The sequence below is a fragment of the Musca autumnalis genome, unplaced genomic scaffold (genome assembly GCF_047663935.1).
Source record: "Musca autumnalis isolate F117 unplaced genomic scaffold, ASM4766393v1 scaffold_1, whole genome shotgun sequence".
In the NCBI taxonomy this organism is placed as follows: domain Eukaryota; kingdom Metazoa; phylum Arthropoda; class Insecta; order Diptera; family Muscidae; genus Musca; species Musca autumnalis.
In genome coordinates this window covers 297,549,339-297,693,193 of record NW_027411644.1, presented here as the reverse complement: position 1 = coordinate 297,693,193, position 143,855 = coordinate 297,549,339, and the positions used below count along the sequence as shown (strand labels likewise).

General features: G+C 37.2%; 3 protein-coding genes across 6 annotated transcripts; 2 read left to right on the top strand and 1 right to left on the bottom strand.

Annotated features, from left to right (window-relative positions):
• The first annotated feature begins 16,528 nt into the window (after positions 1-16,528).
• On the top strand, positions 16,529-17,612 carry LOC141392227 (uncharacterized). The gene is made up of 6 exons (XM_073965181.1): positions 16,529-16,646; positions 16,822-16,989; positions 17,062-17,183; positions 17,241-17,305; positions 17,350-17,381; positions 17,440-17,612. The coding sequence occupies exons 1-6, from the start codon at positions 16,529-16,531 to the stop codon at positions 17,487-17,489; spliced, it is 555 nt and encodes a 184-aa protein (XP_073821282.1). The 3' UTR covers positions 17,490-17,612.
• Positions 17,613-26,198: 8,586 nt separating this feature from the next.
• On the bottom strand, positions 26,199-137,778 carry LOC141389780 (uridine phosphorylase 1-like). 4 transcript variants are annotated; one of them, XM_073961836.1, is made up of 7 exons: positions 137,403-137,766; positions 109,175-109,251; positions 49,955-50,078; positions 39,872-40,219; positions 39,655-39,793; positions 39,397-39,590; positions 26,199-33,938 (listed from the first exon to the last, which is right to left on the bottom strand). In XM_073961836.1, exons 2-7 carry the CDS (start codon positions 109,225-109,227, stop codon positions 33,756-33,758), a joined length of 1,041 nt encoding a protein of 346 aa, XP_073817937.1. In that variant the 5' UTR covers positions 109,228-109,251; positions 137,403-137,766; the 3' UTR covers positions 26,199-33,755. The 4 variants fall into 4 exon arrangements, 2 of the variants coding, with proteins under 2 accessions (XP_073817937.1, XP_073817936.1); XR_012409174.1 differs by lacking the exon at positions 26,199-33,938 and adding an exon at positions 37,575-38,915 and having other exon boundaries at positions 39,037-39,590; positions 137,403-137,778; XM_073961835.1 differs by lacking the exons at positions 109,175-109,251; positions 137,403-137,766 and adding an exon at positions 68,668-69,261.
• Positions 87,142-96,219, top strand: LOC141389779 (uncharacterized). The gene is made up of 2 exons (XM_073961834.1): positions 87,142-87,808; positions 94,564-96,219. Exon 2 carries the CDS (start codon positions 94,566-94,568, stop codon positions 95,607-95,609), a length of 1,044 nt encoding a protein of 347 aa, XP_073817935.1. The 5' UTR covers positions 87,142-87,808; positions 94,564-94,565; the 3' UTR covers positions 95,610-96,219.
• Positions 137,779-143,855: the final 6,077 nt, after the last annotated feature.

Sequence of the window (143,855 nt, the reverse complement as noted above, 5' to 3'; positions counted from 1 at the left end):
CTGAAGAATAATAAGGCGGCAGGAGCAGATGGCCTACCAGCCGAGCTGTTCAAAACCGGAGGCGACACGCTGATAAGGTGTATGCATCAGCTAGTTAGCACCATCTGGCAGGAATAACGCGTACCCGACGATTGGAACGTGAGCATCCTATGTCCAGTCCACAAGAAGGGTGATAAGTCTGTGTGCTCCAATTATAGGGGCATAAGTCTGCTCCCTATTGCATATAAGATAGTATCTGGATTGTGTGAGAGACTAAAGCCTATGGTCAATGAAATTATTGGACCCTATCAGTGCGGCTTTAGACCTGGCATCCACCATTGACCAGATATTTACCTTGAGACAAATCCTGGAAAAGACCCAAGAAATGCAGATCGACACCTTCCATCTTTTCGTCGATTATAAAGCAGCATTCGACAGCCCTATACGTTCAAAGGTGTTCCAAGCCATGTCTGATTTTGGTATTCCTGCAAAGCTCATTCGACTTTGTAGAATGACATTAACTGAGACGAGATCCTCAGTTAAAATTGGAAAGAACCTCTCCGAAGAGTTTACTACCAAAAGAGGTTTCAGACAAGGAGACGGCCTGTCGTGTGATCTATTCAACATCCTGCTGGAAAAGGTCATACGAGACGCGAAGGTCAAATGAAATGGAACGATATACACGAACAGCCACATGTTACTGGCTTATGTCGACGACATTGACATCATGGGTCGATCGGTAAAGGAAGTAACTGACACCTTTGCAAACGTCGAAAGAGAATCTGCTAAAGTTGGTCTGGCAGTAAACGGCGTAAAAACCAAGTTGATGGTATCGACGCGTAATATGTCCATAAACACCGCACCATCTGTGAATGTTGGTACCTATAATTTTGAGGTAGTAAAGGACTTCGTCTACCTCGGCACCGCCATAAACACAACAAATAACATCAGTTGTGAAATACGAAGAAGAATAGTGTTGGCTAACAGATGCTACTTTGGGCTGAGTAAGCAGTTTAGGAATAAAGCCACCTCTCGTCAAACAAAAATAACACTGTACAAAACACTGATACTACCCGTGCTAATGTATGGTTCCGAAGCATGGGTACTTGCTCAAGCAGATAAGGCAGTGCTTTGTGTGTTTGAGAGAAAAATTCTTCGAAAGATCTACGGGCCAATCTGTGTTGACGGCGAATATCGGCGTCGTATGAACATCGAGCTGTATCAACTATACAATGACATCAATATAGTTGAACGAATCGAGATACAACGATTGCGATGGCTAGGCCATGTTATAAGAATGAGTGATGATGAACCCGCTAAAAAGGCGTATAAATACGGGCCGCATGGAGGTTCTCGCAGATCTGGAAGGCCAAAGCTTCGTTGGAGCGAACAAGTGAAACGGGATATCACAAAGCTACATATCCCAGATTGGGAAAATACAGCAGCAAACAGAGAGGATTGGAGATTTTTTCTTAGTTCGGCTTATGGAACAAATGTTCTGTAAAAGGCCAGCTAAGTAAGTAAGTAAGTAAATCAATTATATTTGGTCTATAGTCGTTCTTCCTTTCTATAAAAATTGCTGCATCAGCACGCTTATACCAAAGGCAATTCAGTGGAAACGGCCATCATGAGTTGGTTGGGCACGTTGAGAAGAATTTGGAAACTTCAAACTTTCTCCACAAAGGGCGTTCAATAATGTGAAGCTTGAATACATCAGCAACACAGGAATATCCTCTTTCCTTGTGGAATGGATTGATAAGTTGATGGAAATAGTATCATCAACTCGTGGAGAGAATTCCTTGAGGAAAACTGACAACAAAGGCACACCACAGGATGGGGGGTATCTCACCTCCGTTATGACTTTTGGTAATAAATGGAATTCTTGTATGTTTCGACCGGCTGAAGACTAAGTGACTGATAAGTGGCAAACTCTTACCAACCCTGTCTGACCTCTTAAAAAATGATTTGATACAACTTGACAATGGTCTTGGAGTTAAGCCGGAGAAGGCGGAACTTGTAGCCTCCACTCTTGGACGGTGTCGCAATGGAACTTTCTACGGAAGCAAAGTACCTCGGAACTATTCTGGACCATCGCTTGACATGTAAAACAAGTAAAAAAGTATCAGTCGACATTGCCGACAGAGATATACCCTCAAACTGGGTGGATTGAAATACTTTTTTTTCCAAAAAAAACTTACGTATTTAGGGGGGTTTTCAAAACAATATGGATAGGATTAAAGCGCAAATATTTGCGGGGATATCGATAGATAGGGCTTTTTTAAACTGAGTTTCGACAATATTTAGAGTGCCATTTTAGCGAATATTTTCGAACTTTTGTGGGGAAGGTATCGAAAGGTCCACTCCTTCCACCTTCGAATTTCATCTAATATTCGAGGAAATATTACTATATTACTATATCCAAAGTCTGAACGAACGCAGTATTCGGTTCGAGCTCTCCAGTCACTACATATGGTGCCATATGGGGGTTTTTAACAACTTTCGGGCTATTTTCTCAACAAGTATGGACTTGCCCTTGAAAAACTTGTACTGACGTAATTGAGGCAGCGAATGCAAGTTGATTCAACAAAAATCAAAGTGATCCGAGAGAAGGCCTTAAGGTGAATTTATCGAAAAATGTATGTAGGAGGTACCCGACGGAGTGGACAAATATAGTCCATATTCGACCCTGACCTATACCTGGTAGATATATTAGGATGTGTAAAGTATGGACCAAATCTGTCACTTTCATCATGAGTTATCGTACGCACAATTTTTCCGAACATTTTTGCAATTTTGTGTGGGAGGTACCTGAAGGAGGTACCTGTCATATCTTCGAACTTAAACTAAGTTTGCACAAAATATTACGAAGACACCATTTTGGACCGAAACGACAGATCCGTTCGAGAGTTGTCTTACGCTACAACCACTACATACTCGTACGGTGTCATAGGGTTTTTTGCATCTTTCAGGCTATATTCTCAGGAAGTATGGACTAGCCCCTGATGAAACTTGTACCGTTGTATAAGTTGCTACAACAAAAAATAAAAGCGATTCGGGAGCAGGCCCTAAACTGAACTTTTCCGAAATTTTGTGTGGGAGTTACCTGAAGTAGTGGACCGATAGAGACCATATTGGAACCTCATTTATGCCTGGTAGATATTTCACGATGTGTAAAGTATGAAAAAATCGATAACTACCTTTAAGAGTTATCGTTCGCACAGTTTTTCCGAACATTTTCGAACTTTTGTGGGGGAGGTACCTGAAGGAATAGACCGATAAGGCCCATTTTCGAACTTAAACTAAGTTTGGACAAAATATTACGATAGCCAAATTTTGGACCAAATCGGCTCATCCGTTTGAGAGTTATCGTGCGCACCAGCCAACCAGACGGACAGACGGATGGACATTGCTAAATCGACTCCAAATTGTCTGAAACGAATTTCGTCCAAACATACTTGGTTAGACCTCCATTATTTCGATGAGGCACGTTTTACCCTTATGAAAGTGTATATAACCTCGTTAGCAAAAATTCTGAGGGTATAAAAACATTAAGTTCGCGAACTTTTTATACCCTCCACCAAAAAAAATTATGAACTTAAATGTGACTTCTGAACAAAATACCGAAAATTCCGATTTACCGTTCTATAGGGGCTATAAACAATTGATCTATCTGAACGATTTTTGGTGGAGAAGTTTCGGACCACTGAGAACCTCAAATATAAAATTTCAGCTAGTTTGGTGAAAAATTGTAGCTAAAGTTCACAAAATACATAAAATCGGGAGTACCGTAATATGGGGCTATACCAAAACATGGACTATGTTAACGATTTTTGGTGGATAAGTTTAGTGACCACTGGAAACGTCAAGCGTCTAATTACAGCTACTTTACTTACTTAGCTGGCCTTTTACAGAACATTTGTTCCATAAGCCGAACTAAGAAAAAATCTCCAATCCTCTCTGTTTGCTGCTGTATTTTCCCAATCTGGGATATGTAACTTTGTGATATCTCGTTTCACTTGTTCGCTCCAACGAAGCTTTGGCCTTCCAGATCTGCGAGAACCTCCATGCGGCCCGTATTTATACGCCTTTTTAGCGGGTTCATCATCACTCATTCTTATAACATGGCCTAACCATCGCAATCGTTGTATCTCGATTCGTTCAACTATATTGATGTCATTGTATAGTTGATACAGCTCGATGTTCATACGACGCCGATATTCGCCGTCAACACAGATTGGCCCGTAGATCTTTCGAAGAATTTTTCTCTCAAACACACAAAGCACTGCCTTATCTGCTTGAGCAAGTACCCATGCTTCGGAACCATACATTAGCACGGGTAGTATCAGTGTTTTGTACAGTGTTATTTTTGTTTGACGAGAGGTGACTTTATTCCTAAACTGCTTACTCAGCCCAAAGTAGCATCTGTTAGCCAACACTATTCTTCTTCGTATTTCACAACTGATGTTATTTGTTGTGTTTATGGCGGTGCCGAGGTAGACGAAGTCCTTTACTACCTCAAAATTATATGTACCAACATTCACAGATGGTTCTGTGTTTATGGACATATTTCGCGTCGATACCATCAACTTGGTTTTTACGCCGTTTACTGCCAGACCAACTTTAGCAGATTCTCTTTCGACTTTTGCAAAGGTGTCAGTTACTTCCTTTACCGATCGACCCATGATGTCAATGTCGTCGGCATAAGCCAGTAACATGTGGCTGTTCGTGTATATTGTTCCATTTCTTTTGACCTTCGCGTCCCGTATGACCTTTTCCAGCAGGATGTTGAATAGATCACACGACAGGCCGTCTCCTTGTCTGAAACCTCTTTTGGTAGTAAACTCTTCGGAGAGGTTCTTTCCAATTTTAACTGAGGATCTCGTCTCAGTTAATGTCATTCTACAAAGTCGAATGAGCTTTGCAGGAATACCAAAATCAGACATGGCTTGGAACACCTTTGAACGTATAGGGCTGTCGAATGCTGCTTTATAATCGACGAAAAGATGGAAGGTGTCGATCTGCATTTCTTGGGTCTTTTCCAGGATTTGTCTCAAGGTAAATATCTGGTCAATGGTGGATTTGCCAGGTCTAAAGCCGCACTGATAGGGTTCAATAATTTCATTGACCATAGGCTTTAGTCTCTCACACAATATGCCAGATACTATCTTATATGCAATAGGGATCAGACTTATGCCCCTATAATTGGAGCACACAGTCTTATCACCCTTCTTGTGGACTGGACATAGGATGCTCACGTTCCAATCGTCGGGTACGCGTTCTTCCTGCCAGATGGTGCTAACTAGCTGATGCATACACCTTATCAGCGTGTCGCCTCCGGTTTTGAACAGCTCGGCTGGTAGGCCATCTGCTCCTGCCGCCTTATTATTCTTCAGCCGGTTTATTGCTGTCCTTACCTCATCTTGGCTGGGCGGTATACATTCAATACCATCATCTGGGATTGGATCTGTGGTATCTTCGCCGTCTTCACTGCTATCGGATACCAACAGTTTGGAAAAATGTTCTTTCCATATCCTGAGCACACTATCTGTATCAGTTACCAAATTACCTTGTTGATCTCTACAGGAGGATATTCCTGTACCAAAGCCATCAGTTTGATGCTTGACTCTTTGGTAGAATTTTCGGACTTCGTTCTGTCTCCTGCACATCTCCATTTGTTCACACTCCCTCTTTTCCATTTCTCTCTTTTTCCTGCGGAAAAGACGTTTCTCCTCTCTCCTTTTCTCCCGATACCTCTCTCGTGCGCTACGCGTTGCTACTGATTGTAAAGTAGCCCTATAGCCTGTATGGCAGTAATATCGGCTTTGTACTTTCCAAGTACATCTGCCAATGCGAAGACTGCACCTTCTCTATAAAGAGTGCGAACATTCCAGGTGCAGATTCGCAGATCATGGTCCTTAAAACGTTTGCGGGGTTCGTCAACTTTAGAGGGGTTTGTTTTTCTTTTCTACAGCTAGTTCAGTCAAAAAAAAAAAAAAAAAAAAAAAAAAAAAATTAGCTAAAATCCCTTAAATACCTTAAATCGGGAGATACCGGGCTATACCAAAACGTGGACCTATCTTGGCAACTTTTTTGTGGAGAAATTTTTTGTTCATTGAGAACCTCAAGTCTCAAATTTCAGCTAATTCGGTCACAAAATGTAGCTAAAGGCCTCAAAATACTTTAAATCTTGAGGTACCATTATATTGGGCCTATACTAAAACGTGGACCTATCTCCACTATTTTTGATGCTGAAGTTGTTTTGACCTCTTGAAACTCCAAGTGCCAAATTGAAGCCAACTTGGGCTGAAAATGTAGCTAAAAACCTTAAAATACTTTAAATCGGGAGGTACCGTTATATCGGCCTATCTTGGCAACTTTTAGTGGAGAAGTTTTTTGGTCACTGAGAACCTCAAGTGTCAAAATTCAGCTTATTCGATCACAAATGTAGCTAAAAGTATCAAAATACCTTTAATCGGGATTTACCGTTATATGGGGGCTATGCCAAAACGTGGACCTATCTTGAAAATGTTTAGTGGAGACATTTCTTTGACATTGGGGACCTTAAACGTCTAATTTCAGATAGTCCGGTCAAAAAAAAAGAACAAATTGAATACGAGTACTCTACCAGCTGGTGGAAAAAATATCTGATTTTTTTAAATTGTAAGTTTTTTTTTTCTAAATAGCCGGCCTTCGGTCGGGGATTTAGGACTTTCTCCTATGGACAGGAGTCAATTTAGGGCACGGGAACAGCATTTTTTTTAATTTAAACTTTTTTTCTTACATTAACAAGGGAATTTTCGGATCTTCAGAGGCCCATATCTCGGGAAGTATGAACTTCCCCCCATATTTTTGTAATCAGGAAGTAAATATCTACCTGTGGTAGACATTTCAGAATTTTCCGCCAGCTGGTAGAGTATTCAATTGATGCCAAAAAAAATAGCTAAAATCCTCAAAATACCTTAAATCGGGTGGTACCGTTATATGGGGCTGTACCAAAACGTGGACCTATATAGTCCATCTTCGAACTTGACCTGCTTATGGGAAAAAAGCACTCGTTCTATCTCAATTATTGCGGACGCTAAAGCGCTTACAACAGACGGACGGACAGGCCGTCTTTGAATTTAATCCTGATCAAGAATATTATATAAATTCTTTATATTTATATGGAAAACATACTTAATATACCCTCCTTACTATTATGGAGGGTCTAAAAATTTTCAAAAATTCAAAAATAGTAGATTCTTGTTTCAGTGCATTCGCAATTTTCAATCCTTTCATTAAGGTACCTTTCATTTAAGGTACCTGCTATAGGAATAAGTAGACCTTTATATTGAAATCTCTCTTCTTTTATTGTAATGGACATATTGAAACAAAACTATGTACTAATTTTTAACACCTACTGTGCTGCAGCAAATTTTGCATCATCTCTGTCATTTGCACAGAGTGAAACATTGGTGTGCCACCATAAAAGAGGGCCAACTAAGAATGAGAACAAGTTCAGGTTTAAATATTCTGCTGGCGGAGCTGAAACAGAATTAGAAATTGGCACTGCTCTACGCTAAGTTGGTATGTGTTTGCTTTAATCATTTCTCTGTGTGTCTTTTGCAGCTGATTCGCTGATTTACTTCTGTGGGCATGTACTATGATGTTAGGCTAAATTGTCAAATGTCATAAGTGCAGTTTTTTGTTTATATTAAAAAAACAAACAAACAAAATAATAAAACAAAATTCTAGTGTTATTGTTTGCATCCCATATTTGCAATAGGCTAATTATAGGCAAGGCATTTGTTTACAGAATACATTTTTTTATTTAAATTCGCCCCATCGAATGTTGAGGTAAGACCACTAACACTTATCGTGATCGTAATGGCAATTGTAATCACTCGCTATCACCAATATGCATTATTCAATGAATGTAATTTCGTAGCTTGGCCTAATAGAGAAGGAAGGCACAGCGGCTCGTTGTTGAGTGCAGTTACATGTTGTCGACTGCATTTAAATGAGTCAACTACAAACAATGATAAAAATAATTTGGGGAATACCCCTAAATTTGAAATGGTGAAATAGGAATTACTCTTATTTTATAACGTACGGTCGTGGCAAGGTACTTTGAAGAGTTTTTTAGGCATATACAGTCTGACCTTGAATTCTTAACAGTCTGCCACAGACGAAATCACACATGCACCTAATAGTACGGTTACACTAGAGTTTTTTGCCGGGTTAACCCACTTCGAGAGGATTTACTTGACGTGTGCGCTATGGAATTGACATTTGAAATTCAAACCCACTGGGTTAATCCGGTTAAGTGTAACTGGGGTATAAGCCAGCCATGCACAAGCCTTTAATTATACCCTACACCACTATGTGGGGAGGGTATTATAAGTTGGTTTTGGAGATAAAGTTTGTAACGCATCGAAATAATGGTCGCAGACCCATACTTATATATACCAAAATGAATGTCTCGACGAGCTGAGTCGATCTGGCTATGTGTGTCCGTCCGTCCGTCTGTCCATCTAAACCTTGTAACCACGCTACAGGTCGCAATTTTGATCGGATCGTCACGAAATTTTGGACGTTGATGGATGTCCCGGAGGGGAAGAAGCCTATTGATTTTGGTGATGATCGGATAATATTTAGGGGTCGGTAAGGGCAAACAACTTAGGTGGATAAAAAGACAAAGTTTTTTTTCCAAAGCGAATATCTCAGCTTCTATATGCGGTATACCAAAAGCAAAACCTGACAATGAAAGTAGAAAATATCACCTTTCTAATGATGTAAAGTAGGTGCTCGTAGGTGATCAAACAACGACGATATCACAAATAGCAGTAGCAAATAAAACCCCAATTTTCATTTTTGCGATTATAATTTTTTTGACGAATATCACAGCTTTGGTTGAAAACTTTCCAAAAGCAAAGCCTGACTATGAAAGTAGAAGATCCCGTCTTTACAATGATGCAAACCAGGTCGGCGTAGGTAACCAAATAACGGAGATATCGCAATAGTCGGTAATACATCCCATGTTTCTATTTTTTTGGAAATCACGCAACAGGTCACAATTTTGATCGGATCGTCATGAAAATTTGAGGGTTATTGGGGGTCTCACAGGTGAAAAAGCCTATTGATTTTGGTGATGGTTGGATAATATTTAGGGGTCAAAATGGGCAAACACTTATTTGGAGAAAAGTCAACATTTTATTATACCCTCAGCCTTTAGGCTAAAGAGGGTATTTACACTTTGATACGACCAAAAATGTGCCTCATCGATGTAATGGTTTTAGACCCCAAGTATGTTTGTACGATATCTGTTTCAGACAATTTTGAGTAGATCTAGCAATGTCCGTCCGTCTGTCTGTCGGTCTGTATGGCTGGCTGGTGCGCACGATAACTCTCGAACGGATCAATCGATTCGGTTCTAATTTTGGGTATCAAAATGTTTTGTCGAGATTCGATTTAAGTTCGAAGATGGGCCATACAGGTCCACTCCTTCAGGTACCTCCCTCACAAATGTTCAAAAATTGTCGCAAAACTTGTGCGCACGATAACTCTTGAAGGGAGTAACCGATTTGGTCCATACTTTGCACATCGTGAAATTTCTACCAGACTTAGATGAGGTTAACCCTCTAACCGGCAAGCCCGCCTTTAGACGGGCCGCACTAAATTTGTTGCTATGCAGCTCTGTTCGTTAAAAATTCCGTTCTAACGGTAAATATCAGTAGAGAAACAAATGATGATCATACTGAAAAAAATTGCATTGAGCACCTGTTAGTTGATTTCAAACTATTGAGTGTCAAAGTCAAATTTTAGGAGAAATGCGTAAAATAATTACTTTTGGAAAAACGCGTGTTTTGTAAAAAGTGTAAAAGCGTATTCATTCTCAGTGAAGTGAAGTGAACAAATTATTTTCGTATAGGTAAGTATATATTCTTTTGTGTGCAAAGTGTTTTGAATCAATATATTGACGAAATTAGCGTTTAATCGGCGAAAATTGGAAACCTCCTAAAGGCGGACCTGCCGGTTAAAGGCAAATTTTTCGTACACACTGATATAATCCATAGAGTCCTTTATTTCATTTTTCTGTAAACATTTTTTGTTTTCAGACTCATTTGTTGGTCTTAAGCAATAATTTAGAGGCTTAAAAATGTACTCAATTAAAAAAATTAAATTTTCGGTATTAACTGACGAGGAAATTGAAGCGTTAATGACTGATTCGGTGGATGGCGCAAACTCAGAAGACTTGCACTTTGATGATGAGGATTTGGAGGACACAGACGTTCAATTACCAAAATTAAACTCTACTGAATTAGAAGAGCGGGATAATGCAGGCAACAACGTTTTGCTTTCTGAGGTAATGATTGTTTCTCAAAACTCAGAAAACAACCTGCAAGAAAACAACAACAACGTTGTGTGTTCGGAAGAGTCTCCACTGTCAACAAATAGAAACTCAGAAAACAATCTGGCAGAAGAGAACAAAAACGTTGTTGGTTATAAATCTCATATGTCAACAAATAGGAAAACAAAGAGAGCAAGATCTCATCTACCAGAAGTTTAAGCTGGTGAAAGTTCAATAGTGTCTAATGCAGGTGGGTTTTATGGAGATGTGAAAGATATTTCTCCTCAAAATCCGGAGTTCAAAAAGATTGTGTGGAAAAAAACATTTCTTGAACTTGAAAAAAAGGATATAGCTTTTCAAGGAAAAAAAAAAACTCCCACAAGAATTCAAAGAACTCACTACACCATTCCGTTGTTTTACATATTTTTTCAATGATGAATTACTTAGTGAAATTGTATATCAGAGCAACCTATATGCAAAACAGCAAGATATTTCCACAAACTTTCAACTGCGACCTAAAAAAATATATTGGAATTTTGATATATATGTCTGTGTACCGATACCCCAATGTTAAGAGTTACTGGTCCAAACATCCATTCGAGCCAATTCAAAACGCAATGACATCCAAGCAATTTTTTTCCATCAGAAAATATCTTCACTTTAATGACACCACAAAAATGAAGAAACCTCATGAAGAAGGATATGACGATCTGTTCAAAATTCGACCAATAATTGAGAAACTCAACAAAAAATTTGATTTCGTACCAGAATCGCCTCGGTTGTGCATTGATGAACAAATGTGTTCAACAAAAATGTTGACAAAATTTCGGCAATATATGCCCTCAAAACCACACAAATATGGGCTGAAACTGTTCGTCCTTTGTGATTCTGATGGCTTTTCGTACAGATTCGAAGTATACAAAGGAGCTGGCGACAACGAAGTACTTCCTGGCACCCTTGATCTAGGTGCAACATCCAATGTAGTCGTAAGACTGTCAAACGCAATACCAGATTTCAAAAATCATATTTTGTATTTCGACAATTTTTATACCTCTCTGCCACTTCTTGTTTATTTACGTAGCAGGGGAATTTTTGGCTTAGGAACTGTTCGTCCTAATAGGATACCTAACTGCAAATTTACAAAGGAAGTGGAATTAAAACATAAGGAACGTGGATACTCCGAAGAGTTTGTTGGGCGTGCTTTTGGAGTGGACATATCCTCTGTCCAGTGGAAGGATACAAAATATGTTGGATTAGTATCCACGTATGTTGGAATTAAACCTTTTAAAGAACGGAATAGCAATTCACAACCATTTAAAATATGCCGCTATGATCGGAAATATAAATCGTACGTCGATGTAGAGTGTCCGTATATAATAAAAGAATATAATCGACATGTGGGTGGTGTTGATTTGATGGACAGCTTACTTGGTCGTTATCACATCAGAATGAAAACAAAGAAATGGACTCTGCGTTTATTTTATCACTTGATTGACATGTCATTAGTTAACTCATACCTTCTTTACCATCGTGTTCATCGAATTAACTGTAGCGATCCTATGCATAAAAAATAGCAGATTTTCGTACTGAAGTGGCTGATGTACTTTGTCGTTATGAAAATCCAAGCACCAAAAGAACTTCTTGGAGGCCCCAGGGCATAAGTCCACAAATTTCAAAACCCAAGAAATCGTATGGTCCACCAGATGATGTCCGTTTTGATGGGATTGGACATGTACCTGATATTTTAGATCGCAGTGGTAAAAAAGTATGCAAACTACAAGGATGTAAGTCAGAAACACAAATGTATTGCACCAAATGTAAATTAAATCTATATTTATCAAACAATAAAAAATGTTTCCAAATTTATCATAAAAAAGAATAAAAAATAAAAATAAGAATTATAAGTTACAACATTCTTTTACTACGATTTTTATTACATTACCAGGCAGGTCCGCCTTTTGGCGGTCGACACATTTTCTCGCATAGACGATCATTTTTAGAAATTTTTCAGCTTTTACTATTAACATAAGTTTTATTTACCCAAAATCTACCAAAAAATAATTTTTTTAAGTAAAAAAAAAAATTGGCCTGTTAGAGGGTTAAAATATGGACTCAATCGGCCCACTCCTTCAGGTACCTCGCACACAAAATTTCGGATAAGTTCACTTTAGGACCTGCTATCGAATCGCTCTGATTTTTACTGCAACAACTTGAATTCACTTCCCCCCATGCGGCGGTACAAGTTTCATCAGGGGCAAGTCCATACTTCCTGAGAAAATGGCCGAAAAAATGCAAAAAGCCCCTGTGACACCTTGTGTAGTGGTTGGAGCGCAAGATAACTCTCGAACGGATCTGTTGATTCGGTTCGAAATTTGACCTTTGTAATATTTTATCAAAACATAGTTTTAATTCGAAGATTGGCTATATTGGTCCACTCCTTCAGGTACCTCCCCCACAAATGTTCAAAAATTGTCGCAAAATTTGTGCGCACGATAACTCTTGCAGGGAATAACCGATTTGGTCCATACTTTGCACATCGTGTAATTTCTAACAAACTTAGATGAGGTTCCAATATGGACTCAATCGGTCCACTCCTTCGGGTACCTCCCACACAAAATTTCGGAAAACTTCAGTTTAGGACCTGGTCTCGAATCGCTTTGAATTTTGTTTACACAAGTTGTATTCGCTGTCCTCTATACGACGCTGTAAGTTTCATTAGGGGCAAGTCCATACTTCCTGAGAAAATGGGCCTGAAATTTACAAAAAACCCTATGACACCGTGTTAGTGGTTGGAGCGCAAGATAACTCTCGAACGGATCTGCCGATTCGGTCCAAAATTTGGCTTTCGTAATATTTTGTCCAAACTTAGTTCAAGTTCAAAGATGGATTATATCGGTCCACTCCTTCCGGTACCTCCCCCACAAAAGTTCGAAAATGTTCGGAAAATTTGTGGGTACGATAACTCTTGAAGGGAGCGACCGATGTAATCCATAAATTGCACATCCTAAAATATCTACCAGATTTAGATCAGGTTCGAATATGTACTATATTTGTCTAATCCTTCTGGTACCTCTCACACAAAATTTCGGATAAGTTCACTTTAAGACCTGCTCTCGAATCACTTTGATTTTTGTTGAAGCGATTTGCATTCGCTACCTTCATTACGACGGTAAAAGTTTTTTCAGGGGCAAGTCCATATTTCTTGGGGAAACAGCCCGAAAGGTGTAAAAAAAACCCCTATGTCACCATATGTGGCTGTCGGAGAGCACGATAACTCTCGAACCGTTTTAGCCGATTTGGCCCAACATTTGGACTTCGTCATATTATATCCAAACTTAGTTTCCTAAGCAATACCGGCACACAATGCTACTAAAATGCTAGGATGATATCACTTGAATGGGGGAACCAATTTGGTCCAAACTTTGCATCTCCTAATATTTTATCAAAAATTAGTTTTACTTCTAAAATGGCCCATATCGGTCCTCTCTAAGGGTACCTGCCCTACAAAAGTTCAACATTTGTGTCTTAGTGCAGTTAATTCCTAATCCACATTTTTGTCGGCAAGTCCGGAGGTGAAAGTTTCGCTTCACATTGGCTGAGGGTATATATCTGTCGGCAAAGCCGACTGACACTTTTTTACTTGTTTCAAAGCCAATATCTCTGTTTCTTTAAGAGGTATATCAAAAGCAAAACCTGGCAAGGAAAGAAGAAAATATCACCTTCATAACGATGTAAAGTAGGTTGTCGTAGGTGGTCAAATAGCAGAGATATGGCAATAGTCGATAATGCATCCCATTTTCCGATTTTTTTTTTTGTAATCACGCTACAGGTCGCAATTTTTATTGGATCGTCACGAAATTTTGGGAGTTATTGGGGGTCCCACAGAGCAAGAAGCCTATTGATTTTGATGATGGTCGGATAATATTCGGGGGTCGGAATGGGCAAAAACTTATTTCGGAAAAGGTCAACGTTTTATTTCAAAATCAATAGCTATGTTTCTTTAAGAGGTATATCGAAAGCAAAACCTGGCAAGGAAAGTAGAAAATATCACCTTTACAACGATGTAAAGTTGGCTGTCGTAGGTGGCCAAACAACAGAGATATCGCAATAGTCGGTAATGCATCCCATTTTCCGATTTTTTTGTAATCACGCTACAGGTCGCAATTTTGATTGGATCGTCACGAAATTTTGGGAGTTATTGGGGGTCCCACAGAGCAAGAAGCCTATTGATTTTGATGATGGTCGGATAATATTCGGGGGTCGGAATGGGCAAAAACTTATTTCGGAAAAGGTCAACGTTTAATTTCAAAGTCAATACCTATGTTTCTTTAAGAGGTATATCAAAAGCAAAACCTGGCAAGGAAAGTAGAAAATATCACCATTACAACGATGTAAAGTTGACTGTCGTAGGTGGTCAAACAACAGAGATATCGCAATAGTCCATAATGCATCCCATTTTCCGATTTTTTTTGTAATTAGGCTACAGGTCGCAATTTTGATCGGATCGGAAAATATCTCCTTTATATTGTTGAAAAACATGTTGGTGTAAGTGGGCAAACAATCCGTAATATATCCAATTTTTCCATTTTTGTAATCACGCTACAGGTTGGAACTTTGATTGGATAGTCACGAAATTTTGGGGGTTGATGGGGGCCCACAGAGAAAGAAGCCTATTGATTTTTTTGAGAAATTCAAAGTTTTATTCTTTGTGAATATATCGGTTTCTAGTAGTCGTATTTCAACGGCAAAGCCTGTCAATGGAAGAAGAAAATATTACCTGTACATTGGTGTAAAGTAGGTTGGCGAAGGTGGCCACACAAGGGAGATACCACAATATTTGGTAATGCATCCAATTTTTCCATTTTTTGCAATCACGCTACAGGTCGCAATTTTGATCGGATGGTCACGAAATTTTGGTTGTTTATGGAGGTCCGAGAGAGAAAGAGGCATACATGTCGCAATTTTGATTGGATTGTCACGAAATTTTGGTTGTTTATGGAGGTCCCAGAGAGAAAGAGGCATATTATGATTGGTGGCAGTCGGATTGTATTCCCTAAAATAAATGTTTACCAGTGAACAGCTTATGCACAGGGGTAGTGGTGTAGGGTATCACATGGTCGGCCCCGTCCCGACTATAGCCTTTGCTCACTTGTTTTGTTTTTAAAATATTATTATTGAAAATTTACAAAATGTCTAAAAAGTGACGAAGCCTCCCCACCCATGGGGTAGCTTCGCCATAGACATAGCACATACATCAGCGGACTCTAAAACAGGCATTTACCATACTTCCTCCTAAAATATCAACATTATGCATAACATTAACATGTTTTCCATTTAATAATCAAAAATGATTCTAAAATTTACAAAAAGAAACATATTTTAGCCGTAAATTGAAGTAGGTACCTTGAATTTAGGTGCAAAAATGAAAAATTTGCTAAATTAGATAGGTTTAGCACAATACTTGATTTCAACTTCACATTATAGTGTGGCATATCAATAGCATAAAGAATTTAAGTTAAACCGGACATATTTCTCACATTAACCCACTACACCCCTATCATGGCCCCAACATAGTTTATAATATGAATATACTAGCAAAGTGCCCGCTACTTCGTATGCGGAAAAGGGTATAAAAACAAATAACAATATATAATATGAAAATGGCGAATTTTACACAATATTTATTTTAGTACTGTTCGTCCCTTTTTAGTTCGATTTTCAAAAAGATCAGCCTTATCTCACCTTTACACATTAACAGCGAGACAAACGTTGCAATACTCACTCTAACTCCAAAACATACAGATTCCCTACACCCATCAAATTGAGTACACTTATAGCACGTTTTTCGACGACATGTCTCAATCCTACACTAACTTGAATACAAAATAAAAACAGTAATCGTAATTCTAAATCTCAAGATTCCAGGTGTATCCATTCATCCAACTCCAAACTGTGTCATTTCGTACTCTTCGTACACTGAGGGAAAAACCCCGTTGCGAAATAAAGCACGTATGTTGTCATTTTCGCAACGACCCGTTGTTATTTTTTTCAACAACGGCTGTTGGTGAATTGTACACGAACGTGCTCAAATTGACACCGAGACGTGGTCAACTTTCAGTACCAACAACGACCGTGCTTAATTTGTCCACCGATGTGCTCAAAATGACAACGTTGCGTTTTTAATATTGGTAATTGCAGCCGATTACACACGAGTAAAAAATGACAACGGTGGTGCATGATTCATACACGGTCGTTGTCAATTTGACACCGGACGTGTATGAATTATGCACCACCACCTACCACCACCTGCATACATCATGCACCACCGTCATACACGGTCGTTGTCATTTTAGCAACGACCGTGTATGAAACATGCACCACCGTTGTCATTTTTTTACTCGTGTGCAATCGGCTGCATATTTACCATTTTTTTCGTGTTATTGAAAGAGAAAGGACGCATTGTGCAAAAAATTTATTGAAAATGAATAATATTCAAGAAATTAATTCGTAAGATCCTCCAAATATCATTGGTGAGTTGCTAGAAATCGATGGCAATATTGTTGTGGTTCGCGATACAAGCCATTGCAGCAGTCAAGATGCGGAATACAATGAGGACGATTATATGTTAATGGAGTTCTTAAAAGGAATAAATATGGAGTCGCTTTTTGAACACTTAAAAGGTAAGTAAATAAAAATGAAGTTTTCAGTTAATCAGTGTAATTAACAAAGAATTTTCTTTTTTGTTCTTTTAGCATCACATGTAACATTTCGCAGTTTGCAGTACTTAAAAAAAGAAGATTTAAAGGAAGCAGTGCCACCATTGGGACTGCGTGTTGAATTCAGAGAAAAGCTCTTTGCTTGGAAAAAACGAGAGGTACGTATTATTTGTATTACAGTGTTGAACTCAGTATTAATATTGTCATAACAATAGCTCGGGATTGATGACGAAACTATGTCAGTTCCATCTAAAATAGGTGAATGGTGGAAACGCAACGAGACACCTGCAAGTACTCCTGGTAATCCCGACACTACAGGTTCGAACTGCTCAAAAGCCAAAGGAATTCTGTCAGAGGTAAAGTAAGAGTAATATTTGTGTAAACATAGTTAATGTAGTTTTTTTTTTAATATAGGATCTAAAGGAATTGTTAACACATACCTCGAAGGGGAAACTAGCGCTTGAATGTAGTAGTGCTAATAAGAAATTTAGTGACGAGCAAAGAGATGATATAACTTTGATTATCATTTACAATCGTATGAAGTTGGTTCTCTGAATGAGGATACAACTTTTTTAATACCAATTTTAGATTTTATTACTTACCCATTTCACTTATATCCTATGAATAATGGAAAAGTTTATTTTAGAGTTAAGTTAATTTAATTTGTTTCTATACATTGAATATATGTAATTCTAATTTTTTTGTCAAATCAAATATGTATTTATATTGCATGTATTTATATTGAATTTATGAAATTGGTTTCGTTTAATAAAATACTTTTCAAACAATTGCATTTCTTCTACTAAGGGTATAAAATGGGAAAGGAACGGATATCAAAAAAAAAAAGACCACCATTGGTTTCAATCTGACAACGGGGCGTTGACAATCTGACAACGGAGCGTTGACAACCTGACAACGAAGCGTTGACGATCTGACAACGAAGCGCTGACAATCTGACAACGGGGCGTGCTCGAAATGACCACGTATGTGCTCATTTCATGCACGTCTGTTGTTGAAACCGTTGCCAAAATCTCGGTGTCAAAATTACAACGGCGTGCTCATTTTGACACCAAACGTGGTTGATACACTATCATACACGGATGTGGTCATTTCATGCACGGATGTTGTCATTTTTTCTCTGGGTGTACCCATAAGTAAGGTTTTCGAAAATCACCTCAATTCTTCACTAAACAGAAACAGTAATTTCAGCTCTATCCGTTCATACAAATCCAAATTATACCAAATTTAGTACCATTTAGTACTTTTCGTACCCATAAGTACAAATTTTCAAAACTATCTCAGTGCTATGTTCAAACAATAACCTTAATTCCAAATTTCAGGATTCCAGATATATCCGATCACTCAAATCCAAATTTGGTACCATTCGTATCCAAAGTACGAATTTCTAAACCTACCTCGATCAACACTCCAACATCAATTTTAATTCCCAATTTCACGATTCCAAATGTATCCTATCAATGAAATCCAAACTGTACTATATTTAGAACCATTTAGTACTTATCCTACCCATAACTAAAAATTTCCACACCTTTATCAATGCTACACCCCAACAGTACTCCTTATTTCAAATCTCGGGATTTCAGCTATATCCGTTCACCCAAATACAAATAGTACCAAATTTTGTACCTTAGAATTATTCGTACCCATGAGTACGAATTTCCACAATTACCTCAATCCTACACGCCAACAGTAATCTTAATTCCAAATTTCAGGATTACAGCTGCATCCGATCACCGCAATCCAAATTGTACCAAATTTGGTACCATTTAGTAATTTTCATATCCGTTCACCCAAATCCAAATTGTACCAAATTTTGTACCTTAGTATTATTCGGGGGAATGGGGATCTTCTCAGATGTGTACTTCGGTACGGAAAGTCTCTGATCGCCACTCACTTGGGAATGGCCAGAGATGATTCATTTGCTGAATTTTCCAAGCAGCTCACTTCTTCCGATTTTAAATCAAGTATTCCCTGGTAATATCGTACAGACAACCGTTTGTCGATAGCTAGAGGGTTTCGTTGGCAATCCCAACGCTAGGATCGGATGTTGTGGTCTAATCAGCCTCACATCTTAAAGGAACCCGATTGCAACGTAGTGTCTGTTTCCACATTGGGCGACTACAAACAGCGTCTGTACTCCAGAGGAGCGGCTGAATTCTAGAAGGAAAACTATATACCCATCAGAAGGCAACGGGAAACCACTGATGTACCATCCCTTGAAAATCATGCAATTATGAATACAACACAAAACATACGGCCCTCAATCTCCGGTAACTCGAGGGTGCTAAGAATCCCCGGAGGTAAAACAAAACAAAAACTAAAAATTGGAACATGGAATGTCCGCAGTTTATTTGAGCCTGGCAAACTAGCCAACACACTTAATGAAATGGAAAGACATAATATTGATATACTCGGCGTATGTGAAACATGGTGGCCAGAAGCAGGTGAATTTCTATCCCAAAATTTTAAAATTTATTACTCGGGAAACCTTAACAGAAACCATAGAAACGGAGTTGCAATAATTGTCAAAGCCCATATTGCCAAATGTATCACAAGTGTTATTTTAAAATCTGACAGGACTATGATGATAAAAATAATGGCCAAGCCACTTAATATAAATATTTTGCAAGTATATGCTCCTACAGCTGACAAAACCAACGAAGAAGTAGAACTCTTTTATAATGAAATTGGTGAACTCCTTAATCTGACAAAACCACATGAAATAACGATTGTTCAGGGAGACTTCAACGCGAAATTAGGAAGCATCGCTGTCCCAGGAACAAGTGGACAGTATGGATTGGGAAATAGAAATGAAAGAGGTGACAGACTAGTAGAATTCTGCCAAGAACGCCGAATGAAAGTAGCAAACACATATTTCTGCCTACCCCCCAGACGACTGTACACGTGGAAATCGCCACAAGATAGAACAGGAAACACAATTAGAAACCAAATTGATTTCATTCTCATAGATAAGCGCCACTTTACGTCTATAACGAAGGCCTCGACATACCCAGGAGCAGATGTTCGTTCTGATCATAATCTTCTTATGGCAAATATGTGCACAAAGATTACATCTAAATCCAAAAAAATATATCGTAAAAAACTTGATATTGGAAAACTTGCAAATCCCCTCATTAAAAGTAATATAACGCATAACTTAAATTTGCAACTGAACACAATTAATTCTGATGAGGTTGAAAATATATGGGAAAGAGTTAAAACTACCATAAACACCATATCTCAACATGATCTGGGAAACTACACAAAACCAAAGAATAAGAATTGGATGACGGGTGAAATTCTACACCTTATGGATGAACGCCGAAAATACAAAAATTCAAATTACGAACTGTATTGGGAGCTCAACAGAGAGATTCAGAGAAATCAAATAGTGACTGAAATTAGCGAGAAAAAAATAATTTGGAAAGACTATATACAAAAGCTCTTTACAGATGATAAAAGATCATGCTACGAAAGGAAGGAAAAGGCACACGAGAAGCTTTGTTTTGTATCCAAGTTCTTATACAAAAATGTCGGGAAGTTCAGAAAGACGTATTCATATGCTTCATCGACTACGAAAAAGCCTTTGACGCGGTACAACATGATAAGCTGATCGAAATAATCAAGTCTATTGGAATAGAAGACAAAGAAATAAGATGCATAAAAAGTTTATACTGGCATCAAACTGCCCAAATTGATGTCAACGGAGATACAACAGAAGAAATAATGATATCCAAAGGAGTTCGACAAGGATGTGTCTTATCTCCACTACTATTTAATATATACTCTGAAAAAATATTTCAAGAAGCATTTTTAAATATTCAGGAAGGTATAAAAATCAGAAACAAATATTTGAACAACATCCGATACGCCGACGACACCACTATTCTGGCTGATACTATGTCGGGACTACAAAGTCTTATGAACAGACTCATAGCGAAAAATATGGACTAAAAATTAATATCCAAAAGACTAAGTTCATGGTGATTAGTAGAAAGAATTCGCACACGGACACATCTTTAAAAATACATAACTCTACTATTGAAAGAGTAAAATGTTTTAAATGCTTAGGCGTTCTAATTAATGAGGAATGGGACAACAGCAAAGAAATTAAATGCAGAATAGAGATGGCAAAGGACGCGTTTTCCAAATATAAAAAAGTGTTAACAAGCCATAACATAAACATTGAAACGAAGACAAGATTCGTTAAAAATTATATTTGGTCAGTATTGCTATATGCAGTTGAAATTTGGACCATTAAAGCTATAGACATTAAAAGACTCGAGGCATTTGAGATATGGGTTTTCAGAAGAATACTAAAAATACCTTGGACAGCTCACATATCGAACGAAGAGGTTCTCAGAAGAATGAACCGCACCCGAGAACTTACAACGCATATTAAAAAACAAAAGAGTGCATACCTAGGACACATTATGAGGAATCCCAAATATAAACAACTCCAATTAATTCTCCTAGCAAATATAGAAGGTAGAAATTCCAGAGGTAGAAAAGAAACAACCTGGCTCAAAAACATACAGCAATGGACCGGATATCATAACGCAGACCACCTTATCAACACATCACGAAATAGAGAACTCTTTAGTCAAATCATAAATAACATTTAATGAAAATAGAAACTATGTTATTGTATGATCGCTAATATTCGAAAATCGAATAAGCAAATAAAGAAGAAGAAGTATTATTCGTACCCATGAGTACGAATGTCCACAATTACCTCAATCCTACAGGCCAACAGTAATCGTAATTCCGAATTTCAGGATTCCAAATGTATCCGATCACACAAATTAAAATTGTACCAAATTTGGTACCATTTAGAACTTTTCGTACCCATTACAAAATATTTCAAAAACTTCATCAATTCTACACACCAACAGTAATCCTTATTCCGAATCTCGGGATTCCAGCTATATCCGTTCACCCAAATCCAAATTGTACCAGATTTGGTACCATTTAGTACTTTTCGTACCCATAAGTACAAATTTTCAAAACTATCTCAGTGCTATGTTCAAACAATAAGCTTAATTCCGAATTTCAGGATTCCAGATACATCCGATACCTCAAATCCAAATTTGGTACCATTTAGTACTATTCGTATCCAAAGTACGAATTTCCAAACCTACCTCTATCAACACTCCAACTTCAATTTAAATTTCGAATCTCACGATTCCAAATGTATCCTATCACTGAAATCCAAATTGTACCAAATTTAGTACCATTTAGTACTTTTCCCACTGATAACTAAAAATTTCCAAAACATTATCAATCCTACACTTCAACAGTACTCCTTATTCCAAATCTCGGGATTCCAGCTATATCCGTTCACTCAAATCCAAATTGTACCTAATTTTGTACTATTCGTACCCATGAGTACGAATTTCCACAACTACCTCAATCCTACATGCCAACAGTGATCTTAATTCCAAATTTCAGGATTACAGCTGCATCCGATCACCGTAATCCAAATTGTACCAAATTTAGTACCGTTTAGTACTTTTTGTTTCCATAGGTCCGAATTTTCAAACCTACATCTATCCAACACTCCAACCGTAATCTTTATTTCCAATTTCAGGATTCCAAATGTATCCGATCACACAAATCCAAACTGTACCAAATTTGGTACCATATAGTACTTTTCGTAGCCAAAAGTACAAATTTTCACAAGTATCCAAATCCCACACTCCAATAGTAATCCTAATTTCAAATTTCACTATTCCTGCTCTATCCGATCACTTTTATTCATATTGTACCAAGTTTGGTACCATTTAGTACTTTTCGTACCCAAAAGTACGAATTTCCAAAATACCTCTATCCTACACTCCGACAGTAATCCTAATTCGAAATTTCAGGATTCCAGGTCCATCCGTTCCCCCAAATCCAAATTGTACCTTATTTGGTACTATTTAGTACCTTCCGTACCCATATGTACGAATTTTGAAAACTACCTCCATATCTCAAACCTACACTCCAACAGTAATAGTAATTCCAAATTTCAGAATTCCAACTTTATCGGTACGCCCAAATTCTCATTTTACCAAATTTAGTACTATGTAGTACTATTCGTACACATGAGTACACATTTTCAAAACCACCTCCTAATATCAACTTACCTTCTAAACCTTGATTTTCATTACAAATTTCAAGATTTTAGCTCTGTCCGTTCACGTTATACCAAATGGTACTAAATTTAGTAACTTTTAGTACTTTTCGTACACTTATAGTTCGAATTTCCAAAAAACCGAGCCTTATCTGACCTATTCGGACCATGAGTGACCCTCACCCAAAATTTCAAGATTCTAGTTCCAGCCGTTAAGCCTGGGCGTTGATTATCAGTCAGTCAGTGAGTCATCATTTGTAATGGGGAAAGTCGCCGTCCTCTCGTTTTCCCCTACACATATAATTATCACCCTATTCGAAGTAGTTTTTTGTTTTTCTTTTTCTATTATGACGCCACGAAAGGTATTTTTGTTGATATGTCCAGCATTGCGGTACACTTGTTTTGTTGTTTTTTTTAATTATATGTTTACATACACTAAGCTTCAGATCTTTGAATTCGCCTCATTTTGGGCTTAGGCGGGGGAGTACTGTACAATTGGGTACAAGAAAGGGGTAAGTACCGTAGGTAAAGTGACAAACAAGGTACCGTTGAACCGACGCCGGTAGCCAATAGGCAGCGATCATTCAACCTGGAAGAGAGAGAGAGAGAGAGAGCGCATTGAAGTCGTGAATTCGCCGCACCAGAACACCGAGGTTACAACAGATGTGATGAGTGGAAATGGAGTGAGTTGAGAAAGAGCGGACGAAAAAAAGTGTCAAATAAGCGATCAGTCAAGTGTATAATGCGAAGTGTGCAAGGATACCGTATCGGGCTCCACAATTTATCGACGGGAGTGTGCACGTGATCGAAAATAAGCCGTGTTAAATAAATATAACCAGCAAGGAATTCCGGTAAGTTTTTTTTTGTTGCTCACCCCTTCCCATATCTTATATTCCCGCACCCACGGGCCCCTATCCTAAATTATTAATTGCGTTAAACTCCGTGGAGGGCCGCACGGTCTCCGGTAAAATTAATACTTGTGTTAAACTTCAGGGAGGGCTGAACGGTCTCCGCTATTGCTACTCGTGTTAAACTTCGAGGAGGGCCGAACGGTCTCCAATACTATAACTTGTGTAGAACTTTACGGAGGGCCGAACGGTCTCCAATATTAATACTTGTGTTAAATTTCAGGGAGGGCCGAACGGTCTCCGCTATTACTACTCGTGTTGAACTTCAGGGAGGGCCGAACGGTCTCCGCTATTGCTACTCGTGTTAAACCTCATGGAGGGCCGAACGGTCTCGAATACTATAACTTGTGTAGAACTTTACGGAGGGCCGATCGGTCTCCAATATTAATACTTGTGTTAAATTTCAGGGAGGGCCGAACGGTCTCCGCTATCACAACTCGTGTTGAACTTCAGGGAGGGCCGAACGGTCTCCGCTATTGCTACTCGTGTTAAACCTCATGGAGGGCCGAACGGTCTCGAATACTATAACTTGTGTAGAACTTTGCGGAGGGCCGATCGGTCTCCAATATTAATACTTGTGTTAAATTTCAGGGAGGGCCGAACGGTCTCCGCCGTCACTACTCGTGTTGAACTTCAGGGAGGGCCGAACGGTCTCCAATATTATTCCTCTTGTTAGACTTCAGGGAGGGCCGAACGGTCTCCAATATTATTCCTCTTGTTAAACTTCAGGGAGGGCCGAACGGTCTCCAATATTATTAATCGTGTTGAACTTCAGGGAGGGCCGAACGGTCTCCAATATTATTCCTCTTGTTAAACTTCAGGGAGGGCCGAACGGTCTCCAATATTATTCCTCTTGTTAAACTTCAGGAAGGGCCGAACGGTCTCCAATATTATTAATCGTGTTAAACTTCAGGGAGGGCCGAACGGTCTCCAATATTATTCCTCTTGTTAAACTTCAGGAAGGGCCGAACGGTCTCCAATATTATTAATCGTGTTAAACTTCAGGGAGGGCCGAACGGTCTCCAATATTATTAATCGTGTTGAACTTCAGGGAGGGCCGAACGGTCTCCAATATTATTACACGTGTTAAACTCCAGGGAGGGCCGAACGGTCTCCTATATTATCAATAGCGTGAACTTCGAGGAGGGCCGGACGGTCTCCAATCTTATTACTGGTGTTAAATTACCGGAGGGCCGAACGGTCTCCTTTATTACCACCCGCTTTGAATTCCAGGGAGGGCCGAACAGTCTCCTAAATCATTAAAAGTGTTGAACTTCAAGGAGGGCCGAACGGTATCCAATACTATTGTCTGTATTAACCCTTAACCAGTATATTCGAGGGCCGACTGGTCCCACGCACTACAGTTGATTTCACCTGTCAGAGAGCTGGCAGGTCTTGTGCGTTAACCAGCGTATTCAAGAGCGGACTAATCCAGCAGCGTTCTGAGGGATCAGAAGGTGGTATCCGAGCGGATTGCGGTGATAGGACCTGACCACCCCGGCAGAGAGTGACTGAGGCTACCGGAGGTGCTCCCGCTTGAAGTCGACGGTGGTATTACTAGATTTAAGGTGTGAAATTATTGAAACTTACTATACTGGAAATAAAGAACTGAGCTTGTGAACTTTAAAATACAACTAAACGTCTTTTCCCTCTCGGTCACTGTAAATATAAATTTCTGTGACGAACCCTGCCCCTTGAGTATATCCTAGTAACACGCGGGAAACGTGTCGTTACACATTACTGAACTCTTTTATAAGTATGGATAATATAAAATATGAATAGTTTTTATTTTATATTTTATTTTCCCTGTCCTAGAGATCCAAAGCTCTTAATCGTACGGTGACCAACTAAAGTGGCTGATAACTATCCAGAGATGTGGGCACAGAATGACTCAGGGAAACTTCGAAAGTGCAGTTAAGTTCAGGTGTTTGACTGCATTCTCATTAGTTACCTCATCATACTGTGTAATAATTACTCATTCATGGCAAACCTTGCTGTACATACCCTGTAAGGTGTTATTTATGGATTTTTTATCTGCTAATATTTAATTCAATTACCCATTACTAACAACCCTTATTACTTTTTTCCCCAACATCACATTTTACTCACCACAAAAGAAAAGACAAGAATTCTCATAGATTTTTACACGATTTTCTTCGTATAAATTAACATTTATATATGTATTTTTTTTCATTTTTTAGCTTGTTGGTTGCATTTGTAAACATTATTCTTCAATGGTAAAAATAACTATAACAGAAAACAATTCGCTAATTATAACAAAGACACAAAAATAAATACATTGCTTCATATTTGTAGTAATAATAATAATTTCATATTTTTTGCACTATTACTTTTCTTTATATATAATCGGTTATTTCCTATGTTTTTTGTTATTTTGGTAACTAGGTTTTGTTGGGATGTGTTTGAGTGTATTTTTTCAAAAAATTGTTCGTTGCTTGGTTTTCTTTTTTTTTCAATGCAAATCGTTTTTAGGGGGCGTTGATTCTTTTTTTAGTTCTCCATTTCAAGAGAATTCAGCTTTTGTGTTCCGAATAAATCATTAAAAATTATTAATAAATAAATTTTAAACAAAGCGAGGATAGAAATATGGAAAGAATTTAAAAGAAATAATTGAAGAAATGCAATAATTGTTGAAGTAGGACCAACAATATAATACCTTACATGACTCGACTTAATTCATGAGGAATATGAAAATATCCGCCACTAAATATACTGCCACACTGTTCACCACCTTGACGGCTGAAATAAGGCTCCCGCTGAACATATTGGTCGGTTGTGTCCCCACGATATGGGGTGTAAGGTTCGATAGAATGTTTAAGTCGTCAGCGCAAGATCAGTGGTCGATCCTCAAGTCGCTGGCCGGCACCACTTAGGCTGCTGAACTCTTGTTGAATGGAAGAATATTCAAATATGCTAGATAGAAGATATTTGCATTCCCGCAACACGTTGTCGATGCAATACTTTGGTAATATCTTCATAAATATCCCTACCACAATCTTGTGAAGTGTCTTTCCCCTCCCAGGCACAAGACATCTTCGCGATCTAGAGAGAGAGGGACAATGTACAAACGGGAACATCTCGATCAACACGCCTATCACACAGGTACTTTACACTTGGCTGTTCCTTTACTCTTTAAATGGTAAACGCGGTTCTGTTCTGAATTCTACTACTTTTTGAAGTAACGGAATTTGTAAAACTTGAACATACACAGCTAATGATTTCTATTGCACCAAAAGAACCGCCAGGTGTCATGGGAAAAACGAGTGGTGTTGGACCCCTATTGGGTCCCAATTGACAGCACCATATCTAACTTATGCCCTACATTTTTACTGGGACCGATCGATATGCTATATATTTGTATCTGTCCAGCAAAACCCACTCACATATCTCCCGAGGTTGTAGAATTTTTAAATGTGGACACAGAATCGACTTCTTTCATAACTGATAACTGAAAAGCATACACGAACAACTCTTTACTATGATCAGTGGTAGGAGTATAGTGAGACTTCAGTGGTTAAATGATTTCTGGAGGCACTAGAGTCGGCCACAGGGTGATGCATGCGTTATGCTGGACACATGACATTGGTTGGTAAACAATATACATCGATACCCAAGACATAAACCATATGTAGATAACGCACATATACCTATATTTGATCATTTAATTTCAAGGAGGACCTACTGGGCAATAACTTTTAATGTAAGAATTACATTTTTAATGCCTCTTAATTGGTTTATTTTGCGTTTTCAAATCCATCCACTAGTAAAAGAAAACATATAATTATGGCCCATAGTGTAACATCAAACTGATGGTTTTGTTGGGACGAGCAAGGTAATCTACTAACAGATATGTATGTATAGTGTGCTCATGTTATGGAAACAGCATTTTTCCAAACTGTTGGTGTACAAAACTAACGAGGATGACGAAGATACCCCATATCCCCTCACATACCACATAACCCGCCGAAGAATAAGAAAACAACATGAGGCGATGACTTACCATCCGAGCTGTTCTAGACTGGATGCGACACGTTGATAAGGTGTATGCATCAGATAGTTTGCACCATCTGGCCGGAAGAACGCGTACCCGGTAATTGGACCCTGGGCATCCTGTGTCCCGTTCACAAGAAAGGAGATAAGACTTGATTCTCTTACTACAGGGGCATAAATCTTCTCCCAATTGCCTACAAGATAGTGCCAAGTCCACCAATGACCAGATATTTACCCTGCGACATATACTGGAGAAGACCCAAGAGATGCAGATCGACACCTACCACATTTTTGTCGATTATAAAGCAGATTGATGCATGCGTTATGCTGGACACATACCATTGGTTGGTAAGCGATATACATCGATACCAAAGACGTAGAACTGTAAAGATTGGACATAGTGCATAATGCAGTTCAATTTTACTATTAAACCATAGAGGGTGTTTGTGTATAACAGACAACTAACAGAACACGACGGCAACCAAAACAAGTATAACATAATTTTATGTCAGCATATTGGAACATAACATTATGTTAGACCTTCAGCGCCATCTACCGATGTATAGTAGCAATGTAAATGTCCCATCTTGTTATATTTTATGTCTTTGTCGATACCCAAGATACAAACCATTTGACACTAGATGGCGCCAGTGTCAGAAAAAATCGTTGTTTTACTCATGATTGATGTTCGGGCTAACATAGGTGGTGAAAGATACCAAGAACGAAGTTTTGGCCAGATTTAACTTATCAAAGCCCTGGACTTATCATGACCCCTCTTTCATTTCAATTGCCAGCATCTGACAACGGAATGAGGCGATCGACTAAAGCCTGGCAAATCCACCAATGACTAAATATTTACCCTGCGACAAATCACGGAGAAGATCAAAAGATGCAAATCGACACCTGCGACCTTTTTGTCGATTATAAAGCAGCCTTCGAAAGTCCCCTACACTCAAAGGTATTCCAAGCCATGTCTGATTTTGGTATCCCCGCAAAGCTCATTCCGTTTTGTAAGATGACTTTAACTGATACCCGATCCTCAGTTAAAATAGGAAAAAAACTCTCCGAAGAGTTAAGTACCAAAAGAGGTTTCAGTCAAGGAGACAGACATCCTGTTGGAATAGGTAATACGAGATGCAGATGTGAAAAGAAATGACACAATTTACACCAATAGCCCCATGTTACTTGCTTATGCTGATGATATAGACATCATGGGACTATCGGTAACTGATAATTATTGTAACATAATCATTGTTCCAAACATCCACATGGGACAAGGGAGACTTCTCTCATATCAATGAGTGCACCCCGATTCATATTATCTTATTGTCGAGTCCGAACAGCGTGTCCTAAGACATCACTTGTAGAGAATTAGAGGAAGGAAGTAACTGATACCTTTAAGAAAGTCGAAGAAGAATCTGCTAAAGTGGGTCTAGCGATAAAAGCCACATGACCAAGTTGATGGTGTCGACGCGAAATGCGCCCCTAGGACTTCGACTAACTTGGAAAGCTGATTCATATAATTCTGAGGTAGTTAAAGATTTCATCTACATTTATAGTGGTGCCATAAAAACAACAAACAACATCAGTTGTGAAATAAGAAGAAGAATTGTATAATTATGACGTAGTAAGAAAAACGAGCTGTATCGGCTATATAACGGGTTGCAACGATTGCGGTGGCTAGTCCAACTAATAAGAAAAAGCTATGATGATCCACCTAAGAAGACGTATAAATTCAGGCGGCGTGGCGGTACGTGCAGAACTGGAAGGCCCACGACAAGATCGAAACAAAGCATCAAATATGTTCTTTGTTCGGCTTATACGAGGGCTGCACGAAAACTATCTGGCGTGTTGCCAGGTGGGCGCCATTTGACAGTTTTTAGACTATACGTACTCAGGACAGTTTGTCATACGACCTTGTGTTGTGCTGTTTACAGTGACTTGAAAAAAATCACTTTGCAAAAAAAAATGATTTTTTTCGTCCGATCATTTTTAAAATTTGTTGACGTGGATAATCACGGCAAAAGTGCATCGATCAAATTAAATCTTTGTATACCGATAAAGGAATTCAATCGTGTGGCCTAAAATCGGCCGTTGTGCCAAAAAAAAAATTTTGCCGTGCGTGAACGGATAATGCAAGATCGCCATGTTATATACCGCGAGATAGAGGCATCTTTGGGCATTTTTCCAACAACTAACAATTGATATTGCATGAACAACTGTCCGCAAAAATTGATTTTTCTCGTTGGAACCAGCAAAATTGGACAATCGCTCAAAAAGAGGCTCTTGTGGATTGATGCAAAGAAATTGTGAATAAAAACGATCGTTGTGATTCAAGCAACGTTTATAAGATCGTCACAGACGAAGACTCTTTGATATATGCTTGGGAGCCCGAAACAAAACAGGAATCGACCGTTTAGGTCTTCGAAATCGAGCCAAAGCCAACGAAAGTTGTTCATCTAAGAATCACTTCGAAGCAAATGGTCGCCTGCTTTTTCGGCAAAACTGGCTGTGTGGCGAATATACGGCTTCAGAAATGTAGGAGGAGGCTAATTCTGAGTGGTACACTACAATTTGTTTGCCAGAAGTCTCCTAAAAAAATACGAAAAACGAACAGGAAAAGACGAATCATTCTACATCATGATAATGAGAGCTCACACACATCGATTCAAGCCAGCGCCTGTTCGACCGGACAAAACGTGGAATTGATGGGTTATGCGCCGTACAGTCCGGATTGGGGATCGAATGACTTTATTTAATTCCAGCGTATCAAGAAAACAAGGCGTGGTCAACGAATTTCGTAGCCAGAAGATGCATTTCAAGCGTTCAAAAAACATGTTTTCGAGGAGTCTAAATAGGGGTGGAAATATGGATTCATCAATTGGTTTGAGCTCATGAAAAGGCGTATAAATCATGCCGAAGACTACTTAAGAAAACAATAAAACTAGTTTTGATGGTAAATATTCGCGTTTTCATTGTTAGACCAGATAGTTATCGCCTTGTCTAGAGGGCCAGATCACTAGCGAACTCCCTCATCTTTAATTACACCTCGGCACCGAAATATATAAAGGGTGATCCAGCTAGAGGTACTTTTTTCAATAGCCTTTTTTGACTGATCATGTATGAGTCGTGTCATGGTATCACTTTATTTTTGTTTAGTATTGTTTGACATTTTATCGTGGAAAGACTTACGACTGAACAATGTTTGCAAATTGTTTAACATTATTACGAAAATGCGCTTTCATTGAGGAATGTGTTTCGATCCAAACTTTTTCAGCGCTGAAGCCATTTCTGACTTTATAGTTATGTAAACAAGAAAAGTTTCCGCATTTAGGTTAAGAACTACCTTAAGAGATTCAAGAGGTGTCACTTCATCCAGAAAAAATAACGGGTCGTGTGGTTAGTTCGCTTCAAAAAATGAACGTTACCTTCAATGGTGACCATGATAGCCAAATATTTGATGCTTGAAAATGAAGCTCGTGATCTCGGCTACATTTTGGTTCCAGCAAGACGGCGCTTTTTCCCCACATGACCTCACTCAATGGATTTATTAAGAGAACACTTCGATGAGCAGGCAATTTCAGGTTTTTGACGGTCGACTGGCCACCAAGACTTTCTCCTGTGGAGATATGTAAATTCTAAAGTGTATGCGGACAACCCAGCTTCAATTCAGGCCTTGGTGCAAAAAATCACGCATATCATTTGTCAGTTACCAGTCGATATGTTGGAACAATTCAGCGAAAAGGAACCTCTAGTTGGATCACCCTATAAAACAGATAACATTACATCGCCAGTACCACCATTCTTTACTATGACCGATAGTAGGAGTATAATGAGACTCGATGCAAAATCGCATTTAAATGGTTGATATAGGCACTAGAGTCGCCACAGGGTGATGGTGACTTTATGCTGGACACATACCATTGCCAGGTATTGTATATTCAACATACCCCAGACACAAACCATACGAAGTTAACACAAAGATATATAACATAACAAGATGGAACATTCCATTGCTACTATACATCGTCAGATGGCGCTGTGGGTCTACATAATGCCAGTTTACATTATGGTGACATGAAGTAGGGTATGGAAGGTATTCGAAGTAAAAAAAAAATATTTCATGTTTTTTAAATTTTGCTAAATGCTTTTTTTGTTTTATTAAAACAAAAACAAAATTACTATTACAATAGAAATAAAAAATATTACGAAAAATAAAAATAATTAAAAACTTATAAACAAACAGAAAAGTATTAATAATAAAATTATTAATGAAATGCTTATTTCACAATAAATATGGAATTTGTCAATACAAAAATTTGTGTCAGTTTTATTGTAAACAAAAAATATATATTAGAGTCAGCAAATTGGTCATCATTTTGAATTAGAAGAGTTAACTGTTCCCTAGATCCAAGACAGTGAGGATGTTGGGAAGTTGCAGAGATTTTGAGACTTGTAATTGATAAAGGCTGTATCAAAAAATTGATAAATGTTGGCAGATATTAGAAAAATTAATGCACAATTGACAGATTTTGGATTATATGAGAAATTTCTTGGAACGTGCTTGGTATGACTATTAAGTCATTGAAAATTAATTGGCTGCTAAATACAATTCCTTTTATAACAGTTCTGATTTACCGATATTTGGGTTTATCTGACCAATTAGTTTAAACTGTGCTTAAACGAGTTTAGCTTTATTGACAAAAAACTACGGTAGTTATAATTTAATTTAAAAATAAAACGAATTAGTTTTAGAACGTATGATTTTAGACCCATTAATAGTTGATTTTTTTGTAGATTGATAATGAACAAAAATTTTCCAGTGGGGTTTCCTGTGGTTGATGTTTATCTTGATGCCCATTATAAAGGGTCGATTCTTTGTTCTTTTTGGTAATATTTTAGCTATCCATTGGAATTGAATAATAATCTAAAAAATCCCTGAATAAAAACTTTCAACATCTACTCTGTCTTGAATCCCAAAACGATGGTTTTACATTTAATTTGTTTCATTTTTATATATTACATATTGTTTTGTGGTTGTTTTTCTTTTTTTGGTGAATTTAGTGGTGGTTTTCAGAATAGAGATTTTATTTTAAAGTTAAAGATAAAACTATTTATATGTAAGTTTATATTTCATGTGTGTATAGTTTAGCTTGTCTCATCAATTTGTTTTTTAAGTTACAATTCAACGTACTTAGACTACAAAAAGTAATGTATTTGGTTGTTTCTATTTATATGTATGTAATAGGTAGGTGTTTGTTTGTATGTATAGTATATAATTCCATGTTAATGTAATGTTGTCCTTCAGCCATATATTCTGTCCGTGTTGCTTGTCTTCATAGTTCGCTTATATATGTATATAATATACATATATATATAATTTTTTGTTATATCTTTTTTTTATAATAAATACAATACAATACACATGTATGTATGTAAGTGCAAATAATTTAACTACATTAGGAAAAAAATTGTTTGAAAATTGTACACATATTTATATAATAACACTAGGTATGTGTGTATGTAATATATACGTATATGCCTATGTATTTATAGTTATAGAGAGAGGGGGGTAGAGAAAAAATAATTATATAAAGTTTTAGTATGTATATATATTGTGAGTTTTGTTTTCCTGTCTGTTTTTGTTGTTGTTGTAATTGTTTCTCCTCTCCTCTCTATTCATGGGCCTGAGATTCCTGTTGCACCAGCTTAAAACGTCTGGGCGATTTAATCGATCCTTGAGCATTGAATAGACTCTTCAGCTGGCCCTTTTGGGCTAATACTTTGCGTATATATCGCGCTACAAGAATTTGTGGTCGCGCCTGCCATTCATTCATAACTTCTTTGGGGGCATTGACCTGTAAAAGAAAATAAATTTATTGAAATTAATAATGATATATTAATGAGAAATTAAATTGTTATAACTATTCTGGGGATTTGGTGTTCTATTTATAATTTAAATAGGGGGTATCTAAATAATCTAACGGGGTTGCATATGCATTATTTATAACGGTTACTTGTAGAATATTTTTGTGAAATAATATGCTCTATTCGAAAGCCTGCAAGAATGTAAAATTTTTATATTTTTTCACAAATTTATAAGTAATAAATGGTCAAAATTTAAAAAGTAGCAGACTTTTGTAGGTTCTGGAATAGAGTAATGTTTAAAATTACAAATTCATTAAAGAACTTCAAGCTTATTTCAAATTCGAAAAGCCGTAACAAGCATGCATTTGATCCAATTTATAGAATTTCTACAGAAAATTTCAAATTCTGAATATTTTCCTTTCCCTAAAGTAAATCAGTTTTAACTACACCCACATTAAAAACTTGTTGTTGTTTAAATTTGAAAACAACAAAGACGAGATTAAGCGGGCTTACTTTAAAAATAATAAGTAAACACACATCTCAAAAAAACTGCCACACTGAATCTAAAAATCGACAGACACAGCACGGTAAAAAATTGGTTGTTGTTATTTTCAACAAACTATCAAATAGTTATGATGATCCTCTGCATTGTGGAGACGCATAACAGTGGGAGTAGTTAATTTGGTTTGTATATACGGCTACGAGAGTTTTTGAATGAATTCGTCGGTCACATTTATTCTTGAGCTCGAGTCGTCATAAAATTGGGGAAGGGTTCTTTGTTTCAATACAAAGAACTAAGAGAACTGATGAGTCCAAGTGTCGTTGGACGAAACTAGTCTTTCGTGCCTTTCCCTAAAGTAAATCAATTTTAACTACACCCACTTTAAACACTTGTTTTTTAAATTTGAAAACAACAAATACGAGATTAAGCTGGCTTACTTTTAAAAAAATAAATTAAAAATAATAAATATTTTGCGAAATGTTAAAACCGTTTAATTTCGATTTATGTTTTTTTAACTTAAAACTACACCTAGTAAAAAATTAATGATAAACTGTACCAGTCGACATTGTCAACAGAGATATACCCTAACTTGTACTTATAAAAATTGGGAAAATAATATTGTAAAGTGGTTCTATATATAAATAAAAAACTAAAATGACTCCGCTGGTAGCTCCTACTAATTCTTTACTCTGACCAATAATAGGAGTGTTATGAGACGTGATGCAAAATCTCAATTAAATGGTGCATGAATGAGCTACAATGGCCAATGGGCGTTATCTTGGACACAAACCATTAGTGGGTAATCTATTTATGTCCATGACAGACCATATAGGTATCAACGACATAAAATGGTAAAGATTGGACAAGATGCATAATTCAGTTCCATTTTACTATTAAATCATGGATGGTATTTGTGTATAACAGACAACTAACAGAACACGACGGCAACAAGAACAAGTATGACCTAAGCTTTGTTCCAGAACTAAAAAGTGTTTACAATTCTTACGACTTTTACGCATTTTACCCGAAAACCCGTTCCCGTACACAAAAAAGTTGTAAAATGTTCACTTCTCGTTAAAAAAAATGGCGCTGAATGACGCTCTCTTTAAAAACTTTTTACTCGACAAATTTGAGCGTGTAAAAAAATAGTAACATGGATGCCGGTGTCTGATTGGCTGGTACGCCGACTTTGACATTTGTTCCAGCTTTTTTGACGTTTTTTCCATTTTTGTGTGACAAAAATTTTTCTCTCCGTCTCCCTTTACGAGTTTTAATATTAAAAAGTACAGGAACAAAGCTATAAATTCATGTCACCATATTGTATATTAACATTATGTTAGACCACCTGTGCCATCTGGCGATGCATAGTAGCAATGAGAATGTCCATCTTGTATATCTTTGCAGGTATCTATATTTGATACTAGATGACGTCAATGATATCAGATATATCTATATTTAACTCACATTTAAGGTTCATTTAACGGTTTGGAAGTTATGATGTTGACTAAATGATGCCCTTTGAGATCAGAGCCTCAAACCTTGGAGGCCTATAACGGCGAAAGTTGGTGAGATAGGGAAAAACGGCAAACACGTGTCTTATCTTTTTTGGACCTCTATCGCACTGCGGTGTCAGAATATGGTTAATAAAACATGACTCAAAAAATTACACACAGTGTAATTATCTTAGAAAGAATGAGCTTGCCTTCGACAGCTGGTCTTAACCTGGACTTTTGAGGAACATTTTGAAGTAGGGAAGTGTGGGAGGCACCCGAAGGAGTGGGCTGATATAGTCCATATTCGGACCTGATCCATTTCTGGAAGAAATAATACGATGTGCAAAGTTCGGACCAAATCTATTACTCCATTCGAAGATATCGTGCGCCAGGGGTGCCAAGTTGGTGGTTTTCCCGCTACATGTGGTGATTTTTGACGTACAAAAACCACTGTTTACGCAGGAATGTCGACTGTTTCAAGGTAAAAATCGCTACAAACCTATGGTGCGTATGTGGCTGTAGCGATTTTTGCCTCAGAACAGTCTGTCGTGCGCAAAATTTTAGCGAACTTAATTTATGTAAATCGACTCCAAATTGTGTGAAACCATAATATTGCGGGTACTAGGGCTGCACGATAATTAATTTAATTAATTAGTCTCCAGCATGATTTCTACACTTTTTCATGGGCTCAAACCAATTGTTGAAGCACTTTTTCCAGTCCGATTGCAATACCTCCAAAATATGTTTTTTGAACGCTTTTGCAGCATCTTCCGGCGACGAATATTGTTGACCACGACTGTTTTTGATATGCTGGAATCAAATGAAGTCATTTGATCCCAAGTCAGGGCTGTACGGCGGATAACCCATCAATTCCACGTTTTGTCCGGTCAAACAGGCGCTGGTTTGAATCGAGGTGTGAGACCTTGCATTGTCATGATGCAGAATGAATCGTCTTCTCTTGTTCGTTTTTCGAATTTCTCAGGAGACTTAAGGTAAACTAATTGTAGTGTACCACTCAGAATTATCTGTCCTACATTTCTGAAGCCGTATAGTCGCCACACGACCGAAGAAGTAGGCGACCATTTGCTTCGAAGTGCTTCGATTCCTGTTTTGTTTCGGGCTCCTAAGCATAGATCCAAGATTCGTCGTCTGTGACGATTTAATAAACATCGTTTAAAGCACAACGATCGTTTTTATTCACAATTTATTTGCGCCAATCCACAAGAGCTTCTTTTTGAGCGATTGTCCAATTTTGCTGAATTTAACGAGAAAAATCCATTTTTGCAGTCAGGTGTTAATGCAATATCAAACTTAAGTTGGTGGAAGAAATGCCCAAGGATGCCTCTATCCCACGGTATATAACATGGCGATCTTCCATTATCCGTTCACGTACGGCTTAGTTTTTTTCTGGCACAACGGCCGTTTTTGGACGACCCTCATGACCTCCGTTTTTTAATTCATTCAACCAATTTTTCATAGTGCTATAGGATGGAGGATGGTTCTTTATCGACAAATAAAAATTTAATTTTATCGACTCATTCCTGCCGTGACTATCCAGGTCGAAAATTGTGAAAAAAAAATCGCACGAAAATGTTCTCAAATAAATTCAATTTTTTTGCAAAGTAGTTTTTTTTTTTTTTTTTTTTTGAAGTCACTTTGAACAACCCTACACTTGGTCGTATGTCAAACTGCCTGGGTGCGTTTAGGCCAGGGATGGCCAAAAACACACATTTGCAGATTATAACTTGCGCTAGTGTGAGTGGAAACGTCAAAAATGCATCAACCTAACGAATGTGTTTATAGTGTACGTGTGTTTCGTATGCCCGCGGGCATAGGAAAGTTGTTGTTGGTGGCCATCCCTGGGTTAGGCTGAAACTAACAAACATTGCAAAAAAATTTTAAATGGCGCCTGGCGCACTGTTGCATAGGCCGCAAACTTTTGTAGTTTCCCTCGTAGTTAGCTAGTTATTGTGTTAGATCCGTATACTCGTTAAAAAGCTTTATATTCCGTTTTGTTACTACATTGAATTAGGGTCTGGACGTTGTCGTAACAACAGAGAATAACGAATCGAAATGAGAGCTAAGTCAGCTGTTGTTTAACAACGGCACATTACTCTCCAATAAATTGTCTCTCAATTGTTTTGTACACCAACTGTCTAGGAGTTTTATAGTAAACAGAGCTCCGATTTGCTCGATTTTACTCACGAGTAGGATTACTCGAATAGTAAGAGTTTTACAAGGGGTGTACTATCCGCTCTCTTGTTTTATGTGGCAATGCTCGTCAGTTCTCCTTGTTGAAAAATAAGAGTAAGAGTCAAAATTAAGAGTGATATCGTGTGGAAAAATAAAATATATCAGCACTTAGTATGATAAGAACTAAACGAGTACTCGATAGAAGTAGAATCTGCTCGATTTCGAGCGTATTGAACTACCACTCGAAAACGAGCAATGTATATGTGCTCTTTTTGGAGTAGCATGGACAATTAAGTATACTCGATTACTTTTTTCTACTCGCAGAAGGTACGCCCGCTCCAATTCGAGCCGAGAGTGAAACTGGCATTTCGTAGTGGTAGTAGTTATACTTCTTTTTATATCCTCCATTGTAATATTGAGAGCATAATCAACTTTGTCATTCTGTTTGTGACACATCAAAATGTTCGTTAGAGATAAAGTAAATATATTCTTCATTAGCATACAATTCTAAGTCGATATAACCATGTCCGTCTGTTGAAATCAAAATACAGTTCGCAGTATTTAAGATAGAGTGTTGTAATTTAGTAAGAAGTTTCTATTACTCATAGGTTTTTTGGTATTGAAAATGGGCAATATAGGTTCGTGTTTTAATATAGTCCCCACAGAACGGTACATCCCGATTTTATGTATTTTAAAGGTTTAAGCGCCATAATCACAAAGAAATTTGTCAGTATATACCAAAATTTGGAGATAACCGCCCCACCCCCATACAACGGTACCTCCAGATTTTCGATATATTGAAGGTTTTAGCCACAGCGAAATTTTATTTTCAATATTTTTTTATTTTTATTTGTCTTATATGACCAAGTTATGGTTGTATTTGTGGGAATGGCTTTAGGCTCCTAGGGAAGGCTTTATTTTTTATTAGCCGATCACTAACGAGGTATTTATTTCCAAATTCAAGTTATATAGTATTTGAAATTTGCTACAGGGACTAGCATTCAACAGGCTCATTTTGTCTATGGCTTTAAAGCCAATTTTGAATAATAAATATGGTGGGCTATTAAAAATCAATACTACATAATAATATTACTAATATATCAATACAACTTTGTAATTATTAAAAAAACTCTTTGAAAACACAAACTCCACAAAATTTGCCGCATTTGTTTAAGAAAAGTTACATAAAAACTGTGTCAATTGTGTACAAAGTTTGAAGAGAAGAAAATAAAAATAGTCATATAACAATCTTCTTCTTACCTGATCACCGTTGAGACGATTGAGCAAGGCCACACAAACAACGGCAGCTTTGATGCCAGCATGATATGTAAGGGCAGCAAAAATGGTACTTTCCATTTCAATGTTGACAACACCATTGTCGGCTAATTTTTGTAAGTATTCCATTTTATCGGATTCACTAAAATCACAGAATGCGCCATCCAAACGGCCTTGACCTGAAGAAATAAAATATGTTATGAAAGAAAAATCTTCAAGAAAATTAATCAAGTTTCTGCAAACCTTCGTAGAAATCATTGGTACACAATGTCTTGCCAATTATGGTGTCATAGGGATCATCTGGGCTGGCCAAGGCCTTAAGTTCTCGGGCCAATTTTTTGTCCAATTTGGCGGGGCGATGTATTGTTTTACCCAAAATGGTCTAAAATCAATAAAAAATATTTTTTATTCTAAATTGTTTTCATTTTTATTATTATTTTTTTTTTTTCGTTTTACTTACAAATTCATGCGAATTCCTCAATTGACCATCCAAGGCATCCTCGGTGATGATGACAGTGCCACCCTCCACACCAATGCCACCACAAGTGCCAATGCGTATGAATACAGGATCTTGGCACTTGGCATGATACATCAGTTTGATCATTTCATGCATCAGAATGCTAACAGAGGGCGTTCCCATGCCGTGACTAACACAAAGCACTGGTCCAACTTTGTACATCGAATACCGATACGAGTAGGCGCTGATGTCCTGTAACATCGTGCCTGCAGGTAATTTGTAACCGATTTCATTCATCATGAAATGTGCAAAGTTCTCCATACGCTTTGGTGTCCCGCCCATGCAAACAAACTGTAAGGAAAGAAAAGAAAAAACAAAAAGAAGATATTAGTGAATAATCATAATTTAAATGGTCTAACAATAAAAGTTGTTGAACTATAGACTAAACAACGCAGATAATATTTGTTTTTTTACTTAACATCCTTGCAAATTAGATATACACGCACCCTTATTTGTTGAAACCCCAATTTAAGCATATCACGGTGCGCCTTAACTAACTTTAAATGGAAGATGCTTACGCCTGGAAAGTTTTTGTGGATTTTGAAACAACAAAGTTCATAGATGAGAAAAATCAAAAAAAAAAAAAAAAAAAAAAACAAGTAAAAAAAGTATCAGTCAGCCTATGTGAATTGGAACTTTCATCTACGGACAGATCGAATGTATTTGGGGTATTTTCAGAATTTTGTGGCCCTTTTTGGACATTTGAACTTGCCGGCTTATGATTAAAGTTCAAATGTGTTGCGGAGGATGTAATGGACCGACATTGTGCATAACGGAAGTGGATCCTATTTTGAGAATCATATCTTTTCGATACATATCGCGCCCACTAGTCATTTCAGTGGGTCATCGTACAACTGTTGGACCAGTAGGCCAGGAAGCATGGACTTGTCCACGGAAAATATAATATGGGTGTAAACAGGACCACAAAGAACATCATTGGTATAAATTTCCAAAGGATCTTCGAACAGACCACAAACTGCACTTGGACAAAAAGTTGAACTTTTGTGGGGGAGGTATCCTAAAGAGAGGACCGATATGGGCTATTTTTGAAGTTAAAGTAAGTTTGGACAAAATATGACGAAGGCCAAATTTTGTCCAAACTTACTTTAACTTCAAAAATAGCTCTCCAGCTACTACATATGGTACCATAGGGGTTTTCTACAACTTCGGGCTGTTTTCCCAAGAAGTATGGACTTGCCACTAAAAAAAGATATATAGTATATAGTAGGATGTTTAAAGTATGGACCAAATCGGTCCCTCCCTTCAAGAGTTATCGTGCGCACAATTTTTCCGAACATTTTTGAACTTTTGTGGGGGGAGGTACCTGAAGGTGTGAACCGATATGGCTTATCTTCGAATTTATACTAAGTTTGGACTAAATATGCAAAATTTTGGATCGAATCGGCAGATCCGTTCGAGAGTTATCTCGCGCTCCAACCACTACACACGGTGTCATAGGGGTTTTTGAACGATTCGAGAGCAGGTCCTAAACTGAATTTTTCCAAAATTTTGTGTGGGAGGTACCCGAAGGAGTGGACCGATTGAGTCCATATTGGAACCTCATCTAAGTCTGCTAAAAAATTTACAATGTGCAATGTATGGACCAAATCGGTTACTCCCTTCAAGAGTTATCGTGCGCACAAATTTTCCGAACATTTTCTAACTTTTGTGTGAGAGGTGCCGGAAGGAGTGGACCGATATAACCCATCTTCGAACTTAAACTAAGTTCGGACAAAATATTGCGAAAGCCAAATCGGTTCATCCATTCGAGAGTTATCGTGTGCACCATCCAGCCAGACAGTCAGACAGACTTCAAATTGTCTGAAACGGGGTCTAAACATACTCGGGGTTTAAAACCGTTATTTCGATGAGGCACATTTTTGGTCTTATCAAAGTGTATATACCCTTTTTAGCCATGTCCGTCCGTCTGTCTGTCTGGGTGGCTGGTGCGCACGATAACTCTCGAACGGATCAACTGATTCGAACCAAATTTTGAGTATTGTAATATTTAATCCAAACTTAGTTTAAGTTCGAAAATGGGCCACATCGGTCCACTCCTTCGGATACCTTCCCCACAAAAGTTCAAAATTTGTCTGTAAAATGGTTTGAACGATAATTCTCGAAGGGAGCAATCGATTTGGTCCAAACTTATTCCTTCTACACAGATCGGGTTCGAATATGGAGAATATTGGTCCACTCTTCGGGTACTTCCAACACAAAATTCGGTTAAAGTGAAGTTTAAGAGCTCCTCTCGGATAGTTTTGAAATTTGTTTCAGTTAGTTGTCCTTGCGGCTCCCTTTACGAAGGTACAATGTTTTTCTTGCGCAAGTCCATACTTCCTGAGATATTGGCTTAAAAGTTCCAAGAAACCCTGACGGCACCAACCAACATGGAAAATCCGCAAGGTAATTCTCGCAGGAGTTTCTGATTGGTGCAGACTTTGCACATCATATTATTTTATTCAGTCATGTATCAGGTTGGAATATGGACTATATCGGTATACTTCTTCGGGTACCTCCCACACAAAATTCGGATAAAGTGAAGTTTAAAAGCTACTCACGGATCGTCTTGGATTTTTTTTCAGCAGGTTGTCCTTGCGACTCCCTTTACGACGGTACAATGTTTTTCTTGCGCAAGTCCATACTTCCTGAGATATTGGCTTAAAAGTTCCAAGAAACCCTAACGGCACCAACCAAAATGGCAAATCCTCAAGATAATTCTCGCAGGAGTTTCTGATTGGTGCAGACTTTGCACATTATATTATTTTATCCAGTCATGTATTAGTTTGCAATATGATCTAAATCGGTCCACTTCTTCGGGTACCTCCCAAACAAAATTCGGATAAAATGAAGTTTAAGAGCTCCTCTCGGATTGTCTTGATTTTTTTCAGCAGGTTGTTCTTGCGATTACCTTTACGACGTACAATGTTTTTCTTGCGCAAGTCCATACTTCCTGAGATATTGGCTTAAAAGTTCCAAGAAACCTTAACGGCAGGCACCAACCAAAATGGCAAATCTGCAAGATAATTCTTGCAGGAGTTTCTGATTGGTGCAGACTTTGCACATCATATTATTTTATCCAGTCATGTATTAGGTGGGAATATGATCTATATCGGTCCACTTCTTCGGTTATCTTCCAAACAAAATTCGGATAAAGTGAAGTATAAGAGCACCTCTCGGATCGTCTTGATTTTTTTCAGCAGCGGCTCCCTTCACGATGGTACATTTTTTTCTTGCGCAAGTCCATACTTCCTGAGATATTGGCCTAAAGCTCCAAGAAAGCCTGACGGCACCAACCAAAATGGCAAATCCGCAAGATAGTTCTCGCAGGAGTTTCTGACTGGTGCAGACTTTGCACATCATATTATTTTATTCAGTCATGTGAAGTATAAAGTGTAAAGTGAAGTATAAGAGCTCCTCTAGCATCGTTTTGATTCTTTATTCAGTAGGTTGTTCTAGCGGCCTCATTTTCAACGGCACAATCTTTTTCCAGAGTAAGTCAATACTTCCTGAGATAATGGCCCAAAAGCTCCAAAACCCTGCCGACACATACTAAAATGGCTATTGTGCAAGATAACCCTAAAACTAATTTAATATTTTGAGTCCTATAGGAAGAAGTTTGGTTACTAAAATGTTTGGTATATGTCACTGATTTGGTATAGCCTCACATTACGGTACCTACAGATTCAAAAATCGATATACATATTTTATATACGGCATAATTATTGTGTTTGGTTTGTTTTTTTTTTTTGGCCAGTGGCTGAGGGTATATCTCTATCAGCACAGTTGACTGATACTTTCTCACTTGTTCAAATAAAATTAAGCACGGAGCAAATTTGGAAATTTATGAGATAATTGGCACAAAACATTGAGACTGAGACCTAATTTGAATTATACACAGTCTATTTACGGTACCCTAATTATCGCCATGATATAAAATTGGTCAAGCATGTTAACGGTTTCATAAAATAAAAATTAATTTGCAAGTATTCCAGTTTATTTCAATCTAAACAAGAATTCTATGCCAATCTAATTTTTCGGCTTATGCAATAATTGTAAATTATTAACATTTTGCACTAATTTCAATTTTGAATTCAACAAAAACAAGTTAATAATCTTCTTTTTTGTTGGTGGCAGAACCACAACAAGAAAAAAAAACAAGATCTATATTTTAACCTTGATATTGATACGAAATAAAAAATAATAAGTTTATAAATAAAATAAAAACAAATTCAAAAATAGCTAAGGTTTTAAATGGAATGCTCATATTAATTGCAAAAGCAAATGCAACAAAACTACACAAATTTAAAATGTATAATTTATTATAATTTATTTTTAATTTGATTAGCAATTTTCTAATCAGATGACAGCTGAGAAAGCAGTCATCAATAACAGCGGCATTTACTTATTAAAAACAGTGGGGCCTAGCTTTTATTTTTTATGAAAGTTCAATACGAAACATATAGAAAGAAAAAATTTCCTATGGGTATAAAAATCGGTTTATCGATTTTGTGGGATCTATTAAAATTGCATTTATTGATTTTTTGTTTAGCAATTAAAGTCCATTTTATTGTAAACTAAATGACAAACTGGCTGTGATAACATTCTAGTTACATACGTCTATGATTCAGAATCAAATCTAATACGAAATATTTTTTTTTAATTTATGAATGACTTGTATAAACCGTTGCAACTATTCCACCGCTTGGCATCACCCCACCGATTTCTAATTAAATGCAAAACTTGTGTTTTGATTTTATAACTTGTTTTTGTCATTTTTTAGAACAATCTTGTAAATATTCATATCTGCTGTTATTATTGTTGTTTTATAACACAGAACATCCTCCTCACGAGATTTGATAACACGAGTTTCATTAATGATTGCGTATTTGCTTTCACGTAACCTCTGAAATAAATGAAATTCAAAACGTGTATCGCCACTGCACTGGTAATAATTGATAAAAAGCAAATTATGTAATTGAAAAATTTTAAATATGAGATAAAAAACTTTGTCACATTTGATAAAAAACAGGTACAAATGTAGCAGTCGATATACCCTCAGCCTGTGATATAAAGCAACACAGTTAGCCTGAACCAATTTTAATTGGAAGGTGCTTACACCTTGGAAGTTATTACGGATTCTGAAACTATAATGTTCATATATGAGAAAAATGAAAATTATAGAAGTTCCTTATAAAACAAGTAAAAAAGTGTAAATCGGATTTGCCGACGGAGATATACCCTCAGCCTGTGTGAATTGAAACCATCATTTAAGGACAGATCGAATGTATTTAAGGTCTTTTCAGAATTTTGTGTCCCTTTTTGGACATTCGAACTTGCCGACAAGAATGTGGATTAGGATTAAAGGATTAGGATTAAAAAGTTCAAAAGTGTAGCGGAAGAGGTACTTAAAGGAATGAACCGACATAGTCTTGTACGGAAGTGGATCTTATTTTTAAGTTATATCTTTTTAATAGATACCGCGCCCATTTCAGTACCAGTATGCCAGGAAGAATGAACTTCTCCACGGCAAACATAATATGGTATACATTTCCAAAGGATCTTCGAACAGACCCCAAACTGCACCTAGACACAAATGTTGAACTTTTGTGGGGGAGGTCCAATAAGGAGAAGATCGATAACGGTCATTTTGGAAGCTAAACTCAATTCGGACAAAATATTAGGAGATCCAAAGTTTCGTGCATACCATTTTATTGACATTTTTTAAATATGGGGGGGGGGGAAGTACCGGAAGTTGTTGCCCATCTTTGAACTGAAACTAAGTTTGTACAAAATATGACGAAGGCCAAATTGGTTGATCAGTTCGAGAGTAATAGTGCGACTATAGGTTTTGGCTCAACTACGTTCAGAATGATCGTCTAAAGCAGTGTTAATCACCACTGGGCTCGCGAGCTGTGTCTGTGTGAACACACACAATCCCGCTTGCGACGAAAATTCCAATTGTCGCAATTTAAGTAGTCCAGAACTAGTTCTAATCAGTACTAGAGGTGGGCGCGTGTCGTGCCGTGAGTAGTGCGTGTTCGTGCCTTCTCGAAAAACGCCGTGTTTGTGCGTGTCGTGCCGGAATAAATTTTTGGCCGTGCGTGATCGTGTTTTTTTGTTCGACACGGTTTTGCACGACACGACAAAACACGATCTGCACTATGTGACACGATCGTGCTAAATTTTTGGGCTTCCTTTAGAAGTCGTGCAAGAGACCATATAAAACACGAAAATAAAACCGAGCAAAAAAATGCCTAAAATTATTTGCTTCGTTTTTGTAGTGTGGTACTTTTTGCCGTTTTGTTATGGAGAGGCCTGAGTATGAGTAAGAAAAGTTGATGTTTGTTTGCAATTTGTTTTGTTCATGGGAGAAGCAAACACAAAAACTATCCAGAGGGTTAACGCAATATACTCTCTTTGCAAATCAGATGTTTATCTGACTGTATTATCTGTTATAGATGATGTAATTGAAAAACATCCTCTTCCCGAATTGGGAAAACAGATTGACTGCCCTAAAAACCTTGTAAGATATTTTAAACACCCGGAGCTAAACAACAAATTGTGTAAAATGTTAAAACAAGATATAAGAACACGTTGCTTGAGAGCATATACCAAGTCCAGAATGAGATTAAGAGTATTTTCCTACAAAAGAATGAGTTGAATCGTATATCTGACTTAAAGTGTTACGAAAAAAGTACCCTACTATGCACATCTTTGCCCTTTGTTCTTAAAACCTTTGAAAGTCTGCTCAATTGATACTATTGACTCACTTCATATAAGATTTGAAAGCTAAAACTAAACAATCATTTCTTAAACGATTTGTACCAACAGTGGCCATCTTATAGGGATATTTTTATTTCCGCCGTCTAAGGAGACGAATATTTTATTAACTACTGTAAAAACGATGTTATTGATATACACAGTGAGAACATAGGGTTTTCTAATGATGAACAGGAAATTACAATGCCACATTTAAAAGAATTTTCAGAGTTTTTGGATCAAAATTTCAAAAAGACGAAAAATGAAAAAGTCTCCAATTGATACAGAAATTGATACATATTATCGAGTGCCGTTCTAGCCAGACTGATGTTTTACACGTTTGAAGACAGTCTAGACGTACTAGACTTTTGAGTTCTAACTTGGACAAAATAATGTTTGTAAATAAGAATAGAAATTATGTGAATATTTTTTGAACAAATAAATGTACTCCTACATCGATTTCTCTTCTTTTTGGTAATTTCGTGCGTGAGTGTGCGTGTTCGTGCCTTCTCGAAAACGCCGTGTTTGTGCGTGAATGTGCATAAAAATTTTGGTCCGTGTTCGTGCATGTTCGTGCCTTCTTTTTTAGGCACGCGCCCATCTCTAATCAGTACTAGTACAAATATTGGCCCCTAAGTAATGCGAAGGGAACCAATTGTCACCTTTTTATCCCCAAGTAAACGAGGAGGCGTCAGTTGTGACTTAATTAACTTAACTTAAACGACGAGTTGTATAAATAATTCACATTTACATTTTCTTCATAACTTTAATATAAATGAAGCATCCAATAACAGAAGCTAGTAATGATAATATTATTCATATTGTTCTGGTATAAAAAAGGAATACGAAGGAAATATGCAAATCGCCCACTTCTTCTCTCTACCCGCTAGCAATTCCAATTATCGCAATTTAAATAGTCCTAAATTAGAGGTAAGTGGTACTAGTTCACAATTGACCCATAAGTAATGTGAAGGAAACCAATTGACACCTATATGTCCCCAAGTAAACGACGAAGCGTCAGTTGTGACTATTTCCCACCACTTTTTTTATAAGTAAACTGGTATATGACTGTAAACCTGGAACTAGTACAATATCACCTACAGGTAATGCATAGAGTGTCAATTGGTTACCTCCTATGACATCCCCATGTTAAAGTTTACAGTTGATTGCACTGTGAGGGGTCAGAAGTGGAACTAGTTACTGTAACGCTGAGAATCGACGAGTTTCCGATGCCGAACTAGCTCATCGCCCAAGCGGGAATCTAAATTGTGGTGAGTTTCTACGTTACTCTCACCACCGATCATCTTCTTTGTTTTAGCAATGAATTAACGAACACGATGTTTATCTAGAGAGGGAAAGATAATCTCGTGTGTGTGCCCAACATAAACGCAGCGGTTGAATTTGTTGTTGCTGGTGAACACTGGTCTAAAGCATAGCCGACCAAGAAGAGGGCACACAAAATTCTCAATATTTGCAACTTTTGACAGTGTGTTAGTAACGTTGTATGCACGCATGCTGCAAAACAAAAACAAATCAAAACATTTGTGTGCTCTTTCGTTGCGTTCGGGTCGTGTGTGTTTGAATTGCCGAAAAACTTCGTAACTTTAACTATACCAAAGCACGACATTGGTCTAAAGCAGCGTCAGGCGAGAGAGCGCCCACGTGCGCTCATTGAACGTTGCTCTCTCTCCACACACACAACTCAATCAATTGAAAAATCATGCACTCACACAATGACACCCCGTAAAGTATTCAATAGAAAAGTATCGTGCCTGACGCTGGTCTAAACTTTAAACTCTAAACTTTAGAGCCAGGTCAGGCAATTAGGCGCCCGTGTGCGCTCATTTAGCGTTGCTCTCTCCACACACACAATTCAACCCATTGAAAAAGCATGCACTCACACAATGACGCCCCGTAAAGTATGCAATAGAAAAGTATGGTGCCTGACCTGGCTTTAGAGCAGGTATCGGCACTAATACAAACGCATTGTTTGCGGTCTCACGCATGCGACTCTCTCTCGCTCTCTCCACAAACAGCGTGTACGTTCATAGACTAATTAATGTAGAGACAAAGAATGGCTCTCACCATTTTTCTGTGGCGAGACAGATGTCGTTTACGCATGTTTGTGGTTTGAGTGACAGCTACTTGTTTCACTCAAACGAAAACTCCTACAAATATTAACATTTACCAACTATATGCCTATCAAAAAGAGTGTTATAGTTAATTTCATATGTAAAGTACATTTTAAAGTGGAGAAGTTTGCAAACAAAGACCCTAATTGGTTGAAAAACAAATAAATTGTTTTCGAAGTTGAGTCATTTGACTAGCCCCAGTCTGGCTTGAGTCAGATGACTAGCCCCAAATCGATTCGTGCGACATCTGGTGGAGAATGAAAAATGAGAGCGTTCGTAGTCTCTGCTTAATTAGTCTATGGTACGTTAATGCATAGCTAAAACTAAAAATCATTGAAACAAGCGACAGCAGAACCTTCTTCATTGACTTCTGAACGAAGACTGAGTGGTGATTGTTCTGTTGTTCTTCTCATCAAGGCACACGTGCCCCTTTTTGCCGGATGCTGCTTTAGAGTCTAAAGCAGCGTCGCCCAAGAATTTCCATCAATAATTTAGTATGAGTGAAGAAAACAACAACCACATGATGTTTATTGTTTATTTTCATTCACTTACACTGTAAGTGAGAGAGAGAAGCAAATGCAAAAACAACTCAGTGAGCGCCCTCACTATACTGTCTTTGCAAAGAAACGCGTCCCTGGTCTAAAGGATTGATGACACCGTGCAAAACTCTACCTTGTATGCCCTCACGACACACTGCACCTTTTTAACTGCCCTGCCAAACCTATTCAACTAACGCCTGCTGCTTTGTGGTTACAACAAATCAGGGTATCCACATTCCTAGACTTGTAGATAGAGCCAGAACCGGAAGAGGAAAACGAACGTACAATCATATCATATGCTGTAACAACAACAATAACTAAAATAAATTTCAAACCTATTCAAGACATGTACTTCATCTGCACTTTTGCGACCAAAAAGGTGAACCGATATAGACCTCATCTATGTCTGGAAAAAAATACTGTGATGTTTTAACCTAATCGAACGTCCAAACGCAATTGGGGTGGATGATATACATTTTTGATCGCATTTAAATACCCTCGAAAAAGTTCACAAAATATTGTCAACATGTATGTAATTTTTTTCATAAAATCTTTTGTTTTTTCGTTATTTGGTATGCAATTTTAAAACTCACCTTAACATCACCGAACATTTCATTCAAATCGTGAGATTCACTGCCCAAAGCCAAATGGTATAGAATATCTTGATCCATGAGTTCAATATTTGGGTTACGCAATTTGACGGTGCCATCGGAATATCTAAAATAAAAAAATAAACAAACAATGTATCGTTATTATTTGAAAAATAATTTAAATAATAAGAATATATTTTTGTAAGAAGATACAAATTTCTGTAATTTGAGTCTGTAACTAGTTAGCGATAGAATTAACGAAAATCGTCTACAAGTTAACATTTTTAAGAGCCCAATGGTAGATTGTTGTCTTCCGAATAATAAGTGTAACATATATAAGTTCCCTTTTAATTAATTAATTTTTTTATAAAGATATAATAATTCAATATTGCATAAAAATTTATTACAAAAAAACTTTTTTCTAGAAGCTTTCACTTTCGAATTTATCAAAATAGTTATGAAATTATTTTGTGACCACTGTGGTGGTTTAAAGTGTAGTTAACACAGGTTACAAAAATTCTGCTATTGTATTTTCCTATATCCAGTGCATTACTATTCAATTATTTATTATCGTCTAAACAAAATTGGAAAGTTTTAATTTTTTGACAATTACATTTTGTCATTTCTGCTTTGTTTGCAGCACCTTGCAACGATAAAAATTTCGTATTCACTACAAAGTGAAACCGATTGTGCATTGCATTTATTGTATGCTATTAAATGACTTGACAAATTTTAGGTATTACAGCAAAGTAGAGTTTTGTAACTAAATTTTGTTAAAAATGCTTTGGTGTAATAAACAAAAAGCGTGAAAAGATTAACGACAAGTGGTCACCACAATTGCCAAACTGATTGAAATCTTGTTTCAATAGTCGCATTCGTGGACTGATTGTTGAGGTTATGCTTTTATTATTTTTCTTCTTCCTTATAACCACTAATTTTTCTTGGAAACTTTTTAATCAAAATTTAATTGATAGTACTTTTTACAACTCCATTGTTTTTGTTTTTAATGCAGTCGTAAAGTGTTATAGACTGAAGTAGCAATATTCAATATTTGTGTAATTGTTCAACGAACGACGGCATTATCAACGGTGTCAAAAATACCCCTCAGCATAATTTATTATTTCAGCCATGTAAAACTCCTCTACAAATAATGCCTTTTTTTTGTCATTCACAACTTAAGTTATACCCTAGACAGACGGCAGAGTTAATTTGCATTAAAAATGTCCTAATTTGAATTAATTTTTCACCCTGACAGACGATAGTATCTGCATTTATGAAACAGCTGTTTGTGTTGTTTGTTTTAACCCAGCAGAACATTTCATAAAGCTTTACAAAAGTTCGCCAAAATATGCTAAACAAATACACTTTCTACCTTTGATCTTTTCACCACGATGAAGCAAAAATAAATTTAATTTATTCGCAATATTTTTGAGTCTTTTTAATATTATAAAAATATTGCAAAACTTTAAAAAACATTTAAGGAAGATATAATTTTCGATTGAATTGGTATGGTGGGTAATGAAATTTTTTGTGAAAATAAAAATTTGAAAAAGAGATTTGTTAGAAGGCGTGAAAAACGATTAGCTGCTATTCTACTCGCGAAAGACCACTAATTATTTTGAAGAAACGCGAAAATTGCTGAATTGCTTTCCCTTTTTATTTCCTTAAACATGGAAATTTGACAAAAGACAATTGATTTTCAACAGCATTGCCATATTGAAATTGCTAAATTCATTTTAAATTTCCTTTGATTTTGTGCATTAAGAATGGGGATAATGTTCAAATTAATTTGAATTAAGGTTGTTAATGCAAATTAAGACTGCCGTCTGTCTAGGCTATTACTCTTGTTTTGAACTCATTTAATTAATCAGTTTCTTTACTTTCATTATCTCTTTTGAATGTTTTATAAAAATTGATAGGCATCGTATAATTTTGTTATTATTTTTTTTTTTTTTTTTTAAATCACATAATATGCTGTTTATATTAGAGCTTTTTGCAGGGTTAACCTTCTTTGAGAGGATTTGTTTGAAATATAAGCAATGGAATTGACATTTAAAACCCAGTCGGTTTGTTAAATCCGGTTATATATAAACGGGGTATAACATTAGCGGAAATAGATTGTAGTTTTATCGATGTTTTTTTTTTTTTTTGAAATGGTTTGAAATTCACCACCACTATCATTGACTCGTTCCGAGAAATATGAATTGTTAAGATAAGATAGGTGGTACTATTGGCCCTCCAGAACACTGGAAATTATTGTTTGAAAATCATTGCTGACTTATGGCAGTTTATAACTGACAACAAATATATAATTTAAAGAACAATTAAAGAATGTCTATAAAAACGTAATGTCAAAGATTTTAAGCAATTTCATAGTTTTAAGATTTTTTAAATTAGTAACCACATTAACCAGAAGCCTTAATTGTTCTGCCATAAATTACCCATAATAAACCAAAATTATATTCCCATTAATATCAAATAACATTGTAAATGATGTTTTTTTTTATGAGACCAGAAGGTAACTGGGTGTATTCCCATTATTATTGCTCCTCATAACAGTTGATAGTGTCAATATTGACATATTTCGTACATGTTTTATCATTGTAGGTACTCGTAGTTATTATTGTGTGTCTGTCCTTGGTCAAGAACCTCTTTCTTAAACATTCATATCTTGATTACCATTAACATGGTGAGACTTAATGTCAGTATATCACAACTTTATGACTGCAAGCAAAAAATAAAAATGTGTTTCTATGTATAACGATTCGCATTTGACACACCCCCTTTTCATTCTAAAATGAATTGTTTATTTTTCGTTTTGTGTTTATATGGTATATTTATTTATTTGTTCGCTTTGCACACTCAGTTTTGTTTATTTTTAATTCTGAAGAATTTGCAATTAGCCTTCGTCATTACGCTTTAATGAAAGTGAAAATAAAACAATTAATTAAAAAAGACGTTTATCAATAAATGATGAATGCATGATGAAATAAATTGAAATAACTAGTGTGAACTTTGTCATACAATATCAAAATTATTGAGAAATTGAATGTTTTTTCAGAGACTTGTCTTTATTATTTTATTTAAAAATGTTTCTATAAGTGCCTTAACTAATTTTAAACGGAAGTTGCTTACACCTGGGAAGTTTTTGCAGATTCTGAAACTACAATGTTCATAGATGATAAATATCAAGAAACAAAAAAAAAAATCGCCGGAGGGATTTTCAAATAAATCGTGATTTAAGTTCACATTTTTAGGGGTTCTTTAGGTTTTCACGATTTTGCTTGGAAACCGCGAAACTATGTAAATTAGCCTAAAGAAAATGTTGTAGCTGTGAAAATTCTCCACAAGATTGACCTTTATGATATTTTCGTAGGTTATACCGTTTTTGAGATACAGAATTTCTAATTGATACAATGCCTCCTTATAAAACAATGCCATTACAGCAATTTTCCAAATTAAACTTATATATCTTGAAAATGGTACAACCTAGGAAAAACTAAATCTTCCCGTCTTGTAGAGAATTTTCACATTTTCACATTGGAAACCGCAAGTCGTTTCCAAGCAAAATCGTGAAAACCTAAAAAACCCTAAAATTGTGAATTTTGATTGCGATTTATTTAAAAATCCCTCCGGCGATTTTTTCTGTTTTTTTTTTTTATTTTTCTTATCTATGAACATTGCTGTTTCAGAATCCGCCAAATCTTCCCATGTGTAAGCGGATTTCATCAAAAGTTAGTTAAGGCGCACTGAGCATGATATTGTTTTATAAGGAGGCGATATAGTCAGTGCATTGTCTAAATTTGAACTTCTATATCTCAAAAACGGTAAAATCTACGAAAATATCATAATGGTCAATCTAGTGGAGAACACCATTTTCTTTAGGCCCATTTACATAGGACTCACGGTTTACAAGCAAAATCGTGAAAACCTAAAGAATCCCTAAAAATGTGAACTTAAATCGCGATTTATTTGAAAATCCCTCCGCCGATTTTTTATTGTTTCTTGATATTTCTCATATATGAGAATTGTAGTTTCAGAATCTGCAACAACTTCCCAGCACCTTCCATTTAAATTTGGTTAAGACACACCGTGTCACATTTTCATTCACTATCCCAACATTATTCTTGCTTTTTTAAACAAGAGAACAAATGTTGTCATGTTCCCGAAGACTTGTCGTCATAATCTTATAAAAACTATCTCAAAAAGTGATATAAGTATCGAATTCGCTCAAACTCCACTCGCGAGTGAAACTCTTTTCGAATTCGAGCAAGTTCAGGGGGATAACTTGCCCCGTCCCCACCGCCAAACCAAAAACTTACCCCATCACCAACAAACTAGCCCCACTCCCACCAAAAAAAATCGGACCCACAAAAAACTACCACCTCCTCCCAAATTTTCACTCGCGAATAAATCGGAGCTCTGATTAGGGTGAACCCAAAACATTTTTTTCCATTTTATCCAAAATCCTTAAACATGAAATTATATGGCGATAGTAATTGGTATGGGGCTAAAGTTCATTTTCACGAAAATTGTATACAGTCCACAATTATGACCCAATCGATGAAAAAACTTTACCAGTTCATTCTTGTGGCTAAAAAAGATTCCTACAAATATTTGTGAAAATCGGAACGTATATTAATATAACTCCAATATGCATATTTTGTTGATTATGGACCCTATATAGCACGAACATTCGGGCCATTATCATCGAAAGAAACATGGTTAATAAAATTATTACGTTTTAAAAAACCACAAAAATTACTCAAAACTGTATGTAGGAGGCTCTAAATACACAGAAAAAAAATTTAGCTATTTGATAAAAAAAATTCAAAAATTCAATCAAAAATTTATCGATCGATAAAAAATTGTCATATTGACAAAATTAGATAAAACAAGTGAGCCAAGGCTATAGACGGGTCGGGGCCGACTATGTGATACCCTACACCACTACCCCTGTTCATAAGCTTTTGACTAATAAAATTCAAAATATTAAAATTGGGATAGCTTAGCGTCTTTGCTTTGAATGTCTTCATTAACACAGGTCAATTTTTTTGAAACGCATTTAAGTGCATCGACAGTACAACCCAAATAAAAAATGGAAAAGTGGGATGTATGCCAACCATCAATAGGCTTCTTTCTCTGTTAGACCGCCATCAACCCCCAAAATTTCGTGAGGATCCGATCAAAATTTCGTGAGGATCCGATCAAAATTTCGTAGTGTGATTGCACAAAAATGGGAAAAGGGATGCATTACCGACTATTGCGATATCTCTGTTGTTTGACCACCTATGACAACCTACTTCACACCGTTGTAAAGGTGATATTTTCTACTTTCCTTGCCAGGTTTTGCTTTCGATATACCTCCTACAGAAGGGAGATATTAACTTTGAAATAAAACGATGGTATTTTTTCCAAATATTTTTTTTTTGTCTCTGAATAATTGTCCCCTGAATAATATCCGACCATTATCAAAAATCAAAAGGTTTTTTCCTCTGTGGGACTCCCAATAACACCCAAAATTTCGTGACGACCCGATCAAAATTGCGACTTGTAGCGTGATTCCAAAAAAGTGGAAAAATGGGATGTATTACCGACTATTGCGATATCTCCGTTATTTGGTCAACTACTCCGACCTAGTTTACATCATTGTAAAGATGGGATCTTCTACTTTCATAGCCAGGCTTTGCTTTTGGAAAGTCCCCAACCAAAGCTGTGATATTCGTCATTATAATTAAAATCGCAAAAATGAAAATTTGGGTTTTATTTGCGACTATTGTGATATCTTCGTTGTGTGATCACCTACGAGAACCTACTTTACATCAGTAGAAAGGTGACATTTTCTACTTTTATTGTCAGGTTTTGCGTTTTGTATACCCCGTATAGAAGCTGAGATATTCGCTTTGGAAAAAAACGTTGTCTTTTTATCCACATAAGTTTTTTGCCCATTCCGACCCCTAAATATTATCCGACCATCACCAAAATCAATAGGCTTCTTCCCCTCCGGGACCCCCATCAACATCCAAAATTTCGTGACGATCCGATCAAAATTGCGACCTGTAGCGTGATTACAAGGTTTAGATGGACAGACGGACGGACGGACGGACGGACGGACACACATAGCCAGATTGACTCAGCTCGTCGAGACATTCATTTTGGTATATATAAGTATGGGTCTACGACCATTATTTCGATGCGTTACAAACTTTTTGGCCAAAACCAACTTATAATACCCTCCCCACATAGTGGTGTAGGGTATAATTATTCGATCACAAAGTAAAAATACAACTGATAAAATATTTCTTGGTACAACAATTATGGTGTCTGGCACAAAATGTATGGTTGAAACAACAATACATATTTTCACATTTGTAAAATACACTATTTTGTTCTTAAAATATGATTGCTCCAACAATATTATTTCTCTGTGTGTGGTTTTTGTTCAGAAAAATACTATATTTTGTTTTTTTGCATATTCGTTATTTATTGGTTGTTCGTATAGACGGAATATACAAAAACACAAAACCTAGTTTTTTCCTGAGCCAAAACAGGGTAAATGTCAAAAATGACCATGAAAACGCGACAAAATTGATTAGTTGTCAATGAGAGTCGTACCTAAAATTTTCTGAGTGACATTTTCGCAGAACATTTCGAAACTGAAAAAACCTAATCTTGTGGTACATTTATAGTGGTTCTTAAAATAAAGGATGAAAAGGACATTGAAGAAAGGATCTACCTTCAATGAAAATTTTAAAACAATCATCACATATGCGAACCTTTTGAACTTTTGTGAGGGAGGTACCGGAAGTAGTTGTCTCATATAGTAATCTCATATATACCCTAGGCAGTTTTAATTTGCATTAATATGTGCATTTAATTTTAGCCTTACATACGACAGTTTCTGCAGTTAGGAAACAGCTGATTGCTGTTTTTTTGTTGTTTGCACTGATTTTGTTGTTGTTTTCCTTGTGTCTGAGAGCATGAATATGCTCTCTCCCTCATATGAATATGAGCTCTCTTCTACGATATTGTCATATTGAAATACCTAAATGCCCTTTAAATTCAGTTTGATTTTGTGCATTAAGAATGTGGATAATGCACGAAGTAATTTGAATAAGGGCAGTTAATGCAAATTAACGCTGCCGTCTGTCTAGGGTATAAATCTTCGAATTTGTTTGAGAACAATATTACGATGTATAAAGCCCGGATCAATGTTAGTCACTCCTTGCAGATCCCAGCAGCAATTTTGGTTGACCAACGTAGGTTTTCTAGAGCTTTTGTATCATTCTGGTAGGAAGCATGGACTTGTCCACGTAAAAAATGATATAGTTGTAATCAGGATGGCACGGAAGACTACAGTTTCAGATCTCGTCACAGATCTTCATCAGTTCCCTTGTTTCTTGTTTTTCAACAAGAAACTTTTTATTCCCAAGCTCTCTCAGGTAGTGCCAAAGAAATTCTCGATCAGTTTGTTTCTTTGGACACTTATCTATTTGAGCGAACAATTGACACAAAAGTTTCTTGTTAAAAACAAGGGAACTGCTGAAGATCTGTGACGAGATCTGAAACTATAGTCTTCCCTGCCTTAACACGTAAACATTGCCATTTTCCCATAGTCCCTGCCTTACCCCTTGGTAAACATCGCCAATTTTTTCCCACTAATAAATTGAAGACTATGGGATTAAGCCTGACTATTTTGAAAAGTAAAATAGGAATTTATTAAAGTTTGTAAGGGAGGGAGGCAGATAAGAAAAAACGTTATCCGATATAGCTTATCTTCGAACTTCATTTAAGTTAGAAAGAAACATTGGCTCAATGTCTCTAACCAAAGAGTACCTTCGGTGAAAACTTGGAATTTTTGTAAAGAATGTACCTGAAGATCTTGTTCGGTATAGACCTTCTTGGAACTTGGTCTGCGTTTGGAAAAAATTTTACGATTTTTGTCCAAATCGGATTCTAAATTCTTAAGTTATCGTGCTCATTAGTTCCATTATCTCAGGAAATATGGAAATGACCCGAAACAAATTCTACCGTCGCTGTAAAAACATCAAACCTATCCGAGATAAGAACGTATTTGAAGGTAGTGACCGATATAGTCCAAAGAAATATAACGATGTAAAAAGTTTGGATCAAATCCAATACTCCGTCGGAGAGTTATCGGGCTCACCTATACGGAAAATTTTTGAACTTTGTTTTTTGATGGAGGTACCCGAAGGTATGGACCGATATGGTCCATCTTCCAGCTTGATATAAGTTTGCATCAAAACTAGCAGGTGCAAAGTTTGGATCAAATCAGTTAATACGTTCGAGAGTTATCGTGCACAACAGCCAACCATATAGACGAACGAAGAGGTGAAAGGGATTTCGCCGAAATATGCTTGCGATTCGAAGCCATTATTTATATGATGGACTATATAAGTCCACTGTCTTCGGTACCTCCTCCACAAAAATGTTCAAGGGAGAAAAAATATCGAAATGTCTAAAATATTGATTTGTATTTGTAAGTCAAGTAAGTTAATACTGCTAAGGAGCTTTAATAATCGTGAACCCAATCCCAATTTGTTGAAAAAAGAACCTATTCAAATTTTAACATTTTCCGAAGGGTGTCCCATAGCACTACTCAAACTCTTTGAGGTCACTATCAGTGTTTTATTTACATGTTTCAATATTTAAACTTACTTAAATATTGTTCATAGCCAGTTCTCCGATTCCTCATGTTATAAAATGTAATAGGAACTACTCTTAAATACGCAATGCATGACGTTAGAACGGAACGCAGTAACCTAACCTCGTTAACCTCATTAATATAAAATAAAAACATTTTAATTATTTTGTTGTGGTGATAAGAGGCCACCTATGGATTTCTTCGTGTTCGCATTATTTATTTTTATTACGAATTCTAAGGTGACTAAAAATGTCTGATAAGGAAATTACGCTGATGGACTACCGCAAGCTAATTGACATTAATGACACATAATTTGTTTTTGAGTCCAATGTCAAGGATTCTTATTGGCGATAAGAATTTTAACATTTTTTTTTAATAAATATACTCAAGATACACATTGGAGTTTTTCAGATTTTTTCGGGACTTTGATGATTTGTTGAATTTGATAAAAAAAAATGTCAAACAAAATAAAAGTGTCATTTTGAGGCAAATGACAGTGGGAATAGGTAATACTTTTTGGAACATGGTAATAAGACGAATTATATGGATACTTGATCTTGAAGTTGAAAATAATTTGTGGCTTTGATAAAGAAATACTAAATAATAATAATTAATTAAAAAATCCGACAATTAATAAGGCAATCATTAAAATAATAATAAAAATTGATGTTTTTTTGTTTTGATCAGATTTATTTTTCAATGACCAGCCTTTCGGTCTTAAAACTGTATTATACTGCTACTCGAAAAAATATTTATGTATATAGAAACATATAAAAAAATATTTAAATTAAATAAATAAAGTATAAATGCAAATAAAAATATATATATATACGATTTTCAACTACTCAATGAAATTGAACTACAAATTTATTTTTGTATATATTTAAAGGAAATGATACTACTACGAAATTTATTTATTTTTTTTAGCATACATATAATTTTGTATTTATAAAAATAATGAAACATATTGAGGGTATATAAGTTAATCTTTATATAGTCCCCATAGACGGCTAATGGAATTTACACAAACAAAACTATTCTGACGTAAATGATGTTTATTTTATGGTAATAAAATTGATGCGACTTTTTATTTTCCTTCTATTTATTGTTGTTGTTATTGTTGACATTTATTTATGTTTATAAAATTTTGTTTGTTTATAATTTTTGTTTCGTCAGATAAACAAGAAAATCGTATGACACTTTTGCAGACGGTCCATTAATTCGAAACATAAATATGAAATGAAAATGAAAACTGTTTCCTAACGACTTGTGAAATAATTTGCATAAAACCGTATGCATCTGAAAATAATAATATTCCACAGTAGATGGTGGCTACGATGAATTACCGTTATACATAAATATTTTTGAATATGACATTATTTATATTTGATCAGTTACAACAACAAAACACCTGTGTTTTAGCAAAAAAATTCCTAAAACACACTAACAAAGCACGTTTTTCCTCAGAATGAAAAAAAGATTTGAATTTTGGTCCCTAGCCAAAATGTGACGATGTTGTCTAAAATAAGTATTTCCCACGAGGAAAACAAATGGATCGTGTGGTATAAAGAAGAACAAATTTGTTGAAAAGCACAGACATGAAAACAAAATTGCCGCGAAATTACAAAACAAAATCACCTCAAAAAAGAGAGATGTCAGCATGTGATGAAAATTGCAAGAAAATAATATATTCGTAGGATTAAGAAAACATATTAATCATAGGCTTATATTATTTCTTAGATTCGCTTTTGAAATTTAGAAGCAAAAATAGCTCAATAACTCAGCCACTAGGTGAACAACTTACCCAAACATTTGACTGACACATTTTTCTCAGTAAGAAGCAATACAAAATCTGAGATTGTGAAATGCAAAATTCTAGCGCCTATATCAGCAGAAAATGAAAGAGGAGAAACGTATTTTAATAGAAGATAAAATAAAAACAAAATGACGTGAGCGTGACAATTTGATGTGTACAGGAATTAGAAGCGCGAAAACTAGAGCAGAAAGTGAAAAAATAAACTGACTACAATCATGTAGACAAAAATTTGTCAGCAACATGAGCCGAATAACCCCTTACAAAGTTATTTAAACAAGCCACTTTCTGCATTACCAGCAAGATAAACAATAATGAACTGTTCCATAAAAGTTTTACAATTTTACTCTTGTTCTCGTAAGCAGGGAACAGACAGATGAAACTAAATTATAGAGTAGATGATGTAAATGCAGTATTAGTTTACGAGATCATAGTTTTACATTATCTCCTCTCTGCTTACGAGAACCATCACTAACAAGTGTCAACTCTCTGTTTTGTTTACTTTTTTCTTTTTTTTGTTTTCGCCGCATCTCCTTTTTTCTATTTCGATTAGTTTTTGTGAGCAATTGGCGCGAGCGGTTCAAGCAACCTCGAAATTCGTGTTTATAAATCAAACTACCTTTGTGAGAACTTGAAAACAAGAGATAATTTGTTACTCTATTATCATTAAATCATCAAACATTGTAAACAGTGAATTAAAATAAATTCGTTTATTAATTTGGAATTACCAGAAAGTCCAGTGCGTTTCATTTCTGCCAATTGAGCTCCCAACAAGAACCAACTTAATAATACAGTGTGTTTCCATTTGCCAAAACGGAGAGCAGGTACAGTGATTCGCGTGTGTCCCAAGTGGTTTACGACAAATAAATCAGACAATCAATAAACAAACCCCTTGGTTTTCTATTTTAACTGACCCTGTTGCACAAACTTTTCTAACTCGGTGGGTTGTATTGATTTTACCCTGTCCTTCAAGGGAGTTTAACGTATTCTGTGACATAGTGTTTTCCCAATAAATTGATCGACAAACGTGGTAGTGCCTGAGCTCGGAGTCGGGTATTTGATAGGCTGTAGGAGGTTGCAGACTTAGTGCAAACACCTCTTAACTAAGTAATGAGTACGGTGCACTGTGGTTCCGCCCGTGGACAAAAATCGAAAAATTGATGGCGACAAATTTGATTGCAATTGAAATAAATATCCTCTAAACACATTACATTTTTAATATTCAGTATTATTTTTGGCAATATACAGCGGCAATATGTCAAGTTAAGTCGAAGAAATTGAGATTTGTATGTGTTGCCTCAAAAACGAAAAATAGATCCACAAAGCATTCGTAGCTTATGAGTGAAATTTTAAAAAAATTGAAGAGGAAAATCTAAAACTTTCAAAATGAAACCTATAGTTATGGCATTGACATATCGTCGGTGTCATGCTTAAGTGTTCCATACGCCATTTTTGACATTTTGAGATAAAGGTACCTTACAAGGTTTTGAACCATGCTCTTTCAGATTTTTTGGTCGGTTTTTCTCTATCTCGTATAGTTTCTGAGATATTCAGATGCTAGAATGTTTCATATCCGCTTTGTGACCCAAAATATCTTGTCATTTTGTTCCATATCCATAAAGCCTGGCGTATGGAATAAAACAACTTTGAACTTTTTAGTTCCATATCCATGTCGTTTGGCGTATGGAACAAAAAGAGACAAAAACGAATTGTTCCGCAGCAAAAATGATGGCGTTTGGAACAAAAAATTACCCATTTTTGCCAAGTTACGGAAAAGTGTGGCGTATGGAACAAATTGTTTTAAAGGACTTGGTTTAAAAACTGAAGAATAATAGTTTGTAAATCCAAATATTTTTGAATATTGTATTGTTATATGAAAACGAAAATTTATCAATAGTTTAAACAAAAAATCCCTAGTTTAAAGACAAAATTTTGATGTAAGTCCACAAAAATATACGCAAAAACGTTCATTCGACTTGAAGCTAGTGTGGACACCGACTAAAAAAATGGTATTATAAGAAAAACGCGTTTAAATTTTTAATGTTACCTAAGAAATGCAAGAAATAGTGATAAGTGGAGGCAATCCCTTAAATAAATGTTAAGGAAACCTATAATAATGGTCCTTATTGTATTTATATGAGAAAAATAAATGTTTCATTTAAGGTCCTGATTTTCCAACTCCTCAGTAGCACTTCATATAAGGGAGGTGGAACACGATTGATAAAAAGTGTTTTGGTTGAAATGTGACAAAATGTGTTCCATGTGACACAAACTGCCAAAAACATGAAAAAAAGATTCCATGGAACAATTCAGCAACTTTTTGCAATTATAAAAATTGGCCATAACTTCTAGACTATCACAGATATCTGACTAAAATATACTACTGATATTTTCCATGAGTTTAGTTAAGTAGAACTGAGCTCTTAAAATATTGGATTATTGCACCATTTTTATCCTGTATGGCCCTAAACATTAACTTGAGTTTTTCTCGAATCAGGCAAATGGCGTATGGAACACTTAAGCATATGGCGTATGGAACACTTAAGCATATAAATGAATTTTTGTGCTATTTTTAAATCATTACTAAAATTTATGTTGAGTTTTACTAATGTTGGCCACGTAAGAGCAAGTCCATATTTTTTTTAAATACTGGGGAAAGTCTCTTGTTTACGATAAAAAAAAAAAACAAGTAAAAAAATTCCAGTCGACAGATACCTATATAACCTCAGCTAATGTGAAGTGAAACTTTCACCTGCGGACAGATCGAATGTATTTAAGGTCTCTTCAGAATATTGTGGCCTTTTTAGATATTCGAACTTGCCCGCAAAAATGTGTATTAGGAATTAATTGCACTAAGACACAAATGTTGAACTTTTGTGGGGGAGGTTCCCTTGGGGAGGACCGATATGGGCCATTTTAGAAGTTAAACTAAATTTTGACAAAATATTAGGAGATCCAAGTGATATCGCCCTAGCATTTTAGTGACATTTTTTAAATATTGGGGAGAAGTACTGGAAGTTGTGGACCGGTATTACCCCATGAAACTAAGTTTGGATATAATATGACGAACACCAAATGTTGAACCCAATCGGTTTTACAGTTCGAGAGTTATCGTGCTGTCCGATCGCCACATATACATAGGGTTTTTTTTATACCTTTTGGGCTGTTTTCCCAAGAAATATGGAGTTGCCCCTGAAAAAACTTTTACTGTCGTAATGGAGGTATGGAATGCAAATCGCTTCAACAAAAATCAAAGTGATTCGAGAGCAGGTCTTAAAGTGAACTTATCCGAAATTTTGTGTGAGAGGTACCAGAAGGTGAAAACAAATATAGTCCATATTCGAACCTGATCTTTATCTGGCAGATATACTATGATTGAACAAAATATTACGAAGGCCAACTTTTGGACCGAGTCGGCAGATCCGTTCGAGAGCTATCTTGCGCTCACACGGTGTCATAAGGTTTTTTGCATCTTTCAGGCTATTTTCTCAGGAAGTATGGGCTTGCCCTTGATGAGACTTGTACCGTTGTATGGGGGGCAGTTAATACAAGTTGTTGAAACAAAAATCAAAGCCATTCGAGAGCAGGTATTGGAACCTCATCTAAGTCTGGTAGAAATTTAACGATGTGCAAAGTATGGATTAAATCGGTTACTTTCTTCAAGAGTTATCGTGCACACAATTTTTCCGAACATTTTCCAACATTTGTGGGGGAGGTACCGTGAGGAGTGGACCGATATAGCACTTCGTGCGCTCCAACCAGCCAGACAGACAGACGGACATTGCTAAATCAACTCCAAATTTTCTGAAACAGGTTTCGTCCAAACATACTTGTGGTCTAAAACCATTATTTCGAAAAGGCACATTTTTAAATGCTGAGGGTATAAAAATCCAGCTGCCCCCATCTGCCACCCAGATATTCCCCTTATACCACGCACGGAAAATCGACAAAATTCCGAAAATCGGGAGCTATACCTAAACGTAGACCTATATTGAACATTTTGTGCAAGGAGGTATGTTGTTCTCTCCGAACTCATGTTGCAAAATTACAACCAAATCGGTTGGAAAATTTGGCTAAAATCGTTAAAATTCCGAATCTGGAGGTACGCTTATATGGGAGCTATACCTAAACGTGGACCTATATTGAACATTCTTTGCAAGGAGGTATGTCGTTCCCTCAGAACTCAAAATGCTAAATAACAGCCAAATCGATTGGAAAATTGTGATGAAATGGTCAAAATTCCGAAAATCGGGAGGTACGTTTATATGGGAGCCATACCTAAACGCGGATCTATATTGAACATTTTTTGCAAGGAGAAAAATAAATGTTTCATTTAAGGTCCTGATTTTCCAACTCCTCAGTAGCACTTCATATAAGGGAGGTGGAACACGATTGATAAAAAGTGTTTTGGTTGAAATGTGACAAAATGTGTTCCATGTGACACAAACTGCCAAAAACATGAAAAAAAGATTCCATGGAACAATTCAGCAACTTTTTGCAATTATAAAAATTGGCCATAACTTCTAGACTATCACAGATATCTGACTAAAATATACTACTGATATTTTCCATGAGTTTAGTTAAGTAGAACTGAGCTCTTAAAATATTGGATTATTGCACCATTTTTATCCTGTATGGCCCTAAACATTAACTTGAGTTTTTCTCGAATCAGGCAAATGGCGTATGGAACACTTAAGCATATGGCGTATGGAACACTTAAGCATATAAATGAATTTTTGTGCTATTTTTAAATCATTACTAAAATTTATGTTGAGTTTTACTAATGTTGGCCACGTAAGAGCAAGTCCATATTTTTTTTAAATACTGGGGAAAGTCTCTTGTTTACGATAAAAAAAAAAAACAAGTAAAAAAATTCCAGTCGACAGATACCTATATAACCTCAGCTAATGTGAAGTGAAACTTTCACCTGCGGACAGATCGAATGTATTTAAGGTCTCTTCAGAATATTGTGGCCTTTTTAGATATTCGAACTTGCCCGCAAAAATGTGTATTAGGAATTAATTGCACTAAGACACAAATGTTGAACTTTTGTGGGGGAGGTTCCCTTGGGGAGGACCGATATGGGCCATTTTAGAAGTTAAACTAAATTTTGACAAAATATTAGGAGATCCAAGTGATATCGCCCTAGCATTTTAGTGACATTTTTTAAATATTGGGGAGAAGTACTGGAAGTTGTGGACCGGTATTACCCCATGAAACTAAGTTTGGATATAATATGACGAACACCAAATGTTGAACCCAATCGGTTTTACAGTTCGAGAGTTATCGTGCTGTCCGATCGCCACATATACATAGGGTTTTTTTTATACCTTTTGGGCTGTTTTCCCAAGAAATATGGAGTTGCCCCTGAAAAAACTTTTACTGTCGTAATGGAGGTATGGAATGCAAATCGCTTCAACAAAAATCAAAGTGATTCGAGAGCAGGTCTTAAAGTGAACTTATCCGAAATTTTGTGTGAGAGGTACCAGAAGGTGAAAACAAATATAGTCCATATTCGAACCTGATCTTTATCTGGCAGATATACTATGATTGAACAAAATATTACGAAGGCCAACTTTTGGACCGAGTCGGCAGATCCGTTCGAGAGCTATCTTGCGCTCACACGGTGTCATAAGGTTTTTTGCATCTTTCAGGCTATTTTCTCAGGAAGTATGGGCTTGCCCTTGATGAGACTTGTACCGTTGTATGGGGGGCAGTTAATACAAGTTGTTGAAACAAAAATCAAAGCCATTCGAGAGCAGGTATTGGAACCTCATCTAAGTCTGGTAGAAATTTAACGATGTGCAAAGTATGGATTAAATCGGTTACTTTCTTCAAGAGTTATCGTGCACACAATTTTTCCGAACATTTTCCAACATTTGTGGGGGAGGTACCGTGAGGAGTGGACCGATATAGCACTTCGTGCGCTCCAACCAGCCAGACAGACAGACGGACATTGCTAAATCAACTCCAAATTTTCTGAAACAGGTTTCGTCCAAACATACTTGTGGTCTAAAACCATTATTTCGAAAAGGCACATTTTTAAATGCTGAGGGTATAAAAATCCAGCTGCCCCCATCTGCCACCCAGATATTCCCCTTATACCACGCACGGAAAATCGACAAAATTCCGAAAATCGGGAGCTATACCTAAACGTAGACCTATATTGAACATTTTGTGCAAGGAGGTATGTTGTTCTCTCCGAACTCATGTTGCAAAATTACAACCAAATCGGTTGGAAAATTTGGCTAAAATCGTTAAAATTCCGAATCTGGAGGTACGCTTATATGGGAGCTATACCTAAACGTGGACCTATATTGAACATTCTTTGCAAGGAGGTATGTCGTTCCCTCAGAACTCAAAATGCTAAATAACAGCCAAATCGATTGGAAAATTGTGATGAAATGGTCAAAATTCCGAAAATCGGGAGGTACGTTTATATGGGAGCCATACCTAAACGCGGATCTATATTGAACATTTTTTGCAAGGAGATATGTTGTTCCCTCAGGACTCAAAATGCAAAATTACTGCCAAATCGGTTGGAAAATTTGGCTAAAATTGTCAAAATATAAAAAATCGGGGGGTACCTTTATATGGGGGCTACAGGCCATATAAAGGTACCCAAATGTGGACCTACATCGATTAAGTTTTTTTTTTCTCCCTTTTGGGCTCGTTATAAAACTATGTTTAAAATTTCAAGGCGTTAACTCGATTATAACTCCTTTCCATACCAGTGGGACCACTGTGTAATGGGGCCTTAGACCTGGCAAATCCACCATTGACCAGATATTTACCATTAAACTCTGGCCGTATGACGGTACAAGCTGAACGATTTGGCCTAAACTTTTGACATCCTAACAAATCTTTTAGACATAGATTTGATTCGAATATGGACTATTCGGAGGACCTGAAATTTTTCTTTCGTTTGGACTAGTCCACGCTTCCTGAGTTTAAGGGCTTTTGAAATTCCATCGAAGTTAACCCTTGCTGTTCCTTGCTGACGATATCAAAAATACCACGTCGACCAACCAAAATGGCTGGTTGGCACAATAAATATCGAAAGGAATGACACTCAAAATTAGATCCAGCTTCAATATGAACTACGTCAGTTAAAGATATCCATACAATAGTTTGTAATAAGTAACTTATTGATGGCTATACTTTTTTATAATTTCAACATATTGAAACCGCTTCTACTCTCCATTTTTTATAACTGTGTTTGAATTGATTTGGAGTGTTGCAGAGGAAAAATAGTAATTGAAAAAGTTAAGAATGTACAAAGTTTTTGTAAAAATATGCAAATATTTTTTAATACAAAAATATTTTCACAATTTTAGAAATACAAAGTTTTGCTAAAAAAATGCAAATAATTTTCTAAAGCCGAAAAGCACCGCAGGCGAAAATATTTCTAAAAAAATCGCGAGAATTTTTACAAAAATATTTTCAGTTTTACTGAATACAAAGTTCTTCTAAAAATTGCAATACTTTTATAAAACCGAAAAGCGGCGCAGGCGAAAATTAAATTTTAAATTTAAATAATTAATTTAAATTTGGCTTTTCGACGGTATTAGACGAAGACATTTCGTATATGTCTTCGTCGAATACCGCCGCTTTGCTCCCAAAATTTGTTGGGAGTTATGTCCGGGCACCGTTTCATTGTTTGTTTTTAATAAAATTTATGAAATTACACCCTAATTTTTGTTCGCTAAATTAAAAAAGGTCCCAAAAAGACGAAAATAGGCCTCAAATGTTTTGTTGTTGTTTTCCATATACATGTTTGGGGCCTTATTTCTGTACGCCTGCTAAAAGCCTTTGGAATCGAGACTGCCGTTTTTAGCATTTTTTATTAGTTCTATTATTTTTCGGACCAACTTCAGATTTTTATGATGGAAATTCTTGTCACTGATACTTGGAATAATATTTGTTGCAGTATTGATTTTGTAGATGCCTCGAGGATGTTTTGGAACAATTTTGAAAATTCGACCGGACGCAGTATAGGTACGTATCATAGAGTCGAAACAAATTAGTTTTATGTTGACTTTATATTTCATATAAAGATATTTTTTTTAATATTTCACATTAATATGTGGATTTCAAACCCCACAATTTTCCCTACACGACATCCCTACTGTATTAGTTTTTTGTGAACATATCTGAACATTTTTAACATTGAACCTGGTCGCCGCCGTTTGTTACCAAGCACAGAAAGTGCAGAATGCAAACGCTTGCTCCTCTTACCTTGTATGTTTGCGGACTTCTGTATAAATATCCTCTTCATCGTCATCGGCTATTTGTGTACCATTTCCGTTGACATGGGCAGGATCAAAACGATTTTTATAGTCATGATGTGAGTGGTGGCGATCAACTTCGTCGAGTGAGATACCGGTGGGTGGCATAATTTGTGATTTGTTTGTTTATGTCTTCGTTTTTAAATGTTTATTAACTTTGTTTATTCCAAAGTGATTTTTGTAAGTAATACACCGAAATTTCTAGACGTTTGTGTCTTCTTTTTTTGGATTGTATTTCACTTTTTGGCTTCACAAATTTAAACGCACTGCGATAGATTGCAGCAAGCAAGAAAATATGTTGGGTCAAACGCAACAAATAAACCGGATGATACGAACGCGTCAACGTCTAAATATCAACTGATGTGTTTCGGCTTTGTTTAATGATCTTTTATTAAAAACGTAAACACTAAAACAGCCAAACCACCAGCAGCAGGCCAATAGACGGGTGCATGAGGGATGACAAGGTGAGTAAACAGCACAAATACCACTACCATGAGAATAAAACGTTTTAGAAACGGCTGTTCCGCCGTACGCTCACTCGACTGTCTATATCACATACATGCATATATCTGCATAGTACGACGTACCCTATGCAGGCAATAACAATAATTGATGATGAATGGCAAAACAAAACAAAAAAGTGAAAAAAAAAACAATTAAACTCACACATAGATGAAAATACATACGGTGCATGGGGGTATGTAGCACACGTACATACACATTATTTTTAACCAAATAGCTTGCAACTCTCGCTCTCTTTGAAATCGGCTTAGCAGATGCAAGTCGGTCTTTTGCAACTGCTTCCATTCAATGGTCCATATGTGGCATATCGAAGTCGCAATCTATAGCACACACAAGGAGGAATTTTAATTTACCCTGCCAACTCACAAAATTTACATTTAAATTTGTTTTGAGTAGGGTATTGTATTAGGTTCGGTATCTCTTTTTCAGCGATGAGTAAGATGTATAAGTTATTTCTAAATCTTCTCCCCACATCCGAATAAGAATGTTGAAAAAAATGCAACAGATAAACTGTTTTGCGAAATTAATGTTACAGTTGGTGTCAAAAATGAGTATACATTGAGTGTCACTGAAAATGATGCAAGCTGAGCTAAAAAAATTAAATGTTGATAACTTTAAAACTTTAAACCTACCTGTATATACAAATTATACCGTGAAGCAAAAAATTAGCATTTAAAAATGTAAGGATATATAGCAGGAGTAACATCCCTATATCCCTAGCCAACATAAACCACTCTGAAATAGAGAATTGGAGGGTATCTGAAAAGTGTTCTTTCTCGGGTCACAAGATTCCACATGTATGTATGTTTATACTTGGATTGATATAAAGTACCCATAGAAATCCGAGGAGAACGGACTGGGGTAAATTCGAATCTCTGACAGCTTCAAAAACACACAGTCGAATCCTAACTAATACTTTCCTGAATTGCTGTGAGGACTTCTGTCCAATCACTTATTCTGGGAAGAAATCCAACCGGTTTGGTGGAGTAAAAAATTAGTCAATCTTCGTAAGGCAAGAACATCTCTCAATAAAGTCATTAAGACGAATCTCAGTACGAATTAAGATGCCTGCAATGTTCATTTCAATAAGTACAAGAATGAGATCAGGAAAGCTTTAAGGAACTCTTGGGTTAGTTTTATTGAATCTATAGGGGAAGTTAATGAAGCGGCTAGAATTCGCAAGATACTATCTAAGGATCACAAATCCATAGGTAGTATCGAATGGAGCGATGGTTCCTGGACTAGAGACTCTAGATTTGCTATCAGGGATTCACTTTCCGGTATTTTCATTGTGTTCTGCCTACAGCAAGCAAGAATCAAACCCGAATAGTCGAGAAAGAACAGCTGTTACAGTGTTACATACCGCCCAAGACTTCTGTGGGTGATTAATAGCATTCAGCCTTATAAATCACCGGGACCGGCAATACTTCAGAATGTGGCAGAGCCAGCACTGTTTATCCTGACGGAGATTTTTAAGGAATGTTTGTAAATACCTGGTCTGTGGAAAGAGGCAAAGGGGACCTACATCTTCAAGGCGGGGAAGCCGGACCACACATTACCCAAGGGCTATAGAACAATTAGTCGTTCTTGCTTTCTATAAAAAAACGATGGAAAGGTAACTGGATCTGGAAATTCAAACACTATTACATCCCAAACAGATCAGTAGATCCCAGCACGCATATATCAATGGTAAATCAGTGGAAACCGCCCTACATGAGGGGGTGGGGCACGCTGTGAAGAATTTGGAGAAGTCAAACATAACCCTGGTGGCCTTTCTCGACAATAATGTGAAGCTTGAATCCATCAGCAACACAGATTTCCTCTATCCTTGTGGAATGGATTGATGAGAAGTTGAAAAGTAGAAACATCAATTCGTGAGTAGAGGAAAACTGTTAACAAATACACACCACAGGTTGGGGGTGGGGTTCTCTTACTCCTTTAATAGTTTTTGGTCATAAACCCTGTCTGACCACTTGCAAAGTGATTTGGCACAACTTGCAAGCTTGGCCCATTACAAGGGTCTTGGAGTTAACCCGGAGAAGACGGAACTTGTACTTATCACAAGGAAATGCAAAATTCCCGATTTGCACAGCCTCTAGTCTTGGGCGGGATCGCACTCGAACTTTCTACGGAAACAAAATACCACGGAACTATCCGGCACCATCGCTTGACAAGGATCAAACGAGGAAAGGACTTATTGCACTCTAAATTGCAAATCATACACTGGTTGTATGTAACCATTGTCCTGTCCAGCAATTAGGAAAAAAGCGTTACTATCCAAACTATTGCGTGTACAAAACACTGTGTAATTACTGATTGCCGGTTCAATTAAAAGTACTTCTCAGGCCGCCTTAAACGTTATTTTGGATTTCCAACCTCTACTTTCATGCGGCAAGAACGACTTTTAGACTCTGAGAGTCAGGATCGTGGCGAAGTTCACACTTCGAAAATCAGCTGAATTAAAGGCAGGTGTTGCGTAAGCGATTATATGCCTTATCTCCTTCAGGTTTGACTCTTTATCCGTTATCTTTCCTCTGGACGGTCTGGCAATATGGATCCAAATGGAAGAAGGCTCTGGCGCCGGCGTCTAATGCTAGAACGCACTACTTAAACACTTATACAAGCTTAACGATAGCTGCAGCGTTTTTCAGGAAGAGATTCTTGTTATCAGGAAAACTGCAGAATTGGTGAAAGGGCTTGAAGTAATCTTACAGGACTGGTGATTACATACGTGGATAGTCAAGCGGCCCTCAAGTCACGGATCATCAACTTTCGAGCTATCGTTAAACTATGTTGGGTTCCGGGCATAGTAATATAATGGGAAACAAAGTAGCAGATGACTTAGCTCCAAGGTAGCCCTAAGTCTATCGACTTACCATTTGATGAAATTGTCCCGTCACCAATGTGCTAATACGTCGGCAAACTTCCCTCACCTCACTCGACAAGTTGGGGATGAAAATCACGATGGGACTTATAACGGGTCACTGCAGAGTGAGATCTCTCGTTTCAAAATGGGATGACTGTGGCATTGACTATTGCAGGTTATGTGGGGATGCGGAGGTGATAGAGAATGCCGAACATCTACTTTGTAGGTGCCCCGTGTTGCATACTAAAAAGGCACCGAATACTAGGTAGATATGAGATAGATACTCTGACCTTCCAATCTTACATAGGTCACATAACTTTGCCAACACTTATTCTGGCTAGGCAAAGGTCCATAACTACTTTTGGTGGAGAAATTTCGGGACCATTGGGAACCTCAAATGTACCTAAAATTCTCAAAATAGCGAAAATCTGGTGGTACCGTTATATGGGGCTATACCAAAATGTGAACCTATATTGGTAATTTTTAGTGGAGAAGCTTTTTGGTCACTGGGAACATCAAATGTCAAATTTCAACTAATTTAGTCAGAAAATGTAGCTAAAAGCTTCAAACTATTTTGGGAGGAATCGATATATGGGGACTATAGTTTAGTGACCTATGTTTTTTGGTGGATAAGTTTAGTGACCACTGAAAACGTCAAGTGTCCAATTACGGCTAGTTCGGTCAAAAAATTTAGCTAAAATCCTTTAAATACCTTAAATCGGGAGGTACAGTTAAATCAAAACGTGGACCTATCTTGGTAATTTTGAGTGGATAAGCTTTTTGGCCATTGGGAACATTGAATGTCAAATTTCAGCTAATTCGGTTAGGAAATAGCCTCAAAATACTTTAAATCGGGAAGGTACCGTTATATGGAGGCTATACCAAAACGTGGATCTGTCTCCACCATTTTTGGTACAAAAATTTTTTGACCTCTTTAAACTCCAAGTACCAAATTGAAACAAACTTGGGTTGAAAATGTAGCTAAAAGCCTCAAAATACAGTTATATGGTGTCTATACCAAAACGTGGACCTATCTTGGCAACTTTTAGTGGAGATACTCAAATGTCAAATTTCAGCTAGTTCGGCCAAAAAAAGCTAATATCATCAAAATACCTTAAATCGGGTGGTACCGTTATATGGGGACATATTGAAACAAAACTATGTACTAATTTTTAACACCTACTGTGATGCAGTAAACTTTGCATCTTCTCTGTCATTTGTAGTGCAAATTTTGCACACAGAGTCAAACATTGGCGTACCACCATATAAGAGGGCCAATTGTCTAAGAATGAGAACAAGTTCAGGCTTAAATATTCTGCTGGCGGAGCTGCAACAGTACTGCTGGTACTGCTCTACGCTAAGTTGGTATGTGTTTGCTTTAATCATCTCTTTGTGTTTCTTTGCAGCGGATTCGCTGATTTACTCTGTGGGCATGTACTGTGTTAGGCTAAATTGTCAAATGTCATAAGTGCAGTTTTTTGCTGATATTAAAAAATATTAAAATTATTTAGACCTATAAACTAAATTCTAGTATTATTGTTTACTTCCCATATTTGCAATAGGCTAATTATAGGCCAGGTATTTGTTTATAGAATACGTGTTTTTTGTTATTTTTTATTATTTTTTTCATTTAAATGTGCCCCATCAATCAAAGATAGGCATGTGCATTTTGTTTGTCGGATGTTGAGGTAAGACCACAAACACTTATCGTGATCGTAATCGCTTGCTATAGTAATATGCATTATTCAATGAATGTAATTTCGTAGCTTGGCCTAATAGAGAAGGAAGGAAGGCACATGGGCTCGTGTAACCTTCAATTGTTGAGTGCAGTTACATGTTGTCGACTGCATTTAAATGAGACAACTACAAACAATGATATAAATAATTTTGGGGAATACCCCTAAATTTGAAATGGTGAAATAGGAATTGCTCTTATTTTATGACGTACGGTCGTGCCAAGGTACTTTGAAGAGTTTTTTAGGCATATACAGTCTGACCTTGAATTCTTAACAGTCTGCCACAGACGAAATCACACATGCCCCTAAACCAGCCATACACAGGCCTTTAATTTTAATTAAGTCTCACCATACCTGGACATCCATTAATACTCTCTCTGGGTTCAGCTCTAATCTAAACACAATTTTGGGGGGCCGGACCGAATGGGCGAAATTTGAACTTCTCAGAGTAAAATGTACAAAAAAATTAAAAAAAAAATACAAGTAAAAAAAAACAAGTGCCGACAGAGATATACCCTCAGCCTGTGCAAATTGAAACACTTTTTTCACAAAAAAACTTATGTGTTTAGGGGGTTTCAAAATTTTGGTCGTATGAACCGACAAAATTGTTGATTAGGAATAAAGTTCAAAAGTTTTGCGGAAAAGGTACTTAAAGGAATGGACCGACATAGACCATGGGGGTGCCATAGGGGGTTTTTACACTCTTCGGGCTGTTTTCTCAAGAAGTATGGACTTGCCCCTGAAACAACTTTTACCATCGTAATTGAGGCAGCGAATGTAAGTTGCTTCAACAAAAATCAAAGTGATTCAATAGCAGGTCTTAAAGTGAACTTATCCAAAATTTTGTGTGAGAGGTACGGGATGGAGTGGAAAAATATAGTCCATATTCGAACCTGATCTATATCTGGTAGATATTATGAGAATGTGTAAAGTATGGACCAAATCTGTCACTCCCATCAAGAGTTATCGTGCGCACAATTTTTCCGAATATTTTTGGTAGGTACCTGAAGGAACTAACTTAACTTAAACTAAGTTTGGAAACAATATTACGAAGGCCAAATTTTGGCCGGAATCGGCATTTCCGTTCGAGAATTATCTTGCGCCTCCACCCATAAACATGGTGTCATAGGGTTTGTTTTTCAACTTTCAAGCTATTTTTTCAGGAAGTATGCACTTGCCCCTGAGGAAACTTGTACCGTCGTATAGGGGATAGTGAATACAAGATGTTACAACAAAAACCAAGGCGATTCGAGAGCAGGCCCTAAACTGAACTTTTCCGAAATTTTGTGTGGGAGGTACTCGAAGGAGTTTACCGATTGAGTCCATATTGGAACCTCATCTAAGCCTGGTAAAAATTTCATAATGTGCAAAGTATGGACCAAATCGGTTACTCCCTTTAAGAGTTATCGTACGCACAAATTTTCCGAACATTTTCGAACTTTTGTGGGGGAGGTACCGGAATGAGTGGACCGATATAATCCATCTTTGAACATGAACTAAGTTTGGACAAAATATTACGAAAGCCAAATTTTTGGACATAATCGGCAGATCCGTTCGAGAGTTATCTTGCGCTCCAACCACTACACACGGTGTCATAGGGTTTTTTGTAGCTTTCAGGCTATTTTCTCAGAAAGTATGGACTTGCCCCTAATGAAACTTACAGCGTCGTATAAAGGACAGCGAATACAACTTATATAATTGTTCCACAAACATCCCATACGGGACAAGGGAGACTTCTCTCATATCAATGAGTGCACCCCGATTCATATTAGCTCAATGATATGGGACCTACTGTTTTCGCCGAGTCCGAACGGCGTGTCTTACGACACCACTTTATAGAGAAGTTATACATGACTGAAATACTCAGCAAATGTCGCTAACATTACTGAGGGGTATTTTGCCACCGTTGAAAATGTTGATGTTGAATGGCCGGGGAATCGAACCCATGACCTTCAGCGTGCAAGGCGGGTGTGCATACCTTTGCACCACGGTGGCATCCAATACAACTTACGTAAACAAAAATCAAAGCGATTCGAAACCAGGTCCCAAAATGAACTTTTCCGAAATTTTGTGTGGGAGGTGCCCGAAGGAGTGGACCGATTGAGTCCATATTGGAACCTCATCTAAGCTTGGTAGAAATTACACGATGTGCAAAGTATGGACCAAATCGGTTATTCCCTACAAGAGTTATCGTGCGCACGAGTTTTGCGACAATTTTTGAACATTTGTGGGGGAGGTACCTGAAGGAGTGGACCTGTATGGCCCATCTTCGAACTTAAATCGAATCTGGACAAAATATTTCGATACCCAAAATTTGAACCGAATCGATTGACCCGTTCGAGAGTTATCGTGCGCACCAGCCTGCCAGACAGGACGGACATTGCTAGATCTACTCAAAATTGTCTGAAACGGATATCGTACAAACATACTTGGGGTCTAAAACCATTACATCGATGAGGCACATTTTTGGTCGTATCAAAGTGTAAATAGCTTAAAGGCTGAGGGTTAAAAACCATTTGTTAGGTGACCAGAGTGAGATGACCACCACTCACGAAATAATATTCTCTATTCCTCCCCCTCTCCAGTTGAAATTCATATTTACTTATTTATAGAACCTCCTTCTCAATTGCTGTCCATAAATGCAATTTAAATGCGTATTTAACAGTGCAGTTTTGCAAATGCTTATGACAATTTATGAATTTATGAATGAATGAAGATAAGCATTTGCATATTGCTTTGAGCTGCTAAAAGCACATCTCATTGAGAAATTCAATGAATTCGTTTGATATCTGATATGAAACCGTATTGTGTATCTTATATTGCATATATGCACATAATTGGATAATTGAATTTGATTTTTATTAAAAACACACATGGACATATGAGATTGGATAAATTAAAAAGGGAATAATTAGAATTACATTCTTTGCCATTAGTGATGCACCCTCAGCATGTGACATAACGAAAAGAAGCAAAACCCAAAACTGTTAAGCTGAAAACACTCCAACGTTTGGGTAAATGCATGATGCCGAAAAATTCAAATTCATTTGAAATATGTATATGCCGGCAAACAGATCAACGCTGGACTTTGGTGTCGGCATCGCCCTGTTGTTGTTGTTTTTTCTCAACAGCCAACACAAAACTTTACTCAAACGTTGGATGTGTTTTCGGCTTTAGACTGAAGTCAATAAAAATATTTTACTCCATTCTCATAGAAATTGGTCTGTTCCAGAACTGCAAGAATCTACTTTTTTTTCTATTTTTTCCGATAACTTAAAAGAAAAATAGTTATCGTAGTAAAAATTAGTAGATTCTTGCTGGTCCTGGAACAGGCATAATGTCAAAATGTTATCCCAAAATCATAGTTTCCGCATGAGGCAGACCTTCGGCCAGATATTAAGGTCGATCACCGGCTACACAATCGATATCTGTTTTTGCCCAACAATTAGTTATTTTGAAGTTTTCTCCAAAATATACGGCTTTTTGGCCTTTATCTTGGTAATTGTGGATGTTCCGAATAAATGTGAACCTTTGCCAATAGATTTGGTACACGCAGAAAAATATATGTTAGAAATAGGTTTGGATACAAACAAATATTTGTTTGGGACTGGTTGCAAATAAATATATGTTTGGATCCAAACATAATTTCTTTGTGTCCAAACAAATATATGTTTCCAACATATCTCAATTTTATTTGTTTGGGTACCAACATATTTTTTATGTTAGAACATAATTTTTATGGGTAGAGAGAGGATTTTTGTCAAAGAGAGTAACAGCAGGGCTCTCGCGGCTGCGGAATTCTGTTTTACAATAAATGGTGGTGTGTATGCGGCCAAACACATGTGTTTCGTGTTTTGTTGTTGTTAACCAACGTAGCAAGCGAAGGAAAAAAGAAAAAAATTTTGTTCTTTTTTCTTCAGTTTTCTTAACACAATCGTTGAGTAAAGACGGTAAAGTGAGTGAATAAATCAGTATTTACATACATTTTATAATTGGAAATTGTATAAATGAATCTAAAAGTGAATGGGAATATTTTATTGGACAAGGAAGAAATCGCATTTAATATTGGTAATTACATCAATACATTTTTCATATACATATCAGGAAAAATTTCTAAAATTGTCTTTTCCATTTCAAAAAATCAAAAAAAAATTTGATACAACATCAATGATTTTTGGTACATAGATTAAGAAAAAATCTGCATTCCAAATCTGTTTTCGTTACTAACATAGATCGTTGCGCGCAAAAGATATGACCGTTTTAATTATGATAATTAGAAAAAATTCTAAAAAATCGCGGCTTGATATAGTTAGCTGTTATATCCTTTTATCGTTAACTGAATTCGAAACCTTTGCGATGATGCAAAAAAAAAAAAATCGCAAAGTCTCAATGGATTCGCGACAAATCAAATTTGTTAAATAATTTCACGTATTTACAAACATATTTTTGAAACAATAGCGCTCATACTTACGAAAAATATATAAAAAAATTATAACAGCATCCAGATATTTTGAGGAATAAAATGAAACCTAAGTTGTGAAGGTTAGAGCTATAGTATTCATGTTATTTGCAAAAATACGAAGAAAATATTAGGAAAAAAATTAAAATCATATTATTCTAATTTTATTTTTTTATGGTTTTATAGGAAAAGTTGGAGAAAAAATGTTTGAGTTCCTCGGCATTTTCATGAAAATTTCACGCAATAATGATGATATTCCGTTGTAACAAATTTTTCGCTTATAGTTTTCCTATTGGCGAATATTTTTAGAACATTATATCAAATCACAAGGAATTCCAATTGTGGCATAACGTTAAAATAATGTTATATTGAATATTACAACATTTGAGACGCATATAAACCGCGTAATTATGAAAATGACATGATGCGCATCCGATTTTCCAACACAGCGAATCAATCCCTTTTATTTGATGTACAGTTTGTCAAATTCTATTTGGCTGCCACGATGTAGCATCTACTGCATATTAGGGTGCAAAATACAGTAAAATAGTCATAATTTCCGCGAAGTTCATTTACATTTTATGCGCATCCGATTTCAATAATCACCATTAAAAAATACATCATTCTATGCCGTTTCAATGCGATCCATCAAGAACCGTGGATGTAGCATCGCACTCAATTTTAAGAAAAAAATCTATTATATCTGTGGATTTACGAGAGTTTTTAAATATCTGTTTTCGCACAGTTTAAACACGCGTATCGATCTATTTATTTAAGTAAAACTGGCACATCCAAAACGCGTTTTAATATGCGATATTTTCAAAATAATTTCTTGCAAATTTTCGAAATTTGAGGGGTATCATATCTGCCGATCTAGTGGGTGGATTTTTAGGCATCGTGGGTTGTTAGATTCAGAACGTAAAAAAACTAAATTTACGCGGGTTTCCACGGAAATCGAATGACGTTTGTACATTTTAAACCAAAAAAATAGGTTTTTGAGAAAAATTTACGCACAAAAATTTCGTGTTTGGGCGCAGATTACTGTGATCCTGTGAGGGCTACACCCTCATGTTATACATTAAAAAATGAGAAATCGCGAGTACTACAATCAAATAATAAGCTTTTAGCGGAATCCAGCTGCGCGTCCCGATTAGAGCAAAAATTCAAAAACCCCATTTTTCAGGTTTCAAAATGTCAGCATCCGTTTGAGGTAGATACAGTGGATATATTAAAAAATCATACATTAGAAACTTCAACTCTGAAGTGTACTCTTTAACTTCTTCTTTGAGCATTAAGCTCTACATTGTGTTGTAAAACCACTAATTGGAAAATAACATAATGAAACTCGTTTAATTCAACGATTTTTTCCGATTTTTTACATTAGTGCGACCCCAGCTTCCACTCAAATTATTATTTTAAGAAACTTCTCGGTGAATCGGGCTAAAACAGTTTATTTTACCGAAATGCGGTCAAAAGTTATGGTATAGTAAAACTGATCGCGAGTTACAATACCCCATACCTCAGTTTCAACATAAGTTAATTTTCTGCAAAAAGCTTGATATGTATATTTGAAATATGGATGTACCTATTTATTACATTATATAATCATTTGATTCTAAATGCCGATTTCCCGCTGATGATTTCAACTTCGAGGAAAATGTGTTTTATTTCACAACTATGGAGAAGCGTTCAACGATGTTTCTTTATATTTTTTTTTTCTTTTTAAAATTGTTTTTTTTTTTTTTGAATTATTTCATTCAATTTTTCTTTTATTAAAGTCTGTTATGTATTTCTTTGGAATTTTTTATGTACCTATGTGTCTGTTGTTGCTTTTGTGTTTGGTATTTCTATGCCTTTCAATAAACCACCACCATTTATAAATGTGTGTATATGTTAGAGATAGACAGTGAGCGCTTACTGAGAGCAAGTGCGCATACATTTCAATATGTTTTACATTGAAATTCACGCTACCTTGCTCTCAATAAGCGCCCTCTGGTGCATGTGTTTATTTTGTTTGTGGCTTTTGGGTTTGTATTTGTTCCTAAACTGCACGTTTGTACCTATTCTATGCCTTGGAGAAATACTACTTTTCAGTGGGAGTAATTGGAATAGACCGATTTGGTCCATCTTCAAACAAAATATGACTATTATTCGAGAGTTATCGTTAACACAAGTCAGACTGATGGACGGACAGGGATAAAACGACTCCAAATTGTCTGAAAAGGATTTTGTCGAAAAATGCATGAGGTCCAAAACTGTTATTTTGATAAGGAACATTTTATCCGTAAGGCTGAGAAGTTTGGAACATATCGGTTTCCCCGTTATAGAGTTATTCTGCGCACAAGCCAGCCTTACCTATGAGTCGACATGGCTAATCGAGTCTATATTGGTGGAAACGGCGTTAGTCTTAAAATATCAGGCGTCTAAAACTATTATTTCAATTAAGTACATTTAGTACAAAGCTGAGGTTACTTATTTAGTTGGATAACTACGAGTACAAAACATTTGTCCTATAAGCTGAACTAACAATAGACTCCCAATGTCCTCTATTTTTTTTCCTTTACCAATTTTGAATATCGTGTTCTTTGTTTTCGTTTTCCACTTAATTACTCCATTGGAGCCATGGCGTTCCTGTTCTGTATATATTCTATATATGCACCTTTTTAGTGGGGGTATCATCGTCCATTCTCATGACATTGCCTAGCCAAAGTAATTGTTGTATCTCGATACGTTTAACCATACTGATATCGTTGTAAAGCCGATACAGCTCGATACAGCCATCAATGCATATTAGCCGGTAGATCTTTCGAAAAATTTTTCTCTTAAACGCACCAATTTTCCTAGTCTAAAGCAGCAATGTATAGCCCAATAATTTAGTCGTTCTCGCAACATAAGGCATAAGTCTGCTCCCTATTTACTATAAGCCTGGTCACTAATTTATAGGCAATAGGAAGCAGACTTATGACCCTATAATTTGAGCACTCAATCAACGTTCAAATCATCGAGTACGATGAGACATAGAACTTAAGATGTGTTTCCACTAGCCATCAATGTCATATGACCCGAAATAAAAACATTCCATATCTGCCCACACAGACAATGTAGAAACGTAATTTCGCGCCTGTTCCTCTCGATTTTTTATACCCTGAGCATTTATTTTTTCATACAAGCAAAATGTGCATCATGGAAATAATAGTTTAGGCCCCAAGTATGTTTGGACGAAATCAGCTTCAGACAATTTGGAGTCGATTTGGTCCAAAATTTGACCTTCGTAACTTAGTTCATATCGGTCCACTCCTTCCGGTGCCTCCACCACAAAAGTTCGAAAATGTGCGAACGATAACTCTTAAAGGTAGTAACTGATTTGGTACATAATTTACACATCGTGAAATTTCTACCAGACATAGATGAGGTTCAAATGTGGATTTTATCGGTCCACTTCTTCGGGTACCTCCCAAACAAAATTTGGCAAAAGTTCAGTTTAGGGCCTGTTATCGAATCGCTTTGATTTTTATTGTAACAACTTCTATTCACTGCCCCACATACGACGGTACAAGTTTCATCAGGGGCAAGTACATACTTCCTGAGAATATACCCTAAAAGGTGAAAAAAAACCCTATGACACCGTGTGTAGTGATAACTCTCGCACGGATCTGCCGATTTGGTCCAAAATTTAGTCTTTGTAGTGTTTTGTCCAAACTTAGTTTAAGTTCGAAGGTAAGCCATATCGGTCCACTCCTTCAGGTACCTCCCCGACAAAAGTTCAAAAATGTTCAAAAAATTGTGCGCCCGGTAACTCTTGAAGAGAGGGACCGATTTGGTCCATACTTTACACAACTTAATATTTCTACCAGATATATATCAGGTTCGAATATGGACTATATTTGTCCACTCCTCCCACACAAAATTTCGGATAAGTTCATTTTAAGACCTGCTCTTTGATTTTTGTTTTTCAGGGGCAAGTCCATAATTCTTTAGATAACAGCCCGAAGGTGTAAAAAAAACACCATATGGCACCATATATAGTGACTGGAGAGCACGATAACTCTCGAACTGATCAACCGATTTAGTCCAAAATTCGGCTTTTGGTAAATTTTGTCCAAATTTATTTTCATTTCGAAGATGGGCAATACTGGTCCTCAACATTCTGTACTTCCCCCAATACTTAAAAAATTTCAATAAAATGGTACGGACGATATCTTTTGAACGGGGCAACCAATTTGGTCCAAACTTTGGATCTCCTAATATTTTTTGGATCTCCTAATATTTTGACCGAGACACTCTTTAGGGTATGTTCTCCACAAAAATTCAACATTTGTGTCTAATGTGCAGTTTAGGGTCTGTTCGAAGATCCTTTGAAAATGTATACCGATGCTGTTCAGTGTGGTCCAGTTTACAGCGATATAATGTTTTCCCCGGACAAGTCCAGGCTTCCTGGCATACTGGTTCAAAAGTTATACGATGACTAAAATGACTAGTGGGCGTTTTATCTATCGAAAAGGTATGGCTCCCAAATAAAAACCACGTCTTTAATGGGTGACGTAGGGGATGAATGATACCAAACAACGGTCTTGACCGGCTTTAACATGGCAAAGCCCAGGATTCTCTGACCTCCCCGTGGTGTCACCTGGGGAACTGCCTTTAACACCCGTTAAAGGTAGTGAGCTAACATGTGCCGCGCGTTCACCCATAATAAAGTTAAAAACTTGGGTTCGGGCGTCGGGTTAGTAACCCTCCCCTAGAAAAAAACATCCTACTATGAAAAAACGAAAGAAAAGAAAAACAAACCCCTCTAAAGTTGACGAACCCCGCAAACGTTTTAAGGACCATGATCTGCGAATCTGCACCTGGAATGTTCGCACTCTTTATAGAGAAGCTGCAGTCTTCGCATTGGCAGACGTACTTGAAAAGTACAAGACCGATATTACTGCCATACAGGAAATACGATGGATTGGGAAAGGCGTCACAACAACACCTAAAGGTGACGCACTGTATTATAGCTGCCATGACGTAAAGCATGAGTTTGGTTGCGGATTCGTAGTTAGTCGGAGACTAAAACATCTGGTATCCAGCTTCACCCCAGTGAATGAAAGACTTGCTGCAATTCGAATAAAAGCTAAATTCTTCAACATCAGCTTTATTTGCGTTCATGTTCCCACTGAAGAAAAGGACGAACAGATCAAAGATATATTTTACGAGCGCTTAGAAGAAACATATGACCGTTGCCCTGCCCATGACATTAAAATCATTCTAGGCGATTTTAATGCCAAAATTGGAAAGGAGAATATCTTTGGCCCAACAGTCGGGAAATTCAGTCTCCACAGTGAAACATCTGACAATGGTATGAGGCTGATAGACTTTGCAGCTGCAAAAAACATGGTAGTTAGCAGTACCAGATTTAATCATCTCGATATTCATAAGGGCACCTGGCTGTCTCCAGATCAAAGAACAAGTAATCAAATTGATCATGTTGTAATAGATGGAAGACATTCATCCAGCGTGTTGGATGTACTATCGTTCCGAGGCGCAAACATTGATTCGGACCACTACCTTGTTGCAGCAAAGGTACGTACCCGTCTAAACGTTGCAAATAAAGCACGAACAGACTCAACGCGGAAGTTGGACATCGATAGGCTGCAAACACAACAGATAGCCACAGCATATTCCACTCAACTAGCCCAAATGCTTAACGCGAGCACTCCTTGTCCCGATAACATAACAACACAATGGCAACATATTGCCCACTCCATGCAAACAGCCGCAAAATGCATACTTGGATTCCAGAGACCTCCACAAAGGAATTCATGGTATGACCAGGAGTGTCGTGCTGCTACCGAAGAGAAAAATGCGGCATATAGAGCTACTTTACAATCAGTAGCAACGCGTAGCGCGCGAGAGAGATATCGGGAGAGAAGAGAAACGGCTTTTCCGCAAGAAAAAGAGAGAAATGGAAAAGCGGGAGTGTGAAAAAATCGAGATGTACAGGAGACAGAATGAAGTCCGAAAATTCTACCAAAGAGTGAAACATCAAACAGATGGCTTTGGTACAGGCACATCCTCCTGTAGAGGAGGACCTGGTAACAGATACTGATAGCGTGCTCAGGATATGGAAGGAACATTTCTCCAATCTGCTGGTATCCAATAGTAGCGAAGACGATGATACCACAGATCCAATCCCAGAAGATGGTATAGAATGTATACCGCCCGGCCAAGATGAGGTGAAAACAGCAATCAACCGGCTGAAGAATAATAAAGCAGCAGGAGCCGATGGCTTACCAGCCGAGCTGTTTAAAACCGGAGGCGACGCGCTGATAAGGTGTATGCATCAGCTAGTTAGCACCATCTGGCAGGAAGAACGCGTACCCGACGATTGGAACCTGAGCATCCTATGTCCCGTCCACAAGAATGGAGATAAGACAGTATGCTCAAACTATAGGGGCATAAGTCTTCTCCCTATTGCCTATAAGATAGTGTCAGGGATATTGTGCGAACGACTAAAGCCAATGGTCAACGAAATAATTGGACCATACCAATGTGGCTTTAGACCTGGCAAGTCCACCATTGACCAGATATTTACCCTGCGGCAAATCCTAGAGAAGACCCAAGAGATGCAGATCGACATATTTCACCTTTTTGTCGATTATTAAGCAGCATTCGACAGTCCCCTCCGACCAAAGGTATTCCACGCAATGTCTGGCCATATCATGAGAATGAGCGATGATGAACCCGCTAAAAAGGCGTATGAATACATGCCACATGGCGGTGCACGCAGAATCGGCAGGCCTAAGCTTCGATGGAGCAAACAAGTGGATGAAGAAATGGAAAGGCGCGGTATTCCAAAAAGTCAAGCGAAAAACAGAGAGGAATGGAGATCTTTTCTTAGTTCGGTCTATGGAACAAATGTTCTGTAATGGGCCAACTAAGTAAGTAATGGACTATGTCGGTCCATCCCTTTAAGTACCTCCGCCACAACTGCTTTGAACTTTAATCCTAATCCACATTTTTGTCGGCAAGTTCAAATTTCCAAAAAGGGAAACAAAATTCGATCTTTTCGTAGATGAAAGTTTTAATTCACATAGGCTGAGGGTATATCTCTGACGGCAAAGCCGACTGATACTTTTTTACTTGTTAATCCCCCTTTTTCATTTCTCTCTTCTTCCTGCGGAAAAGACGTTTCTCTTTTCACTTTTTCTCCCCATACCTCTTTCGTGCTCTACGCGTTGTCACTGAAGAGAGTAGCCCTATATGCCGGAGTTCTCTCCTCAGTAGCAATACTTCACCAATGTCACGTGACTTATGGTCAATCTTTGGTAGAAGTCTTTGGTATCCAAGTATGAATTTTGCAGCTGTTTGTATGGAGTTGGCAATACTTTGCCACTGACCTGAAATTGAGTGGAATATGCTGTGGCTATCTCTTGGGTGTCACAGTGGTGCAATGATAAGAACACCCGCCTTACACTGTATACACCCGGGTGGTTCTATCACCATGTGTAAAAAATAGTCCTTTCGGACTCGGCACTCATTGATATGAGAGAAGTGTCTTCAGTGTATCTCTTGTGATTGCAGCCTTCCTATGTCCAACTTCCGTGTTGTGTGTTGAGGTTATAATAATCAATTTTAACACAAAATGGACCCTTAAATAGTTTTAGCCAAGGAAATTGGATTTTGGATCATAGCAACCACTGTGCCTTGTCATGACATGATTACCTATTTTGATTAAAGTCTGTATGACATTTTTCATAAGTCACGTGACATTGTAGGTATTTCGCAATTCGATTTTATATCAGCTCTAGAAAATTTATCAAATTTCACCATCGCTCATCAAATAAAATAATCACCTTTTCAAAGTCAAATAAAGTTTGTTCATTTTGGACAAATCAATTTAAGTTAAAAATGACTTTGTTCCGAAAACTCTCCACTTAGTCTATACACTACACACAAACATACATAATTCTTTTTTAAGTCTGCTGATTCATAACCGTTAACATGCATAGTCGTATAAAATCGGCCAAGCAATAATTCGTTGTGGTCTGTGCCACAACTCTCACGTAGACAGCCGGCCGATCTGTCGGGGCTCTTGTGTTTTACACAAGAATTTACGCATCGTCATCATCATCGTTTCAACTTTAAAAACTCCAAACACCTTTTTAATGTATTTGTGTATTGGTAAACATTTTCTTGGTAAACTCATAAAAAACCCCGTTTTATTATCTTTTTTATTTTTGTTGTTGGCCAAATGGGGGGCCAATATCCACATTGAATAAAATGCAAAAAGTAAATAAAAACCGAAAGCAAACATAAAGCAGAGAGAAATATAAACAAAACGGCCAACAAAATGTTTTCATAAAATAATGAAAATAACAAGTACCTCTGTAGAAGCACGCATTCTCAATCTGTTTTGTGACCGACATGCTCACGTTTTGCTGATATGTTAATACGTATGTAGTATGTATGTATGTTCGTTGATATTGTTGGATGGATATAGTCAGCAAAGCCAGCCAGGCCCCCTTTTTGATTTTGAAGGTTGCCGCCGCATTAAACGCATCAAAAGCAGAATAACGAGTTTACAATGAAATTTTATGAGACCGTGTCAATGTGTTGGTATTGTGCTTTGTTGCGTTTGTGTTGCGCGTTTTTATTGTATCTGTTTTATGCATTTATTTCGTTAAAATACTCGTGAGCTAAACGTTTTTGTTTAGAGAACATGAAGTACATAATAAGGAGAGTGAAATTATTTTCCACATTATACGTCAATGTAGCTGCAATATAAACGTTTATGCAATGTATGCTCATATATGTTTTGTACATTAGGTCGTATTGTAGTTGTATAAGTTCGATACATTGGTTACGCCAATGTATATGTTCGATGCATTGTTTCCCCTTCGGCAGCATTACAATTAACCGCATTAATTGGCCGCTCTTTCGAGCTCAAATGGGGAAATCTTCTCTGCCTTTCTTTTAGGAGTCACATTCGCCTGGTTCGGATTGTGGGAGAGAATATTCCTTCTTTCCCACGCTCTCTCCTAAAAGTCATATTCGCTCAGTTCGGATGCAGAAGGGGCGCTTTCCAATGCTGTCGTCGTCGTTGTTGATCACAACCTTGTAAGCGCTATTATGCTCATCTGCAACTTCACTTGTTCTTTCGCTTCCCTTAATAACACACGTCATAAAGGTAAAGTCTCGTTTCTTTGAAACTCATCTACTTTACAACAAAGAATTGAAAATAAATCTACATAAAATTATATACACCAATTTGTTTTTATTTTTCTTTTCTTTTTGGGTTTCAAATACACTGGTATCACGCCAACATTTTGATCCAATCGAGCCGGATCAATAACCTGCATATTGAAGTTGTTGCTAATCTTGGTTTCTTTCCCTATTTTTAAAAGGAGAAAAATCATCAACACCATCATCCCCCCTCATCAGTGCGCATCGTCTTTTCATCATCCACATCAAAAATCACCAAATAAACTAAACATCATCCACAAACAACATCATACATTCAAAGGTACGTAGTTCAGTTTCTTTTATATTGAGCATACCGCGAGTGTTTTTGTTTTTGCATTTGTTTCGGTTTAAAAAATATTGATTTTTGATAATTTGTTCGCTACGTCGCGTACTGGTCGCCCTACAATTGCCTTAACGCGTGTGTTATAAACAAAAATCATCATACAGTCCACTTATCGTCGTACAATTTGCTAAATAATCGTATTAAAATAACCAATAATCCCAATATTGTGCTTTATTTTAATACATTCGCTGATTATTTACAAAAAATCTAAATTTTTCTAATTTAATTTCTGCCTAATTTGCATTTGTTCGCATTCTATTGCTTTAATTTGTTTGCCGGTGATCGATTCTGTAGTGCTTGTTTATTATTTCTACCTAAGGGCTTACATACACACATTCCCTTAATCGTTGAAATTGTCAGCCACTAGTGAGAAAAAACAATAACAACACTACTATTCTCCATCGTGCCCTTTTATTTGCAATTCTAAAAACTACCAACAATTTTCTAATCTCATTTGTCGTTTGGGTTTTTGTCGTTTAATCGCAACAACAAAAATACCCAAAAATTCCAGCATCCATACAAGCTAGCAACAATTTATTTCTTTTTTTTCCAACTCTCTTGTCGTTGGTTGGTTTGTGTGTGGTTTGACTAACATACGTTGATCGCTCTGCCGACGCGACGCTGCTTGTGTTTTCCTTTCTTTTATTCGTTTTCGTTGCTGGCTGTCGCACCTTGGGCACCAGTGTAAAAAATAATATTTTTTTGTGATAAATTTTTAATAAATTTATTTGTTATTTTTTCTCGAATATAATTTCGTGTTGCGATTCAATATTGATTGTTCGTGATATTATTCGGATAAAGCACCCTACAATCGGCATTATTCCTATTATTTATATATTAAATTCGTATTTTTATTAATTTTTTGGAAATTATTTATAAATATTCATTTATAAATTCAATTTTAATTTTTTTTTCGAAACATTTTTGGATAAATTCGTTTTTACCACATAGTGTGACGTGCACCCTACTGTCGGTAATAGACGATTTTCTCATTAATTTGTCAAAAACTTGTGATTTTTCGAATTTTTTCGTACTTTTTTTAGCTTTTCGTTGCTATTAGCCATCGTGCTTATTTCTTTCGCTCTTTTTCTGCAAATTAGACCGTGTGCACCCTACATTCGGTTCTAATTGATTTTCTAAAATAGTAAAAAAGTGATTTTTTGAGGATTTTTCGAATTTTTGTTGATATTTTTTTTTGGGTTTTTCATCCTTTTAATCATGTCGGTCACTCCTGTCACCCAATTCATTCGGGCTTCTGACAATGTTGTCAAATTCATTGCTGGTTTTAATTTGATTAGGACAGAAAATCACAATATTTTCAATCTTGAGATTCGTATCACGGAACTTCAAGATTTGTGGAAGAAAGTGAAGGATACTTATGATAAGTATCTGGATCATTTGCTTTCCGTCGCGGGTACTAATTCTGAGGACATTTCTTCAGCCGACGCAAAGTATCAAACTACTTGCGAAAGCTACGTCGCTTGTTTGTCCACAATTAATGAAAAACTGGAGGAGCTTAAGTCAGTTAAGTCTCCCCCTGCTTCCCCATCTGCCTTGCTCATTAGTACTCCTCAAAACAGTCAATCTCAAAATAGTCATCGCTTAAATTCTGCGATTCGTGGGTCCAATATACCTAATATTGGTCAACCACCAGCATCTAATGGTGGCAATATATCTATTCATAGTTCTATTTCTCCACATTTATCGAATACTGCTTTTCCAGATGTCCAAAACCGTTCGGACATTTCAATTGCTAATTGGAGTTTACCTCCATATGCTTCAAATAACATGCATCATCTCCATTTACCACCATGTGACATTGAAGATTTCCATGGTGACTTCTTATCGTGGCCCACTTTCAGGGACCTTTTCTCAGCCATGTTTATTAATAACGCTGGGCTAAGTGACATTGAAAGGCTTTGTCACTTGGTACAAAAAACAAAAGGTGAGGCTAGGGAAATCGTTGCAAAGTTTCCACTCACCCACAAAAGTTTTGCTTTAGCTTGGAAGTCGTTAAAGGATACGTACGACAACAAACGTATCCTAGTCCATAACCATCTCAAGCTCCTATTTGACCTTCCTGCCTTTGAAATTGAAACTAGTTCCAATTTGAAAACTATACAGCGTGGAATAAATAGTTGTATTTCTGCTATGTCAGTCTATGATGTAGCCACGGATCATTGGGATCCAATTTTGGTATTCATTTGTCAACAGCGTTTGCCTAAATTAACTGCAACTTTGTGGGAACAGAGTATTAGAGACAAATCTTCTTTATCCTCGTGGGATGAATTAGATAAATTCCTCACAGAAAGAATCCAAACTTTAGCTTGCCTTAGGGACATGAGAGGTTCTTCTTCTATTTCAATTCCGAAAAGTAGAGTCAAAACTAATCTTGCTACTTCTTCGGTCAAAGATAAGTCGAAATCGGTATGTGTACTTTGTCGCAAAGAATCTCATTCATTGCGTTCTTGTCCTAAATTTAGGGCGCTGTCATTTGAAAAAAGATTTGAAGCCGCTAAAAAGCAGGGTTGTTGTCTTAATTGTCTTTCAGTGGGACATTCAGTCAAAGACTGCTCAAGTACCCACAATTGTAATATTTGCAAAGGTCGCCATCATACAATGTTGCATAGGCCTACTTCAGCTCCTTCTAGACCACCTACCTCACTCCCCTCGTTTACCAATAGCCATCCTCCACAAGTAGATGGAAACATAGCTTCTACCTCCACTGGCGCAAATCCTAGAGCCATGAATAGTCAAGTGTTCCATACATCCCAAAATCGGAATGTCTTGTTAGGTACTGCGATGGTGGACATTGTTCATTTAGGAGTTTCGTATCCCGCTAGGGCTCTTATCGATCCCGGTTCAGAGGCTTCGTTTATTACAGAAAATTTGCAAAAGGTTCTTAAATTGCCAACTCGGTCCATTAATGCAACTGTTTCTGGTGTCAATGGTTCTACCTATGCCACTTCAAAGAAAAATTGTCCACTTCGCATTGGTTCACCAATCGATTCTTCCTTAGTAGTAGAGACATTAGCATTTGTTCTTCCAAAAATTTCTGGAAGTCTTCCATCATTTTCCCTCAGTTCAAACATCACTTCTCGCTTGCCTAATCTTCGTTTCGCTGATTCCCACCTCTTTGATTCTAGACCTGTTGATTTGTTATTGGGGGCGGATTTGTATCCACAAATTTTGCGGGAAGGGACGCTTCGAAATATTCTGGACTCCTTGTTAGCCCAAAACACGATATTCGGCTGGATTCTGACTGGTCCCATGCCTTCTTCCTCAGTCCAGGTCTTTTCGACTGTGTTGGATATAGCTGAGGAGGAATCTCTCAACAAAACACTACTCCGGTTCTGGGAACTCGAAGAAGTTCCCAGATTGAAACACGTTTCTCCATCGGACATGTTTTGTGAGAAGAATTATCGTGCCACGACCGTGCGAGATTCGGAAGGACGTTACGTAGTAACGCTTCCCTTTAAATCCGAATTTCCGCAATCTTTGCAACTGGGGGACTCTCGTAGTAACGTTTTAAAACAGTTTTGCCGGTCGGAAAATTCGCTTCTTAGAAGACCTTCAGTCAAAATAGTTTATGACCAAGTTCTACAAGAATACTTGTCGTTGGGACATATGTGCCCAGTTCAGCCCCCACAGTCTACTAGTTCTTTGGCTTGCTACCTTCCACATCATCCAGTTATTAACCCTGACAAACCGACCACAAAACTTCGGGTAGTTTTTAACGCTTCTAACAAAACTTCAAACGGTGTTAGCTTAAATGACCTTCTCCATGTTGGGCCAACTCTTCAAGCAGATTTAGTTCTCTTAATTTTGCGATGGCGTTTATTCAAATTTGTTTTTAATTGCGATATCACTCAGATGTATCGCCAAATTCGTGTTGATCCCAAACATTCACAATTTCAACGAATTTTGTTTAGATCGTCTCCTTCAGACCCTATCCAAGATTATGAGTTGCAAACGGTCACATTTGGGGTAAACTGTGCGCCCTTCCTAGCCATTCGCACTCTTCTGCAATTAGCTCAGGACACTCAGTCCGATTATCCTCTCGCCGCGCATATTCTGCGAAATTGTATGTATGTAGACGACGTACTTGCTGGCGCTCACGATATTCACACCGCATTATCCTATCGTGATCAGCTTGTTGAAGCCTTAGCTACTGCAAAGTTTGAACTGAGGAAGTGGACATCAAATCACAAGTCCATTTTATCTCGTTTTTCTCCCAACGAACTCGTTGATGCCCAGGTCCTTTCATTTGTAGAATCCAGTAGTTCCAAACCCTTAGGAATTCGCTGGAATGCCCATTCCGACACTTTCTTTTTCGTTGTAGACTCTATCCCAAAAAAGGCCCAATACTCCAAACGGGAAGTCTTGTCAATTATAGCCAAACTTTTTGATCCCGTAGGTTGGCTTTCGCCTGTAATTGTTGTCGCAAAAATTATTATGCAGCAAGTTTGGTTAGACAAGATAGATTGGGATGACTATTTACCCAGCAATACCAAAGCCTCTTGGGAGTCTTTTATTGCAAATTATTCTTCTGTTAATTCGATTAGTATCCCTCGTTGGGTTCAATATAGTCCAGAAGACATAACTGAGCTACACCTCTTTTCTGATGCCTCGGAAAAGGCATATGCGGGGGTAGTTTACTTGCGTACTCAGTCTCCACTCGGTCAAGTTAATGTTCATCTTTTAACTTCTAAAACCAAAGTTGCACCTATTAAATCGGTATCATTGCCTCGTCTTGAACTTTGTGGGGCTACATTAGCATCGGAGCTTCTAAAGTCGGTAGTTCAGGAAATTCAAATTCCTATTAATAGAGTTTATTGTTGGACCGATTCCACTATTGTCCTCTCATGGCTTCGTAAAACACCTTCGACTTGGAAAACTTTCGTAGCTAATAGAGTATGTCGGATTCAAGAAAATGTGGGAAACGGTCAATGGTTCCACGTTAGATCCGAAGATAATCCCGCTGATTTAGGTAGCCGCGGTGTCTCTCCTCAGGACTTAGCCAATTCTTCACTTTGGTGGCATGGTCCTCAGTGGTTACAGTCAGATTCCTCTCAATGGAAAATAAATGATACCACATCTATAGATACTGATCTGGAAATTCGTCCAGTCAAAAGTAATTTCGCATTCTTTTCCTCTTATCAAGATATTTTGGATAATTTTTCGTCACTTGGAAGGGCTTTGAGGGTATTGTCTTATGTTTTTAGATTTTACAATAATTGTCGTCCACACTCTCAAAGTCGTCGAACATTCACTTCTACTACTTTAGATCCCTCCGAAATAAAAGCAGTTAAGCTTCGTCTAGCAATTCTTGCTCAAAAGGCGTATTTTGCTGAGGAGTATAAATGTTTATTAGACCAGTCTCCTTTGTCTTCGAAAAGCTCTCTCCTCCCACTCAACCCTCGTTTGGACCAAGACGGTGTCATGCGTCTTAATGGCCGTTTAGCAAAGTCCCCAACCCTGTCATACAATGAACGCTATCCCATAGTATTGCCATATTCTTGTAGATTTGTTCGCCTGCTTGCAGAATTCGTGCACGCCATTTCCATTCATGGTGGAAATCAGTTAATGCTTCGTATACTTCGTATCGAGTATTGGGTTCCTCGCTTAAAAAATCTTGTTCGTTGTGTCATTAATCGTTGTAAGACGTGTATCCTTGAGAAAAAGCGGTCATGTAATCAAATCATGGCTGCTCTGCCTCGGGAACGAACGGTAGTCACTCGCCCCTTTCACACTACAGGAATTGATTTCGCAGGACCCTTTGATATGAAGTCATTTACGGGTAGAGCGTGTCGAATTACCAAGGGTTATGTATGTGTCTTCGTCTGCTTTTCAACTAAAGCAGTTCACTTAGAAGCCACTTCTGACTTATCTTCTGCGTCCTTTCTGGCAGCCTTCTATAGGTTTATTGGTCGTCGTGGTTGCCCTAAAACAGTTTTTTCAGACAATGGGACAAATTTCGTCGGTGCATCTCGTGAAATTGAAAGTAATTTCAAAAATTTCATTAAAGAGGGTCGTGAGAAAGTTTGTTCTTCGTTAGGTTATCAAGAGATTTCTTGGCAGTTTATCCCAGCGGGTGCTCCCCATATGGGAGGCCTGTGGGAAGCTGCAGTTAAAAGTTTTAAAAAACATTTTCGCCGTCATGCAAAAACATTTAAATACACATTTGAGGAACTTTCCACTGTTTTAGTTCGTATCGAGGCTTGCTTGAATTCCCGACCCCTTTGTCCTATAAATGATAATCAAACTGATGCAGTCGCACTTACCCCGGGTCATTTCCTCATTGGTTCTCCTCTTCTTTCGCCACCTGAAGAAGTAATAGTCGATTCCCCTCTTAGTTTGGTCAATAGATATCGCAAGTTAAAAGCTCTCACTCATCAATTTTGTATTCGTTGGAAAGAGGAATATTTAGTCGAATTGCACAAGCGATATAAATGGAAACATCCTCAGCGCGATATCCAAATAAATGATTTAGTTGTGCTCCGTCATGAGCAATTACCGCCTACTTCGTGGAAGCTAGGTCGCGTTGTTCAGATCCATCCTGGAACTGATGGTCACGTTAGAGTTGTAGATCTTCGGACAGAACAAGGCATTGTTCGGCGACCAGTTACGAAGTTAGTTTTAATTGATCAGGAATAATTAAACACTTTTTTGTCGTATAAATCTTTGTATAGAAATGGATTCATCTTCGGACATTTTCCCATTTGTCACGATGCCAGAAAATGAGGAAGAAATGATGTCTGATGGGGAGGTTGCGAAGGAGATACTGCTTTCTAAAATAGACGAAGCTGTAGCATCCTCAGACAAGGCTGCTCCAGTTCCGCCTGTTGCCGAGGACGCAGCTCTTCCTCGATCAACCACTTCATCCGCCCAACGGAAAATTGTCTCCGCCTCAACCACGCAACAACGAAGCCCATGTCGGCTATGTTCCTTACCTCATCAATTATATCAATGCGTAAGGTTTAAGAGGATGCAACATCACAAACGGTTGCGGTTTGTCATATCCAATGGCTATTGTCGTAATTGCCTCAAGCCCAACCATAATTCGTCAGCATGCCCCGTCGATCAATTATGTCACATTTGTCGGGAACCTCACCACAGCTTGCTACATTCCCGAACACGGGTGCCTAATAATTCGGCCAGCCGCAGACAACGTGCGGGTTCGAACAACCGTTCCATTCCATCCTCTACGGCAGTACGTCCCGTTGTTGAACCAAACGTCACCAGAACCATTCCACCGCTACCAATTAGTCGCGTTGTTACCCTAGCGCCAACAGCAGTTGTCCGCCTTTGCTTTAAAAACGGTAGTATGCACGTTCGCGCGCTGATTGATCCTTGTGCAGGTGTCAGCCGTATTTGTGAGACGTTGGTGTCCCATTTGAAGTGGCCCGTTTCATCGGTGGATGGTGCTCGCTATTGTGACATTATGATAACCTCATGCCATGATCCCACACAGCGGCAATATCTCACAGCGCAGGTCGCGAGGTTATCATATGGTCGGACACCAGCACTATCCATCCCGCCATCGATCGGCGATTCGTTCATAGGGCTCCAATTGGCGGACCCCGAATTTTTTAAATCAAGAGCGGTGGCTATGGTCTTAGGACCCGAGATTTATTCTAAGATTATAATACCGTCGCGCGTTATGGCTCAACCTGGGTTGCCTACCGCCCAATATACATCTTTTGGTTGGGTGATTTCTGGAGCAGTACATCCATAAATTGTATAAAAGAAATATAAATTATTTAATTTAATTGAATAAAAACTGAATTACACAAAAAATTGCTCAATTGAAACTGAATTATCGTACCTCTTTTTTGAAATCATCACTACTAACTCTAGTATAAGTTTGCTCGCGAATTAGTCTAACACTGTTGCCTCGCAGATAGCGCGTCAAGGTGGGCGGCAAATGTATAAGTTCGATACATTGGTTACGCCAATGTATATGTTCGATGCATTGTTTCCCCTTCGGCAGCATTACAATTAACCGCATTAATTGGCCGCTCTTTCGAGCTCAAATGGGGAAATCTTCTCTGCCTTTCTTTTAGGAGTCACATTCGCCTGGTTCGGATTGTGGGAGAGAATATTCCTTCTTTCCCACGCTCTCTCCTAAAAGTCATATTCGCTCAGTTCGGATGCAGAAGGGGCGCTTTCCAATGCTGTCGTCGTCGTTGTTGATCACAACCTTGTAAGCGCTATTATGCTCATCTGCAACTTCACTTGTTCTTTCGCTTCCCTTAATAACACACGTCATAAAGGTAAAGTCTCGTTTCTTTGAAACTCATCTACTTTACAACAAAGAATTGAAAATAAATCTACATAAAATTATATACACCAATTTGTTTTTATTTTTCTTTTCTTTTTGGGTTTCAAATACACTGGTATCACGCCAACAGTAGTTATTTAATGAATGAATATCCCCAGCAAACCAAATAGTCAGAGTTAGGTCCGACTTCGTTACGAAAGTTGAAAGAAACTTCCGGCTTTGGATGCAAGCTCAGTTGTGATTGTTGTGTGGTCGGCCCCGATGTTTGTTTTGCCGAGGGGTCGAACGACAATCTGAAGTTTTTGGCCGACTTTTGACCGAATATTACGCCAAATTCAAGGGTAATTTGGAAAGGATTATTCTAGTTTTTTGACTGACTCCTTACTAAAAGCGACACCCGGATTAGTTGTAGGCATCAACTAGTCAGCACCATCTTGCAGGAGGAAAGCGTATCCGGTGAGTGGATTCAAAATGTGTGTTCAAAATTGCTTATAAGACAGTGTCCGGAATATTGTGTGAACTACTAAAGACAATGGTCCATACTATAATTGAATAGCACTGACTTCAGACCTGACAAATCCATCATTAACAAATAGTTACCTTTCGGGAAATCATATGAAAAGACCTAAGATATGTGGAATGACACCTACGATCTTTTGTTTATTATAAAGCCATGTCTGAAAATGGTGTTCCCACAAAGTTCAGTAGGCTTTGTATGATGATCTACGGGCCCATCTGTTGAAGGTCAATGTCGATGCGAATATATACATATTATATTTTGTATATTACATTTTGTATTTTATGTTTTATATTTTACATTGTATATTTTATTTTTTATATTTAATATTTTATATACTATATTTTTCATTTTATATATCATATTTTATATTTTAAATTTTATATTTTACATTTTATATTTTATGTTTTATAATTGAAGTTTTATATTTTATTTTTTATTTTATCTTTAGTATTTTATACTGAAGCAATCAACATTTTAATAATTACAGTTTCAACGCCATCTATATTTCAATAGTAACACTTTTAAGCTTTAGTACATTTGTCATTGTGATTTTGTAACTTTTCATACTTCCTATTGTGATTGATTTTTAAATTTAAAGTTAACAGCTAAAAATACACCTCGTAAAATATATTTAATACTACTAATATAAGCAACTATGTACTACTAAATTTATCAAGCAATACTAGATGACAATATCGCTTCTCACTATTAGAAGCGAAACGGAACGAAATTCAATAAATTCGTTCATTCTGCTTGATCAACTTGAACTCAGTACATCAACCTCAGTGCTTCCTTAAGTTTTTGAAACTGGTAGCAGAGCATCATCCGCAATACAGAGAGAGAATCAAAGAAAACAATCTACGAAAATTGTGTCTTCTTTTTTGACGGCCCAACGTGGGGGCCCTATATGCCCAGTTCATTTCTCTTGAGCAATTTGAACTCTGTACATCAACCTCAGTGCTTCCTTAAGTAGTTGAAGCTAATAGCAGAGCATCATCCGAAATACAGAGAGTGAATCTACCAAGCAGTCCACAAAAATCGTGTTGTTTTATTGGCGCCCAAAGTGGGCCGATGTAAGGAGACAATACATTCCTCTTGAACAGTCTGAACTCTGTACTGCCGTAGCAGTGCTTCCTTAAGTAATTGAAACTGATAGCAGAGCATCATCCGCAATACAGAGGGTGAATCAATCAACGAAAGTCGCGTTTTCATTATTGGCGCCCAACTCAGTGGCCATGTAACACGACCATCAACAGCCGAGGACTACAACAACACAACCAAAAGTCTTGTAATTTGTGGAAGCACACAATCTTCCCAAACGTCTTGTTTCACAGAAGACCTATGCAGATGCCTATATAAGACAACGGTTCATTATTGTAGAACAATTTGAAGAGTACATATCGAGCCCTTCCCGCGAAAAAGGTGTAAGCGACAAAAAGCTAATTTTACAGGAGACGGTTTTTATTGAATAACTTTTGATATAACCAAAACTGTTTATTCAAATTTGGTATAGTTCTGTTATTAAATCCTATTTACTGAAAAAATAAAAAAATGAGGAATATCTTCAATATAACGGCACAAAGCACACTAATTTTATAGCAAGTATTTATTCGAAGAATTATAAGATTAAAACGTATTTGATGTAAGCGACAATTCGCTGTCACAAACAAATGTACACAAAAAGCAAAAATGGCGCTTACATCAAAATTGTGTTTGCTCTAATTTCGTTCTAAAAATTTGGGAGATGGTGTGCTGGAATATTCCTCATAGATTTCCGTAAAAAAACGAAAATCGAAAAAATGTCGCTTACATCTTTTTCGCGGGAAGGGCTCGATATCAACTTCCATGCTTCCCGATGTACATGAAACCGATAATAGTGCATCATCATGCAATGTGAACACTGTACATCAACATCAATGCTTCCTTAAGTACATGAAACCGATAGCAGTGCATCATTATGCAAATTGAAAACTACATATCAACTTCAATACTTCTGATGTACATGTAATCGATAACAGTGCATCATCAGTATCTACAGAGTGTGAATCAACATCATTTCTGGATCCACCAAATCATGCCGTTCACTTCAACAGCAATGCAGCTTTAGTCCAGGGGGAGGTTCAGAAAAAGTCTCTGGTTTCAACATTCAACAAGACTAGGTCAACGCCATCTTCCTACTATCATTGCAGTTTTAGCAGATTAAACAAACTGATACCTGATCAAAATTTAAGAACCCATCATCCTCATACTTAGCAGATCCAACAACTCATCATCCAGATGCAGCTTACCATAGTAGATTCAACAACCCATTATTCCTGATACAATTTGCCGTAGCAGTTTCCACAACATTTTATTTCTATGACTTCGTCGGGACGCTTTCAGTATCAGAGGGGGAGACTGAAGCAATCAATATTTTAATAATTACAGTTTCAACGCCATCTATATTTCAATATTAACACTTTTAGATTTTTATATTTTTCATATTTCCTATTGTAATTGATTTTTAAATTTAAAGTTAACAGCTAAAAATACACCTTTTAAAATATATTTAATACTACTAATATAAGCAACTATGTACTACTAAATTTATCAAGCAATACTAGATGACAATATCGCTTCTTACAATTAGAAGCTAAACAGAACGAAATTCATTAAATTCGTTCATTCCGCTTGAGCAACTTGAACTCTGTACATCAACCTCAGTGCTTCCTTAAGTAGTTGAAACTGATAGCAGAGCATCGTCCGCAATACAGAGAGTGAATCTACTAAGCAATCCACAAAAATCGTGTTGTTGTAATATTTTATATTTAATGTTTTACATTTTGAAGCATTGTGGCGTTTTTTTTTTTATTGGGATAGCGTTTGCAATTTTGTTTTTTTCAAAATAGTCTGGCTTAATCCCATTGTTGTTGTTTTAATATTTTAAAACAACTATTTTATTAATGGAAAAGATTTGGCATTGTTCGCCAAGTGGTAAGGCAGGGAATACTATAGTTTCGATCCACGCCACTGGATCTCATCAGTTCCCTTGTTTCTTGTTTGTGGATATTCTCCACCGAAGTTATTTTTCAATAACTTCTTCAAACAAGAAACTTTTTATACCCAAACATCAATCGTCAGCTCGAAGTATAAAGGTAAGAAAAAAAAAAAAAGTTCAATAAGAAGTTTTTCCTTGGCAACCTGATACAACTCCGACGAAAGTGTCTGCGAAAACAATTCAAACCTCTTCCACTTGTATGTGTCGTCGAATTTCGACGAATGCACACACCAAAATTTGGTTGGTCTGCTTTACAGCAAAAACAACACACGTCGTGCCAGTGTCTTCAATTTGAAGCATTGTGGCGTTTTTTTTATTGGGATAGCGTTTGCAATTTTGTTTTTTCAAAATAGTCTGGCTTAATCCCATTGTTGTTGTTTTAATATTTTAAAACAACTATTTTACATTTTATATATTATATTTTATATATTATATTTTGCATTTTAAAGGCAAATAGAGTACTTATTACTTACTATTTTTACTATTTCTCAGACACTACACATTATAATTATCCTTGGTGAATTCGTGTGGGAATAGAAAAATAATAGTCTTCTCAATGATTCTAAAGTTTTTGTGCTTCTTTAATGTACTTTTTGTTGTTATTTCCATAGAATATAAAAACAAAACAAATATAGAGTACCTCATTAAAAGTTGTAATTGAAACTTGAAAACAATACACCCAGAACTTTGAAATTTCAAATGGAAAAGAAATACAAAGAAGAAGCAGAGAAACTAAACCAAATTTCATACATACACACATACTTATACACATATCATAGCAGAAAATTTTCGGAACGTGAGTAACATTTTAATAGACCAGGGAAATTGAAGGAAATTGATGAGCTTATCTCTATCAAATGTACGGCTTTTATCTTAGCTTCACATCTTTTCTTTTAAAAGAAAATTGCAAATACCTCCGCAGTCTCTGTAGCACATAACACATCTTGATGCTGTTCAGCACCCTGGGAACACATTCTTCTTGCGATTTAATTGCAACGGCCTTCAAATATATGTCGACGATATTTTAGATTTTATGATGATTCACAAGGAAAATTATGATAGGTGAAGCAAACGAATTCTGCAGCTTGAAATGTTAAAATAGTGTTGTCAACTCCACCTTACCATTCATCTGGTAAGAACGGGTGCCAGCTTCTAGGAAGTAACAAATATGCACAATTTACGATGTGCACAAAGTGTTATCCCGAGTTGCTATATGCGTTCCTCCATTTTGACCACAAAATCCAAAGCTATGGTTTGTCCAATTGGAATCCCAATTTGTAACGGCAGGAATATCTTGCAACGAAACAAAATTCCACACGCTAGTTGGGTCCATGGAAAGCAATATCCTAAGTCACGTGAGCCATGTTTTGGAGAATCCCCCAGCAAAGGACAAATATGAGACCCTCAAGAAGACATTGCTGAACGAATTTATGGAATCGGAAGAAAAGGGGCTACGGCAATTATTGGAAAACGTATTTATTGGTGACACAAAGCCCTCCGGATTGTTGAGAGAAATGCGAGAATTGGCAAGCGGAAAAGTGTCTGAAAAGCTTTTGAAGACATTATGGATTCAACGCCTACCTCAAACAACAAGAGCTATATTGTCGGTGAGCGAAGATGGAATTGATAAATTAGCAATGATGGCGGATAAAATCCACGACCAATCGGATGCTGCTGGTGTAGTCAACGCGGTTGCAACAAGCGACAACGATCGATTGCAATTTCTTGAAAGGCAAGTATCGGAACTTTTAAAAATCGTCGATAGTTTGACAGTTAAAGGAAATATTAGAAACAAAACGAATTATGGCCGCTCAAGAAGCAATTTCCGGGCAAGATCTTCCCTATGCCGGTACCATTTCAAGTTTGGCAAGAAGGCTACAAAATGTCGGTCGCCCTGCTCCTTCAAGCCTTCGGAAAATTAAATTTACTATTAGGTGACGGGTGAGAGTGGCCTACAGATAAGTCGCCTGTTCATTCAAGATACAAAATCGAAGTACAGGTACCTTATAGATACTGGAGCCGAAATTTCAGTTATACCACCGACGAGTGAAGATAAAAAGTGTCCACGGAAATCATTTGTGCTGTATGCAGCAAATAAATACGATTTTACGGAACAAAAGTTGTAAATTGCATCATTGGTCTTCGACGAAAATTTCTCTAGTCTTAAATTATTTCTGAAGTCTCACAGCCAATAATTGGGTCAGACTTTTTGAAACATTTTGAACTTCTTGTAGATGTTAAAAATAATCAGCTTATTGATTCAATTACGAACCTTAAAAGTGTCCGGTTATTGTTCCAGGAAACAAAATTTAACGCTGAAGGAAATTTCGGATGTTCCTGCAAAGTATAATTTTATTTTTTTTTTGATTTTTATTTTGTTGACCAATTTCTTTTTGTTTATGTTTGGTTTTTGTTGATGGGCTTTTTTGGTCAGTTTTGATTAAATGAAAATAAAAACTAGGATTTTATTTCATTTTCCACCCGACGTTTCGTTGGCTTTTTTCCAACTTTTTCAAGAGTGTGGTTTTTATTGAAGGAATTCTAGTAACAAAATTAGAAAAGTAAACATTCATTTAACATATTTTTTAAATTCTGTAAATATTGCACTATTTACAGAATATTTACAGAATTTAAAAAATATGTTAAATGAATGTTTACTTTTCTAATTTTGTTACTAGAATTCCTTCAATAAAAACCACACTCTTGAAAAAGTTGGAAAAAAGCCAACGAAACGTCGGGTGGAAAATGAAATAAAATCCTAGTTTTTATTTTCATTTAATCAAAACTGACCAAAAAAGCCCATCAACAAAAACCAAGTATAATTTTATTGTTTCTGAATTTGTTGATGTCACGACACCTAGTATCAAGTTACCCCCGGTCAAATATCATATGGGTACGAAAGGACCAGTAGTTTCCGTTAAGGCACGGAGATTATCTCCTGAAAAGCTTAAGCTAAAGATGAATTCGATTACATGATGCAGTTGGGAATATGCAGACCATCAGCAAGTCCTTGGGCGAGTTCATTACATATGGTTCCCAAAGGAGACGGCATGTGACGCCCCTGTGGAGATTATCGTTCTCTTAATAAGATAACCGTTTCTGATCGTTACCCGGTAGCGAATATCCAGGACTTCGGATATGTGCTGGCTGGTAAGAAAATATTTTCCAAAATTGATTTGGTCAAAGCGTACTTTCAGATTCCTGTAGCTGAGAAAGACTTCCCAAAGTCTGCGTTAATTAGCCTTTTGGATTGTTTGAATTTACGTGTATGCCATTTGGTTCCACGCGAACACTGCGCAAACATTCCAACGCATTATTAATGAGGTTTTACGAGGACTTGACTTCTGTTTCGCTTATATTGATGATATACTTGTGGCGTCTGAAAATGAAGATGAACACAAAAATTATCTCCGGCAAATAATCCCGGTTACAAGAATATGGCGTAACTATCAACAGTGAAAAAAGCGAATTTGGCAAGAATTCTCTTGAATTTTTGGGATACTGTGTTACTCCAGAAGGCCTTATTCCAAGTCCAGAACGAGTATCTGCAATTCTCCAGTATAAATTGCCACAAACCGTTAACGAATTAAGTCGATTCCTGGGAATGATCAATTTTTATCGACGTTTTATTCCGAAAGCCGCCTAAGCTCAAGCAACGTTAAATGCCGTAAAAAGTGGCCAAAAGTTAAACGATAAAACGCCAATAATTTGGACACCGGAGTTACGCAAATCATTTGAAGAATGCAAGAACCAGCTTGCAAATGCTGCGCTTTTGGCATATCCTGTTGAATCCGCCGAAACATCTTTATGGGCAGATGCGTCTGATACTGGTATGGGAGCTGTTCTCCAACAACTAATAGATGGTGAATGGAAACCTCTCGGATTTTACTCCAAGAAATTATCTGAGACGCAAACACGTTACAGTGCTTATGATCGCGAACTTTAGGCGGCATACTCAGGAGTTAAGTATTTCCAACATTTTCTTGAAGGACGTAAATTTTGCATACACTCTAATCATAAACCGCTTACATTTGCTTTTTATCAACGTCAAGATAAAGCATCTACTCGTCAACTACGTCACTTAGATTTTATAGGACAGCATACTGTAGATATTCGCCATGTACCTGGAAAATACAATATCACGGCAGATGCTCTACCCCGGCTCAACGCAATATCGTTTCCAACTTTCTTGAATTATTCAGATCTAGCGGAAGATCAAGCGAAAGACGAAGAACTCAAATGTGTTACACGAGCAGTACCATCAAAATTAGGGCTGAAAACATTTGAAATTCCTACATCGAAGAAAGAAATCGTTTGTGATGTATCAACATCTAAATCAAGACCGTACATCACACCTCGTTTCCGAAAACAAGTATTCGACATGATACACAACATATCACATCCCGGCTCAAAATCCTCAATTAAGATAATATCGGATAGGTTTGTATGGCCAAATATGCGGAAAAAAAATTCAAATTGGGCTAGGTCATGTTTAAAGTGCCAGCAAGTAAAGGTTGGACGCCGTATAAAAAGCGCTGTTGGCCAATTTCCTATTCCAGGCGAGCGATTTAAGGTAGGAAGCATTGACGTAATTGGACCTCTTCCACCGTCGGAAGGGTATAGATACTGTCTAACATGTATTGATAGATTTACGAGATGGGCCGAGGCTATTCCATTACAAGACATAACAGCTGAATCTGTTGCAAAAGCATTTTTTAGTTGATGGATATCTAGGTTTGGAGTGCCTTCTCAAGTAGTGACAGATCAAGGACGACAGTTCGAATCTGCACTGTTCCGAGAATTTTCAAAATTGATTGGAGTTCGTGTCACTCATACTACGCCTTACCTATCCAATGGTCAAATTGAACGTTGGCATCGAACACTTAAATCGTCTAAAATGTGTCACGCAAAAGAGCGTTGGCCAGAGGTCTTACTGATAGTAATGTTGGGATTACGTGCATCTATTAACCACGATTTGAATGTTTCGCCTGCAGCTTCAGTTTAGTTCGAATGGAGATAACGTAGCCTGGTGAATTTTTTACGAAATCATAAACCACGAAAATAACTTCAGATTAGGTTACGCAATTCAAAGCTGATATGAATAAAATAAAAGCAACGAAGGTGCACCGTCATGGCAATTCTAAGGTTAATGAACCGGAAGCATTAAAACAAGCAAAATTTGTTTTCATCAGAAATGATGCTGTACGACCTGCATTGCAACCACCCTACACCGGATCATTCCCTGTTATATCCAAAGGGGAGAAAACTTTTTTGCTCGACGTCAATGGGAAGCAAAAAATGATATCGGTTAATCGCCTAAAACCAGCATCAATTTTATATGAGGACATTCCAGCGATCGAATCACCACCACTTCCTGTTCCACCTGACATTCAAACTCGAATACTACGATCTGGAAGAACTGTACGAATAAATACTTAACGTTGCCACTGGGGGAGGAGTATTGTGGTGGCACTTACTACAAGCAGTAACTGTGCTATCAAAAACAAGTAAGAACGGCGTTAAGTTCGGCCGGGCCGAACTTGTTATACCCTCCACCAGGAGCTGAATTGAAGTAAAATGGAATACTTAGTTTCCTTTCGTGTATGAAGAAGACTTAATACTAAATTTCAGCAATTTCGGTAAAACAATGTGAGGCACCATTCTATGGGGGCTATTTCAAAACGTCGATCTATACCGACAAATTTTTGACCGAAAGTTTTTAGGCTCAAAGAAGACTAAATAACAAATTTCCTATATTTCGGTAAGAGAATGTGTCTAAAACTTATAAAATACCGAAAGTCAAGAAGTACGCTTCTATGGGGATATAGGAAGAAGTGGACCTATACTGATAATACTCTTCTGGAATATTTTATAACTCTTGGAAGACGAAATAACGAATTTCAGCCATTTCGGTTGGATATTGAAGTCACAATCTTCAGTATTACGAAAGTCGGTAGGTACCGTTCTATGGGGGCTATATCGAAACGTGGACCTATACCGACGAATGTTAGTCAGAATATTTCCTTCAAAATACGGAAAAACGGGAGGTACCATTCCATGGGGCTATATGAAGGCGTGGACCTATACCGACAAATTTAAAGGGGAAGTTTGAGTACCCCCAACGAAGTCTAAATACCAAATTTCAGCCATTTCGGTGGAATATTAAAGCCACAACTTTCAAAATTCCGAAAATCGGGAGGTACCGTTCTATGGGGGCTATTTGAAGGCGTTGACCTATACCGACAAAGTTCTGGGGGAAAGTTGTATACCACCAACGTATACTAAGTACCAAATTTCAGCCATTTCGGTGTGATAATGAAGCTAAAACTTTCAAAATACCGAAAATCGGGAGGTACCGTTCTATGGGAGCTATATGAAGGTGTGGACCGATACCGACAAAATTCTGGGGGAAAGTTTTGTGCCCCTAAAGAAGACTACGAACCAAATTTCAGCCAGTTTGGTAGGATAATGAAGCTAAAATCTTAAAAATACCGAAAATCGGGAGGTACCGTTCTATGGGGGCTATATGAAGGTGTGGACCGATACCGACAAAATTCTTGGGGAAAGTTTTATACCCCTAAAGAAGACTACGTACCAAATTTCAGCCATTTTGTTAGGATAATGAAGCTAAAACCTTAAAAATACCGAAAATCGGGAGGTACCGTTCTATGGGGGCTATATGAAGGTGTGGACTGATACGTACAAAATTCTGGGGGAAAGTTTTATACCCCTAAAGAAGACTACGTACCAAATTTCAGCTATTTTGGTAGGATAATGAAGCTAAAACCTTAAAAATACCGAAAATCGGGAGGTACCGTTCTATGGGGGCTATATCAAAACGTGGAGCGATATATCCCATGTTCAATACCAACCATCCTGCAAGTAATAAAAACTTCTGTACCAAATTTTGACTTTCTATCTTTAAAACTGCGAGCTGTATCTTGATTTCGACAGACGGACGGATGGACAGACGGACATGGTCGAATCGACATAGAATTTTATGCTGATCAATAATACATATACTTTATAGGGTCTCTGACGAATATTTCAATGTGTTACAAACGGAATGACAAATTTAATTATACCCTCCATATGGTGGAGGTATAATAAAAAAATATTAAGTAGGCTAAGAATTATTCCTATGTGAAAAATGTAAACAAAAATATTTTCATAAAATAAAATTTAGTTTTGTATTTGAAATTGAAAAGAACACTCATATCAATACTACAATACCGTATAGTCGGCTCCGTCCGCCCGAGTTGGACCTTTTCCTTACTGGTTTTTATATTGAAAATGGATTCTATAGAAATTTATTATTTAATTTACATTTATTTTATTCGCAATTATATAACTCACTCACACAACACCCAAATCGACCGTCACCACCCAACCACCCACCTCTTTTACCACAGAAAGTAAAACTTTCCTACGAAAAAAAGTAATTCTTTGTTCATTCATTTGATTTGAAAATCTTCATCAGCAGTGAACTGAAACCCAAGCAGATGTAAATATGACAGCAACAACAAAAGCACACTTCTGTCCTGTTTTCATCCTCTCAACAATATGATGTGTAAAGGGGGTGGAGGGGTGTCAAACGGAAAAGGGGAAAATTTATTTAACATGGAATTCAAACCAATTTCCGGTTTGTTTAAAAAGGGAGTGGTGTTATGGCAGACGGACAGAAAGGAAAACAAAAAAGATTGTGGTTGTATAGGTGCCATTTGGCATTCCTTTTAAAGACAAGATGGGAGTGCGGTTGCGTGGAGGAGGTACGCATCATTGTGTGAGTCTGAGGTTTCTCACTTCAAGGCGTCATCAGCCGGAAGCTGTTGATTTGTAAAATTAAAATATTTCTCATTTGGTTTGTGGTGCGGTAAAGCTTTGGTAATCTACAAATTCCAGACGGGTTGGTTTGGTTGTTTGGCTTTATTGCAGATGGTGTTGGACATTTTGCGGCTTGTAATAAAATATAACATTTGTTTTCAGTACAGATTTGTGTGAGCGTGTGCGTTGGAGTTTACAATAAATGTAATTTCAATGGATAATGTGTGTTTATTTCTTCTTTAAGATTTCAGGTGAGATAACTTTTCCAAAGGATGTTAAGGATGCCGTATTAGGTGCTAAAGCAATTAAGGTGTACATTAGGGTTATGACTTTTTTACAACCTCATATCCCTGTATCATATTTTGATGAACTTTTACCTAAGATTAGATAACATCTTAATTATAAGTTGATTCGACAAAAAAGGCTCACGCGCAAAAAGCTTTCAAAGTTTTCATATATGAGCTTTTTTGAAAAAATTGTTTGAGTCACTTTAAGCACATATATAGCTCAAAAAAAAAGCTTTAAAGTTTTTGTTTATATCATTTTATATCATACATAATTTTATTCCATATATCATATAAATTAAAAGTGGTTTGTGCGTGACCTTTTTTAATATTTAAATGGAATAAAAGTTATTTTAGTTATTAGTAGGTCAAAGGTCATTCATTCATGCAACAGGAAATATTTTTTGAGAAAAAAGGTCAAAAAGTCATAACCCTAGTATATGTACATAGGTGTTGTTGCTTTGAGCAAAATGTAGCAGGTGTGCTTGTGGCCTAAGGTATTTTTAATTATAAATACTTTGAACATAAATTAAGGTATGCTCGAAAAATATTAAGATGTATGTATGTTAAGACACATACACATGAAAACATACGTGTGTATATCACCAAGGGTAAACAAGGATAACGCTTAACGATAAATATTTATTCTATGAACATATATGGAGCTAAGTGCTAAATATATTAGTATTGACTTTGCCAAGGTTAATGATATAAACACATCCGATAATTAGGAATCAAACTACGACCTCGGCGAACTTTATGATTGAGTATATTTATATTATTTATTTATTGAAAAAATTATTATTATTACAAACTATGTCATGTCATGAAAAAAATAAAATTATATTTAAAAAAGCACTAGCAACTAAAGCTATCGGCTTAATTTATTTTATTTTCACTTTATTTTATGTGTACATATTTATATATGTATTTACATACATATGTATCTCATTAAGTCTCTTTCGCCTTTTTCATATTCTTTACAACTTTTTTCTTTTTTCTAAAAGCCTTCTTGTAAAACTTCTGCAACTCAGCCATTACATTTGTTCATGCTTTATCGCATCTTTAAACTTTTCATGAAAAGTTTCTTTCCTTCTTTTTTCAACACTTAAAAGGCTTTTTAGTTGAAAACATTTTCACCCGTTTTTTTCTTTCTTAAAAATAAAAAAGTTTTCCAATAGCATTTTTTAAAGGTCATAAATATTGAAAATGTATTTTCGGATATCTAAAAGCACGTTTACAAATCTATTAATTCTGTTCAAAGAAACAGTAAATAATCGATGAATTTTTAAGGGCATTTTCCATCTTGGTATAAATGATGATGTCCTTTTCTTGTTTTTTTGTTGGTACTTACTCATCAATCTCTTCCTCTGACATTGAGTGACTGTTGCTGGTTAACAAAGACATTTTTGGTTGTTTTTTTTGTTTTATCTGCAAAAAAGAAGACGAAAAGTGAAATTGATATTATTTTCTTTTAAATAAAATATGAAATACGATTCGTTAAGAAAACAATTCTGCCACAATAAAAGAATAAGAAAACAACACCATAAGAGACAGAAACAACGCAACGCAATGCCATGTTGGTGCGTTCTTCGATACCGAATTGATCCGGGACTACATAACACTAGTGTTCTGGCTAGCGGTTACCAACTCAGTACACCAATGTTTGTATTTGTATCGTTTTCTGAGTTAGGAGCAGCATATCCCGAAATGCCTGCTACTGATTCTCTTGGTGCCGGGATAAAGAAAAACCAAGGGGCAATATGGATGTGCTCAGTCTGTCACATCCGCAGCCAACACACTTAAACTTAAGTGAGATGCAATAGATGTCGGGAGTGGGAGCTGTTCGGACTTGTCCATGTGAGAGAGTACGACGAGAATTATGTTCATACATGCTGCGTGAACACAGCCCAGAGTAAGTCTTCGTCGGCATTTGAATACAGAACAGCCGTTGTTGTTCAAATCCCAGAAAATTTAATTGTAATGGACTCCAGGGTATGATCGAGGAAATAGTGGATTTCATGAGTCAGAAGAACATCATTGTCTCGGCATTGCAAGAAATCAAGCTCAACAACACCTGCAGGTTATAGCGTTGTGATTGTGGTTACAACGTACTGAGGAAGGATGACACCAGAAGTGGATGTGGGGATTAGTCTGTTCAATACATACCTATCTCGTTTTAGCCTGGCTCTAATGACCCGTACATGAAATGAAGGGGGGTGGTAGCCACGTGTGGAATTGTCGAGGTAGAGTCGCTGAACGTATATATTCCACCGATAAATAGCTGTACACCGGATTATAGGCCCGACATTAGCGCGCTTTTAGAAGGCAATAACTGTCAGGTCTTGGGGGACTTGATTGCTCACCACGAGTTGTGGCATCCGCTACTTGGAAAGGATTAGAAAGGTATAATGCTGACTGAGCAGATTGTTAGCACCACGTTTTGCACTAGAATTAGCGGAGAGTGTCACAGTTCGCCAGACACAACTATCATGTCACCTGGTTTGATAAATGACGACACCTGGCAACCCGTCGTTTCTCTTGGATCAGACCACCTCGCCATAATTGTCTCCATCAGCAGTCCGTCCGATTTCATCACCTCTGAAAGCCGCACTTTCATCAATCCTGGGAAAGGTAATTGACGCGAGTTTCAGAGAGTTCACTAATAACCGGTTCACAGATCTGCCCAACCCTTCTGAAGTTCGTGTAGCAGAAAGGACGTTCCGAGACATCATCACAGCTGCATCTGCTGGTAATGTACCAGCCGGGAGACGGGATTTGCAAATGAGCGTGGAGAGCTTCGTCCCGCTATTCCCAGTGATCACAGAGTAAGGCAGCGGTTAAGTTACTCTCGAACGCTCGAAACAAGGAATATAGGACCTCAGTCTCGTTTGGCGACGTTACGCCAACTGGTGAGCAAGTAATTTTAAACGGCAGTATGTGGAGCACCATCGCGAAGAAAAGAGTTTTTCGTCGCATTAGATCTCTTGCAGCCGAAGATGAACCACCACAAGTTACAATGGATGATGTTGCGAATGTCATCAGGAACGCTGAATCATCCAACCTGATGGAATCTCCATGGTAATGCTGAAACAGTTGGATGTGCCGAAAGTCTAGTACCTCACCAAAGTTCCTAATCTATCGCTAGCAACTCACTTCGTTCCGGAAGTCTGGAAGATGTGCAGGGTTGTTACGATACTGAAGCAAGGATGCCAGCAAATGCGAATCGTACAGACCGATTTCGCTTTTGACGCCCCAGCGTTACAAATAGCTATCCAGTTACCGATCATCTGCATGGGTTCCGTAAGCAGCACAACACGTCATTAATACTGCACGTCATCTTCGCACATATTAGAGGAGTACTCACCCAGAGCAAGTCGCGCGATAAGACAGTATTGATGATACTCGACTTATCCGAAAGCTTTTCATACTGTCAAGCACTCCACAATGTTTGAGGAAATCGAGCATACTACCCTCCGCTTAAGTTTGAAACGTTGGATAATCAATCATATGTGTGAACGCCAGTCGTACGTGGAATTCAGGAATAAGAAGTACAGTAAAACAGGGAGTTTCCCAAGGTTGGGTGATATCTCCGTAACCGTTTAACCTGTACCTCTAGTTTATTCAGCCAAATCCTCCTCCTCGTTAGACGGCATTGAGATTGTAACGTATGCGGATGATTGTACGATCTTGGCGTCAGGTACCTTCCCTAATGTTCTTACCGCCGTTTACCACGCTAGGAATATTCAACTACCCACCACTAAATCAACGGCCACTCTGTTCACCACATGGACTGTAGAGGTGAGCACCGTGTTGAATGTCATGGTCGGTGACAGCAGAATTACGACTACTAACTACCCCAAGATTCTAGGCGTCACATTCGACAGCAAGTTCATGTTGTCCGCGCAAACCACAGCTATCTGCAATAAGCAGAGATGTAGGGACAAGGTCTATAAGTGGCAAGTTATGCAGCGCCAGTAAGGTCTGCGATGTAAGTGCAACGCGATGGAAAAATATTCAAATTTTTCAGAATGCCGCTCTGAGAACTCTTCATGTCTTTTGAGGACAATGTTTATGAGGATACAAAGATTCTTCCAGTACAGCAACACAATGTCTCGTTGCGGTACTAGCTCGGGTTTTACCGTGCGAGCCATCCTTATCAACATATGGTGGATAGGACCCCCACCCAAAAAATGTCAAGAGGGATCTTTATAATCTAGAATAAGAGGCCCAAGTGTTAAAGAAACAACAACCCCTAATCAATTAAATTTTTGATCATAATAATGCCATTCCGATGAGGGTATACCCATGATTCCAAAGGATCCTCAAACAGACCTTTAACTGCACTTAAACAAAAATTATGAACTTTTGTCAGGTATGCACCCTAAGGAGTGCATCGTTATGGCCCATTTTCCAATTTAAACTAAGTTTGGACAAAATATTACGAGATCTAAAGAATAGACCAAATCGAGAGTTGTCGCACGTACCATTTCATGGAATATACGAGTATTTGAATGTTTATGGGGGATGTACCGAAAAGAGTTGGCCGATAAACACAACCTTCGAAATTTATCTAACAAATATTACGATTTGCAACGTTTGGACCAACTCAGTATCCAGTTCGAATGGTAGTTCTGCAGAACTACGGATTTGCTTCTGAACAAAACTTGGCCAGTCATAATATGGACTTCGAAGACAACCTGCTGCAAAAAAACACTTCGCGAGGAGGTATTAAACTGTACTGAAATTTTGTGTGATATAAAAGTTAACAGCACTCTTCTTATCGGTAGAACGACTGCTTTTTATGGTAGCTAACTTACCCAAAAATTTCGTCAATCACCGAAATTTTAAGCATTATAAGTTCACCGATTTTTGTCGGTAACTCAAGAAATGTGTTAGAGAATCGCACTATTGATCTAAACAAGGCGATATCGATACATGCCATTTGCTCCAAATGCAACGTGTGGACTATATCGGCTTTTCCTTTCGGGAGTTGTCATGTGCACCACTTTAGATAAAAACTTTTATGGGGGTGGTACCCGAGGTAGCTTTGGATAAAATATATTATGACTACCAAATTTTGAACCGAATCGGTTGACCCGTTCGTGAGTGAGCTATCGTGCGCTCAAAAAAAAAAAACAGACGGACGGACATGTCTAAATCGACTCCAAATTGTCTTAAACGGATTTCGTCCAAGCATTTCATTAATGTAAAATACAATTTCAAAAGAACCTCTTCATCGTCGATAAAATAATGTGACACAACTCATCCATAATTATGGAAGTACATGATCCCAGCTATTATCTTTATTACTCCCTGTAGAGCGTAGCCTATATTTTTGGGTCGATGTTTCATTTTCCGTCAATGTACATAAACAGCAGAATTATATAATAAATGTTATGACTATTGGGCAATATACGAGTACATACCCTAAATATATTATTACCAACATTGATGTTGTAATAATAACAACAACAAACCCTGATTGCAAATACCTAGAATAACAATAACAAAAAATCTAAACATTTTTATGGCGAAATTATGAGTTAATCCCAATGCGAATATAACTCTAAAAGTGTACAAAAGTATGTTCAGTAAATATTTGTTCCATTACGATTTCGGGCCCCCAGAAAATGACGTATACCAAAGCTTGCTAACCTTGAACTTTTCCCAAAACAACAAAATACTTCTCTTAACTAACCAAACCAAAGAGGAAAATGTCCATGCGGTGGCTTAGTCCTCATCATTCGTACAAAAGGTACTTTGGCCCTAGGTAAAAATCACACAAAATTGTTTCCAATGAAAATAACACCTGCATAATGTAATAACACACATACATAAATATTGTACATACATGCACAAAATTTGTTATTCCCCTTTCTGTGTGTTTGTGTTTACATTGTTTAGTAGCACTTTGACGTTGAAACATGTCCTTAACTTTCGCCATTGTTTTCGTGTGCTACTGCATAACTTTAGGCAATTTATCCTTGTCCTCAATTGTGTTGTTGTTGCTAATGTTGCTGTTATTTGGTATTTGTCTGTTTTTCGCTATTCTGTCAGTGGATGTGATATGACTGTTTGGTTTTTTTGGAAGCGAAATACGTATTTCGAAATAAAATGTACATTACAACCAGGGATAATCTTTATCAGAATTTTGAGTCTCCCCAAAGTTGTCATGTCACAGCCAAATGGATATTTTTGTTTGTCTCAACGAACAATTTAGAACTTTTATTTTGCAGAATAGCATTTCGTGGCACTTTGGACAAATTTCACAATTGCATTCTGTCTCTCTCACAAAATTACAGTCGCATTGTAATGACAAACTACGTGACTGCAATATTTTTGTGGTTTATAAGTTATATCAATTTTTTAAGACATTTGTGGTATATAGAATATTTATTTGGCCACATACTCATACATATATGAGGAGAAAACTGTCTAGTTTTAGTTTTAACCATTCTTTTGATAGGTGACGTAGGGGTTGACCTACTCGAAAATCAGGTGAGTAGAGGTTTCCCGCGTTTCTAAAATTCATGAATACACAGTTAGCTATATTTGTATCGCAAATCAAATCAATATACAATTTTTGAGGGAATTTTGAAATTGTTTTTGTTTTTTTCGCATTGTAATCAAGTACTACATAATGCTATGTTTACGACAACATATGTATGTATTTTGTTTCCGTTTCCATTTCCCTATAATATATAGGGTGTACGAGTTAATGTTTCATTTTAGCTACACTTATATATATTGTAATGGGCTATATATGTATATGCATGCAAGTAATTCTTTCAGGGCACGTTGGCCTAGGGTAGATTTTCGTTTGTCATTCTTGTTTGCCTTGACGGGAAACAATCATTTATTATGATTTTTTTTGTTTTGTTTTTCTTTTTTTTTTGCGACGAAGATGATAATAATGTCGTTCATACATCAGTTACAATGATAATAATAATCATGCTTGTGATGATGGTGATGAATAAAATGCGCAGGAAGAAAATATGAAAATACATTGTAGATGGCTATATTATGATGTCGTACCATCATCATCATTTTCTGTTACAAAGGCTTTTTCTTCGATAGCTTAGCTTGCCTTGGAGAAAATTTACGACTTTGAGGTAATCCCCAAAACATAAATCATAACGTAAACGATGCTGCCAAAACGACTACAGCTTGACTGATATTCGCAAAAAAGCCATTTAATATTATGACATACAAAAAAATGAGTTTCAAGAAAAAATCACAAAAAGGATTGAAGAATATACCTCCGATGGCATTAAGCATACACCATTTTCTTTGGAGAGTATGAAGAAAAATTTTGTTGCTATAATTAACGGAAATATGCATCAACGGCTGTTAAGATTTTCCTACCTGGATCATTTTATATGAAGTCTGCGTTAGTTATTATAATGTCAAAATTGAAAACAAGAACCGAACTTTTTATACCCTTCACCAAAAAATATACTGAACCAAAATGTTATAATAAGTTTTCTTTCCATACTTTTAGCTGGAGAAGTATTTTGACCATGGATAGTCAATTACCTAAATGATGTTAGAAAATGTATTTAAAAATGTCTTCAATAGGGCGGTACCTTTATATGGGGGCTTTACTGAAATGTGGACATTTGTTGTAAATCGTTGGTCGGGAAGTTTTGTGACCACTACGAACCAAAACTACAAATAGCTGCACGCAGAGAAAAAATATTTGTCGCTTTTGTTGGAACAAAAATATATGTTTTGGTTCCAAAAATGTATTTGTTTTGCTCAAACATTGTAATCCAAATCCAAAAATACCATCTTTTGTTCCAAACATAGAAAACAAAAACAACTTTCGAATTTCCGCAATATTGTTAAAATCGTTAACAATACCGATTGTAGGAACTATCATAATCTAATTTTGTTTACAAAAAGTATTGTCAATACAGAAAACCAGCCCAGAAATTTTTGATTTGAGTGCATATACTTCTCATATACACTTTTCGCATAACTTGGATATAAATGTCGCGTATAATATTGCAATCATTGATGAACACAATACATGGTTTGCTGCATTGGCTGACAACAAAGACAAACAAAAAGCCACAAGAACCCACCACAACATAAGGAATTATTAAACACCATAACAAACATGAAAAGGAAAGAAGAATGAAACAAAACAGAAACAAATAAAAGCAAGAGTCTCACAAGTACATACACACAAAAACAAAGGTAAAGGCAGCATGTCATACAAACACACCACAACTCACCAAAATTGTTTTTTCAACACGGCATCGAATAGCGAGAGAAGAGAAACAAATTTTCGAAGAAAAGAGAGAAATATTGTTCAGTTGACACAAACTATTCTTGGATTTACAATACTACATGAGGAATCCAACAATATGTTAACAATACATATTTTGCTCTTGGAATATTGTTGGATCAAACATATTTTTTTCTCTGCGTGTGGATAGTTCGGCCAAAACATGTAGCTAAATCCTTAAAAATCTTTATATGGGGGCTATATCAAAATATGGACCTATGTTGATAATTTTTGATGGAGAAGTTTTGTAAAATTGCAGTTAGTTCGGTCAAAAAATGTAGATAAAATCCACAAAATACCGAAAAGCGAGAGGTATTGTTATATGGGACTTATATGGGACAAAAACATGGACCTGTGTTGACAATTTTTAATGGAGAAGTTTTGTAGCCACTAGGAACCTAAAATGTCATATTACAAGTAGTTCGATAAATGTAGCAAATATTCTCAACATAATGAAAATCGGGAGGTACTATTATATGGGGGATATACCAAAACATGGACCTATGCTGACAATTTTTAATGGAAAAGTTTATAGACCACTGGGAACCTTATGTGTCAAATAACATGTAGTGATTACAGCAGACCGACAGATGTCTCAAATGATTATTCCAATTCGTTACAAACAGAAAAAAACTTAATTTACCCTCCATACTTTGGTGGAGGGTTAACAAGTATCAAAACTTTTATCTAAATATCAGGGGATCAGGATGATCATCATTCTCCTTTTGCCAATATAGACATAAAGAAATGAAGCAAACTCAAAACTTTTAGTACATGCTCCTATAAAATATTTTAAATTCAAATTCTATGTACTTTTGTGTCCATCGTCCAAGAACGTCAAAATTTAACCCGTATGAACCAGACCTTCGGCTAGAAATTGAGGGGGCTGAATTCAGGTAAACCCTTCGAGATTTATCTTGGGTACCACCCACATTTTCTGGTGGCCGTATGTTTTTTACAACTTTAAAATAATTATTTGTGGAGGTACAAGCAGAAAAATATATGTTAGAAATATGTTTGGATCCAAACATAATTTGTTTGTGTCCAAACAAATATATGTTTGCAACATTTTGTAACATATCTCAATTTTATATGTTTGGGTACCAACATATTTTTTATGTTAGAACATATTGTTTATGGGTAGAGAGGATTTTTGTCAAAGAGAGTAACAACAGGGCTCTCGCAGCTGCGGAATGCTGGTTTATAATAAAGAGCTGTATGCATGGTGTAATACAGGTATCGGCACTAATACAAACGCATTGTTTGCGGTGTCACGCATACGACTCTCTCTCGCTCTCTCCATAAACAGCGTTTGTGTTAATACATTGCTAAAATTAAAAAATCATTGAAACAAGCGACAATAAAACCTTCTTCATTATCTTCTGAACGAAGACTAAGGGGTGGTTGTTCTGTTGTTATTCTCATCAAGGGCACGTGTGCCCATTTTTGCCGGATGCTGGTGTAATAGAGCAGCATCCGCCAAAAAGGGGCACACGTGCCCTTGATGAGAATAACAACAAAACAACCACCACTCAGTCTTCGTTCAGAAGCCAGTAAAGAAGGTTCTGTTGTCGCTTATTTCAATGATTTTTAATTTTAGCAATGTATTAACACACACGGTGTTTATGGAGAGAGCGAGAGAGAGTCGTATGCGTGACACCGCAAACCATGCGTTTGTATTGGTGCCGATACCTGTAATAGAAGACGCAGAAGTTTTGTGATGTGTATGCGTAAAACAAGTGTGTTTCGTGCTTTGTTGTTAACTAACGTAGCAAGAGAGGAGGAAAGAAACAAGTAAGAAAAGCGTTAAGTTCGGCCGGGCCGAACTTTGTATACCCTCCACCACGAACTGTATTGAAGTGAATAGGAACAATTAGTTTAATTTCGTTTATGAAAGTACTAAACTCTTTTTAATTAATTTCTCGTTAGAGACGAGCTTACTGACCAATATGCTTTTTGAAAAAGGAAAGCCGACGATACGAACCCACACAACCACCACTGTGTGACATGACATGTTTCGCCTTTGGTTTTGGAAGGCTCCTCAGACACATCGATTGTGTTTGTTTTATTTGTTTTTTTTTACAAAGTTGAATTTTTTGTTCAAATCTTTGTATGGCTTTCATGACAAACGCTTAGCGTAGCCTTTGGAAGTTATGAGTTTGGTTCTGAACACTAACACGCCGTGACAACATTTTTTTCCAAGTGTTTTTCAAGGACGTGGGTTCGAACCCCAGCCTGGCTCAAGCTGATATTATTTTTATTTGAACATTTTGCCTATTGCCTAAAATCTTTCTTTTATTGCAGGAGTTGTACATATATATCAACTGATAAAAATCCTTCAAAACAGGACAAATGGGCGACATTTTGTTCTTTCCAAAACAAGGATCAATATTTACAATTTTGAGTGAAAAACATAAAATTGGGCAACACCGACTAGACTAAAACTGGATATTCTGGATGTGGATAGTTAACAACACCGTTCTATGGAGGCTGTATAAAACGTTGACCTGTACCGATAAATTTCTGGAGGAAAGTTTCGTAACTCCAGCGAAGACTAAATAGCAAATTTCAGTTATTGCAGTTGAATAATGTGGCTAAAATTTTCAAAATACCGAAAATTGCGAGGAACCTTTCTATGGGGGCTATAAAAAAAATTAGAATCCATTAGTCATTATGTACCCCATTACAAAGTAACGTAAACAAAAATAGCTATTTATATTACTCTTTAATATGAGGGAAATTTTTGTAGCCCAGAAAAAGACTAAATATCAAATTTCAGACACTGCGCTGGAATAATGAGGCTAAACCTTCAAAATACAGAAAATCGGCGGTGCCGTTCCAACTTTTAGCCATTACGGTGGTATAATGAAGCTTAACCCTTCAAAATACCGAAAGTTGGGATGACCGTTCCATGGAGTGTACATCAAAACGTGGACCGATACATTTCTGGGAGAAAGTTTGGCATCCCAAAGGAGGACGAAATATCATATATATATAATATGGCTAAAACATTTAAAAATACGGAAAATAGGGAATTGCCGTTCTATGGGGGTATACTAAGGCCTGGACCTGTACCGACAAGTTTCTGGGGGAAAATTTGATACCCCCAACGAAGATTAAATACCAAATATCAAAAACACAGAGGCCACAACCTTCAAAACACAGAAAATCGGGAGGTAAGTTCTATGGGGGCTATACAAAGGCGTGGACCTATACCAACAAATTTCATATGGAACGTTTAATACCCCAAATGAAGACCAAATACCAAATTTCAGCCATTTCGGTTGATTAATGAGACCACAACCTTCAAAATATCGAAAATTGGGAGGTACCGTTCTATGGGATCCATACCTACAAGTTTCTGGGGGAATGTTTTATACCCCCAACGAAGACTAAATACCAAATTTCAGCCATTTCGGTGTGATAATAAGGCTAAAGCCTTCAAAATACCGAAAATCGGGAGATATCGTCTTATGGGGGCTATATCAAAACGTGGACCTAGACAAACATTTTATGGTATAAATGTTTCTTAGCCTCTGGAAACACAAAATACAAAGTTACAACCGATTCTGCGGTCAAATGGGACTAATACATTCAAAATATCTTTAAATGACGCGTACTTTATATTGGGCGTTATATGAGGGCTATACGAAAACGTGGACTTATATAAACAAACTTTGGTATAATTTTTTTTTAGACTCTGGAGACACAAATTACTTAATAACAACCAATTCGGTGGTAAAATGGGAGAAATATCTTAAAATTTCCTTAAAAGGACGACGCGTCATGCGTCATTTTGTATGGGGGCTATACGAAAACGTGGACCTACATTGCACGCTTTCAATACCAAAAGTCCTACGTACATATAATAGATTTTTATTTCATCCACCTACGTCAAACCGCTCGGGGGCAGGGCTAAATCGATGTAGAATTGCACGCTGATCAAGAATATGTATAGTCTGTGGGTCTACAATGATTATTTCAAGTAGTTACAAACGGAATGACAAACTTAATATACCCCCTATGATGGAGGGTATAAAAATTGTATTAATTATGTTGGTCTTTTTTCTTCAGTGTTCTAGAGACAATCGTTGAGTAAAGACGGTAAAGTGAGTGACTAAACCAGTGTTTTGTCTTTTCTTACAGAAATGATGCTTTTTAGTAAATTAACCCCCAGTTTTTGTAACTTATTTTTGTTCGTTCGTCTATATTCGTAATAATTTAGGCATCCACAGCTCAGCCCACAGATGACATACAGACTTAATTTTTTGTAGATGAGTTCCATATATAGCTCTACATTTGCGCTAAGGCGAGTAAATCGATCTACAAAATTTGACAATTCGTGTGAGAAGAAAAAAAAAATTGTACAAAAACAGGGGGTTATATATAACGCTAATTCCTGATGGCTTACAGGGTCTCTAGCAAAAACTTCATCACGCCATAACGCGGAAGTTCGACTCAAGGCCGATCTGTCCTTCGGGGTTCTTAATACACTCACCAAGGCCTTTCTTCCCCAAGAGGAATTTTCCGTGCCCCAGACTTTCACCTCCATTTTGTTGCACAGTATAATTGAATCAAAAAGGCGAATGGAACTATTTTATAGGACAAGGAAGAAATCGCATTTAATATTGGTAATTACATCAATATATTTTTCATATACATATCGGAGGATCTCAAAACTAAGCAATTCAGCGGTTTTGGTTTCAATATTTATTCCCCTTCGTATATGATCGATAATATCACATATACTCGCCTTCATAAGTTTAATATTCCGTAGAACAGTTTTTAATTTTATAACGTTTTTTTGCTTCTCCTGTAAAGTTTTAGTTTTGTGGGTTACATCTTCGGGCATTTATGGTGACGATATTTGAAATATGGATGTACCTATTTATTACATTATATAATCATTCGATTGATCGATGCTGATTTCCCGCTGATGATTTGAACTTTGAAGAAAATGTGTTTTATTTCACAACTAAGGAGAAGCGTTGAACGATGTTTCTATATAATTTTTTTCTTTTTATAAGTGCGACTTTTTATAAATTATTATATTCAGTTTTTTCTTTTATTATTATGTACCTACGTGTCTGTTGTGATTTTGCTTTTTTTCTATGCTTTTCAATAAAACACCACCAGTTATAAATGTGTGTATATGTTAGAGATAGCCAGTAAGCGCTTGCTGAGAGCAAGTGAGCATACATTTCAATGTGTTTCACATTGATATTTACTCTCCCTTGCTCTCAGAAAGCGCCCACTGGTGCATGTGTTTGTTTTTTTGTGGCTTTTGGGTTTGTATTTGTTTGCACCCAAACATATAATTTGTCTGCATCCAAACATATAATTTGTTTGTATCCAAACATATAATTTGTTTTCACCCAAACATGTAATTTGTTTGCACCCAAACATATTTTTATTTGCAGGACCCAAACATATGTTATGTTTGGGACTGTTTGCAAACAAATATATGTTTCTTGCAAAATATGTTTGGGACATATGTTAGAGAGACCTTTTTTCTGTGTGTAAGCTTTCTTCCGAAAAAAAATATACCGCCAAAATAAGGGCCGCGAGGACTTCCTGCGGCCAATACGGTGCATATTCTAACTTAATCTATAAAACCTCACTCGTAAAAAGTGCTGCCACTATTGATACTTTTTTGGAAGCGTAGAGATTTTTATAGCCTCAGCCTTTAAGCTCCTTCGGATACGTCCCACACACAATTTCGGAAAAGTTCCGTTTAGGGCCATCTCTCGAAACGCTTTGATTTTTGTTTTAGCAACTTGTATTCACTGCCCTCCATACGACGATACAAGTTTCATCAGGGGCAAGTCCATACTTCCTGAAAAAATAGCCTGAAAAGTGCCAAAAACCCCTATGACACCATGTGAGTGGTTGGAGCGCAAAATAACTCTCGAACGGATCTGCCGATTCGGTCCAAAATTTGGCCTTAGTAATATTTTTTCCAAACATTGTTTAAGTTTGAAGATAAGGCATATCGGTCCACTCCATCAGGTACCTCCCCAACAAAAGTTCAAAAATGTTCGGAAAAATTGTTCGTACTGTAACTTTTGAAGGGAGTGGCCAAATTGGTCTATACTTTACACATCCTAATATATCTTCCAGATATAGATCAGGTTCAAATATGTACGATATTTGTACACTCCATCCGGTAACTCCCACACAAAATTTCGGATAAGTTCACTTTAAGACCTGATATCGAATCACTTTGTGGCCGGATTTAGCAAATAAAACCTTATAATGCGCTAAATCCGGCCTGTGAAGTCATATCTAAATAGCCTATAATTTAGGGGAAAAGGATTTTGGTTGTATAGCCGGTATTCGATCTGTCCATATATAAAAGTTGCACAACACACAGGCTGAGGATATACCAAAGCCGATTGATACTTTTTTACTTGTTTTATTTACCTTAAAACCTTTATAAGCAAATAATGGGTGGCTTTATCTGACATTATGGCGGTGCATTCATCACGAATTAGTTTGTTTTATTTGTTTCAATATAAACTATATATGTATGTACATACATGCATATATCCATCACCTGCTGTTCACATTATCATCATTATTATTTACTATTATTAAATTATGTCGTCATATAAAATAAAATGCTCATACAAAACCGCAACTAAGTAATTTTCCCATTAGTAAATATTTATTTTCTGTTCGGATACAGTCAGAGCGTAACTATGTAAACGAAAAACAGTTACATATTGGCATTACAACAACTCAGGGCCATAAACAAAATTTAAACAACTTCCTACTGCCTGTCATAAATGACTGTTTTTAATATTCAGGACATGACAGGTATATGCAAGCAGATGTGTGTGAGTCCACAAATACACATACATACATATGTATGTATATGAAAAGACATACCTTTAGTATAACCTTTCACATTTATGCCAATTTGAAATATAAATATACGAGCTAATACCATTAGCAAGATTATACATATTACACATTATTCTAGGCTAGATTTAATTAATATAGCCCTGTTCATATGGTGAAAAACTTTTATTGTACATCACCCTTATAAATGTATTGTTTTAAACGGTTTTTAAAGTTTTAAACAAGTTTCAGTTTTTATTTGTAATTTCATTTAATAAGTGAAATTGCTCATGCATCTGTTTGTAGAACACTGCAGTAATAGTACAACAGTATACCCTTTCAACTTTGGAGCTTGAAAACGCTCGTAATGTTTACATTTCAAATAAAATGCAAATAATTAGCAGATGTTCATTTTGCGAATAGTAAGATTTGTGTGCGCATTCACTCTAATTAATTACTTCGCTCAATGTCAATTTCGAATTTTATTTTTTGTGCCCTTTCGTTATTTGCTCAGAGCGGCAGACACAGGTGCGATTTAGAGCTCAGGGGATTTTTGTATTTAAATTGAAGCTATTGTCTAAGGGTTTGCATTTAAATCCCACACACAATTTAAATTTAACAGAGCTTTATTTTTGATATCTTATGGCTAATGTTGCCTTAATGACTTATGAGGCACTAAAATTGAAAATAATTTGTTTAAACATTTTGGCATGTCATAAATTCCAAATCACCTGCTTTTCTTTAAGCGAATTAGAAAAGAAATAACTTTCAATGCCAAAGGTAGCGCCACTCTACCACCCATCGTTTATTTTTTTATTAAGGACAAACCAACAGCGCTGATTCAATTCAATAAACCTTACAAGGCAAACTACAAAGGAAATCGATTCGCTGAATAAAAGCGTATTTTTTTCGTTTGGGACAGAGAAGCACTCTTGCTTGGGCGGCAATTACTTTGAATGTTCACCATCAAATCGATAAATTCAATTGTGTTGAACCAAAGAAAATTACAGGTGTTGGAGTGGTTTAGTAGCTAAAACGGACAAAAAATAACAAGTGTACGACCTTCAACAATAAAGAATAATATTTGTCATAATATTTTGTATGAATGTAACTGGAAATTATAATTCACATAAAAACAAGTAAAAAAAGTATAAGTCGACTTTGTCGACATAGATATAACCTTAGCATGTTACGTAAGGAAAAAAGTAAATCCAATATGAGAAAACCAACACAAATCTTTTAATCCTTACGTCTAAAAAATATATTAATTTTAAAACAAGGTGTTTTAACAGCCCATATTTTCTCTGTTAATCTCCATTAACATTGCATAATGGTTCATAGACATCGTCCGAGAACGGACATTGAAATCATCAATCGCCTTTTCATTTAATCGAAATTTAACTCTGCAATATCGGTCTAGAAATTGTGAGTTTAATTTATCGAGTGATCGAATAATAACACTGTGCGACACGAAAATTATTGACCATATTCTGACACCGCAGCGTTGTAGAAGACCAGAAATAAGAAGATACGTGTCCCGGCGTTTTTCCCTATCACTTCAACTTTCGCGGTTATTGGCCCCCAAAGACCTGAGGCCTTGATGTCAAAAGGGATCATTTTGTCAGGCACATACCTTCTAAACCGCTAAAAATTCGGGTTTACTCGTAGACGAAAAGTTGTAGCTCTCGTCTTAAAGAATAATAATTGTGAACACATAAAATCCATTCAACCTCACCTTCATGGTCAAAATTCCATTTTCATTTTTTCTCGGATTTTAATCTACAGATATCAAACCGATCAAAATTGAAGCAAACAGCCAACTGGAAAAATGTACCTTAGATCTTAGTAAACAACTTTCTAGAATATATGAACTCTGTAGAAACGGTTCTTAATGGTCAAAATAGCAAATCAAATACTATTTTTATCCTCTTTTCTCGGTCCCTGCTCCATAGATACTAAACCGTTCAAAATTCAAGAAAACAATTGACCACAATAATTTAGCAAAGATATCAGCCAACAACTTTCTGGAACAGTCTTCCATTTATGGACAGATCGAATACCGGCTACACAACAGCAGTCTTTTTCCCCAAAAATTATCAGTGTGCGTCTTAACTAAATTTAAATGAAAGGTACTTACACCTGAGAAGTTTTTGGGATTTCTGACACTACAAGCAAAATCGCGAAAACATAAAAATCTCTAAAAATGTGGACGTTGACGGCGATTTATCTGAAAAACCCTCCGGCGATTTTTTTTTTTTTATTTTTCTCATCTATGAACATTGTAGTTTCAGAAACCGCAAAAACTTCCCAGGTGTAAGCACCTTTCATTTAAATTTAGTTAAGGCACACCGTTTTTTGTATTCAGGCAATTTTCAGAATTTTGTGGCCCTTTTTGGACGAATGAACTTGCCGACAAAAATATGGATTTGGATTAAAGCTCAACATGTTGCGGAGGGGGTGCCTTACGGAATGGAACACAGTGTCTATATTGGAAATAGATCTTATTGTGAGAGTCATTCCTTTCGACAGATAGCGCGCCCGCAAATCATTACATTTGGCAAGGAGTAACTTCGCTACAAATGTTCAAATGATCCTCTAACAGACTTTGAACTCCACGTAGACAAAAATTTTGAACTTTTGTGATGGACAAAACAGTATGAGATCCAAAGTTTGGATATGAAGAAATATCATGATATACACGGTTTAGAACAACCTAGTATCAATTTCGAAAGTTGTTGTTGTTGTAGCAGTATTTAAAACTACGTAGAAGCATAGGTTTAATGCTGGGTTGGCAGCCGCTGGCCGAAACACTATGGTTCCGGGTCAATCCGGTACGAAAGAACCCACTGCCGTAGGATTGTTTCGAAAGTTGTCGTGTGCACCAGCCAGGAAGTATGGACTTACCCCTTAAAAAACTTGTATCGTAGTAATGGGGACAGTGAATAGAAAAAATCAAAGCGGAACAAATCCGTTACTGTCTTCGTCAGTTATCGTGCGTAATATTTTAGACAAAAGTTTTAAACTTTGTGGCAGCTACTTTAAAGAGTGGAACGATTGACCCATCTTGGAACATAAACTAAGTTTGGACAACATATTACGAAGGTACAATTTTAGACCGAATCTGTTTGAGAGTTATCGTGCGCTCCAGCCAGCTCCGTTTAAGAGATATTGCGCTAACATTATAGCGAGTATTTTCGAACTTTTGTAGGGGAGGTATCGGAGGGAATGACCGATAAGCACCATCTCCCTATTTCATCTAATTTTCGTACAAATAATACGATATGTAAAGTTTGGGCTAACGGAGTATCCGGCTCGAGAGTAGTCGTACGCACCAGCTACTACTCATGATTGCCGGGTCGGGTCATTTTCTCAGAAATTATGGAATTGCTCCTCAAAAAAACTCTTACCACCGTATAGAGGCCTTGAGTACAACTTGTTGCAAGATTCGAGAGGAAGTTTTCAACTACACTTTTCCGAAATTTTGTGTGGGAGGTACTCGAAGTAGTGAATTAATATAGTCCATATTCGTACCTAATATATTTCTATTAGAAATATTACTATGTGCAAGGTATGGAACAACTCGGGAATTACCAATCCAGTGTTCCAATCGTGTATTCGTATTTTAGCAAAAAGTTTCGAACTTTTGCGGGGGAGTTACCGGAAGGAGTGGACCGGTGTGGTCCTCGAATTCGAATTCTAAATTTTGGAATGAATCGGTTGATCCGTTCGAGAGTTATCGTACCCTCCAGCTAAACAGACCGACAAACAGGCGGACAGGCTAAATCGACTCCAAATTGTCTAAAACGGATTTTGCCCAAACATACTTGCTGTCTTACACGCAGAGAAAAAATATGATTGATCCAACAATAGAGCAAAATATGTATTGTAAAGATATTGTTAGATTCAGTATGTAGTATTGTGAATCCAAAAATCGTTTTTGTCAATTTCAACAATTGTTTTTGTTAAATCCAAAAATAGTTTTTGTCAACTGGACAATATTTTTCAATGAGATTTTTGTTTTTATTTGTTTCTGTTTTGTTTCATTCTCTTCTTTGTGTTTTGATGGTTGAGTTATACCGGCACAATCTCAAAAGTTGGTCGTAATTTGGGTTTCCTTTTCATGTTTGTTATGGGTTTTAGTTATTCCTTATGTTGTGGTGGGTGCTTTGATGAGCGCAATGGAGTAGCTGTGTTTGTCTTTGTTGTCAGTTAAAGCAGCAAAGCATGTATTGTGTTCATCAATGCTCGTAATATTATACGCGATATTTATATCAAATTTATGTCGAAAGTGTATATGAGAAGTATATACACTCAAATCAAAAATTTCAGTAACACATTTTCAGGGCTGACAATAGTTTTTGTAAAAATTCTAGATTATGATAGTTCCTACCATTAGTATTGTTAATGATTTTTTACCATATTGCGGAAATTCGCAAGTTGTTTTTGTTTTCTATGTTTGGAGCAAAAGATGCCATTTTGTGGATTTGGATTACAATGCTTGAACAGAACAAATAATTTTTTGGAGCAAAAATAGATATTTTTGTTCCAACAACAGCGACAAATATTTTTTCTCTGCGTGTAATTCATAAGACTTGCTGTCTTATTTCAATGAGACAGATTTTGGTCGTTAGCCTAAAGGCTGAGGCTATAAATATGACTTTATCTCGAGATGTATGGACTTCACCAAAAAATTTATGCTGTTGTAGTAAGAACTTCGAGAACTGTCAGAAATTAATGTTAAAGCAGGTCTTACCCTGCGCTTAAGTCAACATGTTTGAACATTTGTGGGGGAGATACAGAAAGGAGTGTACAGATATAGTCCATCTTCAATTCAATTTACACGGTGTGCCTTAACCAAATTTAAATGGAAGGTGCTTACACCTGGGAAGTTTTTGCAGATTCTGAAACTACAATGCTCATAGATGAGCAATGGGAAATTGCAGTAATGATATAATGCAATGATAAGTAGGCGATACAGTCAGTGCTTTGTCTCCATTTGAACTTCTATATCTCAAAAACGGTGAAATCTACGAAGATATCGTAAAGGTCAATCTTGTGGATAATTTTCACAGCTACAAAATTCAAATTCTTTAGGCCCATTTAAATAGGACTCGCGGTTTCCAAGCAAAATTGTAAAAACTTAAAGAACCCCTAAAAATGTGAACTTAAATCGCGATTTATTTGAAAATCCCTCCGGCGATTATTTTTGTTTCTTGATATTTCTCATCTATGAGCATTGTAGTTTCAGAATCTGCAAAAACTTCCCAGGTGTAAGCACCTTCCATATAAAATTAGTTAAGGCACACCGTGTTTATTGTAAGTCTGGAAGACATTTTACGACGTGCAAAGTTTGTACCAAATCCGATAATCCCTTCGATTGTTATTTTGCGCATCAAACATTTTGGTTGGTAGCCCTAGGTTTTTACAACTTTATGTTAATTATATCAGAAAGTACGGACTTGCGCCGAACATATATATCGTAATAAAGGCTGTGAGGACAACCTGCTATACAATTTTCAAAACTCAAAACTATACGAGACATGAACCAAATGGGCAGTTAGCATATGTAAAATCAGACGTTTTAAACCCCACACAGCAAGAACCCGAAGAGAGGATTGATATGGCCCATCTCAAACTCGACCTAAATTTGGAAAAAAACACATATTACTAGCTGCAGCGCTTGGACCAGCCAGATATACGGCTTAATCAGCAAACCGCCCGCTTTCGTTCACTTATGAACTCTGCACTTTCATCAATCACAGGAAAGGTAATTGCCTTGTTTCAGAGAGTTCACTAATCACCGATACAGAGATCTGCCAACCCTTCTAATGTTCGAGTAGCTGGGAGGACGTTCCGAGACTACATCACTGTCGCAGCCGCCCGTTTGTACTTTCTGGTCGAACATCCGAAGTGAGACGAAATTTCCCAGCAGAGGCGGCGGGTTTGACAAATGAGTGTCGAGCCAACCTCAGTGACCTCAAAGTCAGGGAGCTGACACTGGATGTTAACAGGATGATCGCTGGACATAAGCTGAGCAAATGGTTAAATCTGAAGAGTTGCAACATTCTAGCCGAATTAAGTGAATTATGGGCAACAGTTAAGTCGCTGAGAAGGAGGAATATAGGACCTCATTCAAGTTTGGCGTCGTTACGCTAACTGATCCGAAGATATGCGCAATTTATTTTAATTAACAGTTTGTCGAGCACCTCCTAAAGGTCTTCTATGGATATATGATTTCCCAGAGGCTTTATTTGGATAAATCACCTCCCAAAAGTCTTCTATGGATAAATGACCTACTAAAGGTCTTCTATGTATAGATTACCAATTAGGATAGGAGACATCCTAATGGTTTCCTTTTGATAGAATCGCTCATAAAGATCTTCTGTATGTTTTGTATGCTATCAGGAACTCTAAATCATACCAAGCATTGGGCCCTGATGGACTCCCCATTGTAATGCTCAATGAGCCGGGAGTTGAGTATCTCACCAAAGTTCTCAACCGTCGCTAGCCACCAACATCGTGCCCGAAGTATGGGAAATGGGGATACTGGGCTGAGTTGCCATCAAAGGTGAAACGCATAGAACGATTTCCCTTTTGGTGCCCGTAGCAAAGAGATTTTACTCCTCCTGAGCGTCATAAATAGCTTTCCAGTTACCGATGGGCTCGGTAAGGAGTACATCACGACAACAGTACTGCTCGCCATCTCCACGCATATTAGTTGTGGACTCAACCAGACAGAACAAGCCGTGCGATAGGACAGTGTTGGTGGTTATCGACTTATCAAAATCATTTGATACTGTCAAGGGAGTTCTCCAAGATGGGTGGGTGATATCTATGGAACTGTTTAACCTTTACTTTTCTGTATTGCACCTCCTCCAGATGGCATTGAGATCGTAACGTATGGGGATGATTCTCTGGTGATCTTTGGTACCTGCGTGATGTCACTTTGAAAGACTGACCTCGAATTTAAATGATCTTACCAGCTTTTCCCCCGAGAGAAATATGCAAATATCCGCCATAAAATAGATAGAAAAATATTTAAACCTGTCGGAATGATGGACTGACTTCATGTGGATCATCTACAGAAGGAGACAAAGATTTATACCAAGATTCTAGGGGTCACATTCGACAGCATGTTAAGTTCGCCCGCGCATACTATAGCTATCTAAGACAAGCTTAGTACTTGGGGTGCAGTCAAAGAAACTTTGTTGATCACATATAACGCTATAGTTCGGTCTGTGGTAAGCAATGCGTCACCAGTGTGGTCCGCGAATATAAGCGCAACGCGATGGTAAATTCAAACCTGTGAGAATAATGACCTGAACACAGTAACAGGGTTCCTCTTCATGTCTTAAGTGGACCATCTACATGAGGAGACAAAGATTCTTCCAGTACAGCAACGCAATGGTATACTCTCGTTGCAGTACTTGTTCCGGTATTACCGTGAGGGCCATCGTAATCACCATATGGTGGATAGAAGCCCCCTCACACTGGCATATTAGGAGGGATTTTAATGATCTAGAAAGAGAGGTCGAACTTTACAAAAGAGAACCCCTAGATCATCAGGCCTATCAAACAGGTTTGAATAGCATTCGGACAGTCGTAGATGACATAAAAAACTATCGTATGAAAGGGGTCTTAGGAGTACATCCATCATTTATCGCAGCTGAGAAGCACCAGATGCGACGAAAAACCAGACTGCGCTTGGGTTGGTTCAACCGTCTAAATTCCTATAGGCTAAGGATTGCAATCGTGCGCAGCAGCTAGCCAGACGGAAAGATGGACAGACATGGCTGAATTGGTTTACAAATTGCCTGAAATGGGTTTCGTCCAAACATGCGAACCGTCCGTCTGTCTGACTGCTGGTGAGCATGATAACTCTCGAATGGAGCAACCAATTTAGTTCAAATTTTGGGTATCGTAATAATTTGTCCAAACTTATGTTAAATTCGAAGAGAGGTCATGTCGGTACCAACCCTCCAACAAAAGTTTAACAATTTTAGCTAAAATGATGAGCACGATAACTCTCGAATATTACTTCCCGGCATAGATCAGGGTTGAATATGGACTAAATCGGTATACTGCTTCGTGTAATTCCCACACAAAATTTGTAAAAATGTGAAGTTTAACAGCTCCTCTCGGATCGTTTTGATTTTCTTTTTGCAAGTTGTTCTTGCGGACCCTTTTACGAAGTCGTATTTTTTTCGGGGGCAAATCCATACTTCCTGAGATAATAGTCCAAGTGCTCAAAAAAACCGGCCGCCACCAACTAAACCCCTCGAATAGACCTGTTTCTCTCTCTCTCTCTCTCTCTGTTTGGTTCAAAGGTTCTACTTTGCATTATTTCTTACTAACTCCGATTATATCCGAATATTGACTAAATCGGACCTCCTTCTTGTGTACCTCCCACACAAAGTTTTGAAAGCGTGCAGTTTGAGGACTCGTCTACGATCGTTTTTATACCCTACACCACACTGTGATAAGGGGTATTATGTCTTTGTGCACTTGTATGTAACATGCAAAAGAAAACGAGATAAACCCGAGTCGATTTATGCATGTCCGTCCGTCTGTCTATTTTTTTGACCAAAGTACATATTGCATTTATTGTCCGATCCAGCTGAAAATTGGTGAAGATCATTTTTTTAGCCATAGGAAGAACGCTATTGTTTTTGCTGAAAATCGGTTCAAATCCGGATATAGCTTCCATATATATTTTCACCCGATTTGAAGTATTTGGTGCACCAAACTCGCAAATTTTGTCAAATTTTGATGGGATTTTGAGAATTTCACCGAAATCAAACTAGAATTTGGAAAATGTAACGCAATTTGGTCTAGAAAAAATTTCACCAAATTATATTGAAATCGTGTTGATGTTGGATATCACATAGTCGACTCCGCCCGACCTTAATGTTTTTCTTACTGCTATACCCTCAACCATAATATGGAGGGTATAATTAAATTTGTCATTCCGTTTGTAACAGATCGAAATATTCAGTGGAGACCATATAAAGTATGTTCTTGGTCAGCGTAAAATTCTAAGTCGATATAACCATGTCCGTCCGTCCGTATGTCCCTCCGTATGTCCGTCCGTCTGTTTAAATCAAGATACAGCTCGCAGTTTTTATATTAGAGCTTTGTAATTTGGTATACAAGTTTATATTACTCCCAGAATATATGGTATTGCAAATGGGCTATATCGGTCCACTTTTTTATATAGCCCCCATAGAGCGGTACCCCCGATTTTCGGTATTTTGAAAGTTTCAGTCTCATTATCACTCCGAAATGGCTGTAATTTGGTACTTTGTCTACTTTGGGGTATACAACTTTCCCCCAGAAATTTGTCGATATAGGTCCACGTCTTCATATTGCCCCCATAGAACGGTACCTCCCGATTTTTGGTATTTTGAAGGTTGTGACCACAAAAATCCACTGAAATGGCTCAAATTTGCTATTTAGTCTTCATTTGGGGTATACCACTTTCGACATGAAACTTGGCAGTATAGATCCACGCTTTTATATAGCCCCCATAGGACGGTACCTCCGATATTTTGAAGGTTTTAGCATCATTGTCACGCCGAAATGATAGAATGGTGCCTCCGATTTTCGGTATTTTGAATGTTGTGACCACAGCAACCCACCGAATTGGCTGAAATTTGGTATCTAGTCTACGTTGGAGGTAAAAATCTTTTCGACTGAAATTCGTCGGTATAGGTCCACGCCCTCATATAGCCCCCATAGAACGGTACCTACCGATTTTCGGTATTTTGAAGGTTGTGGACTCAATAATCAACCGAAATGGCTGAAATTTGGTATTTAGAATTCGTTGGTGGTACGAAACATTCCCTTAGAAGTTTGTCGGTACAGGTCTACGCCATAATATAGCCCCCCATAGAACGGTATTTCGGTATTTTGAAGGTTGTGGTCACCGAAATGGCTGAGATTTGGTATTTAGTCTATGTTGGTGGTATAAGCCTTTCTCCCAGAAATTTGTCGGTAAAGGTCAACGCCTTTATTTAGCCCCCATAGATCGGTACCTCCCGATTTTCGGTATTTTAAAGGTTGTTGCCACAACCACCCACCGAAATGGCTGACATAAGGTATTTAGTCTACGTTGGAGGTAAAAACCTTTTCGACTGAATTCGTCAGTATGGATCCACGCCTTCATATAACCCCCATAGAACGGTGCCTCCCGATTTTCGGTATTATGAAGGTTGTGGGCTCAATAATCAACCGAAATGGCTGAAATTTGGTATTTAGACTTCGTTGCTGGTACAAAACCTTCACCCAGAAATTTGTCAGTACAGGTCCACGCCTTTATATAGCCCCCATAGAACGGTACCTCCCGATTTTCGGTATTTTGAAGGTTGAGGCAACAATAACCCACAGAAATTTGTCGGTACATGTCCTTCATTTAGCCCCCATAGAACGGTACCTCCCGATTTTCGATATTTTGAAGGTTGTTGTCACAACAACCCACCGAAATTGCTGAAATTTGGTTTTTAGTCAACGTTGGAGGTAAAAACCTTTTCAACTGAAATTCGTCAGTATGGGTCGACGCCTTCATATGTTGCCACAACAACCCACCGAAATTGCTGAAATTTGGTTTTTAGGCAACGTTGGAGATAAAAACCTTTTCGACTGAAATTCGTCAGTATGGGTCCACGCCTTCATATAACCCCCATAGAACAGTACCTCCCGATTTTCGGCATGTTAAGGTTGTGGCCACAATAACCCACCGAAATGGCTGAAATTGTGTATTTAGACTTCGTTGGTGGTATAAAGCTATCCCCCAGAAGTGTTGTGGTACTGCCCTCAACTACCCACCGAAATTGCTAAAATTCGTCGCTATATGTCCACGATTCGATAAAATCAATATCTCACCGAGAGACTGAAATTTGTTATATAGTCTTCCATGGAGTTATAAAATGCTCCAGAAAAGAATTATCAGTATTGTTCCACGTCTTCCTATATCCCCCATAGAAGCGTACCTCTTGCTTTTCGGTATTATGAAGGTCTTAGCCACATTATCTTACTGAAATATCGGAAATTTGGTATTTAGTCTTATTTAAGTCTAAAAATCCTCCGCCAGAAATTTGTAGGTATAGATCGATGTTTTGATATAGCTCCCTTAGAACGGTACCTCCCGATTTCGATATTTTGGAGGTTATACACATTGTTTTACCGAAATTGCTGAAATTTGATATTTGGTGTTCTTCATAAACGAAAGGAAACTAATTGGTCGATGTTACTTCCATACAACTCGTGGTGGAGGGTATAACAAGTTCGGCATGGTCGAACTTAACGCCGTTCTTGCTTGTTTTTTTTTTAACATTTTATGCGGCCCTAGTAAAGACGGTACAATTTTTCTTTTGGAGCCAAGTCCATACTTCCCGAGAAATTTACACCAAAAACTAAAAAAACCCCTATGGATTGTAACGTGACCATTACATTTATTTCTTTTCCTTAACAATATTTTATTTTGTTGTTAACCCACCTCATTATATGCCCCACCTTAATGTGCATATTTCTACGAGTCCCGCCATCTATGAATTTACCATTGGTCAATACATACCCTGCAATCTTCATAAAATACCCTCAGTCATAACACTCGATGTAATGGAATTATTTTACTTCGGTGCATATAAATGAGAATCATTTCCACAGTGTGTAAATATAATTCTCATTCGCTTCCTTTTGCTACCCACATAAGTATTTCGGTTTTGGACACCAGAAGTCGTGAAGTGCTGGAGTTAACCGAGGATACACGAAGTTGACGTGTGGCAGTGTCCGCAGTCGCCTGGAAAACAAAATAAACGAAGCTTCCTGCGACTCGTTCGCTTCTTTTGTATACACTGCGATTCGTTCGCTTCCGCGACTCGTTCGCTTCCGCAACTCGTTCGCTTCCGTGATTCGTTCGCTTCCGCGATTCGTTCGCTTCCCTCTGAATACGATCGTCTTCTCGTTCCAGGCTGACTAAACCAAAGGGCCCCAACGATAACCACTAACCCGACTACCACAGCCGAATCCAGAGCCGAGGGTCACCACACGACTTCACCTAGCCGAGGATTATCAACCCGAGTCGCTCCAACACGACTACGCCAAGTGAAGTAACTTCAACACGAAGACATCGGCACGAGTTGCTCCAACACGACTACACTAAGCCGAGTATCATCAACCCGAAGACATCAGCCCGAGTCGCTTCAAAACTACCACACCAAGCCGAGTAACATCAACCCGAGTCGCTTCAACACGACTACACCAAGCCAAATATAACAAGCCGAGTCGCTTCAACACGACTGCACTAAGCCGAGTATCATCAACCCGAAGACATCAGCCCGAGTCGCTTCAACACGACTACACCAAGCCGAGTAACATCAACCCGAGTCGCTTCAACACGACTACACCAAGACGAGTAACATCAACCCGAGTCGCTTCAACACGACTACCCCAAGCCGAGTAACAGGCGAGCATCAACGTAACGACCACTACTTCTGGGTACGATCAAGCCAACACCTGCCACCAGCGCTACAACTACAACTTTACCAACAACACTCTTTCTCGTGTCGCCCGAAGACGATTGACTACTAGCCCACAGTAAGGTTCCTCCAGCTGAGACGAATAACCACCATACATAATTGCATATTTCCCATAAGTATCCACATGTTAATCATTAATTAAGCACCAAAGGGTGATAATAAAGAATTGAATTGTCATCACTCGTGTTTTCACTTAAGGTTTCGTGGGTCCTTGAGTTGACCCTGGCTGCGACTGAGCTCACCTCAGCCTTAGACGAAACCCTCGTTATAGGATATCAGAAGTATTGTGCTTATTACTTTTCTATACTTAGGTCCGAGGCTGAGGTTATATCTCTGCGGCGAAGCTGAGGGATACTTTCTTATGTGTTAGTGCATTTGTATGTAACATGCATAAGGAAAAGAGATAGACCCATAGTTCCTTCTAGGGATATGCATACAATCACTTTCTGAGTCGATTTATGCATGTCCGTCCGTTCGCAACGTACATTTGCATTTGTTGTCCGATTTGGCTGAAAATTGGGCAAGATCATTTTTTTAGCCGTCGGAAGAACACTATTGCTTTTGGTGAAAATCGGTTCAGATTTGGATATAGCTCCCATATATATTTTCGGCCGATTTGAGGTATTTGATTTTGATGAAATTTGGCATGCGTGATGGAATTCGGTCTATAGATAAATGTGGCAAATAATGTCGAAATCGGTTCAGATTTGGATATACCTCCCATATATATTTTCGGCCGATTTGACATATTTGCAGCACAAAACACGCTACATACGACCGAATTTGATGAAATATTGGTTTGTGTGACTGAATTCGGTATAAAAATAAATGTGCCAAATTATATCGAAATCGGTTCAGATTTGGATATAGCTCCCATATATATTTTCGTCCGATTTCACGTATTTGCTGCACCAAACACCGTATATCTGCCAATTTTGATGAACTTTGGAATGTGTGATAGCATTTTGTCTAGTAATAAGTGTACTATATTATATAGAACTCACTTTAAATTGATATACATATATCTCCTATATTTTACATATTCACAGTGGTGTAGGGTGTCATGTAGTCGGCCCGCCCGACTATGATCCTTTCCTTACTGGTTTAATTATGGGTCTATTCATATAACGTCCAGGTCAACCAGTCCTGTTATTTTTTTGTAGAGTCATAAGCTGAGGGTATTTAATAGACGGCAAGGTCGTTTCGTAAGTACACCAAAATTAAAATACTTTACCCATTATATCCTTTGATTATATGGAATATGAATAAAACCTATTCTACCTGCAGATAAAAACACATGTGTTCTAACTAACGTCCATGTATCCCAATATGTTTACTAACTGGAGTGATTATCACACATTAATCACAAAATCACCTCTTAATACATTTTAATTTGCATTTTTCCAATTACCCACCCTCCATCAATTACTGCCATCAATGCTGTCGACAGGTGTTGATGTTTGATAAACAAACAGCAGTCTGTCTGTCACTTTGATATGGCAAATGTGGGCAAGTGGCTGTATTAAGTCATTGTTAACAAATGTAAAAAATACAATTTCAGCGAATATCGATTTCTTTATATATGACGAAATTCTTAGGAATTCATTTTTGCTAGGGATATGACTACATACATACAGACATACATACATACATACACATGTATGTATTTAGATACATATGAATGTACATACACACGCATACCCATATCCTTATCTGTTCCCAAAAGAAAGGCACACAACTTTTGATGGCTAGACACTGACAAGCATAAATATTTTATGCCCGAAGAAACACAAAAAAATCCCAAGGATAACAAAACATTGTCTGAATACAGGAGAGATGGTGGCTTGCTTACATAAGTACCAGAAAAATATGGGTGGGGACTTGTAAAACTAAATTGGAATACTTACTTGAGACAAAGAAGTTTTCCAAGAAGTAGCAAATAACTAAACAGCAAACTTTGAAGTTTGAATGTAATCCACAACAAGGAAAAGGTTTTTTTTTTATATTTGAAGTTAATTTCTATACAAAATTAAATTACTTTTTCAGCAATTGTTTTTTGTTTTGTGAATACAATATCAACGACTGTTTGTTATATTACACTTTTTAGTTATTGTTTTCCTTTTATTTTTTTTTTCAATTTCAATTTATTTGTTAACAATTGTTTTTTGTTTGTTTTGTTTTAAGCTTTTGTTGCTGCTACCACTGCTGAAAGATGTCCAACACCCCGCTATGAATGACCAACACTGACTGAAATCCACATCAACATGGATCAAATTCTCTTGCTAGGCAAAATTTTGTTTGTTTGATGAAAATTCGAAACTGTAATAACAACAACGAAAGCAGCAAAAACATTAACATCACAGAAAAAAGTTTTGCCTCAGATAAAAATGTATCTGACCACGTTTTAACCCCTAAAACAGAAACGATGAAAACAAAAAAAGGCAGCAACAAAACACTCAAATTAAGCGTAAAACGCTCAAACATTTCCGTACATGTGTTCGAACAGTGCGAACAATTCGTATATGGTAAGTAATTCGTTTAGTTGTTTGTTGTGCAAATATTAAAAGCTTTCGTTATGAAAATATGCTGTTTTTATGTGGGAAATTTTTGTAAACACCTTAATGTGGTGTTGTGCGAACAATTGCTTTGTATCTACTACCATTATGCAAAGTTTCATGTGAGTCCAACTATATTTAGAACGAATGACTTGTGTTGAAACATGTTATAAGGAAACGAAAAATCTACGGGCAATACATGGTAGAACAAAGAAGTTAAAGTAAATACTACAACAAATACAACTCAACATGTAAACAAAATAAGGAAATGTCTATAAATTATTGGAAATTAAAAAAAATAAGTCAGCTGGGTATTGCTATTACCTTATATTGTTCTACCATGGACCAATATCGTTGATCATGAATGTAGGTTGTACCTCATGTCAGTGCAAGCAGAACTGGAAGGCTTCGATGGAGAATACAAGTAGAGAAAGTCTTTAATAAGTCAGCAAAGGCTATAGTCGGGACTAGGCCGACTATGTGATACACTACACCACTACCACTGTGCATAAGCTTTTCACTCGTAAACATTTCTTTTAGGGAGATACTAAAGTTTTCACCTATCTGGCTTTTATACCAAATGACTTAAAGGGAACTGAATCAAAATAATTAATATGTATTTTTATACCCTCAGAATTTATGCTAACGAGGGTATATACACTTTCATACGGGCAAAATTGGCCTCATCGAAATAATTGATTTAGCCATGTCCATCCGTCTATCTGTTTGGCTGGAACGCACGATAACTCTCGAATGGATCAACCGATTCGGTCCAAAATTTGGCTTTCGTTATATTTTGTTCAAACTTAGTTTAAGTTCTAAAATGGGCTATATCGGCTATAACTCCTTTCGATACCTCCCACACAAAAGTTCGAAATATTCGGAAAACTTGTGCGCACCATAACTCTTGGAGGGAGGAACCGATTTGATCCAAACTTTGAACATCGTAAAATTTCTACCAGACTTAAATGAGGTTCCAATATATACTAAATCGGTCCACACCTTCCGGTACGTCCCACACAAAATTTCGCGTAAGTACAGATTAGGACCTGCTCTCGAATCGCTTTGATTTTTGTTTCAACAACTTGTATTCACTGCCCCACTTACGACGGTACAAGTTTCATCAGGAGCAAGTCCATACTTCATGAGAAAATAGCCTGAAAGGTGCAAAAAAGCCCTATAATACAGTGTGTAGTGGTTGGAGCGCAAGATAAATCTCGAACGGATCTGCCGATTCGGTCCAAAATTTGGCCATCGTATTATTTTGTCCAAACATAGCTTAAATTAGAAGATAAGCCATATCGGTACACTCCTTCAGGTACCTCCCCCACAAATGTTCAAAAAGCTCGGAAAAATTGTGCGCACAATAACTCTTGAAGGGAGTGACCGATTTGGTTGGCTCGAATATGGACTTTATTTGTCCACACCTTCGGGTACCTATCACACAAAATTTCGGATAAATTCACTTTAAGACCTGCTTCCGAATCGCTTTGATTTTTGCTGAAGCAGCTTGCATTTGCTGCCTCAATTAAGACGGTAAAAGTTTTTTAGGGGCAAGTCCATACTTCTTGAGAAAACAGCCCGAAAGGCTAAATCGAACTCAACCGATTTGGTCCAAAATTTGGCCTTCGTCATATTTTGTCCAAACTTCAGTTTCAGTTTGAAGATGGGCAATACCGGTCCACTGCTTCCGGTACTTCCCCCAATAATTAAAAAATGTCACTAAAATGGTATGCACTATGTTTCTTGAACGGGTCAACCAATTTGGTCCAAACTTTGGGTCTCCTAACATTTTGTCCAAATTTAGTTAAAATTCTAAAATAATCCATATCGGTCCTCTCCTTAGGATACCTCCCCCACAAAAGTTCAACATTTGTGTCCAAGTGCAATTTAGGGTCTGTTCGAAAATCCTTTGGGAATGCTGTTCGATAACAAGTTCATGTTTCCTGGCATACTGGTCCGAAAGTTATACGATGACCCACTGAAATGACTAGTGGGCGCGATATCTATCGAAAAGATATGACTCCCAAAATAAGATCGACTCCGCAACACTTTTGAACTTTAATCATAATCCACATTTTTGTCGGCAAATGTCCGTTCAAATGTCCAAAAAGTTATTCAATTCACATCCCAGCAAAAATTTGGATCCGATAGTCATTACGTAACCCTTTACAAAGTAATGTAAACAAGCTTCTTTTCGCATTACAAGTAATCTGAAAAGTAATGGGTTACTTCTTAATAAATTTACCAGGTAAACCTACTTACTTTACTCCTCACTAAGTAATGAGGACGGTGGCACAGTGTGTGTGTCCGACTATAAATCCTAGGGTTGTGTGTTCAACGCTCACCGTCGGCACGCGAGTTTTTGACAAAAACAAAAACTTTTTGTTAATTAAAAAATAACAGTTCGTGGTGCACATGTGCACTGCACATTTAAGTTCTTAAGCAACCCTTAATATTCGTGTGCGTGGCACAGTGTGTAGTGTGTTTGGTTAGAAATTAAAGGGTTCGTGTATTTACGACTTTTCAACTTCTATTGGCCACAGAATCACTAGTTATTCTAGTGGTCATAAAATAACTAGAAACTGAGTGCGACCTGCCCTTGTAAAAATAATGGGGAAGAAAGGGGATTTTAGAGTAGTTACGACTGCCAAAAATCCCATACGAAACCCATGATTTTGGGAGGACTTTTTTTTGCTGGGATGGGCTGAGGGTATACCTCTGCCGGCAAAGCCGACTGATACTTTTTTACTTGTTTTTTTTTATATATTTGACTACTGTCGACATATACTTGATACTGACTGAAAGCTTTGCAGGGGGCCTATTCTGTAACTTTTTAACAACTTTACTCATTGTTTATTTACAACAATTTGATATGTTTGTTTTGTAGTTGTTACAAAAACAAACAAAAAATTAACAACTTTTCAATCGATAAAAGTTACAGTTACTGCCCCCCTATTCTGTAACTTTTTAACAACTTTACTCATTGTTTATGTTACAACAATTTCATGTGTGTGTTTTGTATCTGTTACAACAACAAAAGAAAATTTAACAACTTTTGAATCGATAAAAGTTACAGAATTCCTATACTGGTCTTCTTGATTGGCATTTTACATGTCTTTAAGACACCAAATAGAAGCAGAGGTATTTGTCTTTAAAGTAAAAACTTCAAAATATTAAAATTGCTATAGAAAGTGCCACATTTTGTATTAATTTAAAGCTCAGATGGTTTAGTTTGATCCTTAAGCACTCTCCTAGGAATATGTCCATCAGAAGCAGAAATATCTGACATGGAAATAATAATAAGCGTCTTTTTTAACATCACAAGCATTTTGACCAATTTTGGTACCGCAATTTTACAGTTCAGAATGCCTTCATTGTTGAAACGCATACCACCAAAGCTCAGATACTCGTCAGTACAATTCAAATAAAAAAATGGTAAAGAGGGATGTGCGCCAACCTATTTTGCATCATAATAAAGGTGATATTTTTCCCATCCATTGACGGGCTTTCTTTTTGTAATTCGCCTACTAGAAGCGGGGATATTCGATATTATCCGACCAAAGTTGCGACCTGTAGCGTGATTTAAAAAAAAATGGAAAAATGGGATGTATTGCCGACTATTGCGATATCTCCGTTATATGGTCATCTACACCAACCTACTTTGCATCATTGTAAATATGGGATTTTCTACTTTCATAGTCAGGAACGTCCCCAACCAAAGCTGTGATATTCGTTATTATGAAATGAAAAGTTTCATTAGCGACTATTATTCGTTGTTTGATCACTTACGAAAACCTACTTTACATCGTTGCAAAGGTGATATTTTCTACTTTCATTGTCAGGTCTTGCTTTTGGTATACCCCTAATAGACGCTGAGATATTTGCTTTGGAATAAAACTTTGACTTTTTCTCCACATAATTTTTTTGCCAATTCCGACCCCTGAACATGGGCGTAGCCAGGGTGGACAAATGCATGTTTTTTCGTAATATTTATAATTGTTTACATAAAAATTTACTGTTTTATAGGATCTAGGGGTGCAGCTGCGTTGACTTTTTCTCCAAATAAGTTTTTTGTGCATTACTACCCCTAAATATTATCCGACCATCACCAAAATCAACAGGCTTCTTCCCCTCCGGTACCCCCAGCGACCTGTATGTTTAGATGGACAGACGAACAGACAGACGGAGGAACGGACACAAATAGCCAGATCGACTCAGCTCGTCGAGATCTTCATTTTGGTATATTAAAGTATGGGTCTACGAGCATTATTTCGATGTGTTACAAACTTTTGGGACAAAACCAACTTGGTGTAGGGTATAACTATCTCAAAATTGTAGGTACCAACTTCCACCGACGGACTCAGCTCTGAGAAAGCATTGTGCGTCGGTACCATCACTTTAGCGCACTATCATTGGACCTTTTTTACTTTTTTAAAGGTTTCACTTACATCGACACATGAGTCAATGTCGTCGGCATGGCTCTTTGTGTATATTGTGTCACTTCTTTTTGCATTTGAATATTGAAGAGATCACAGAAAGGGTTGTTTCTTTATTTCTTCATTTTTCAGTAATAAACTCTTCGAATAGGACTTTCCGGGTATCAGTTAACGTCACTTCACAAAGCTCAATGAGCTTTGCCGGAATACCAAATTCAGACATGGCTTGGAGTACCTTTGGCCGTATAGAACTGTCGATGACTGTTTTATAATGTACAAAAATATGGTAAGTGTCGATCTGCATCTCTTAGGGTTATTTCAGAATTTACCGTAGGATAATTATCTGGGCAAATGGGTGGGTGTGGCCCCCGGATCTCCTCCTAGCTACGTTGGTGAATTCGAGCATACAGTTGTGTTTCCTTTCTTCTTGCCAGATGGCGTGTTGCCTCCGGTTCTGAACAGGTCAGCTAGTAAGCAATCAGCTCCTGCTGCCTTTTTATTCTTCAGCCGGCTTATTGCTGTCTTTACCTCATTTTAGCAGTGAGATATACATTCAATACCATTTTCTATGATCGGTATCTTTGTTGTCTTCGTTATCCTGTTTCCATATCCTGAGCACACCATCTCTATCATAACCAGATTACCGTGCCGGTGTCTACAGAAGGATGTGCCTGTACCAAAGTCATCAGTTCCACATTTCAAACTTTTTGGTATGCTGATTTTTTCACACTTCCGCTTTTCCAAAAAAACGTTTCCCTCCATACTTCTATCGTAGGCTACGTGTTACTACTGATTGTAGAGTAGCCGTATATACTGAATTTTTTTCTTCCGTAACAGAACGATACTCCTGGTCACACCTTGGCTTCCTTGGAGATGGTGTCTGGTAACCAATTTGAATGGTGTAATTTATTTGCAGGTGAAACCAATACATCCTGAGACATGGGCTCTGAAATATCCCAATATTTAAGGCTACTCATTTTGTAGTCTACATAAAATTCTATAATTTTATTCTCCATACATACCTCAATAAAGTCCAGAAAGTATGTAGGATTATAGATGTTATTTGTGTATTAGATTTGTCAGTGGAATAACTAGGTATACAGTTAGTAAAACCATGCATACGTTTAAAATGCTAAGATAATCTACGAAAATTGTATTTCTTGTTTTTATTTTATTTAGATGTATGACTTTTGTCTCATATTGGTTCTTATTCAATTTTTTTGCAGTATGGCTATACCCCAAGAGTAAATACTATGAAACAAACATGCTATGAATACGCACAGAGTGTCAAAAATTTGTTGACATTCCCATACTCATCATCCCTTAGCCACCATAACAAAAATAAACAATTCTGTAGTAATCCACA

Bases quoted from the DNA above. Each gene is read 5' to 3' on its own strand.
- LOC141389780 (XM_073961835.1), bottom strand. From the start codon at position 68,825: ATGCCACCCACCGGTATCTCACTCGACGAAGTTGATCGCCACCACTCA. The intron at 50,079-68,667 runs GTAAGAGGAGCA...TTTTTATTTTAG, and splicing joins GAAGTCCGCAAACATACAAG to ATATTCCGATGGCACCGTCA. The intron at 39,794-39,871 runs GTAAGTAAAACG...TATTGATTTTAG, and splicing joins TGAGGAATTCGCATGAATTT to ACCATTTTGGGTAAAACAAT.
- LOC141392227 (XM_073965181.1), top strand. From the start codon at position 16,529: ATGACAACGGTGGTGCATGATTCATACACGGTCGTTGTCAATTTGACA. The intron at 17,184-17,240 runs GTACGTATTATT...TCATAACAATAG, and splicing joins TTGCTTGGAAAAAACGAGAG to CTCGGGATTGATGACGAAAC. The intron at 17,382-17,439 runs GTAAAGTAAGAG...TTTTTAATATAG, and splicing joins CCAAAGGAATTCTGTCAGAG to GATCTAAAGGAATTGTTAAC.
- LOC141389779 (XM_073961834.1), top strand. From the start codon at position 94,566: ATGGATTCATCTTCGGACATTTTCCCATTTGTCACGATGCCAGAAAAT.